This window comes from Mytilus galloprovincialis, chromosome 12 (genome assembly GCF_965363235.1).
Source record: "Mytilus galloprovincialis chromosome 12, xbMytGall1.hap1.1, whole genome shotgun sequence".
Taxonomy (NCBI): Eukaryota; Metazoa; Mollusca; class Bivalvia; order Mytilida; family Mytilidae; genus Mytilus; species Mytilus galloprovincialis.
Genome location: NC_134849.1, coordinates 57,690,679 through 57,834,857, shown reverse-complemented (window position 1 = coordinate 57,834,857; position 144,179 = coordinate 57,690,679). Strand labels below are relative to the sequence as shown.

Here is a 144,179-nt window from a genome sequence, read left to right as displayed (position 1 = left end):
GACATACATGATAAAACCGAAGTGATGAATTACTACAGAATATAAACGGACAAATTACATAAAACAACCTAAATACCAGGCTGAGCACATTAAAATACAGAGCCGATCTAGCCAAAGCCAGTTCAACGCACAAAGTGATGTCACATTTGAATTCCTAAAACGAATTCCCAAAAATAAGATAAAATTAGGATAGAATTCAAGATTAGATTTGTAAGACTGATATACCATTTATTAATAACAATGAAAATTACAATACTAATTAATATCAATTTGTGGTAGTAATTAGATAATTAATTTTATTATCTAGCTATGTCGGTGATTCCTTTCTCTTTCAATTCTATTTGAAGATTGATTTATTGTTGTACAAATTGTTTTTGCGCATAACATTTTTTTTTCAAGCTATTACCGTTTATCGCTTATTTTGTCGAAAAGATAAAAAAACGTCAAAGTTAATTCTTCTAATTTTAAGTGTACCTGCAAAAATATATCTCAAAAATAATTTTAGCTATAACAAATTAACATTGCGAACTAAAATGACCATTTGAAATCCCAATTAAAGTCGTTATCAGGCATGATATAATGCAAATTTGTAATTGTAAAGCATAGGAATGCATACTCTCTTTCCAAGTAATTGCATGAAATTTGTAATGAAGAAATATTTCAATTACATGTTTTTGTAATTAAATGCAATAATCGAGAAGGAAAACAAATTGTGTAATTTCATGCGTTTCACGGTATTACCTTTTTCACATACTATATATCTTGAACAGATTGGTGGAAATTTAATAAACGCAGAATTTTAGATTTCTAGATTAATAAAGATGTTATTCTATCATTTAAATATTGTTTTTTTATTTATTTGAAAAGCATTACTGTAAACGTCTTTTATTAATGTCAAACGATTAATGAATACCTTGTCATGATTAATAACAGCATATTGAACATTATCATAAAACACTAATTAGTTTGTTTTATAGCCAATCTTTTCACCATATAGACACTTGGTCATAAATTGCTAATTATTTAATTAGGAAAGAAATTCTCAGTAACTATTTTGATTGGAATTAAAAAAAAATGTATATTTTTAAAACTGAAGTTTACAGTATTCAAATTAAATATTACACTTCAACTCTGTAAACTTCGTTTTAAAGAAAAAACAGAGATGCAAAACTTGAAATCCTTATCCTGATAAAATGTAATTGTGGGTTTCATCTGGAGTTGATATTGACAAAAAATCTGAAAACTAAACCAGTCCATTAGCGACAGAAGAACGACAACCGTTTGCCTTTAAAAATAGCAGATGTATTAATGTCTATTAAAATAAAACTTACAAAAGATATCACCTTTTTCGGTTAATATGAATTGGGCCTCGAATTTGAGGGTATCCGGGATTGACATTTATTTTCGTGGGAATTCGGGTTTACACTTTTCGGGATTTGAAAAGTCATGATGATTTTTTCGGAGCCCGGGAAGCTTCAAAAATTAAAGATGACACCCACTAATTCCAAATCTCAAAGATGAATGTAGTCGCGTCGTTTTACCAAATACTTTATTTTATCATGTGAATGTATTTTTGGAACATGAATTATCATTTCCTTTACGTAGTTACATACACGTGTAAAGAGAATTATGAATAAGTTATACATGTAAAATACTAGTAAGGTATAATGTTTACACAAGATATTATTTTTTAGATGAGATAGAGTCGAATGCAAATCACATAGATGACAGTTATGATTTATCAGGTAGTATTTTTTTATGAAAAATCATATTTTTTTACTTTAAACTTCAACAAACCATTAATGTCTTTGTGCAAATCTAAATTGTACCAAAAGTAGTAAAATCGATGAGAAAAATCAATCAGGGAACAAAAACAAGAAAATAAACCAAAACGTACACATTCGATTGAACCGAGACTGGATGAGCGTCTCCTACTATTCATGCATCACTTGCCATGACATTTCACATTCAATAAAAAAATATAACAAAAATTCTGTAAATAAAGGCAACAGTAGTATACCTCTGTTCGAAATTCATAAATCGATTGTGAAAAAATAAAACAAATCCGGGTTACAAACAAAAACTTAGGGAAACGCATCAAACATAACAGGAGAACTACGACACAACAGAAACACAACATTGAAATGTAACACACACAGAAACGAATTAACAAACTATAATATAACAATGGCCATTTTCCTGACTTAGTACAGGACATTTTAAGAAAAAATGGTGGGTTGAACCTGGTTTTGTGGCATGCCAAACCTCCCACTTTAATGACAATATTAGATATAACATTTAAATGACAACATTACATGACTGCACTACAATACAAATAAATGGGAGAAAATATAGGACAGAGAAACACACGAATAATAGCTAACAAAAGGTACCAGGTTTAAAATATAATACGCCAGACATGCGTTTCTACCACACAAGACCAATCAGTGACACTCAGATGAAAAAAGTTTGAAAGCCAAAACAAATACAAAGGTGCAGAGTACCTTGAGGATGTTCCGAAAAGTTGAGATCAATACGGCTGGGGTTTTCTGCATGGGATAAGAACATCCTTATTATCTAGAACAATTCACACTTTTTCAAACAGTAAATTTCATAAAATGACTATAAAATAGATATACATGATAAAACCGAAGTGGTGACTTACTACAGAATAAAAACTGATACATTACATAAAACAACCTAAAAACCAGCACATAAAAATACACAGCCGAGCTAGCCAAAGCCAGTTCAACGCACAAAGTGATGTCACATTTGAATTCCTAAAACGATTTCTCAAAAATAAGATAAAATTAGGATAGAATTCATGATTAGATTTGTCAGACTGATAAACCATTTATTAATAACAATGAAAATTATAATACTAATTAATATCAATTTGTGGTAGTAACTAGATAATTAATTTTATTATCTAGCTATGTCGGTGATTCCTTTCTCTTTCAATTCTATTCGAAGATTGATTTATTGTTGAACAAATAATTTTTGCGCATTACATTTTTTTCAAGCTATTACCGTATACCACTTATTTTGACGAAAAGATAAAAAACGTCAAAGTAAATTCTTCAATTTTAATTGTACCTGCAAAAATATATACAAATTAACATTGCGAACTAAAATGATCATTTGAAATCCCAATTAAAGTCGTTATCAGGCATGAGATAATGCAAATTTGTAATTGTAATGCATGGGAATTCATACCATCTTCCAAAGTAATTGCATGAAATTTGTAATGAAGATATATTTCAATTACATGTTTTTGTAATTCAATGCAATAATCGAGAAGGAAAACAAATTGTGTAATTTCATGCTTTTCACGGTATTACCTTTTTCACATACTATATATCTTGAACAGATTGGTGGAAATTTAATAAACGCAGAATTTTAGATTATAGATTAATTAAGAATTTATTCTATCATTTAAATATTGTTTTTTTATTTATTTGAAAAGCATTACTGTAAATGTGTTTTATTAATGTCAAACGATAAATGAAGACCTTGTCATGATTAATAACAGAATATTGACCATTATCATAAAACACTGTTTAGTTTGTTTTATAGCCAATCTTTTCACAATATAGACACTTGGTCATAAAGTGAACTCTTTGTTTATAATATAATTATGAAAGGAAATTTTCAGGAACTAGTTTGATTGAAATTAAAAAAAAAAGTATATTTTTAAAAGTGAAGTTAATAGTATTCAAATTAATTATTAAACTTCAACTCTGTAACTTCTTTTTAAAGAAAAAACAGAGATGCATACCTTGAAATCCTTATCTTAATAAAATGAAATAGTGGGTTTCATATGGAGTTGATATTGAAAAAAAATCTGAAAACTAAACCAGTTCATTATCGACAGAAGAACGACAACCGTTTGCCTTTAAAAATAGCAGATATATGACTGTATAGATAAAGATATTTCTTATTAATGTCTATGATAATAAAATTCACAAAAGATATCTAGCTGATAATTGGTTCCAAAATAAATTATAAGAGACTCGATAATAAAAAAAGTTGCGCGACCAAGATAAATACAAAGTTAAACAAATTGAAGAATATTGAATTCAACAAAAGCAAACAGTTCAGACAACTAAGAATAATGGCATCTTTGTCTTAATTGAAAATTATGCAAACAGAAAATTTTGACACATTGTGCTGACTGGTTAGCTTGTTATACACTCGATAATAAAACATCAACCAACACTTAAATGTACCTAGTGACTATCAAAGTTACTAGGCTAAGAATTATAAAATTAATTTATCATAAATGACTTTGAAATGAAAGTGACTACTATAATTGTAAACAAATATACAAAATCACACCACAGTGTGAAAATGATTCCTTCGATTTTGAGTTCTTTTGCTTGTATTTGCTATATAGGTATAGCTTGTTGTGTCAGACTAATCTTTTAAGTAAATTTGTATCTTGTTGACTGTTTAGAGAGGAGATTCATTTGACATATTTATAACCATATCATTGCTTTCACGCATTATTTTGGTAAACAGGAGAACAATCAGCAAAACTCACTTAATGGTTGCACATACTAGAGTACTATCGATAAATCGTGCAGATACTATCCACTTTAAATAGTTCACTTTTTTGTTGCCATAGTTTAACTAATACAAACGTGCTCTTCGAAGTTCTCTCCAAATTTTAACAAACAAAGTGTTCACATGAATGCTGATTCAATTAATTTGCAATATCATTAGTTGAATAATACCAATGTAGTTGATACAGCTAATCGTCATCGTGAGGTCGATATAACATTGATCATAACTAAGTGTTATATTGGTTTAACGATATGTACCTTTATACATCAATTTTGTTTAGGAATTGTTTTTGTAACGGACAAACTACTAACGAGTTACACCTTGTAGTTTAATTTTTGAGCATTCGAAAACTTTATTGTCATTTCATTGCCTGTATAGCAGTTTGTAATTTTCTTTTGGACTTACCGATTCGCCAGTTGGAATATTGCACTAATTTTAGATTTCTTTTCAGATGAGGATGAAGCAGACGAACTTAAATGTGGGGCGTGTAAAATTATATTCAATTGTCTTAAGAAGTTTTTACACCATAAGAAGAATTGTTATAGGGTATGATTTATATTCCTTGTTCTTCAATCATATTTGATATATATTGCAATAATAAGTAGTTGAAAGTGTATTGTCCGTATTAATTCTTTTCATATTTTTGGAGGAATGAAATATCAAATGAATATGCCAAAGTCATTTCATTTTTTGCGATCACTTTTATTATATAAGAAAGTAGTAATCAAGAACTTTACAAATTTGTATTGATAAAGGTCATTTGCGTGAAACAAGTCCAGAAGGTGTACCTATAAGTACTTACAAGAAAACAGACTGTCGGTTGAAATGTCCATCTACTTAACACATCCAATATGTTATCGATAAAAAAAACAGAAGTTTGATGATGTTTTTAGTGTACTCGAATTTCTTTTCTCGAATCAGAGGGGTTGCTCTCAAAAAATAAATTCATGACCTTCAACGGGCAATTTTTGTATCTAAAAAAACCTTTTAATATTGAAAACACTGTTTACTAATTTAACGTAGATTGTAGAAAAAAATCAAAATTGAGAACAGTAATGATTCCAATTTAAGATTTTGCCGTTGTTCATTTAATGGAATACATATAGTTGTTCCTTCTAAGGAATATATCTCTCTCATGCAAAGTTCTGGTTCCTTTGTTGGTTTTGGCTAACTAAGGTAGCAATAAAAAATTTAGGAAAACCCTTAAATTGACAGTAATATTTTTAACCACCCTCTTTCCCTTAGCTTGCTTTATAGCAAATAAGGCTTTTTGTTTGTGTTATGCATGTGCATAAATATCTAGGGAAGAACCACAAATTTGCGATAGCAAATTTACAGATCTAACATTGTTGGGTTGATGTTTAGACGAGTTGTATATACATAATGTACACAGCCATGTATCACCATCATTGCTGGTGATCCGATGGATAAATCTGTTGTTGAGTTGTCACTGACTCAGACGTACTTATAAATAGAATTATTTTCTGTGACTGTATCGTGCATTAATTTGTAGGATCCTTTACGATATATAATTTGGCTGATCTGTAACAATAACATCTCCATGCCTTATATATCATGTACTGTAGTACGACGCTAGATTAAAACTGACGAGGTAAGGTAACACACGGCCACCGAAAGCTATATTATTTGTGAAGTACCGGTGGACATGTGGTCTAGCGGGACGGCTACAGTGCAGGCGATTTGTTGTCATGATATCTCAGTAGCATGGGTTCGAATCCTGGCGATGGAAGAACAAAAAATTTGCGATAACAAATTTACAGATCTAACATTGTTGGATTGATGTTTAGACGAGTTATATATACATAATGTACACAGCCATGTATCACCATCATTGCTGGTGATCCGATGGATAAATCTGTTGTAGAGTTGTCACTGTCTCAGACGTACTCATAAATAGAATTATTTTCTGTGACCTGTATCGTGCATTAATTTGTAGGATCCTTTACTATAGATAATTTAACTGATCTGTAACAATAACATCTCCATGCCTTATATTTCATGTACTGTAGTACGACGCTAGATTAAAACTGACGAGGTAAGGTAACACACGGCCACCGAAAGCTATATTATTTGTGCAGCCCCGGTGGACGTGTGGTCTAGCGGGACGGCTACAGTGCAGGCGATTTGGTGTCACGATTTCTCAGTAGCATGGATTCGAATCCCAGCGAGGGAAGAACAAAAAATTTGCGAAAGCAAATTCACAGATCTAACATTGTTGGGTTGATGTTTAGACGAGTTGTATATACATAATGTACACAGCCAAATTTGGTTTAATGACATGCCAAATCTCCCGCTTTATGACAATGTTAGATAATATTGCGAAAATACTACGCGCCATTGTAAACCAATGGATATATGATTAGATAACTATTGAGACAACTAACTAACAAATTAAGGTAGCAAGTCCTTTCGCACCTTGGTAATTTTTTACCCTGCTATTTTGTACCTAACATTACCTTGTCAAACATTAACCATTTCGTACTCACAATAAAAACCGTATCGTATTTTATGGGCCAGATTTATCCATCATTTCGGACCTCGTAGGCTATACACATGTTTACCATTTCGTATCATAATTATATTAAGTTGTAATTATTTGAGTTATAAAACATTTTGATTTGATTTGATTTTAATATAGTACATATATTTGCATCCAGTCGTAGAAATGTTGTAAAGACCCATGATTGGTTTGATAAAAAGTAAAATCACAAAAATACTGAACTCTGAGGAAAATCAATTCGGAAAGTCCATAATCACATGGCAAAATCAAATAACAAAACGCATCAAAAACGAATGGACAAGAACTGTCATATTCCTGACTTGGTATAGGCATTTTCAAAGGTAGAAAATGGTGGATTGAACCTGGTTTTAATGCAGTACTTTCAATTTTAATAGCGTAAATTATTCTTTGTTTGTTTGCAGGATTAATCCTTAAATCAGTTTTCAACTCTAAAATATGAGATTAATACTAGTATACCAGCAAAGAAATAATTACCTGCAACTGGTTTTTTTTTTTATAGATATTAACTATCTCCCTCCCCTTTCCGCCCCATCTCGCTTGAAAATCTTTAAATAAGTTTTTCAGGAGATTATATTTCAACCAATTTATAAATGCTTTAATGATATCTTTACTATAAATTGAATATTCATTGAGCATTAAATAGGGTGGCACGTTGTCGCTACACTCCGTTAAATATACACATGTCATAATTGCATTGGCATGGGGGAAATATTGCCCCTCTAATTACCAATTAGATTGCTAAGGCTTTTTCATTTCAAGAAATTAAACAAGTAACATATATAAATTTGAGTTCAACTACACCTAATGATAATCAGTTGTATATATCCCAATATTTAGGCACACGTCGCAATTTTAGATGGCACGTGTATCCAATGAACATTTGTAATCCAATTAAGTAGAATGATACCTATTTAAAACCATACGTCAGTATCGAGACGCTTGTACGACACGTGTCCTAAGATATAATTTTACAAAGTTACATAGTCAATGTTATTGGCACACATGTGTACTGTTACTAATGCGCTAGTTTATACTTGAAATACATATCATAAATCAAAGGTTCTACAGATTTCAAACAAAATTGACTTTATTCCTTATATATTGACTTTATTCTTAAATAATATCTCATACTAGGTGATTTCATTTAAAATGCTAGCATTTCTGGTGACCTCTACTGCCTGAAAGCAAAAGTTCAGTGAGACTGAACAAGAAATGAAACACATATTAATCTTCCATGAGATTCAAAAGTGCAAACATACAAATCTTTCAAAAGTATGAAATGATATACGTACAAACCTTCAATGAGGTATTAAATGGTAATAAAAAAAGTCTTCCATGAGGTGCGAGATAGTGTACACACATATCGTTCATGACGTACGAAATGGCTTACATAGAAAAAAATCCTTTTGGCACGAAATGGCATACCTATAAATCTTCAATATGGCATGAAATGACGCACCTCAATTCAAAGCCAGTAACAGCTAATTAATTGATTACTTTCATTAAAGTTAACATGGTTAAAGAATCAATTAGTTCACATCCAACAAACTTTGTTTAAAAACATCATTAAAAAGTGCAATACCACAAAATAAGTACATATGGTTGCATGAATTTTTTTAATTAACAGTGTGCCCTTGTCAAAATTGATTCTGATTTTGAACATGTACTTAAAAAGTCGTTACCTGGATCGAACATCAATTGGCAAGACATGAAAGAAGATACCAAGAGAACATTTTAGAAATGAAAACCTGAAAACGCCATAACAAAATATGAAAAAGGACAAAAATACAAACAAGGTCCACAATACATTCTTAGGGTTAGAAGATCCTACTCCGTTAATGACATCCGTCGTCATGCTCACAGTTTATACTTAAAATCTTACCACTAACATCTAAATTAACATATACCGGTTTGCAAGAAATAGGCCATATAATTTGATCAGGTTTTGATGATTACAATAAGAACTCTGTTAAAAAGATATTTTGCGAGCGCTAATTTTTTAGACTTCAATGTAAATTTTTATCTCTGTTTACTAATTGAGTTTTATGAATTCTACCACCATTGATTTTCCACTATTAGGTTGTTGTTTCTTTTTGGTTTTTTTTTTATCAATTTCACTTTAAAAATGTGTGCAGAATTTATCTTTGTTTTGCATATAAAAAAAACATCATTGGAAGTTAACCAATTAAATGTTCACCTCTTTTTTTATCTGTGTATAAGCTAAAGTAACCATGTAACCTCACGTTTTCAATTTTTTTTTTATAGAAACACCATATAAAAAGTAATGGTGCTTTCAAACGCTCACGATATATGTTTATAACTCAGATTTTTTTTTTATTGCACTGAAATGTAGGATTTATTTCCTAAAACTGTCAAATCCAAGGGAATATTTTTATTTACCCTTTTTCGTATGCAACCATGTTTGACGTACTTTGATTGAGTGGTATTACAGCTAAAGAAGACTTTTTTGTTGAATTAACTGAATGTGGGTTTTTTTTCGTTGCAATGCTGGTTATTTCAAGCATTACTGTCAATTTTTTTTCATCATCCGGTCAACAGTTTGAGAAAAATCTAGTACAATGTAAAAAAACATCCTAAGACAAGATACTTGTATCTACGTTGGCAATTCTTTTTATGAAGCAAAGTAATACCAACTCATTCAATTTGTCTTTTAGTTTTGAATGTGGAATACTTATGTAAAGAGTAGAAAAGTCAAATGTTTTAATACTGTTACGAGATGGAAGAGAATTAGATTGTATGTACTCTAAAAGATCTTGGGAATTTTTAAGTATCCACATCTGATTCACGCCTTCACGCCACCTCTAGAATAGGCAGTTTTACAATAACTTTGAAGCCAGTCTTTGATTGCTGATAAAATAGATGTTAATAATTTAGAAAGAGGTTTCGTGGAGCACTTGGAAGACCCAGCAATATACCGTTGTTTGTAAGGACACTTATGTAGTTTAGGTATCCAATACAGTGATGGAAGATCCAGTTTTTCATCTTTGGTTGACATTCAAAAGGAAATTAGAACGGACCTATGATTATTCAGGATTTCCTCTTTGCTTAGTGTCGTGAGGGTATATGTTGAGTTTCCAAGTGAATTTTCAATACCTATTTCGTTTATCAAGCAGTTAATGTAATGAGTTTTACACACGAAAACGATGTAAGGTAGGATAGGTGTTTTTCAACATTTGGGTCTTTAAAGATTGACGTAGCATGGGCATTGACAGACCCATTCAGTTTCTTAATTCTGATTTGTATCAAAATACAAGACAATAACAATCAAAACCAAGGAGTAAACAAAGACTCACAAAACCAAAGGACTATAACCCTTCCCCTTATAATAAGTTATTCGTGTAATACGCAATAGCCATAATAAGAGAAGCATTTTTATTTCCTATCGTTAATTATCCATTTTTAGATGGTGACGTTCCCTTGTCACCTTCTTATGGAGAGAAATTCTGTATTACTGAAAAACTATTACACCAGGGTTTTCGATATCACAAAATAGTCAAAACATTTACTAAATTTTATCATATATCGGTATAAGGAAATCATTTGTAAATATATACCTCAACATGCAAACATCTTATACGTTCAGGTATTTCACATCCAATCTTTTATGTTAATATTCTATACAAGACAATAACAACCAAAACCAAGGAGTAAACCAAAGGACATTTACATCAACAGTTATAAATAATAACAAGAAACAACACGAACTCCACTAAAAACCGGGAGTGAAATCAGGTGCTCCGGAACGCTAAGCATTTCCTGCACCGTATACGGCACCCGTCGTGTTATTTCTTTGTTCAGTTCGGTAATGATGGAAGGTAATTATGACTGAGGAAGAATATCAGATATGATTTCTGACACACTTTTGTCATAATGGCCAATCAGCTATGATGACGACCGTAAAATTTCTTGAGTGATGACCTTAATTTGATTGATGCATAGCCCTGTCTAAGCAACTTTTGAGAAAGTAATATTCCTCGTTCAACAAGATAAACGTACGTTGAGCTAGCTCTAGAGTAACGTTTCAATTGAGACACATATACTACATATACTGGTGCCGCTGGAATGTCGCTACACAGAAATAGAAAGTTTACTATAGGAAAATTAAAATCATCGCGTTTGTCATAAATTTTATTATTCAACCTACCATCAGTAGTCATTTCGAGAAAAAAGGTCTAAATATGAAGCAGATTTATCTGTGTCGGTAGTATCTTTAATTTCAAGTTCACTTGGATATATCAAATGTTAGTGATCACTGAATATTATTTAGAGACAGTACATCATCAATATATCGAATGGTGAAATTAAAAGACTGGGCTAATTTCCTTTCTCCTTTCTGTACTAGCCCCTGGATAAATTCTGCTTCATAGGAAATTAAAAACAAATGTTAATATAGATATGGTATGGATCCCACGTACTGAGAACGAGAGAGCTGATTATCTAAGTAAAATTATTAATTCAGATGATTGGGCTATTTCTGAATTCGTATTTCAGATAGTTGAATCCCTTTGGGGACCTCACGAGGTTGATTGGTTTGCCTCTGACGACAATTTTAAATTGCACGTTTTTTATTCCAGATTTTGGAATTTGAATTCAACAGGTGTTGATGCGTTCACGGTTGATTGGCGAGGGATCAACGGGTTATTTGTTCCACCTGTTTCTTTGATCCCACGTGTACTGATGTATATGCGGCAGTGTAAAGCTGTTGGTACTTTAATTTTACCTTACTGGCCCTCTGCCAGTTTTTGGCCAATGTTTTGTCCTTTTGGTGATGGGTTTATTTCTGAGGTGATAAATTTTATAGATCTTCCTACTTACAAAAATGCTTATATAGCTGGTAAGAGTAAGAAGGCGATATTTGGCAATGTTGATTAAACTTTTCGCATGTTAGCATTACGGATGGATTTTTCATCCAGTTAGCTCATTTTGATGTGAGCATGTATTATAGATCTCTCTTGATCTTTTCTTATAGAATGTTATTTAACATGGATTTCTTGTGTGTTTGTATTGACAGTGGCGAATATTACAGTGACATTTAGATTGTAGTATTAAGATGATTGTAACGATTTTAAATGATTTTCATTATTAATGTTTCCTTTCAATTACACATATATTTTTGCAGGCATTCGCTGGAGAATTGCAGAATCTACCTGTCTCTTTATTTAGTAAACTGAATTTACTTCCAGAATTACTTTCAGAATCTCTATCAGCATCTACAACAAAAGGGTATTATCAAAGTTTTTTTACGATGGAAAAAATGGGCTATATTGAACGCAATTGAAAATTGTGATTCGGCCATCGGCTCTGGCGTGTGGTATTGCACTTTACTATTTCTTGTTATTATTATTATGAGAATAATATGTGGTTTTGATATATGGGTATTAACGGAAGAAGAAATATAATTTCAATCGGTTGAATTTATGAATTAGTATGAAATTATTTTCTTCTGAATTGTCTGCCCATAGGTGGCTTTTTTAGGTTATGTGTTTCATCTGATTTGGCGGTTAAATAATTCGGCACGACAGGGTCCACTCGATCGGTCACGTTTATTTTTTAATACTACGGTTTTTCATAGATTTTGTATCATGCATTAAGAGATTATTTTGCGTTACATGTGTGGGTTCACTGAATGAACTATTTACATATTTATACGAGGACATTATAAAGATGTTTATATTATGTACATGAGATATATTATCATTAAATGGTAATTAAACCAGCCATCGGCTCTGTCGTGTGGTATTGCACTTTACTATTTCTTGTTATTATTAATATGAGAATAATATTTGGTTTTGATATATGGGTATTAACGGAAGAAGAATAAAGGACATCGAGAAGTTCCAGCAGAAAAGAAAGAATTACTTGTTAAAATTCCTGAATATTCTGACATTTCGGATGATGAGATTGAATGGGATGATAACAATAACATTACTAGTGATTATAATTTTCCTGATAGAAATGCCAACGGAGACGCAACTACATATGAAGCTGATAATTATGTAACATTAGAATAAGAAAACTTCAACTTAGATGGCTTTTGTGTAGTGGATGATGACTTTCTTGATATAACAGAAGAAGAATTTACAGCCATGAAATCTAATTAATTAGTAGTAGAGGAAGACGTAAAAAAAGTAACGCTAACATTGATAAAGATTGAACAGAAATTCTTGGACGGCTCCGTCAAGGTCAAAAAGGAAACGTGTATTGGCTACACAGAGAATGTTGAAAAAAAATAAGTTAAATGTGCCGGATATTGTAACAGAAGTTACTAATTTAATCAATGATGTTGTAGATTCAAACAACAATGTACCTGAGATGTTTTATAATCTTTAATTTACAATAGATCTATAAATAGATAATCCAATTCATCGAATGTTATTATATAGAACGATGTGATTTATCACCTGTGTAGGATTTTATATTTAATTCGGTAATGTGTGCTTCTGGAATAGGAATTCCAAAATCCTGGAAAGGTGGTATTGTTGCGTATTTTCTTTCATTGAACATCCAGTCGGAGCCCCAGAGAACCATCGGGAGATCCGTCAGGAGATCCGTACACCAAAATTGGTATAAAAAGGCCGGGAATACGGAACAAAGAGGAGCAAACATTTGTAGAGAAAGGATTATATCTAGTGCTATAAAAAGTGACGATTCGCAATCATATTATTTGGATTATTTAAGTGAATATACGAGTGACATTCGATAGTTTGATGAATACACTAGTTTAGTAGGGGACGTGTGCGGATAATAACATTACTGATAATCATGTGATGTATATTTTGATTTATGTGATATTAGTAATAGAACATATCAACTATTTTTTTGTTTGACTCTATTCTGCCTTGCCCATAAAGGTTCACGTTACAGTAATTTTTTTTTTTTTTTTTTTTTTTTATATTCTGACATTGAATTCGGACTTCTCTTAAAATGCGTTTTACTGTGCGTATTGTTGTGCGTTTGTTTTTTTCCATATTGGCTAGAGGTATAGGGGAGGGTTGAGATCTAAAAAAAAATGTTTAACCCCGCTGCGCTAGTCCCAAGTTCGGAGCTTCTAACCTTTGTTAGTCTTGTAAAATTTTTAATTTTAGTTTCTTGTGTATAAATCAGAGTTAAGTATGACTTCCTTTATCACTGAACTAGTATACATATTTATTTAGGGGCCAGTTGGAGGGCCCCTCCTGGTGCAGGAGTTTCTCGCTACATTTAAGACCCATTGGTTGCCTTCGGCTGTTGTCTGCTCTATGGTGGGGTTGTTTTCGCTTTGACACATTTCCAATTTCCATTCTCAATTTCAAAACTTAGGGAATGACTTAGTATGCTAGGGAGCTGAGCTCATAAAGGCACAGAACTCATAACTGATCGTATTTGTAAATTACATTTTGTTATTTTGCAGGAAACGTCTTATATTGAAGATATTGGTGAGTTAATAAATTGTTGCATTTTCCATCAAAAGATAAGAAACAAAATGTACAAGATTTAGCCATATGTATCCAATTTTAAAATTATAACTGGAATGAAAATGGTTATTCGAAATTATTATCATTTAATTTTATTTGGAGTTTTGAAAATAATTACTGAACAGTAGTTGTTTTCTTATACTAGTATTTTATCAAATATGTATGAGAACGTATATAGCTGCTGTGAAAAAAACTATTTTCTAAAGTCACGTTTACTCCAATAAACATTCGCTGATGTCGCCTTCGATTGAATACAGGATATTGGATCGATGGCTGTGATTAAGTTTGCCTTATATCCTCACGATATCGAATACTAGTAACTTTAGCTCGCGTTTTATGGTGTTCGATTAGGTTTGTTTTTCTATTTTCTGTTAGTCTCTTTCGTCTTTTTTTCTAGGATTTATAGTACTCTATAGCTGTCAGTTTATAGAAAAAAGTAAAATAACAAAAGTACCAAACAACAAGGGAAATTCGAAACGGAAAGTGCTTTAGCAAATGGCCAAATCAAAAGCTTTAACACATCAAATGAATGGAAAACAACATTCATATTACTGATTTGGTACATCCATTTCCAGATGCAGACGTTATGGATAAGTCATTTGTTTAATATCTAATTAGAACACAATTTTGGGAAAACAAAAATGCATTTATATCCATGATAAGTATAAAAAAAATTAATTCAACTCCAAAAAACAAAAACAAATGAAAGGTTTCATATAATTGAAAATTGGTAATTTCCTCATTTTAGTATATTGACATATTTACGACATTTACAGCTTCTTTTAATTATCTTAAAGGGTTGTTCATCATTGCAAACTACTGTTTAACCACGCGTTTACAGCCGATTGCATTGAGTGTGTATTGAAAGATAGAATCCTTGATTAGCATGCTTGCTAGCTGAACCGTAAATTCATTATTAGGTAAGGTATACTACCCTCCTTTCGAATACGTCTATTCTCACAGACAGATGGATTGGTTATATGTCATTATAGTCTACTCCAAAAGGAGTTTAAGTTTACTTAACCTAATAATTCAGCTAACAAGCAAGCTAACCAAGGATTCTACATTTCCATACATACTCAATGCAATCGGTTGTCATACGTATGTATTAGTCATGCTATTTGTCTCATTTATTTCAATTAACGTTTTATGAATTGATCGTATTTTGTCTTTGTCAATTTAGTTTCACATAACGTTTCATTTTATTTTATACTTTTATCATTATAATCTTTTGTTGTTGTTTAAAATAACAATATTTTCTTCTTTTTTTCATTTTTCATAAGACCTATTGGATATAACGTATAATAGTATATAGGGTGAAAGTGAAGAAGTACTTCCAAGTCATTTCTAAGTATTAGTCCAGTTCAACATATCTACAACGTAGGTTTCAACTTGTTGCTAATCCATTATGTATGCATTATAGCCTTCCTATTGTTTCTTATCATTTTGATTCATTTATTCTAAACTAAAAAAGCGTTTACTATTTTCATTTTTTTTTTTTCAAAATTAAAACAAAAACATTCCGAAATTTCAGACAGTTTCCATCAGCTTGCAACAGTTGTGTTAGATGTCAAAACTCCTATGTCATCGTCTAGGTTAGCACAAATTAATGAAAACCAGAACAAGATATCATCAAACGCAATCCGTGTGATTCGAGCTGATAACGGTAGTTTAGTCATATGGACAAGAATGTCGAATGAGTTATTTCAAAGTAAAGATTTCTTCATGGACAAATTGAGAATGTTTTTGGAACATTTTTTCCTAAACTCAGGACTAACAATTACAGATACGTGTATAGATGTGAAGGTACAGATATCTGGTAAGTAGAATGATAGAATTTTGATGTTTGAAAATTTTTAGGAGGGCATTTATATTAAAGCTTCTATTTTCCTTTTTACTGTACAAAACACATACACTAGATATGTTATGTGAGTGATTTTTATTTCGGAAATACATTTATCATGTTTATACATGAAAGAATGCGGAATAAATCTGTTTATCATCAAACAAAACTTTAATATGTAAAACATCACAATGCCCCCGGTTGCCTCGTAAAAAAACCCCAACTTATTATTAGTGAATTTCGAGATCAAATAATCTAGAATTAAAATAAAGTAAGGTAGGAAATATAAAAATTTAATAAGTTTTAAGAAAAAGGTCAGTAGTAAAGGAATTTAGTCTTAAAGTCTCATTTTGATTCTAACATCATCTGAAATATCTGATATAATTTTTTGTTAAAAGTTAAAAATTAGTATTCGAAAAGTTTCTAGAATGTTATGGATGTTTGGTACAACTGAAAAGTAGATCCTGAACAATCTATGAAAGACCTGGGGGGAAAAATAATTGACTACAGTCATCCGAATGTGTCTGATTGAATGTATATTGATTTATCTATTCTCAACCATTGATAGGAACAAGAAGCAGGCGATGCATGTCTTTTTCAGTGCACATAATACATTTATGATAATAATGATGTTAAACAGGTCTTTCGCTAAGTCTATTTTCAAACATATCTCCAATATTTTGTGGAGGGTTAAACTTGTCTACTTTTTTTATCTTTGTTTTAACCACTGTGTAGGTTTTTAGTTTATATATATAACATTTCATCTGATAATATATATTTAACCCAGCGCGCTTGACATATTGAAAACAGTGTTCAAATCTAGGATTGCGTCGGACAAAAAAGCTTTTTTATATGTGTACATGAAAAACAAATTATGTTTAAAAAAGAGTATAAACAACAATACATATAATCAGATGAAATGTTGCATATACAAACCTGTGCATATGAAAACAAACCTGAATATATTTGTATGCATGTCTAAATAAAACTATTATCTATAAATTGAAAACATGTACCTTTATTTTACCGACGTTTTCAATTGTAAATTATAAATGACTGCTCAAACACAAATTTAGTTTTTACATTGTAGAAATATAAAACATGTATGTGTGCTTGCTACGAAAAAGGAGAGAGCTCGGTGAACACCGCCTTTCTTTCGCATTTAGATCAAAGCTTTTATAAACAAACGTTACTTATTCCGACAATGAACGAACTTTGTATTTGTAATTTACAATTACGGAGGAAAGGGGAGGTGTTCACATTAGTGATAGACTGAGTGGACGGCAACATACACCAGTTATTCAAGTGATATACCATCCTCCTTTAGCGTCGACAATCGCACCTTAGAGTCCTACATTTATGCGATGAGGACGATAATTCATATCCCCAGTTGAGTTAAAATCAGAGTCTATAGTGTCTAGGGAAATAACTACTTTTGTAACTCATAAAGAGTTGTTTAGGAATATGCGTTTAATGTTTGGTTGTAGTTCAAAATATCCTTCAGGGCTGTGAGATGTTCATAACATTATGGATGATATTATTGTATATGCTAGTAACGAGGTTGAACTTGATAAATGTCTTGAAAATGTTGTTAAGGGTACTGCAAGACAAAGGTGTAACTTTATACAATGATAAATGTGAAATTGATATGTCCAAAGTATGGCCGGGATATTGGGCCAGCAGATGTCAAAGTATCTTTTTACCATCCGAGAAATGGAAGCCAGTGTAGGCATGACACGCTGCCAATTTAGCATCAGTTAATGTTTTTGTCTGCATTGATTCAACTTAAAAGTATTGTCTGATCGGTTGTCAGGTGGAATTTTCGAAAATTCATAAACTTTCAAAAAAATTCTTATTAAATATTTCGCGGAAGGGCAGACTAAGTATGTTCAGTGGTTGAAGACTATAAAGCATAATTATATATTACACACACAAAATGATTTTTTTTTCGAAGATATGCATTTTCAACATCCAACTTAAACGGCTGCCGTCAAGTACTTGTAGTAAAAAAAAATAACTGTTCGAACACACCAACTCTGTTTTTGTGATTCATTAGAAAGGTATTTCACTTGACCCATATATTTCATCTTTTAGTACTTTTATTTCTTTATTTTATAAAGTCAACTTGTAGCCTAGATATATAAAAATGATAGAATCTGAAGCGAGATGATGTAACAAATACTCTTGCTGTATACGTTTTCAAGACAAAATATTCAACTGAAAGACGCCCTAACATAAAAAGGTATACTCGATTTTCTCTTTTCGATACAATTGTTACCTATTTTTTGGATTTTTTTCTTCAGTCACATGATGGAAGGGCAGACACGAAAATTACTGAACTAATAGATTGATACGTTCTTCGTTCGTGGTAAAAAAAATCGGAGATTAGGCATTTTCTACATCCAACTTGATAGATTCATGTCGTCGACTTGATATATAATTATTCTGATTAACTATGTAATAGATAAATTGAAAACTTATGCAAATGGTGTTTTTAAAATAAAACCCGTCGTAATTGAACAGAACATTGCCATTTTATCTGTTTCTATTAACATTTAAAAATTTTGATACTAAGTAAACATTACAGTAAGCATTTATCGCCTTCTCTAACAAAGAGCTTCGATTCTTTTGTTTTATTTCAACCAATTACCGCCTGGGGTAAAGATGAACAAAGGTCGTTCGATGAGCTAAACGTTGTCTTGCCAATGCGGAAACTTATTATGACAAGTCGGCACCGACTAAGGTAATCGTATATGCTAGTCCAGAAAGACTTGGAGCCGTGCTCATGCAAGAACAAAACGATGAGTTGCGCATTATTTCTTACGCAAGTAGGATTTAAAGCGATACGGAACGCAGATATTCGCAGACCGAAAAGGTTTCATGTTTATATTTATGGAAGCCATAAACCGCTTGAGTGTATTTGCCGTACGAAAGTCGAAAATATGTGCTCAAATTGAGCACTGGGTTCTCCGTTTGCAACCATATTCATAAAACAAAGTGGAAATCGGGAAAATGTAACTGAGGCATACGTTTAATTTGTAGCTCAAGAATCAACACCGGTTGCGATGACAACACGTGAAATTTAAAGATCTTCAGAAAATGACCCTGAATTTGAGGCTGTCCGAGAAGGTTTTGTTCACAGTCAGTGGTCCCGTATCGAGTTCGAAGTGAACTATGCTATACTTGTCAATTAGTACTTCGGGGTACTCGTATCTTGATACCTATTTGTTTACGGGAACAGGTACTGCACCTTGCTCATGAAGGTCACTCTGGCATTGTTGTCATGAAAACGTGTTTACGCAGTCAGGTCTTGGGGTCAGGGATTGACAAAAGTATTGAGAAGTTTTGTCGAAGCTGTTACGGTTGTCAATTGGTAAATCAGCCTAGTAAACCCGAACCGTTAGAGCGTAAAGAGTTGCCTTATGCGCCGTGGCAACACTTAGCTGCTGATCTGTTAGGACCGTTACCGAGTCTTCATTATATGTTTGTATTAGTTGCTAATTATAGCCGCCATTTTGAAGTCGCTGTTAACAAGTATATTTCGTCGAAAATATTACGTCGTTCATTTCAAAATTTTGCTTGACTGACAGGTTGCCGTTATCAATTCACACCGACAATGGACCCCAGTTTGTTAGTCAAAGTTTTAAGAACAAAGTTTTAGTTCATCATAGAACAACTCCGTTATGGCCACAGGCTAATGGCGAAGTAGAGCGCTAAACTCGTTCGATAATGAAGCGTGTCAAAATTGCGCAAGGCGAAGGTCATGACTGCAAATTCGAACTGAATAAATTTCTAATCATGTACCATAGTACTGCTCATTCTACAACAGGAATAAGTCCTTCTGTATTATTTTTTGGTCGAAAAGTTAGAACAAAGTTACCTGAGTTGATTGATTCAAATGATAATAATTTTGAAGTACGTGACCGAGACGCCGAACGAAATAAAATGTCTACATCTTTTGTACCATCCCCTTTTAAAGTGGTTGAGAAAACTTGTAATTGTGGTTTGGTGGAATCTGATCAAGGTGTTCAATACAGGATAAATGTAACACATTTGAAGAAATTTATTGGGAGAGAAAACAATGATTTATCTTTCTCACAATCTGATGTAAACAAAAATGTAGTTAATACAGAGTCTGCAATTATTTCTAGTCACAAAGATGATTATGAGAATTTAATTGAATCTAGCCATTCGAATGAAATTACGTGTTTTAGTTCTAGTCAATATGAATATTGTTGTATGAAAGAAAGACCAGTTAGATTGAAAAGGTTATCGTTTGACGATTATGTCTTAAAATAATGTGTACTATTATGAACAATTATAAGTTACATGATTTATTTTATGAAGGTAGTAATAACAAATGTTTTTGTTGTTGACATATTACTGACAATGTTGTGAATTTGAATTTAAGTTTAAACAAAAATGACATAGGGTAGTTCAATTGTATTTGATTTTTTTATTTGTATTAAAAAAATGTCGAGATGTTTTAAAATCTAAAAAAAGAAGGAAGAGATGTAGTGTTTGCTGTGTATGCTTTAGTATATCAGTATAGAAGGGATAACTTTGTTATATGTTAGAACAATTTATGTAAACTGCTTATCTTTCTTTGTACTGTGTTATATACAATCTGCAGAGATTCCTGTTATGTAATATAAGATGTACCTTCAATTCTGTATTTTGGAACTAAAGCATTTTCTGGCTTATTTTAACTTTTTTTAACGAAAAATTATGTCGGGTTAGTAATATCTTTCTATACCAAATACTATCATACATAATATAACTTTGTATATTAAACACATGCGTCTATGAAACGTTTTCGTAGAGATGATGTCTGTTTGTTTACATTTTGGTTCATATTCACTCGAAAAAAAGTGTACACACTCGAAAAAGCTCGATCAAATCACTCGTAAAACCACGATCCTAGCCGGACACTATACTTTCCGTGCTGTATATAGATATAGTTGACGCATAAGTCTATCGGAAGCGAACGGATACATGTAAATTATTGTTTACGTTGCAGTTACCAATTGCGGTCCCCGTAAAAATATTGTTTATTTAATTGAAAGATAACGTCGGTAAAATAAAGGTACATGCTTTCAATTTATAGATGGTAATAAAATTTTCCTTCGGTTGTTTAGAACCCAATTGTTGTTTTATTAAAAGTAATATGATATATTCATTAATTACAAATTCTGCGTTTGTAGTCTTTTGTCTGTGCTTTTTTTATCTTTATGAACTTAACCTATATTTTTACAACATCTGACACTGGACAAAACATTCGTATTACTTTTCCAAAACTCTTGCATAAATAATAGAGAAGAATTTTAGTGTTTGCTTGAACACTATAATAATTGAGAATTAGCATTTCTAAATTATTATATATAATGTTCAAGCAAAAAAATTTACGGCTTAAACTTGAGATTCTTCGATTAAAATTACGTGTACTTGTTATTACGTGTGATTGTTTTTAAAGAATAGGCATTTGAAAGTTTCAATTTTAGCAAGATTGTGTGTTAAGTGTATATGCAGTATAGGGATTAATGGAGTTAAAGCGTTGTATCTTTGTTTATTTCTTTTTCATGGCTGTGTTAAATCGTTTTTTCCATAAATGTTTCTTCTTTAAAAATATAATTATATAACTTGAGTTTTTATAAAGGTTTCAAGTTAAATCTAACTCAGTTCTAACTCAGACTTTGCTTTGCTCCTTGTTGAAGGACGTACGGTTACCTATAGTTTTTAATTTCTGTGTCATGTTGGTCTCTTGTGGACAGTTGTTTCATTGGCAATCATGCCACATATTCCTTTTTTTATTTGCGGCTATATTTTATTTCTAATTACAGGAACAGTTTTACAAATTTATGGTGGACTTTCTCAAGGCTTTATATATCATCACAGTTAGTTCCATGCATTATGGCTCTGTTTGTCGATATAAAATTGAGTAATAATCTTCCATAAACCAGATCTCGCAATTATATAAAAATATGGGTTTTATCAAATAATTCACATGATAAGTCGACACGGACAGGATAAAAATTAGAAACATATTTTTTTTAGTGAAGATAATGCTTTCAGCACTTTCTTGAATAGTTCATGTGTAGATCTCTTAAATTTGCCTTTTTTATAAATAATGTTTGCAAGAAAATTATATTCTTTAACCTGATTGTGTTTATAAAATAAGAAAATGAGGTAGTTTTTTAAGACATCGCTATGGCCGGCATGGCTGCCGTTAAGTTGCTCTAATGTTACGTTAGTGTTATTATGTATTCCTGGATTACTGTGGTTGAAAGTTTTCATTTTATTTATAAAACCTTATTCGTCTTATTATCGACATATTTAACTGTCAAAATAGTTTCTACATGATACAGTTATCATTTTCATCAAAACAGATGTTGAACCTGATACATTTAAATGTGGGCGCTGCTCCGAAGTTTTTCTACAAATTGATGAATTTACGAATCACAAAAAAAGAAAAAGCTGCAAACATAAACATGAATCTGCAACTTGTTTACTGAATTCATCAGAAAAAGAAGGTATTTGAATATTTCTTTCTATATCATTGCATTGACATGAATTACTAATAACGAACATAGTCATCTGTACCATTAACCTTAACTTAATCTTGTTTTCACCAAGATCAATTTTCAAAAGAATCCACTGTCTACGGAAGTTATATAATATATAACTCAATTTTCATAACTACTAGCGCTTAACAACAAATCTATTTCTAATATGATTCAATTATACTACTGTGTTGTCATATTAAAAACTTTAACCTTTAAAACCGTGTTTTCGACAACATATTTTAGCCTGTGTTTTATTTGTCTGCTTTAGTCTTTCATATTAAAAACTTTCACTTTTTACATCAAGTGTTTTGGTTAATTTATTGAGTATACCTATGACATGACATTGTTTATGGTGCCCAAAACGATGTTACAATTTCGCGGATTTTTCATTTTTGAGATTTTGAAACCAAAATATTTACTCTTATTGATATTTTAATATACAATTAAGCTATTAGACTTGAAATAAAGCTATTGGGTTTAACAATTAGCCTTGAATGAGTTTGTAAAACTGTCATACTTATCCGTTTAATCAATATGCGTGATGAAAACGGCTGTTTTCCGAAGAACAAGCTTAACATATAATACAGTTATCTTCTTAGTACAAAACAAGGGGATTATGGATGCAGAGGTCATAAACGTAGAGACAAACACGACCAAATGCAATGCCAAAGTATATTTACGAACATGATATAGATCAGTAATTTGTTACACCAGTTTAAAGAAACAACTGCAACTGTTTTATTTTCTTAATATCTTGAATTAAATCAAATTAAAAAGGACGAGTTATATTGTGACTATACTTTTAGAGTATAAAAAAGTAAATTCTTGCCGCTCTGAACCCTAACCATTAATTTCGTCAGATCAATATTTCAGCAGCGCATTCATAGAGAGTAAATAATATTGTCTAACAATTAAAATTATATGAAATTACCTTCTTCGTATCATTTCTCCTCAGATATTCGGTTAAGTGTTTACAATAAAGCTATTGAATCAAGGACTCCAAAAATACAAATTCGTGAATATAGCCACGGCATCAAGTTGTTTAAGACTAAATTCTACTTACCCAGAGGAAACACGATCGTCGCCGGGCACCTCTTATAATGGCTCTAGTCTTGCACGAACTTTTTCCCTGAATAAACCCATTCTGTTTAAAACTCATATTTAATGTTTTTAAATATTTATTTAATAAAGTGATCATGATCCATTTTTTATCTTTTGTCTAGAAAGATGTATTCATAAGTCCCTGATTTGATCAATAAACGTATGGTACATTATTGACTCTTCATTTCCATTACCACCATGTATCTTTTTATGAACTGAACATTGTATAACCATTATTTGCATGAGTTTGATTTTTCTAAATGTAACCTAGCATTCTTATCAATTACAAAAGTATATAATCTCACATTTAGGACAGCCACCACGTACTCCTGAAAACCTTAAAGTATTGAACACAGTTTTCCTTATATGGAAATCAGCCTCCAAAGTAAGACAGCAATATAATCAAGAAACCTACAGCATTGAGGTATCAAATGATAGTGGTATGAACTGGGAAATACACATTGATGAACTTCAACAATTATATTATAATCTGGATACATTACCCAAAGGAATAATCTATCTGATAAGAGTTCAGGCTCATAACAGATTCGGATATAGTAAAGCAACAAATCCTGTGATGTTTTTTAGAGGTAACAATAATGGGTTTATCATACAAATAATAATACCAACGTTATATAAGGGAAAAACAGTTTTACATAATGTGAAAGAAACAAATAAAAGCTAATTTCACGAAATATCGCAAGCGGATGGTCTGCAACCAATCAACTCAACTTTAATGCTCCTATTATAATACCTTTCCGCGAAATCAACCCGTATATTATTTGTTACTATCAATAAATCTATACTATGAAATAAAAAGACATCATCTTGTGTGTCGCAACTCGTCTTTCTACAATAATCATCATGTATTTGTGTGCTGTAGGTACCATGCATAGTAGCATTTGTGTTCCTTGCGTATGATTATGCTTATTGTGTATATAAAGGCGTCCGCATATTATTTCCGTCAAGGATTGCCTTTTATGTTATAGACAAGACGTCTGTTTAGAACTGTTCAAATGTACACATAATTTGCATAGGTACTTAAGTGATAATAGAAATTTCGATTTTTCTATATAGTATGAACATACGTATAAATAAAGAGTATATTGTATTTGTTATTAATATCAATCAAAGTTTATTATCGATGGCGGTCATATTTTATAGCAGAAAAAAACGCTAAATAAATATAAAAATTTTAAAAAAACCAAAGGAGTTTGAAAAACAGGGGGACGGCTAAAAAAAATGTACTGTCTCCAAGAACCCATGACTTTTGATACCTTTCCAGAAATTCTCCAGTCATAAAATCTTTGACAAAATATCATCCTTCAACAGTTTACATACTTTCCACCACGCTCTATAAATGTCCGCCATTTCGCGGGTGTGTTCTAGTAAGTATTTTAAAAATGACGAAATGTGATTGGCCTTGAAATGTGTTGTGTTTTTTTAAATATCTTATGAGAGAAATAATCAATTAGGTTTGTTCATACTGATTAATAAGATATAAGGTATCTTTATACTTTTGATATAAAATTGAGATAATTTACTACTTCCAGTTAAGAAAATGTTATTTCGGGTCTAATATGATAGTTTTATCAACTGATTCAAAAAGTATATGACTTTTATTACGTTTCTTTAAAAAAGGGAGATAGTTAGGTATTTCAGGTCATTAGAAGCTTATTTCATATTGATTCCGAAAAATATTAAGTTTTTAAGTATTTCCCCCACCCCCCTCTTGAATATTCCTTTTGAAATTCCAACGGACGATCATTTTTTTTACATCTATGTTCAAAATGGAAAAATAGCTACTTTCGAATTACACAAGGTCACTTCCGGTTTATACTTTCTAAGGTCATATGTTACCAACCCTTTGGAATAGACGCTTTGGCTTTGTCAAGTACAAGAATGAAATGATATGAAATTTTCCTTAAATTTGAACATTCTACGGGCAATTACTCCTATAAGATATCATCAGATAGTTGTGGACCATTTCTTCTCCTCAAAAACCCAACATTTTGAATCAGTTCTTTTTTATCCAGCTTTCATAGTTTGAGCTAAGATGTACACACTCACAATGAACAATATTTAGAAAATGGCCTTGACCTTTGACTTTGGCCTCTGTTTCGAAATGTTTACTTCAGGTTCTCAAATCAATATACCTTAGATCATAACGGCTTACGTGTGACAGAAGTATGTAACGCAAGAACACAATTAAGCGGAAGAAAAAGATATAAAGAACAATATCAAAGGATCTAAATCAACTATGGCGGCCAGTTAAGGGTACGCAAAATGTTAAACTTTTATTTTTCCATTTCAATTTTTATTTATAACACTATTAGTCGTTATTTTATGATATGGTACAAACACTTAAATGAACGGTGACCCCATTTTTCTTTTTTTTTTCTTTTAAGTATATAATAAAGTGTGTTTATAGAAAACAAATTGCGAAATCCTATAAATATATTCAAAGGGTGTCATAAACAGTTTCGTATAAAAGAAACATGGGGTTAACCCCCGACTAAATATAGCCATTGAGAAAAATCCCTTTTCTTTACACAATAGGTAAAAAAGTATCATTTTTTTTGTATTTTATTGTAACAATTATTCAATTAAAAAAGGTTGGATGATTAAAATAATTTAAAGATTTGATAAATATACATGTTTTGAGGGGGTACAACCTTGTAAACATGCTGATTTTTTTTAGGCCTTGTTTCAAAAGACCAGGAAAAATCTATAAAATTCATACAGATTTGATTATGTGAAATTTGCCTGTATCATGCCTACATTGGTATTTTTAGTTTTATACAATTTTCTTTATTAACTTTACAATCACTAAGAGTCATGTATGTACGTATGTATCGTCCCTTTAAATATGATGTGTTAGAAAAACAGTAGGTTGCACCGAAACGGTATACCCCCCAAAAAAATCAGTCCAATCATCTTCTTTCTTAAGTTTTCAAATTAATATTTCTTAAGTTATCTTTATTTTGTTCATTTTAAAATGTGTATGTTGTTTGTACCGATGACAATCACAGTCTTTTTAATTGTTTGTTCTTCATCCTGTTTTTGTTTTAGACTTTAACATATGGTAGAGTTTTTTTGGACACAGAAATAACATTACTGACTGCTTATTGAATGTATATTTTAAAAAGAAGATAATATATATTTATTTATCAACTTATGTATGATGTATTATTTAGAATCCTACAATATTACTCACCACGGATTTATTAAGGATAGTTCTTAAAGTCTACTTTTGTATCTTTTTATTAACTTACTTACCTGTATATATCTATATATCATGTGTTCATGTTTTATAAATCTAAAATTCAGGATCGCCTGCAACCACTCCTGGAAATATCAAAGTATATAGAAAAAAAAACACTGTTAACTTGCGGTGGAGCTCTACCTATAATACACACAAGTTGTTGGGTTCTGATAACTACATCATTGAGATGTCAACTGATAATGGTATGAACTGGTTTCCACACCATAAGGGGTTACTACCAAGGTTATGCTGTGAATTGGATAGGTTAAGCAATGGAATACTTTATCAATTTAGAGTTACAGCTTGTAATAGATTCGGATCTAGTGAACCGTCAAATCCTGTAAAGTTTTATAGAGGTAACGATTTCTTTAAATACAGTTTTAATATAACGTTAGGGTAACCATCTAAGCCACAATTTAACACCAATTCTACGAAATGAGGGATAGTACGTTGATTGTAACAAATCATCTTAATTCTTATATATAACACTTTCGACAAATGATTATACCTTGGTTAGCACAATTTACCGCAAAAAATGACAATGTAATCAACCTAAACGGTAAAAGTAATTTCAGCACTTCAAATACATTGAAATAACAAAAAGGCACAAAGTGTGATATCCAAGCCGTGTTTGTGTCGAAAGTGTTACAACAGAAAAGGGAACAGTTGATGTACGCTTTTCTCCGACATAGATTAGTTTCAATCATTTCATATGACAACGATTTCAATAAACAACAAAATATTGTTCTACAGTTTATATAGAACTTTGAATCAACAGGATATTATTCAAGTAATGAAGCAGATTACATGCACCCGTATATAAAGAATGGTAAAGAAAAGTGGAAAATTAATTATCAACGATGCATATACTGTGGGTTAATTAATTTTTGTTGGAACTCAACTTTCGTTTATTTCGTGGGAAACACGAATTCAAATGTTAATCGAATTACAATTTTTATATAGGCATTGTATGGAAAATTTACAAAACCACGAAATCCAATTTCCATGAAGATGCAGATTTTTCTATATCTACGAAAATTGATACCCACGAAATAAATGAATCCACAGTATTACTTGTCATTAACTGTATCAAAATTTTTATTTCAGAAAAAATAATTTAAAATGTTGTTTAATTTAGAACAAATTTTTCCAATTGCACCTGAAAATCCCAAAGTCCTGATCGACAATGGTACAGTAAACTTTCGCTGGACATTTCCCTCCCCTCCAGATAGACATGTTATGTATCATGTAACCTACAGTATAGAAGGGTCAACTGATAATGGTCAAAACTGGTTTCTGTACATTGATGGTCTCCAAACGATCAACTATAGCTTTACCACTTTAGAGCATGGAATACCTTATCAGTTAAGAGTAAAATCTCATACTTCTTTTGGGTCTAGCGAAGCTGCATATTCAGAGGAGTTTCTTATTGGTGAGAACAAAAATATATTAGAACAGTTGATAATACATAAACAAGATAACAGAAATCATAAAATAAACAATCAATAGAACAAACAACACCAACCACTACTCCCGATTCACGCGAAGAGTATTGTGAAGGCTCAAAATATGTTGGGATTAAGAAATAGTTCATGTAATCCGTGCATTATTTGGACAATAACACATGGCGTGGACGTGATATTCGTATCTTATTTATAAAATGACGATATCACGTCCTAGGTCGTGTGAAGATTTACAACTAACCTATGGCTTCCATGAATTATTTCGATTATAATAGGACAAATACGGTCATTTAAAAACTGAAGAGAGGTTGTTACCCCGATTTTGTTTTTTGTCCATGGATTTATGAGTTTGAACAGCGGTATACTACTGTTGCCTTTATTTAGGTATGCCGTTTGGTTTGTGTGATTGTTCTATTTTACCCCCTGTTTGATAAAGCAAATATTGTAAAATTATCTATATTTCTTAAATAACTGCTAGAAAAAAATGTTTAGTTCTTTTAATTGTCAACCCAAACATTTGCCATGATTATTCACGTTTGATTTCTCGTAAGCTCCCGTTGAATCCACATTTGACATTTTGTTACTATGTAGCCGACATTTTGATTTGCTGAAATCAGCAAATGTGCGAAAAATACAATAGTATTGAAAATATAAAAACACCTACGCGTTCCTGAATGCAATTTTATCCGAATGTGGATGGTTCACACAACGAAAAACCTTCAGCTTTTGATAAAGAACCATATTGCATTAGAATTGAAAATAAAGATTACCATTATATTAAAATACACAATTCTGTGTTATCAATTTTATGAATGCTCTTTTCTTTATATGTTTTTTATTAGATATTTGACTATACAAAATGTGTATTTTGTAGATTTTTGGACTACAAGATCTTCAGTTCGTGACAAGACACAGGGAATTTTTAGGAGAAAGGGTCCTAGCATGCGTCAAGGTAAGAATCATCAAACGAATGGTACTACTCATTGATAGAAATAAGAATTAGGGAAATACATTTTCTTTTGATATGATTTATAAACATATATTGGTGATGCATTTGGTTTTTACCACAGATCAAAATCACATCTAATTGGAAACTGATCATTTTCCCTTCTATAATATCCACTGAAATTTGTAATGGCAATTATAAACAATTACAAACGAATAATCAATGAATTAAATTCGAAGAATTATATACAAGTCTCTTGACACCATTTTTAAGACTAATTTATGAGGTAATCTTTTTTGTCTCTTACTTTTATATAAGATATGAGAAATATGTATATCATACATATACATATATCATTGAAACTTGGTAAAGAATGACCTGTTGCTCTGAAAGGAAATTACTCCATATCGGAATACAAACAGAACTTTATCATCATGAATCCATTGTTTGTAACATACTATCGTTAAAAAGTACTTTGAACTCGATGTTAGATAAAATATATTAAATAAAGCATTTAATACATTTAGAAATAATGGTGTAGTTGTAGAATCATGCAATCAGAAACAATGATTAAAGCACATCTGCGATTATAAACATATAACAAAAACAAGGCCAAAATTAAAAAAAAACACTGGCGGTAAAAGAATATATATATTTAACATAATAATAAAACTATTTATTAAATCCAATCAAAGGCCCCGTTTCCGGGTATATACATATGTATATAATATTTATTATACCGTAATTTCAAAGATATATCATTAAATATAAATTATTTAATAACTATACTTCATACTAGATGATGTTTGAAAATATATGATATAAAACATACAAAATTATTAGAAACTTCATTACTACTATATAGATATAGGAAGATGTGGTATCAGTGTCAATGAGACAACTCGCTATTCAAGTTACAAGTTATAAATGTAAATCATTGAAGGTCAAGATACGGCCTTGAAAACGGAGCCTAGGCTCACACGGAACAGCAAACTATACAGGGCCCAAAAAATAACTAGTGTAAAACCATTCAAACGGGAAAACCAACGTTCTTATCTAGATAAAAACAAGAAACGAGAAACACGTATAAACTAGATAAACAGACGACAACTACTGTACATCAGATTCCTGACTTAGGACAGGTGCAAACATTTGCAGCGGGATTGGACGTTTTGATGGTACCAAATCTTCTCTCTGTTCTGAAACAATAGTATAACATCACAACATAGAAAGAAACACTATAAAATATCAATTGAAAGGCTTAACTCAATCGAAAAACGTGAATTAACAGACTATGAACGAATAAATTTGATCTGTGATACCTTAATTCAAATACATCATTAATAAAAATTATAATGGATAAATAAAGATCAAAAGTAAATAAACATGTTTCAAAACAGTTAAAGTATGATACCATTATGAAATGTTAAACAACTTTTAGAAAATTATCACTTTTGAAAAAAGTATACTTCTTCTTTTGTGTGTATAACTAAACATCTTCCGTTTAGGAATACCAAATTGTATATTTAGTTTTTGGAATGCAACTGTTTTACAGTGTCTTTCTAAATAGCTAACTGATGAGCACTGATTCTAAATTAAGTTAAACTTTTCCGATACTGAAATTTATTAACTTCACATAAAAATGCTTCCTTTTCGCGCTTTTTGAAGATTTTTTTTTTTTAATTTAGAATAAGTACGCAATTTTCCTTTTTTAATATTTGAATTATCGTGTATAATATTTTTCCAGTAAATCCTATATCTACTTATCAAAATGCTTTTAACTTTTTCAACGTCAAACGTTTCTATATTAACTCCAATACATTTTAAAATATATACAACATATATGTGATGTGTATATGCTAAACTTTACTATAAACATATAGCCCTTGAATAAAGGTGTTAGGGCAGATTAACACGAGGGGAAAATTATCATATACTTAATGTGAATCACTCCTTTATCCAAGGCCGTTATGTTTTTTTTATTATACTGAATTGAATGCCTTATGGTTTAAGTGTGAACAAGTTGACTAATAAGTGTAATGACTTTAATTGCGCGTAGCGTAACGTAATACTTTAGTGTTCAGGGCCCAGTTGTTCAAAAGTGTCGTTAAGCTAACGCAGTCGTTAAAGTGTCGTTAGAGTGTCGTTAAATTTAACAAATTCGTTAACTGTTGTTCAAAAAATTTAACGACAAAAATAATGATAACGAGTCGTTAACTTTAACAACTTCTGGGAGGTCGATTAAATATTTAAGTTATTGTTAAATATGGCCGCCTTTAGTTCGCATTATCGAAAAGATATACCATAGCTCTAACAATCCTAATCTTTCAACGACTCTCCGTAGACAAAAAGAAGACTACTGGATTAGACAATTGGGAACTGCAACACCTTATGGCTGCAATGACAAAATTGATGGTATAGGTATTCTATCTAGTCCTTCGTGTAACTCGGTGAATGTGATGAATATTTTCAACTCGACTCCTCGACGTAGACGCAGTCATGGTCATCGTCATTATACATCACCTTCTCTGCATGATGTCTCTATTAATGACTTGCTGCCATTCATACAAAAGCCGTTAGGTATTCATCACATTCGCACGAAACTTTATTCATTACCCCTTTCGAAACTTCATTCTCTGTTCAATTTATGTTTGGAATCCACTGTTACAAACCCTCATTCAAACCAATACAAACTTGAAGCTATAATTTCGGATATTGCAAGTCACAGACTTTTCAAGCCAGTTCGCATTGGAAAAGATGAAAAAGAGAAAAGATCTTTTCTTAATCTTTCCTTTGCCAACAAAGGTCTCGATGGCGTCAACCTAGGCAATATCCTTCATCATAAATTAGTGCAATCGAAAATACCTCCTTATTTCAAAGACCAGTCTGTACCAATAATTTCTTATACCTATACCAAACCTATTGCAACTAAAATTTTCAATTACAAACGCGTTTTGCAGGATCTCGATATTGACGACTTCAAGTCTAAACCTCCTGATTGCACTTGTGCTAGTTCCAAATTCACATATAATCCTGCTGGCCACGTTATTACCGGTGACCTTAACATTGTTAATAACACTTCTCTACGAAATGTGTTATCGAAAGGTCCCAAATATCGTGAGCCTAAATCCATCAATTGGAAATACAACTTTAAAATTTTGATGGATTCAGTCGAGGATTATGCCAGGCAATAGGCTAAGCGCGAGAAGGAAGACGTAGACACTCTTTCCGAATGGATTAAGGCAGTGAGGTCGTTGATACAAAGCAGAATTAAGAAACTGAATGGGTCCATCAATGCCCATGCTACGTCAATCTTTAAAGACCCAAATGTTGCAAAACACCTATCCGACCTCCATGACAAATATGTTGTTGTCCCTGCAGATAAAGCCCCAAATAACATCGTTTTTGTGTGTAAAAGTCACTACATCAACTGCTTGATAAACGAATTAGGTATTGACAATTCACTTGGTAACTCAACATATACCCTCACGACACTTACCAAAGAGGAAATCCTGGATAATCATAGGTCTGTTCTATGTTCCTTTGGAATTTCAACCAAAGATGAAGAACTGGATCTTCCATCACTGTATTGGATACCTAAACTACATAAGTGTCCTTACAAACAACGGTATATTGCTGGGTCTTCCAAGTGCTCCACGAAACCTCTTTCTAAATTATTAACATCTATTTTATCAGCAATCAAAGACGGGCTTCAAAGTTATTGTGAAACTGCCTATTCTAGAGGTGGCGTGAATCAGATGTGGATACTTAAAAATTCAAAAGATCTTTTAGAGTACATACAATCTAACTCTCTTTCATCTTGTAACAGTATTAAAACATTTGACTTTTCTACCCTGTACACAAGTATTCCACATTCCAAACTAAAAGACAAATTGAAAGAGTTGATATTACTTTGCTTCATAAAAAAGAATGGCCAAAGTATCTTGTCTTAGGGAGGGATAAATCCTACTTTGTAAAGAATCACTCTGATTCAAACAAAAAATTCTCTGAAACTGATATTATCAAGATGCTTGATTTCTTGATTGACAACATATTTGTTAAGTTCGGAGGACGTGTTTTTCAACAGACTGTCGGCATTCCAATGGGAACAAACTGTGCCCCTCTACTCGCCGACTTGTTTCTTTATTATTATGAGGCTGACTTCATGCAGGAACTTCTTAGGAAGAAAGATAAGAAGTTAGCAATATCCTTTAACTCTACTTTCCGCTATATAGATGATGTTCTTTCACTAAACAATTCAAAATTTGGTGACTATGTGGAACGCATCTATCCAATCGAACTAGAGATAAAGGATACTACAGATACAGTTAAGTCGGCTTCATATCTTGACTTACATCTAGAAATTGACAATGAGGGTCGGTTGAAAACAAAACTTTACGACAAAAGAGATGATTTCAGCTTTCCAATTGTGAACTTTCCATTTCTAAGTAGCAACATTCCAGCAGCACCTGCATACGGGGTATATATCTCCCAATTGATACGATATTCCCGTGCTTGCATTTCCTATCATGATTTTCTTGATAGAGGTTTGCTGCTCACAAGGAAGCTATTAAACCAAGAGTTCCAAATGGTGAAGTTGAAATCATCCCTTCGTAAATTTTACGGACGCCATCACGAGTTGGTTGACCGTTATGGAATAACCGTTTCACAAATGATATCGGATATGTTCCTTACGTCGTAACTACAATCCCCTTCCCTTTCATGAATATGACCTACCGAATTAGACTATTTACCGGATTTGTAATCACTTAAGCAACACGACGGGTGCCACATGTGGAGCAGGATCTGCTTACCCTTCCGGAGCACCTGAGATCACCCCTAGTTTTTGGTGGGGTTCGTGTTGTTTATTCTTTAGTTTTCTATGTTGTGTCGTGTGTACTATTGTTTTTCTGTTTGTCTTTTTTATTTTTAGCCATGGCGTTGTCAGTTTGTTTTAGATTTATGAGTTTGACTGTCCCTTTGGTATCTTTCGTCCCTCTTTTAGACAAGTACCTGTTCCACCTCACAGAAAAGAAAGGCATTTTCGCCTGAAAGATGACCTTTCTTTGAATTTGTCAAATGAGGAGTTACGAGAACGGTATCGATTTGGAAGAGAGGGAATTAATTTCATTTCTAATCTTGTCAGTGATGATATAACAAAAAAAACAAAGAGAAACCATGCTCTCACTGTACCACAGATGGTCATGGTGACCCTGAGATTTCTAGCTACAGGCAGTTTTTTGCAAGTAGTTGGAGACACAATAGGTAAGATTTCATTTATATATTTATCATATATGATTTAAAATTAAGTAAACATTAGTAAAATTGTGTTAATCAATTGCTATAATGATCTTTGACTGATGTTTGAATGATAATTTCAATTTGTTAATTTTTGAATAATATGTAAACAAACGCAAGTAAATGCACATTTTAATTTTTGTTCTTAAACGATCTCCCTTATTGTATGTTTTTGGTCTGTTTACAGGTTTGCACAAGGGAACTGTCCCGCGTATTGTGTCTGATGTGTTGACATCACTTTGTAACAAACGGGATCAATTCATCAAGTGGCCAAGGAATGTGGACGAAACGAGAGGCGATTTTTACCGTCTAAGTGGTTTCCAGAATGTGCTAGGGGCAATAGATGGGACACACGTCCGTATCCAGGCTCCATCAGAAGATGAAGCATCATTTGTTAATAGGAAAGGGGTACACTCTGTAAATGTGCAGGCTGTGTGTGATGCCAAAGGTAAAACATTTCTCATCTAATATGACATTGACCTTCGTAAATAATAAACTGGTATCAACTTTTCAGTGTGACTGGGACCCCTATAGTCTGTTTCTCAGAAAAGAACATTTTACTTTCACTTTCACTTTCACTTTCACTCAGTTCATCTAGGATCATCTAGGACATATGGTTTACCTACTAAAGATAACTTAAAATATTGGTAAGTCAAATATTAAGAGAAGATATTAGTTTTCTTTAACGAGAAAAAGATTCTGTTCAGCCTCAGGGGCCAGCCATTTCCAAAAAGGGGGTTCCCAACATAAGATAAAGCCTGAAGGGGAGCTCCAACCATATGTCCCCTTTTAAATACACTGATAATCTTTAAAAGGGAGGTTTCCCTATCCTGTATCCACCACTGCTGTTTCTGATATATTTCTTAAATTTCCCCCTTTCAATCCAAAAGAAAGAAACATTAACCTAGAGTACCCTAGCTTTTGTACAATTTATAATTTGGTGTTGCTCTGATGACTGGACCAGCACATTTATGCATTATGCAACATGCATTACAACTTTTAATTTGATATCATGGTTCCTAGTTTGAAACAATATAGTTGGGTCAAAATTTGTAAGTCTATATAGATCTATATACATATAAAAAAGAAGATGTGGTAACATTGCTAATGAGACATTTCTCCACAAGAGACCAAAGGACACAGAAAATAACAATTATAGGTCACCATACTGCCTTCAACAATGAACAAAGCCCCTACAGCCTATCAACTATAAAAGGCCCTTGAATGACAAGGTAAAACAATTAGAAACTAGAAAACTAATTAATGGCCTAGCTAATATTTACATCTTTTGAAATGCTTACCACAATGTGATGCATGGTAAACCACTATAGACACATTTTATGTAGTTCTATTTATAGCTTACTATAGGCTCCAATGTTGAATATCATACTGTAAACTTTTATATTTCATTACTTTCACAACAGAAAAGGGTCTCATTGCCTATCATACCTGTGATATCACAGCTTCCTGTTTTATACATACATACATGCAATGCCAACTATTATAAAATACTACTTTAGCAAAATGCTGATAAGAAGACAATTATTAAGTTTAATAAATTAAGTTATGATTTTTTTTTAAATTTCAGATAAGAATGAAACCGGGCAAGGCATGCAAAATAATAATTGCTTGTGCTATACTCCACAATATATGCATTTTGTTGAATGAACCAGACATTGAAGATGATGGAGTAATTGTAGGCAATGATGGTGATCTTGGGGAACATTTCAATGGTCATCAAGATGGAAGAGCTGTTAGAGATCATATTTCAACAACATTTTTTGATCATTGACAATCAAAAATAAATCATGACAACATCTTTTAATACTTTTTTATCAATAACAATGGAATATTAGAGAACAAGAATCATCAACACAGAAAAATAAATAAATAAAAATTAATTATGACTAAGCTTCTGTATTTAAAAGAGCATCTAAAATCATGTTTTCACTTTCAATACTTTTCTTCTGGATCATCATGTTGTAAAATTGCATTTGTCTTTGGAAAAGTTCCATTTGTATTTCATTTCTTTTGAGGTCACTTTCTAAAACAAGACACTGCAGCTCATACACATCATCTGCAGTCCTCTTTGTTTTCCTCTTCTGCAAACTTTTACTGAAATATAGAAATTTTACTATTTGGTATTTTTATTTTAAAATCTAACTTAATATTTAGTAGACGTGTTAATATTATATCATTGCCAATGAGACAATTATTCAAAGAGCCAAAATGACACAGATTTTGTTATAATAATATTACTATTCCCAGCCTTCAACAATGAGGAAACCCAATACTGTTTAGCTCTTATAAATAACTGACTTGACACGACAAATGTGGAACAATTAAAAAAAAAGGAATAATGACACATAAACTAAAAACTAAAATTAGACAGCAACCCAAGTCATTTACTGTTTTACAGTCTCCCTAATTGGGACAGGGACTAACAAAATCTGAAAATAGTGAATGTGCTTGTGAGAACTCAATTGTTCCATTCTAATCATGGTCTCTCAGTGGCAGATCCAGAACTTCGGGGGGCTTACTGTCTGACCTAAGGGGTGCCCAATCCAGTCATGCTTCAGTGATTCCCTACAAAATAATTTATCTTAAAACAAACTTGGAATCTGTAGGAAAACGTTATTCTCATCAGACTCGCTAAACAACTTGTGTAAATACATCATAGACAGTGCTGTATTTTAACATATGAAACACATACCTGGGTTTTGGTGGTTGATGAGTGCAAGTCTGTTTTGTGCAGGTACAGGTACAGGTACAGGTAGGCTGGCATGAACAGTAGCACTAGAAAGTGCTAACTCCTCATTTCTCTGGTGAACCTGCCCCAGTCTCCTTATCCAGATACTCTCCACAGAAGATGGTAAATCTACAAGTTGACAATTGTTTTACATGAAGATTTTGATTAAACTTGAAACATACTGTTACATAAAAATAAAATAAATAGAAGATTTTTTTTTATTAAGATTTTTTTTCACATACTGTATATTATTGTCAACTTATTTCTATCAAAACTTATGCTTTATCATTGCAACTTTATATTAAATGCAAAATAAAGAAAATTGCTAAACCATTAATGAAAAAATCTAAGTAATAAATACCATCAACAGTCTGGCATGTTGGAGAACCATTCAGAGCTGGAACTGGTGAATGGGTTCAACTGTAAACATTTGGTCAGATGTTATGCTGTCTGAAAATAATGTAAAAAGACTTGTTTTATTTAAAGAAGTGAATTGATACTTTATACTCTTCATAATAGAACAAATTATACAATTATTACAATTGTTTCTCTCTTCCCAAATTTGTATATCAATATATAAAACATTTATTTGACGGTACAGTTTACAGATCTGGAATACTTGTAAAATAACATTATAAATGACTGAAATTTGCTAAACAATCCTTGCTTTCTATAAACCTTCATTATGAACTGATCAGACATAATTTGGCATGTTTGCTATACAATTATAAAAACCATTCATATGGAACTGTTTATAAGTTACTATTTCAAGGCTTAATATATTAAATCAGTTGACAAATTGATTGCACTTCTTAGATTTGTGGAAACTTGAATTTCATGCATAATTAATAAAGTCTCATAGGCATTCAGACCAAATCTTCTTAATATCCATGAAACACAATTTCTTAAGTAATTTATAGTATTATGTATAAATCATGTAATATATATATATACACACCTTGTGAGTGTCTGCTGTTACAGGTGTCTTGGTGCGAAATCCCTGAAAAAAATCCATAACTTTTAAGATGATAAGGCACAAAGAAAGATAACTCAATTATGTTTTTATACTGCATGCTATTTTTAAAAGGACTATAGACATGTCAAATATCCGTGGAAATTTAATCATTGCAAGTGCCTTTAAGATGGTATCAACAAATTAATATTAATTTTATAATTATTATATCAGGAAGTAAATAAATTTTGTATGGAATTTTTACCGCACTTTTTTTTATTTATTTTTTCAATGGGGCAAATTTTGACATAAGGGGCATTGCAAAATTGACCGCCATAATAAACTTTATTATAAAGCCATGGCAAGAAAACTTCAGCATTTAATTACCATCTTATCCATCGTGAACCACAATTTGTTTTGTAGATGGTGGTTCTTTCAACAATATGAAATAAAGGAAATATATAAATAAAAGGTAACATGAATGTCATGCCAAGTAATCGCAAAACACATGAATCTATTTTTAGAACATTGGCGACGTCTGCAGGGAATTTCTTTATAAGGGATATCCTACTGTCATAGCAGACGACTGCTTTAGTTTTGGGGTTTTCTTTGTAACTTTAATAAAGAAAACAATAAAAACAGACAAATTTAGGCGAAACAAAGGAATGAAAATTCCGTAATATTACTATTTCTCAAATACCAACCTACAGAGGTCTCCATGCCACCGTCTATTCCCTTGAAGGAGGATGTATCTTTCATGGCATTGATGATGTTTCCCTCTGCCATACTTATAGGTTTTGGTGCTGGTCCTCCACCTGTTTTATTTCTCTCCTTTCTCTCGTATGTAAACTTTTCCTTGGCATCTCGGGTTAGATTCCTGAATTTGGTTTTGACAGTTGAAAGTTTCCTGTAACTGACCCCCAGAGCATTCACCTCATCTGTAATCTTGGCCCACATCTTGTTTTTTTTGCATCTGCAGTTATGTCAGGGCCAAATTTTCCTCTCAATAACCCTAGCTCCTCCACCACTCTTCTACTGATCAAATTCACTTCCATACTTGTGAAATTAGTCCCTCTAATTCTTAGTAGTTTCTTGTTGGGGGTTTGTTGTTCAGCCATTGTTAAACAGGAAGTGGAAGAATTTTGGGGATTTATGGGAAAATGTTTAATTAATCAGTTGTTAAATTTTTAACAAGTTGTTAGTTAACGCAGTCGTTAAATATTTTTGAACAACATAATTTAACACAGAAATTAACTAACAACAATGTTAAAATTTAACGAGTTGTTAGGCTTAACTAGTCGTTAGCTTAACGACACTTTTGAACAACTGGGCCCAGTATGTTCTGTCATTTTTGTTGTCTTATTTATTTCAACAACACCAATTTGCTTTTAATTTTTAATCAGAATAGTTTCAAATAGGTTCTAGTCATTTCATCTAAGCAAACATGCACACTAGGAGAGCTGACAATAGATAATTATTTTTCTAATTCTTTAAAAGTTGAAACAGGATTGGGGGTATAAAACTTACTGAAAAAGAAAAGTTAGAGTATATACAGTGATTTCTTTAAAGCTCTAGTTCTGATAAATAAGAATTGTTGTGAGAAAAAGTGTTTTTAAAGAGTTTTCAATTTGAATAAATGTTAGTATAAGTTACACTTTGTAAATACAGCTGTTTCACAAGCCACGCATCTTATGAGAAGATATATAATATTCATAGGTATTTTGTTTTGTTGATAAACTGGTTTCCAGATATGATCTCCATATTTCATCTCATAGAGAAATAACTTGGGAGTATTACTAGTATAAAAACACATGGTAGCGGTGCAAAATGAATATGGGAAAGATCAGAAAAAATGTAGGGTTAGTACAGAATGTTTATGTAAGTTTAAACTCTTAGAAGCTCGGTGCATATAATGTTGAAAATATGCCGCAAAGCCCTATGTTTTGACCTTTGAATAAAAAGTAGTGCACATTAGTTTTCAATTCTAGGATATTATTTTTTATCAATTGGCATACCCTAGCCGCAAGGGAGTTCCTAGGTAAAATTGCATTGTCTATATTTACATACGTGCAATCCCTACTCAATTATATACACGATTAGCAAGAGACGGTTTAACAGCAATACCGAAGTTGTAACGTTATAATAGTTGCTTAATTGTCTTTTGTTTTGTGCAATTTCATATTTGTTATCCATTTTTGACTATATACCGTTCACATCTTCGCTAGTATTCTATGAATGCTAAATATACATCTGATAGGTCCACAATTAATAAATGATTTTAAACCGATTGATGACGATTAGGAGAATCTGATCATATCAGTCGTGCATCTAGCATGAACAAATATATAACTAGATGAAAACAGACTAAAAAAATATATTTTTGATTTATTCAACAGGAAAATTTGAGTGTTCAGTTGCTTTTAAAAAAGCATGGTGGACCGATTTGGAGGATCCTAATGTTAGATCAAACAAAGAACCCAGTAACGTTTTCACGGAAGAGGTAAACAGCTTCTCTAATTTATTTACCAGATTCGCTTAAATAACAAATCTTTATAGACTACCGGTCTTTTAAATCTCTGAATATTATGTATAATAGTACTAATATGAAATTGACAAGACATCTCATGTGAAAAAACTTACAGTATCGAATGTTAAAACGAACTTGAATAATGTAAAGCCAGAAACATGTAGCAGATGCATACAATAGGTTGACATGTCCTTTTTTAACTGTCTTAAGCCCGAGTCCCACTAGACCGCGATCGCACCACGCTCACTGCGATCTAAAATTAATTCAGATCGTGGTGAGGTCGCGGTATTGAGCGTCATGAAAATGTTAAATTTCGTTGTTTTCACGATGATACTACGTCCTCACTATGCTTCTACAACGATCCCGCTACGATTATATCACTATCTCACCACGCTTTGTCTACGATTATCATGATCTTACTTCCCTCATCACATTCTCACTACGACGAGTTATCTGATTGCAACACGATCTTAACACGCTTCTACTGCGATTATAGCACGTTCTTACCACGATTATACTACGTTTTACCGCGATCTTACTACGTTCTCAGCAATAACCTCAACATCGTGCTCCATTTCAATACTGTTACATTTCTTCTATTTCTGATCAAACGTAGATTTATCGGAGACAACACAGTCAAACCATAAAAATATGCTGGAACACGTGGGTGTGGTGGTAGGGGCTGATGTAGAGGCAGAGGGAGCTCTGATAGTAACGAATCCTGATCCAGCAATAATGTCAGACCGACCAATCAAACCTAAATTACAACATGTGCTGCTGGTCCATCAAGCTCAATTGACGATATTTTAGTAAACGACAGCAGAGATGACACAGATTATTTAGCATAGTTGAGCCGTTAGAGAAAATGGACAAGATGTTCTAATTACTAACATACAGACAAACAAAACCAAAAGTCTCTCCGAATAGAATCAGCTTTCGCTTCGCTCTAGCTACGATGATACAGCGACCTTTCCGATCTTACTACGGCCTTAGCACGGTCCTACTACGCTTGTCGTTTCTCTGGTGTATATAAAACTCTTATATAATACGTAAATATTGAAATATAGATTTCTGTCAAAAATATCATTCAAAGGTTGAAACTTTTATAAATGAGTTTACGAATACAAACTCTAGTTACAAGTGAGAATACCGTATATATTCATAAAATCATGGAAAGCCAATGTCAAATGGAATTCATTCAAATGGATATATCAAAAGGGATACTCCAACTCATAAGTCGAAAATAAACTGACAACGCCATTGCAAAAAAAAAAAAGAAAAACAACAGTTCAAATATGTTTAGGAGTTAACACCCAAGGCGTTGTATATACATTAGCAATCAATCAATCTTTGTACAGTTGGGCATACAGTTATCAACATTGACACACAAATGACTACAAAAGGAATTAATAGGAAACTTTTTGTCTTCATTTTTTTAGGAGAGCTCAAACATGTCAAAGTTCCAGTTTTATATTGAAAATACATATTGCAAAAAAAACTACCTAATATCGCTGAAATATTTGTGGGACAGTTTTGGTCTTTCTGTGTCAATTAAATTTCGATAAATATTAGTTTAGTGTAGATACGTACGTCATAAAAATACTTTTCCGAAAACATTTGATGTGCAGAGGGCTTAAAGTTTGATTTAATAATTTGTTGGGTTTTTTAATATTTTTTTTTATATAGATTGAAAAAGCGTAAATTTAAATGTCATCGTGACCGTAATCGGTTATAGTTGAGAACAACTAAAAACTTATATTGTAATGTCACAAAAATTATTTGAATGACATTCTTATGTCTATCGATTGTTCATATAATTTTTTGCAACGAAAACCTTGAAATATTATTTATTAAGAGAACTTGAATTTTTCTTCGAGATTATATAGCAATCCTCAGGTTAAATGTGTTAATTATTGGCTATTCACTTGCAAGTGAATAATTTGACCTAATTTAATCCGTATTCATGTGAACTTCAATTTAACCCCCTAGCTTGAAATGGATAACAGGTGAATCGTATGTGTGAAGTTATTTAAAGGAAACAAATGTCAATATTGAAAGTGAAACAAAGATAAATCATTTGATTGACTGATTCGATCCGCAAAAATCATTCTTATACTTGTAAAAACGATGATAATCATTTATTTTTCATCTTTAATAGGAAATTAAATATACGTAAAATAATCCATTAGCACGAGTTTGCTTCATCTATTTATATCTATATTTATTTTTACATCGCTTATATGGTCATCGGAGGACTTTAGAGGTCAACTCGATAATTAATTAGGTAGCGTCTAAACTAAATTACACACAAAACGAAGCTACGTATTTTTTATCCCCGTGCCGTGTTAATTGTTTATTTAAGACATTTTATCGTTTGGATAAATGTGTTACATTGTTATAAATCAAATATGAGATTTTGATTACAATTTGATTACAATCAGTAACCATGAATTTGAAAGCTAGTGTCCCTTTAATGAAACTTCATGAATGACAACCCTCATATATAATTTGCAGAAATTATTCACCATATTTCACCATTCTTTTTTATTTTGAACATACACTCTTTTTCTTTAAGTCAATGTAATGAGACCCTAATGAATCAGAGTTTGTATAGTAATTTCACTCGGTGTCGCAATGTAAAATACAGTATTATCGTTCAATTTCTAATTGATGTAAAAACAATCAAAAACTAAAACTCAATAAAAATATGTATAACTTTACCTGTATTTTGGATGTATTTATTTTACCTATTTTTTATCTTTTTTAAGATGCGTCTGATGTACAAGAGAGAGTTTCCAGAAGCAACTCATATTGAACTGAATGTTACAAAAATAAGGTTTGTTATAAACAAGTTTTCGCGTTAGATGAATCTGTGTAAAAGAAATAATAATGTTTCATTCTCAACCAATCATGTTAAAACATGTTTGGCATAAGGTCGTATCTTTGGTGGGTGGCTGATAAACTTATATTGAATACTTAGTGCAAGTTTAATCGATATGGTATATTTTGATTAGAGACAATATAAAATAGGATCAAAACCCCGACCAAAGAGCATAAACCAACCAAATATCATCAATAGGTTTTCTATGCAGCGAGAAATTCACTTGTAAATAAGTAAGTTAAATGGTTTCGTTAGCGTTTTGAGTGAAAGGCTACGTGTTGGTGTCTTGTATAGAATTTTTTAAGAAGTGTTAAATTGACAAAAGTTGAAGAAAACAAGTTAATTATATGAGCTTCGTTATCATGACTATGTCGAGCAATCCTTCAATACTTTTTCCAAGGTTAAGTTTCGTTAAATTCAGAAAACGTACAAGTAAAAGGCAAACACAATTTACAGTTGAACGGGTTAACGCATCATACTATTTCTATTTCTATTTTAGGGATGGAAGCATGAACATTGAATATGAAGCGCTTTTAGAGTATCCAGTGGAAAATCCAATCACAAAGGACAAGTTGTTTAGAGCAACATTACATGGTTTTCAAGAAAATATGAATCAAAAGTCAAATGCATCTACAGTTTTGGGATATATGGATAATGAATCATTCAATATAAAACCACCTAAACAAGAATACCATCATCTTAGAGCAGAAGAAGATTTAGTCACTGGTATATGTTTTTGCTATTCCTTTCGGGGAAGGGGGTTTATATGAACAATATGAAATGCTTTTGTGTTTCTGTATGAACTTTGTACCCTTTATTGAAGATGAATGAAATATAAAACAGTGATGACAGGATCAAAATCGATGGTAGAAAAATATGTTGTATTTGGTCATATACAGGTTTTATTATTTTTGATTGGTTTACTTGCGTAAATACTCATCATGACTCATCTATGTAAGTTCCATAAAAAAATAATCCAAAGATGTGTATAAGGTAAAATCGTGAAGTAAGTGAATTGTTATAAAAAAAAAAGTTCACGTCATTAAGTAACCTGATCGTGTTGTGACTCAAGATTAAAATTTACTTTTCAATATCACAATACTTTACAAATACGCCATTTATTCAAATCTGAATAAAAATGCGACTTTCAAACTGTTAAACCGAAAACAATACAAAAAGACATGAAAATCCTAATTTTGCAGTTAAATTAAAAGATGCGCGTCTGCCTTATATGTCTAGCCATATATCATTCAAGTTCTATTAAATTTGGGATTAAAAATTGTCAATGCCTTCGAAAGTCTGATCAACATCTCTCCAAATAATTAATTTTATTAAGATTTCAAAACAACAATTCTTTTTAAAAGAAAACATATGATACAGTTTCAATTCTACGGTTATTGTTTTCAGAAAATGTTTAGTCAAGCTATTTTTAACCTAGTAGTAATTTAAAAAAAAAATTAAATATATGTCTTACTTTTTATGATGATTGGTTGCAAAAGTTAAGACATTTTCCAAACAAATTACGGCTTCCATAAATATATCTTTGTTATTAGAATTTTCATTGGAATTCGGTATTTTTGTTATTTTGTTGTATTTTATGGGGACAGAAAAGCAAATTTTGTTTGTTTTTTCAAGCAATAAAAACTATAAATTTTGAGAATGAAAATGGGTAAAGTGTCAAAAAGACAACAACCCGACCAACCAGCAGAAAACAGACGACCGTAACTAAACAGATTTGTGTTAAAACATGTTGAAGATCTTCTGTACATTTTAGAATGCGTCAAATTTGTGCAACAACTCCGTGAACATAATTAATTTCTATTAAGGGCATTCGTGTACTAACTCTCGATGTTGGTCTTACAACTTATTAATTTTAATCCCAATGATGTTGTAAAAATTTAATGAAAACCTTCGTTAAAATTATGAGTTGTTTCAGTAAGAAACAGATTTACTCTAATTGCGTCATAAGCGATGAATTTGTGACATCAGAAACTTAGGAGAATTTGTAAATGCCTGATATTTGTATTATCTTGGCAAAATTTATGACAGTTTTTTTTTTAAATAAACAGTAGATAAACCATTTGCCAACTAAAACTTTGCTGAAAGACATCCACTATTTTTTTCAACCAAAATTTCAATGGTCGATAGAATGTGTCACATATGAAATCATAAAATAAGGTCGAAAAGATAATGAATTTCTAGAAAGAAAAAAAGACTGAAATGAAAATTATATGAAATTTCAAGCTGATAAATTTATTATTTATGAAGGCTATAAATATTTGTTTAAAATATTACATTTTTATACTAAATACACAGTGGACTTATTCACACAATGTAAGTTTGAAAACACACCACTTATTGTGGTGCAAGCTCTACTCCTTTTCGTGATATTAGGGCGGAAAGGGGCATTTTGTGCTGTTTGAATATCTAACTTAAGGATGTTCGCTGCTCAGTTGCAAAATAAATAACTTTTCATAAAACAAGTATGTATTGATAGGGAATAAATTGAGGAATCAAAAAAGCCAAAAAATTATAGGGGTCAATGTGGTTGTTTTCGAGATATTAGCCATTGGAATTTTGGCGGGAAAATATTCTCTCTTGATTTTTCATAGCTTTATCATTGACCAGTTAAAGTTCTCAAATACTATTAAAAAATGAATAAAATTTTATAAGACTTTTACAAATGATTAATAATTATACATGTAAAAGATTTATAAAAAGAAAAATGGGGGTTCGTGGGGAAATTTTTTTAAGGCACTCAAATGGATAAAATCAGAGGATTCCGAAAATCTGACAAAAATTCCAAAACATGACAAGCAGACATCCTTTAAACAAATCATCGATGATTTTATCATAAAAATTGTTACAAATGATATTAATGCATAATCAATCCAAAGATTATTTTGAAATAGAAGTTAAATGTACTCACCTGGAACAATGGGCCAAGTGAGCTTTTATCATCACTTGGCTCCGTCGTTCGTCCTCCGTCGACGTCGTCCGTTAACGTTTACAAACATTTTCTCGTCTGAGGCCAAATTTAACAAAACTTTGCTACACTCGTCATTGGCATATCTAGTTTTAAAATGTGTCCACTGAACATATTAGTAAGATGTAGAATATGGTTTATATCTGTGAAACCAAAGCATTTAGAGAAAATCTGACGTGAATAAAATTGGTCATCAAGTCAGGATTTTGAAGATTTACAAAAACGTCAGCATAACCAAAACGGTCAATTGACCACTTACGAAGACATTGCCCTTTTTAGTGAATTTTTAACAGTTTTTGTAAATTTTTGTAATCTTTTAATCCTCTCCTCTGAATCTACTGAGACAAGTTATACCAAACTTGGCCACAATTATCATTATGGTATCTAGTTCAAAAATGTGTCCGATGACTCTGCCTTCCGACCAACAGGGCTAGAAATATAACAATGGGGTAAATGCAAGTTTGGCTTATATCTCGGAAACTAAAAACTCTTAGAGCAAATCTGTCTAGTGTAAAAATATTCATCAGGTAAAGACCTATCTGCTCACAAATTTTCAAACAAATCAAACAACCTGCAGTTAGGTTGCTGCCCCTGAATTAGTTATTCGAAGGAAATTTTGCATTATTTAAATATCATTTTGAATAGTATTACAGATAGAGATATGAACTGTAAACAGCAATAGTTTTCAGCAAAGTAAGATTTAAAAATATGGTTAATTGACCCCTTAAGGACTTATTGCTCTTTATTGTCATTTGTCAGTCCGATGACCCTGATTACCAACCAACATGGCCGACATGGCTAAATATATTTGTATGCATGTATGAGCTGTTGCCCAAAAATGACAAATTTAATGTTGATTGATTTTTCATTTTTGCTTATTATCATAAGCTTATGAAACGATAGACAAGACTCACTTTTAGGATTGTGTTTAAAATAACACATAATTTTCAGGACAATTATTTTCGTGATTTTCTGTATACTATGATCATACATATACGAAAAAAAGAGTATTTGCTATTTCCTATCAATTCCAGGAATAGATTTCCTTACCCGTATTTTGCACAACTGTTTAGAATGTTGGGTCCTTAATGCTCTTCAACTTTGTACTTGTTTGGCTTTATAACTTATTTGATTTGAGCGTCACTGATGAGTCTTATGTAGACGAAACGCGCGTCTGGCGTACTAAATTATATTCCTGGTACCTTTGATAACTATTTACATCACTGGGTCGATACCACTGCTGGTTGACGTTTCGTCCCCGAGGGTATCACCAGCCCAGTAGTCAGCATTTCAGTGCTGACATGAATATCAATTATATGGTAATTTTTATGAATTTTCTGTTTACAAAACTTTGAATTTTTCGAAAAACTTAGGACTTTCTTATCCCAGGAATAGCCGTATTTGGCACAATTTTTGGGAATTTTGGGTCCTCAATGCTCTTCAATCTCGTACTTGTTTGGCTTCATAACTATTTTGATTTGAGCGTCACTGATAAGTCTTATGTAGGCGAACCGCGCGTATGATGTACAAAATTATAAACCTGGTACCATCCAATATATTTGGAAGCTTATATGAAAAACATATCTGTACATCAATAATGATATTATTTACTTCAGATTGGGACGTTTGGGCAACTACTTCCATTGTAATAACGGAACGAAACTTGCTATCCATGCCTAATGATTCACCATCAGTCTTCATAAAAAAATGTATAAAGTTCAATGACTTAATTGTCTGTGTGGATAGTCGTTCCCAAATATTTTCATATCAAATTTCAAAACAAACCGGAACGTTTGAAAAACAGACTTTTCATATTGAACTAAAAGAGGAACCATTGGATATAACAGTGGTTGGGAATCATGAAATAGCAGTTTTACTTTCTAAGCATATAACATGGTTTTGTGTTGGTGAAAGTGGTGGATTCGTACAGGAAATAAAATTGAATAGTCTGGACCGTAAACAATTTGCCTTATCGTTTTCGGGAGATTCCTTCTTTCTTGCCCAAATGAATAACAATGCACTAATGATAACAGTTCTTAACAGTCATGGACATCAATCAGACACTATTCACGTATGTAAACTCAGTTTTGCAATTCGCGATTATAGTCGTATGAGCAATACAATTGATGTTCAGCTGACGGTAAGAGGAAATATATATACTAGTGTATACGATCCAATAAGGGAAGAAATGGGAAAGAATATCGTCTACTGTTTTGATGAAAAACGACGAAACATACTGTGGCAATTTAAAGACAATTGTCTTGGACGACTGTATGGAATAACTACAGATCTGTGCAGAAATGTTTATGTTACAAACGGAACTCACCTTACCGTCATATCAAACAATGGGGAAAGTTACAAAATACTGTTAGATGATATTATGCCATCATCTGCTGTGTTTTTTGATTACGAAGCACAATGTATGATATTGTGCTCAGAGAATGGTCCCATTCAACTCCTACACATGACGATTAATTGCCATTAAGATTGATTGTTACATTTTAGAGGTATGTTATATTCTGTGTTGTCAATGAATTACTCTGTTAACCATCCAAATACATAATTTGTTAGATTGAAAAACACAAAAAAAAAGCATTTACCTACCTTTTAAATCAAAGTAAATTCACAACTAAGAGGTCAACAAAAAATAAAAATTCAAAAATGTTAAAGAAATTCACTTCCGAAAATAAATTTAAATCACTTCAATAAAGCATTTGGCAACACAAACACCGTCATAACGTTTATTCATAACAAATAACTTTGATTTACAAAGTCATTCATTGATTTATCTTGATTTATGAAGTCAATTATGGTTGAAAGGTCAACATGGTCATGAAGTAGGAATCAACAAGGAACATGAAAAACAAAAATGTTTTAATGGTCATGTTATCCTTCTTTCTTTTCAGGTCTTTGGTTTATTTTGAGACATTTGCCGCGACAAAATTTCTTTTCAAAACAATCCAATTTCATGTTAATGCTGCATTGTATTTTCTTATGTTATGATTGTTGTTTTTATTGATATTTTCTTTCTTTTTTCAGGTCCTTAGTTTATTTTCAGACATTTGCAGCGACAAAATCTCCTTTCAACACAATCGTTTCTGAAAAGAAAAACACATTTCCATATGATGTTAGTGTTTCATTGTTTTTTCTCTCTTTTATTTTCGTTTTCCTAGACAACTTTTAATAATCAGTTCCATTTTACCATTTAAATTGACTTTTTTGTATGCTTTGGGAGGTACATATATTTGCTATTTATTAATTTTGATAATATACAAAGTAGTCCGATAAGTACTAAAAAGGTTTATTTAGCTAAATATAGTGTATTTTCATAGGGATCTAGGTACTAGAAGAAGGTTAGTATTAAAAATAATTATTAGTGGTAAATTATGAAATTTTGCTGATACTAGTAGTCTTTTATTCTGTTAATTTCAAATCCATTGGAAGCTAGAAGACATTTTATACCCGTTTTCACTGATATTGCAAAAGTTGATTCATATTCATTTTTGTTCTTTCTTTTTATAAAATGTATTTGACAGAGAGAGGCATAAGATATCAGTTGTTAAGTTCAGTTTGATTATTTTTTGTGTTGAACAGTAGAATTCGAGATCATTTGTTTCATGATATCATTTTTGTACAGCTATTGTGCCTTTTTGGCATTATTTGCCTCTTCCATACACAATCTTCATCCTTTCCCTGTATTTGAAATTACCTTCATGTGTGCACTCATAATTGTAGATTTCTTAAAGACAATTTTGCTGTCTTCAATCTTTGGGAAAAAGGTATATTGATGTATATCTCTCCAAAGATCTCTCCAAAAACATCTGGGGGGGGGGGGGGTCTTCTAATTGTTTAGGGAACGTACTTGCGTTAATCATCTTATAAGCTAGTGCGCATAAAGAAGTGTGAGCGTTCATTATTTTTCGGAATTAGCCCATTGCATATTAGAACGGGCAAACATTTGTTTACGGTAAACATCTGGCAAGTACAAATATTATTTCTATAAGGATAATAGAATGCAGAAACTTTTTGTACAGAAAATTATGCTATGAAAGGGCGACATTTTGAAGAAAATAATCAAAATAAAATACCTATATAACAAATAGTAAAAAGCAACATTTTAATTTAGGAAAACTTTGAATAGTGTAATACCATTACATATTCTTGAGATAACTGTAAAAACTCTCAGGTGATGTAAAAAAAGATGGTTTTTTTTTTTTTTTTTTTTTTTGGTTTCTTAATTAAACTTTTTTTAATGTTATTGCCAAAGGTAAATAAAGGGATAAAATTTGACGGCACGACAGTAAGCGAAATAATTATAAACACTTTACAATTGGTAAAATCCGTACAAATTAACATACTAACAATATTTTCTTTGAAATATCAAAAATAGAATTACAACTTTCCCCATTAGAAAATATTGTGTAAGTTTGGTTAATTTGTTCCACCCATATTTCTAACTGAAAACCAACAAGTAAAAATGTGTAGTTCATTTATATAAAATTTCACTCTGCAATATCCAAATATATATATATGTATACATGCCTATATATATAGGAAGATGTGGTATGAGTGCCATGAGAAAACTCGCCATCGTAGTCACAATTTATGAAAGTAAACCATTATAGGTCAAGATACTGTCTTCAACACGGAGACTAGGCTCACACCGAAAAGCAAGCTATAAAGGGCCCAAATTACCAGTGTAAAACCATTCAAAGGGAAAAATCAACGGTATAATCTATATAAAAAACGAAAGTCACTTATGAACAACTCAAACAAACGATAACCACTGAACAACGGATTCCTGATTTAGGACAGGTGCAAACAATTGCAGCGGAATTAAACGTTATAATGGTACCAAACATTCTCTCTTTTCTGAAACAGTAGTATCACATCACAACATAGAAAGATACACTATAAAATATCAATTGGAATGATTTGACTCAATCAAAAAACGAAGTTTATTACAAAAGTTATTATTAACCAATCTCCTTTTCTGATGTATATCATAATTAAGGCATATTGTCGATACAGCTTATGCCATCAAAATGTTAATCAAGTGAATGATAACAGGATTACTTTTATATTGTATTGAATATTAAGTTTCTTATACTGACATTATTATAATCGTTTTCGAAACTATATTTATGAATGTATTGTAAATGTGTAAATAGTTTTTGTCTTTTATTATATTTTTGAGTGACAAAAACATCAAATATTTCTTTTCATAAACATTAACTTATATCATTATATTTATTGTTTTCGAAGATAAGTTTTAGTTGCTTTATTCATACACAAAAAGGTGTCATGTAAACGTGGGAAAACTCAAATTATAACAAAGTTAATAATTTTACTTCTTTTTAGTATCAGATTAATAAAATTGATTTCGATGGCGGGATTTATTATCCCTACTCTTCACAGCCGATAGAAAGGATAAGACCATATTCTGCTGTATTTATTTTAAAATAAGGCTAATTTAAAAAAAAAACTGTACTTCTTTCCAGTTTGTTGTTTTACCCTTCCCGATTTGGCGGTGTTTTATCTTACAAAGTCTGCCCGAATTATTTTGCAAAGATTTCCATTCAAAACGGTGCTGTGGGCCATCCCAAACTTGCAGTAAGGTGATAATTTATTCCCTCTGTTAAAGGACTCACTGTGACTTTGAAATGGAATACAGCATAAAAGCTCTGTTCCTTTACACTTTGTGTGTTTTTTGCTGTGCAGTTGATGATTTTGTGTAATGGATGGATACCCCATATCCTTTTCTTTCATGTGTTGGTATAGGAATTTTACCTTTTGCTTCAAATCTCAATAGTAGAGATTACTATATTGAATTGAAGGTGTTCATATCATTTTGGCTTTGATAAAAAAGGGAACAAAATAAATTGCCTCAAGTTCACTCAAATCTGCAATCTAAATAAATCTTGACAAAATTCAGATTGAACAAAAAAAATTGAATGGTTGTTTTTATCATACTTCAATAGAAGTAATTGTATATGTTGTCAAAGATATATTCATTAAACATTAAAGAAACATCTGAAATTTGCAATGAAATGTGTTATTCCCCCTAACAAACGAGTTCAAGAAGGTATTTACCAATTCGATTTGTTTGCTGTTTTTTATTTTGAGCATGGAACAAATAGGGGCAAAATTGCCTCCATCTCTTTGAAAAATTTTATACCGATGATTGATTACAGTTTCTTTTTTTTTCAAACTTGATAATTTTAATGAAATGATAGTCTAAAAATAGTTATTTCAAACATGTACATCAGTACAACTATTGTCAATATGTGTTGGAATCTATTTATGTATTTTTTAGATTAAAGCAAATAAGATTTTTTGTTTTGATTTCTATTCCGAGGCAGGATTTTCATCGGCGCACATTACAATTGTAGATATAAGAAGATGTGGTATGAGTGCCAATGAGACAAATTTCCATCCAAGTCAATATTTGTAAAAGTTAACCATTATAGGTCTTCCACATTGAGCCGTGCCTCACACCGAAAAGCTAGCTATAAGGGGCCCCAAAAATAACTAGTGTAAGACCATCAAACGGGAAACCCAACCGTCTAATCTATATAAAAAACGAGAAACGAGAAACACTTATAAGATAAACTTACCTGTATTTGCAAAATATTTAGGGATTATTGGTCATCAATGCTCTTCGATTTCGTACTTAATTTGACCTTTGTAACATTATTTTATTCGAGTGTCAGTGATGAGTCTTTTGTAGACGAGGCGCACGTCTTGTGTAAATTTAAAATTTCATTCATGTTATCTATGGTGAGTTTATTATGAACCACATCGAGAAAAAACAACTACTAAACGTCAGATTCCTGACTTAATACATGTGTATTATAATTTCTAATGAATAAAGGTGACAACCATTTTATCGGTATTCAAATCTCGTAATCCGACTAGGAAGAGACAAATTAGGATAAGAAATAGAATTGGAAGTTATCTCATGAAGTCCAATAGGAGCAAGACTGAATTTGTTAACAGGGTAAGTCATGCATTAGCAAAAACCCATCGAAACAACATTTGATACAAAAATTTAACAATACTTTTAGATATTTAGATGATATATTGGCTCTCAATAATGATGACTTCAGTATGTATACTAAAGAAATTTATCCTGTTGAACTTACTTTAAATAAAGCTAATACTAACAATGGCCACTGCCCTTTCCTCGATCTTGATATCTATATCATTATAAACGGGAAGCTTAATACAAAAATTTATCATAAAAGAGATGATTTTTCATTTCCTATCGTTAATTATTTTCATTTTTAGATAGTGACGTTCCCTTGTCACCATCTTATGGTGTTTATATATCTCAACTTGTACGAATCGCTCGTGTATGTAACAACGTATTAGTTTTTAGCGAGAGAAATTTATGTATTACTGAAAAATTATTACATCAGAGTTTTCGATATCCCAAACTCGTCAAAACATTTACTGAATTTTATCATCGGTATAAGGAAATAATTTGTAAATATAACTCAACATGCAGACATCTAATACGTTAAGGTATTTCACATCCAATCTTTTATGGTGATATTCTTTACAAAGCACAAAAATGTCAGTATTCACCTAAAAAGCTTACAAAACCTTTAAACAGACTTATTAAGAAGGGATATCGTTGTCAGGTCATTAAATATTGAATATTTTGGCTTTAATATTTATTCACTTATAGGGTCTTTGCATCGGAACTAAACACATTTATTTTTTGAAAACAGTTGTTGGCATGACACGGGTTATGTTATTCTCATATATTTAATGATAGTATGATACTAAACCACTAACGGGAGGGATTGTGCCTGATATTCATATGATGAAGACATAATCTTTCAATCAGTTTAATTGAGGTCTTGAGCTGGCATGTCAGTTAACTGCTAGTTGTCTGTCGTTATTTATGTATTATTGTCATTTTATTTATTTTCTCTTGTTACATCTTCTGACTTCGGACTCGGACTTCTCTTGAACTGAATTTAATGTGCGCATTATTATGCGTTTACTTTTCTACATTGACTAGAGGTATAGGGGAGGGTTGAGATCTCATAAACATGTTTAACCCCGTCGCAATTTTGAGCCTGTTCCAAGTCAGGAGCCTCTTGTCTTTTTTTAGTCTTGTTTGATTTTTAATTTTAGTTTCTTGTGTATAATTCGGAGTTTAGTATGACGTCCATTATCACTGTACTAGTATATATATATTTTTAAGGGGCCAGCTGAAGGACGCCTACGGGTGCGGCAGTTTCTCCGGCAGTGGCGAATCCAGAACTTTTCCTAAGGGGGGGCCCGCTCAAGTCATGCTTCAATAATTCCCTATATAATCAACCAAATTTTTTCCACGAAAGGGGGGGGGGGCGGGCCCGACAACCCCCCCCCCCTGGATCGGCCTATGTCTCGCTACATTGAAGAGCCATTGATGGCCTTCAGCTGTTGTCTGCTCTATGGTCGGGTTGTTGTCGCTTTGACACATTCCCCCTTTCCTTTCTCAATCTTATTTTATTACCCGGCAGTCATATTACACGCAGTAAAAAAATTCTTAGTCGGAAATAAGACGAAATTTGTAGAATTACAGATAAAACTTAAAAGATGTAGACCGCCAAAAAATGTATCTATAGGCTTGAGACACTCGCACATAACTGTCAGGTCAAACACTATAATTGATGGTGACCGTCACAATTATGTATTGTCCACTTCATTCGTTCATTCTTATAACTCTGTTATTAGAATGTTTGTATAAAGAGAACTCCCCTGTTAAGAAAGTGTACGAGAGAAAAGGTGAAGCTAAGAATATGTTACTGCTGAGAAATGATGAGCTGAAATTAGAAAGTTACTTCAGTGCTGACATGATTTATAACAATCTTTCTAAAATTGCTCGTTGATGAGCACTGAAATTATTGACAGTAAGGTTTAAACTCGCTTAGGCATTGTTGAAATTATATAGATTTGGCTCCTTTTTTTATGTGTTTTTGTCAAAAATCTCTACAACTGTTTCGGTACTTTCTCGGCTTTCAAATATTCGGCTTTGGGCGTTCCTGATGAATTCAGGTAAATTCAGAACGCTCTCCGAACGCGGCATGAAATTATTCAACGTGTTCTTTTAAAAAAAAATAATCGTCGTGTTTGTTACAGGTACTAGTTGGAAGCCATCCTAGTAAATATGAAGGAAAATATAACGATATGAAGCAGGGTAGTATCCTTTATTTCAAGTTCACTTGGGCGTATGGGAGTTAAGCATTGATGTTTGGGGTATTGAGAGACAGAATATCTTCACTTTATCTGAGTGTGGAATTAAAGAACTTTGCTGGATATATATAAGTACGAAAAAAAGTTGTCCAGCAGTGGTGTATACAGAAAAATGGCCTAAAACTTTAAAGCATACATAATTTTTAAGACTCCCACCTGATTCCAGACCTGTATTTACCAAACTTGGTTCGTCCATTTGAAATTCAGATTCAAATCATCGTATTTCTTTGGCAGATGATGTGATAAAGTTCTTTAAGATCATTCCTTACCCGGCTATAATTGGTGTTCAGTCAGAAAGACATACAATTTAATGTATCCTTTCTCAGAAACCGTGGTAGAAAATGTTACAATCTTGAAAAGGAGAGGTGAAAAATACAAAAGGGACATTCCGACACATACTTCGAAAATAAACAGACAACGCTAAGGCTAAAACAAGAAATAAACAATAAAGAAACAAACAAACATATATATACGAACTCAACATAGAAATAACTCGTCAATTGTAGAGAATGTAAATAAAGTTGAGAATGGAAATGGGGAATGTGTCAAAGAGACAACCCGACCATATAGAGCAGACAATGTAAAACCAAGATGTGAAAATGAAAATTATTGTGCTTAGATCGGTTTTTATAAAAGCTATATCTGGAATTTTAAGTATTATGATTTAAAACCGGTGAATCTGTTTTTGTAGGAAAACACGTTGATGACATGCCCCTCTCACACTCGTTTATAGCAAAAATAGCGGTCAATCAAAATTTTCTCTTTTGTAAAACCTGTTTTAAACAGGAGGAAAGTTGATGCTAGATACGGGGATTTAAATGAAAAGTCCCGAATACAACAATGAATCTACCTTTCTATGCTTCAACTTAGGACCATTCTTTTCGATCAGACGACAAAATGCCTTTCACTACTGAACCCGACAAATGTAATTGGATTACAGGTCAGGACTAAATTACAATAAACAGCTGCCTTAATTACTTGTTTTAGCTAAAAACAATTGATACTTTGAAATAACTGAGACTTTACAAATAAAGAATGGACCATGAAGACAAACAATCGATTTTTTTAAAAATTTTGATTCATTAATAATTTCAAGAGAGATGCCTTGATAAAATCACTTTATTTAGATATGATAGGAAATCACTTACTAGTAGACGACTATCATTTTGGTATTTGATACTCTTTGATATCTATACTCTATGTGTCATTATCTGGAATCATTATTCCAAGAGTGATATAACAAACTGGAAAGAATTCCCATTTAAGGAATGAAAATAAACAGCCTGTGTCGCTCACCTTGGTCTATGTGAATATTAAACAAAGGAAGCAGATGGATTCATGACAAAATTGTGTTTTGGTGATGGTGATGTGTTTGTACATCTTACTTTACTAAACAGTCTTGCTGCTTACAATTATCTCTATCTATAATGAACTTGGCCCAGTAGTTTCAGTGGAAAATGTTAATAAAAATTTACAAATTTTATGAAAATTGTTAAAAGTTGACTATAAAGGACAATAACTCCTTAGGGGGTCAATTGACCATTTCAGTCATGTTGAGTTATTTGTAAATCTTACTTTGCTGAACAGTATTGCTGTTTACAGTTTATCACTATCTATGATAATATTCAAGATAATAACCAAAAACAGCAAAATTTCCTTAAAATTATCGAATCAGGGGCAGCAACCCAACAACGAGTTGTCCGATTCATCTGAAAATTTCAGGGCAGATACATCTTGACCTGATAAACAATTTTATCCATGTCAGATTTGCTCTAAATGCTTTGGTTTTTGAGTTATAAGCCAAAAACTGCATTTTACCCCCTATGTTCTATTTTTAGCCGTGGCGGCCATCTTGTTTGATGGCCGGGTCACCGGACACATTTTTTAAACTAGATACCCCAAAGATGATTGTGGCCAAGTTTGGATTAATTTGGCCGAGTAGTTTCAGAGGAGAAGATTTTTGTAAAAGATTACTAAGATTTACGAAAAATGGTTAAAAATTTACTATAAAGGACAATAACTCCTAAAGGGGTCAACTGACCATTTCAGTCATGTTGACTTATTTGTAAATCTTACTTTGCTGAACATTATTGCTGTTTACAGTTTATCTCTATCTATAATAATATTCAAGATAATAACCAAAAACAGTAAAAATTCCTTAAAATTACCAATTCAGGGCCAGCAACCCAACAACGGGTTGTCCGATTCATCTGAAAATTTCAGGGCAGATAATCTTGACCTGATAAACAATTTTACCCCATCACAGATTTGCTCTAAATGCTTTGGTTTTTGAGTTATAAGCCAAAAACTGCATTTTACTCCTATGTTCTATTTTTAGCCATGGCGGCCATCTTGGTTGGTTGGCCGGGTCACCGGACACAATTTTTAAAATAGATACCCCAATGATGATTGTGGCCAAGTTTGGTTAAATTTGGCCCAGTAGTTTCAGAGAAGATTTTTGTAAAAGTTAACGACGCCGGACAATGACGGCGGACGCCAGACGCCAAGTGCACAAGGAAAAGCTCACTTGGCCCTTTGGGCCAGGTGAGCTAAAAAGCGGCCTCCAAGACAAATTCAAAACGGGGAAGTCCATAAAACTGGAACAAGTGGAAAACAACTGCCATACTCCTAACTTCTTTTTTTACATTTTTACCTATCTTTATCTGTTTGTTTTGTTCACACTTAGTTTTCAATATAATACAATTTTATGTGACTATCATACAAGTGAATGATTCAGCTAGCTATAAAACCACATTTAATCCACCATTTTCTGCATAAAAAATATGCCTGTACCAAGTCAGGAATGTGACAGTTGTTATCCATTCGTTTGATGCGTTTGATCTTTTGAGTTTGCCATTTGATTAGGTACTTTTTGAATTTTCCTTTAAGTTAGTTATTTTTGTTATTTTACTTTTTTCAGTAGTTTTCTTCGAAGAAGTCTAAGATCAATAATATAAAAGTATAAGATGATCCAACAATTCTTCAGAGGAAATATTGGACCCTTTATTTTTGACAAATGGTGGTCTGAATTAAAAGAAAAAGTTGTATGCATATATGTATTTTTCAGTCATTTTTGGTTTAGATCATCCATGAATAACTGAATAACAAGCTGTTGGTCAATCACAACACTAGTTGTGAGTAGATAATGATTGGTTACTTTTGACATCTTTTATACCATTCTTTTATGAAAGGACTTGGATTTGTTTTTTTTTCTGCAGCCATGAGGAAAACAGGTAATATCTTTGTCCTTTCTTTCAATTATTTTGTCTATTATTGAAGACTATATTATGCTGATTCCATCCAGTCTGTTAGTGTTTTGTGTTGTTGAGTTAGCTTTCTCATTAACATAAGTCAGTGTTTCATCGATCTCTTATTTTATTCTTAATTCGCTTTCAGAAATTAAGAAAAAGACATGTAAGAAATGGGCCATTTGAGAGTATCAAATCTTGGTTATTAAATGAAACAAAACCTTTGCATCAAATTAATATAATAAATATGAAGGCAATTACAAAATATGACGATTCAAAATATCAACACCTCATATATACAAACATGTATAACATATAAGAGTTTCAAACTGTTAGAAACAATATGTCAGAATGTTAGACATGACCAGGTCAAACACAGAAATTTGCTTAAGAGAATTCTAATTGTACAACTTTAATAATCTGCACTGCTTATAAATGAATAATTTTTTTTCTATAATTATGTAATAATACAAAAATTTGCTTGCCCTTATATGTCATAGCCATGGCTTAGTTATAGCAACTTATACTAAGTTATCTTGTTGGCTTCGTGCCACATCTTTTTAATTTCATATACATTTTTAATCATGTGTGTCATTAAGGTGTATTCATGTGAACTGTTGCCATATAAGCAAATATTTAAAAAATCTGACTGTTATTTAAGAACAAAGCATGACAAATTCAAATTTCATATTTAAGATAACGATTTTTAAGACCAAAGGTCACAGTACATCCTTTTAAACTGAACAAACCCATTGTTGTAAACTAAGCTGTAAAAGGCACTTGTATGATGAAAAAATGTTAAACAATTTAAAAGGTAAACCTAGCCAATTTCTCTTCTTCAAACTCTTAAATATAGCATGCTTGCCATGAAAGTAACAGGTACCAACTTTTTAGTTTTATTTTGATATAGGATGGAAATAATCCTATGACTTTGATATATCAAAAGTAGCCTACTTTATTTTTTACCTGATCTGCATACATGTGGAAACAGTATAAAATATGACAACAAAATTGAATAAGATACATATTTCAATTTATGAACAGGATTTTGAGATTTTTAACCTTTAATAACATACTGCACAACTTTAAAGAAAGAAAACTATTTTCAACAAAAATACTTTAAATGTGAAACACAATATGTGTATACATGTATATCCAGTATAATATATATAATTGTATACATTTTTTTAATTATACATCCAATCACAAATTCATTTATGTGAATATCACATACGAAAACTATTATGCATTTATATTGTGTGTAAATTTTATTGCAATGCATTGAAATAAAATTACCAGATTCTATTCATAGCTCATAAATTGACAAATAAAGATCTACTACAGTTAAAAATGATAAATATATGAATGACCTCAAAAATTCATATTTTTTTTTTACATAAATCATATAATTGTACCCAGTCTCCTTTATCTATTAAATAAAAAATTGTTTTAACAAAAAGAATTAAAAAAAAACAATTGCATTACAATGATTCAATACCATTTCTACTATAGTCAATTGAATATTTAAAAAAAAACTAAAAATTTAAATTATATAAGAATTTATTATATATATTTTGGAAAATGGTATGAAAAAAAAAATCCTTCAAAAAGAACAATATCATCGGTAACAATTGAATCTGCAGATATTATAAAATGCAAGATCATAGATTTTCGTAAATACTATTTTGAATAAAGTTTTTCAATGAATACCAATTTTCATGGATTTTGAAATTTTAAATGTTCGATGCAGTATAAATTTTATAGTCTTGTATTCATTGCAGCAAAATCATGAAATCAAATATCCACATATAATTCAATTTTCCTTTATCATTAAATTGGTACTCTGGAAAATAAATGATGCACAGTATTTTCCTGCACTTTACCTTTTTTTATGAGATTCACTAATAAAATTAAATCCAAACTGCAAAAAATTAGTACAGAATATCAAACAAATAATAAAGAAATGTATATAAAACAATAACAACCTTACAGCTGTAAACTTTAATTTATGGACAGCCTTTTAGTAATCGCCCAATATGATAATATACATTGTGGTATATTGAGGTTTTAATAATTGATTAATAAATAAAATGAAAATTCTATCTGATGAAAAGTTCATCATGGTTTTGAAATTGAGAATGATTCCAAATATCCCCTTAATTCAGTGATTCACTTTTTATTTTTTTAAATTTCACATTTCTAGTAACAGAAAGTCAGACACAATAAACAAGAATGTGTCCACAGTACACGGATGCCCCACTCACACTATCATTTTCTATGTTTAAAGGACTGTGAAATTGGAATAAATTCTCTAATTTGGCATTAAAATTAGAATGATCTTATCAAAGGGAACATGTATACTAAGTTTCAAGTTGATTGGACTTCTACTTTATCAAAAACTACCTTGACCAAAAACTTTAACCTGAAATTTGCACTATCATTTTCTATGTTCAGTGAACCGTAAAATTGGGGTCAAAACTCTAATTTGGCATTTAAATTAGAAAGATCATATCATAGGGCACATGTATACTAAGTTTCAAGTTGATTGGACTTAAACTTCATCAAAAACTACCTTGACCAAAAACTTTAACCTGAAGCCAAAAACTTTAACCTGAAATTTGCACTATCATTTTCTATGTTCAGTGAACCGTAAAATTGGGGTAAAATCTCTAATTTGGCATTAAAATTAGAAAGATCATATCATAGGGAACATGTGTACCAAGTTTGAAGTCGATTGGACTTCAACTTCATCAAAAACTACCTCGACCAAAAACTTTAACCTGAAGCGGGACAGACGGACGAACAAACGGACGAACGAACGGACGAACGGACGCACAGACCAGAAAACATAATGCCCCTCTACTATCGTAGGTGGGGCATAAAAACTAAATGTCTGGCATATTAATCCACACGTAATGAAGAATTCCTGATACAATGGGAAACCCAAACATATATTGCCTTTAGACATAAGTGAAAATACTCAAAAAGTCAAAATTAAACAATATAAAAAAAAATGTCTACAAAACCTACTGCACATAGATAACATATTTTGCTAAGTACTACATACAAAAAAAATGCTGGGACATATAGGAGTATTTGTTTCATATGAACTTTTTCCCATAACTGTGCAATGTGGCAAATAGAAATGATTGTCTTTTATCCCTATCTTTAAATCACTATATACAATGATAATAACAAAAGATTACTATTCAATAAGTTGAATAGGTCATCAGTGCATGTATATTATTTTTAAGAGGAATGGAAAATAATACTTTTGAAAGGATTGATTGATTGTTGGTTGCTTTACGCCACATTTTGAAATGAGGAGAGGTGACACCATAAAAACCGTGAATCACAGAAATAAGGGGAAGTAATTCAGTAAAGACAGCAAAAATGGCTATGATGAAACACTAGTAAACAGAAAACATGCCTACCAAAAAAGATCAAAAATAAATATTCTTATGTAATTGAAATCATAAGTCAAATATTTTTTTCTTTCTGAAGTGGTTTAAATGAGGCAATATTAATTGAATTTTAGCATTAATGTTTCTATATTCAGAAGAAAAAAAATGAGAATACATGCATAGCTTTAAAAAATAGTGATTTAATAAGCTTAAGCAAAGACATAACAAAATATAAAATTACAACTTATCATTGCATAATACAATAGAGTTCTAAATGATTATAAAGATAAGGCATATACAAGTTTTAAATGCTGCTTAAAATTCATAATTAGCAGATACAGTATAAATATATACCAGAAATAAATGTTCAAAAGTGTCAGAAGGCAGATGCAATTCCATGAAACATAAAAAAAAATATGTAATACTTCAAAATAATTTTCAGAAATTATTGCATGCATTCATTATTAATATTGTACTTGTTGAAGATTGGACTAAAAAATGAGTACATTATAGTGACTTCTGAAAAAGCTACATTCAGATATATGGAATGAATTCAGAATGCAAATGGTTTATAATTGCAATACTCACAAGGTCATATTTTTATTAATAAAAAAATTTGCAATCATTTTAGAATTTACAATACCGCAAAAAAGTGTAACAAATATTTAACCTTGATTAAGTACATTTTGACAATCACATCATTGATTTCGGGAAAAATTATTAATAAGCAATCTGGCAACTATAACTAAGTAAATATTATGCTTTCTTACTTTATTTATGAAGAACTGAGGATTCATTAATATTCCATGGATACAAATTACTGTGAATTTGTGGGTGAAAGGGAACCATGAATTTAAATATTCAACTAATTGTAAATTTTCTAAAGGAATGCATGCAGACTATGCGAAAACCAAGAAATTAAATATCCACAAATTTGCAAGTTTTCCTTATACCACGAAAATTAGTACCCACATAAATATATGAATTCACAGTACAAAATGGACTTTCTATATGTATGACTTGAAAAAAATCATGAAAAAAAAATATTGGGTAAATTAAGTCCGATTTTCAGTCTTAATACAATCAGCAGAATTTTTTTTTAGCAAAAACTCAAGAATTTTCTGATTAAATAATTGCAAGAGTTGACAACATGTTGGTTTGACAAGCAATATAGACTGTTAACCAAGCATCAGATATTCCAAAATATACGGAATGACACTTATCACTAATCTCCTGGTGGCATATCATCAGAAAAGTCTTGTTAGGAGAAACTTATGGCATTCTTACATTTTCTATTTATATACAAAGCATTATGAAGTCTGCATAAGCGAACATATTTTATAGATGAAGCAGGCATTATCTGGAAATTGTAGCAAGCATCATATAGGCTGGTTTAGTGCAATAGGTTGTCTTATTTCTGGCTAAAAAATAGTAAAAAAATAAACATAATGTAAAAATTATTGGATTAAGATGATCATCCTTGAAATATTCACACAATGAGTTTCTATTCAAATATACAAAAGTAAGAATACTTATGTGTGATCTTCTGAAATTATCACATGCATAGATTTGTTTAATAACATTTAAACCCATGATGTAGTGAAGGAGAGCAATTTTGTGAGTCATACAAAAAACACAGAGAGCATATTAAAAATGTTAAATGATTCAAAGTCATCATTTATTGTAAGTAGTAAATGAATTTATTTTGTGTAATCATCTGCATGGCAAATTTTTTAATGCTATAAACATTTAAAACATTTAACTGTGCTCAGAATAATCTTAATTATGACTTGCTATTTCAAATATCACTTTCTTTTTTCCATAAAAAAATAATTAACAAGAATGTGTCCAAAGTACATGGATGCCCCACTCGCACTATCCTTTACCATGTTCCATGGGATGTGAAATTGGGTAATAATCTACTTTGGCATTAAAATTAGAAAGATCATATCATAAGCAACAAGTGTACTAAGTTTCAAGTTGATTGGACTTCAGCTTCATCAAAAACTACCTTGACCAAAAACTTTAACCTAAAACTCCCACTTTCATTTTCTATGTTCAGTGGACCGTGAAATTGGGGTCAAAAGTCTAATTTGGCTTTAAAATTAAAAAGATCATATCATAAGCAACAAGTGTACTAAGTTTCAAGTTGATTGGACTTCAGCTTCATCAAAAACTACCTTGACCAAAAACTTTAACCTGAAACTTTCATTTTCTATGTTCAGTGGACCGTGAAATTGGGGTCAAAAGTCTAATTTGGCTTTAAAATTAAAAAGATCATATCATAAGCAACAAGTGTACTAAGTTTCAAGTTGATTGGACTTCAGCTTCATCGAAAACTACCTTGACCAAAAACTTTAACCTGAACGGACGGACGAACGAACGGAAATACAGACGGACGGACGAACAGAGCCACAGACCAGAAAACATAATGCCCCTCTACTATCGTAGGTGGGACATAAAAACATATTTGTCTCCAAAACATATTGATTCAAATATCTCTACCTTTGAAAAACTTAATTATGCAATAAAAAATAAAACAAGGTGATGCATTTCTTATGTTAATCATTTTATGATACGTATGGTACAATTTGTACTATAGATAAATATGGTATAATTTGTACTATGGCAAGACTTTAATGGGAATATCAAGGACTAGAATATTATATGACTATCTCCAATGTTTTTTTATGACTATATCTATTTATAAATGTTTTCACAGAACTATTCTTCGCTCTTGGTTTAAACCATTTATCATGATGTTGTTAACATTACACCTCATGTTTTTCCTCGTACAGAATTAGTTATTTTCTGTAAAATCTACAAAGAAAGTGAAAAGTACGGTAAACTTAGTCATACCTGGTATTGAATAAATGTGAATCAAAGTGATTGCTGGTGTTGAGTAATTGTGAACCAGGGTGATTATTGTTGTTGAGAAAATATGAATCCAGGTGATTGCAAGTTTTGGGTGAATGTGAATCAGGATAATTGCTAATGTTAAGTAAATGTGAATCAGAGTGATTGAGGGTTTTGCATTAATGTGAATCAGGTTAATTGCTGGTTTTTGAGTAAATGAGAATCTGGGTGATTGTTGGTGATGAGTAAATGTGAAACAGGGTTATTATTGGTGTTGTGTGAATATGAATCAAGAATTGTTGAGTAAATGTGAATCAAAATATGAAGTTAGAGTAAATGTGAATCAAGATTTTTGCTGGTGTTAAGTGAATATCAATCAGGGTGATTGGTGGTGATCCAGAGAAAAAATACCATAATAGGACCTGTAAAAGGGCGTATAAAAACAATAGTAGTGATTTCTCACCAAATCACCATGGGTTTACAGAAGATATATATACATTACCTTTTTAGGTATGCATCTAAGACAGCAGGAAAACCAATTATAACACAGCTGGAAATCTCCACAGAAAATAGTCTCATAGTACTGAACAAATGTAGCTATTATAAACAGGAATCCTATCATAGTGAACACAGACACAAAAATATGGATCTCATAGAGGTAACTATCCACCTGCAAAATTTAAAAAAAAAGATTTTTTAAACAAAAACAATCACCATCTCTAGTAAAATTTTAACGTTCCATTTACCATACATATTATAATGGTATTTTAAACTTACATTTGACTGACTTTTCAGCATTAGATAATTGTAGAAAATTTAATACATAAACTCAACTACTTTTAACAAGATATTACATGTTTAATTTTTTGGATTCATAAACCTTCTCCACATGGAGGACACAGTTGACCATCTACATAATGTGAACTTTGATTATACATTGTAATATGTTCTGTTTTCATCTTGGATGTCAATTGAAAAAGACAAAATCCATTTGAGTTGTAGTGAAAATTTAATTCACACGGCATTGATTTATAGGCAATTATTCATATTGAGTATCGTCCTGAATATGCATGAAATATTTGCCACTGGACGTTAAACAACCAACAATCAATCAATCATATTGAGTAAAAAATAATACAAATCCTGTCCATAATCCTTTTTTGTTTAAAATCATAAAATAAATCATTACCAAATTTGATATCTTTTCATTTGAAAACTTGTTTAGTTATCCATGGATCCTCAAAATCATAATAAATAAACATGCTAATTTTTAATTAAGCCAATGCAAGAGTTGTTTCACTTGTTTGAGGTTAATCATACTTGTAAGTCCCAAACTTTTCAAGTTATCCATCAAAACAATTAAAAGAGACAACAAATACTACAAGTATAAACCCCTTTGAATCTCTGAAAGCTTATACTGTATCAAACAATTTAAAAATGTCATTTTGCAGTTAATGATATTGACAAAGGGAGATAACCCCTTGATTTTTTATCAAAAACTTTATATCATTCCTTCTATTCCAAAACAAATTCATGGGCTTTACATGTAGGTCTGATATAGAAAAATGATAGATATGAAGTTAATAACAGAAATCTAAAAGTAACAACATCAGGTTATGTTGACAAAAAGAGTCATACTAGACTTATCAATACATTATTAACATGATTACAAAATATTGACAATATAAAGAAAAGAAAAAATCCAAAATCACTACATAGAGATATGAATTAGGCCTATTCCATTAGAAAGTTTGTTGGAGGGTAGGAAGGGAAGTATAATTATTGAATGTGGGTCATGGGTCTTTTACCATTATATCAAAATTATCTAAAATGGTTCCTGGTTGGAGGGATATTTTGAAAGTGCCTTCCTACTTTTCCACATACATTTTAATGGAATAGCCCTTACAAAATGCTGTTTTTTAAGATTTAAATACACAATAAACTTACAGGATATTGATCTCTAGTTGTCCATTTCACACTGTAACCAACTATTAATAGAACTGCTGAAGCTACATATAGTAACAATGTAAAAATTGTTAAATTAAAAAACTTCCTCACCTAAACAATAAAGGAAAACAAAATTAACAAATTTCAAAAGAAAGCTAGCAATCAAAATTTCAAAATTGAGGTGTCCTGGTTATCTCTCATAAATTCTATCACTATTAAAACAGATTTTTGTAAACCAAATTATTTTCTCGAATTCCTAAGTTCGTGTATAGCCCTTTGAAGTCCACTTAGCGTCGATTTAATTTCGCAATATCCTAATTTAACTCATGCAGTCAAAAAAGGAAAGATCAAAGTTTTAAATATTATCGAGGATTCACGTTACTTTCTACTCTCCGAAAAACACGAAAATAAGTTGGTTTGCGGCTCATTGTTTGTTGACTATGATATGAGAATTCTAATGTGATTTTGGATAGGGTATGTGTTACTCAATCTTTAGTTTTCAATTTTGTGTTTTTTGCGGAATTGTTAATCTTTTCTTTATTTTTTTTTGTAAGCCATGGCATTGTTAGCTTTTATTTTACTTTTAATGAGTTGAATATTACTTTGGTATCTTCTGCCTATTTTTATCTCAGTACACATTCAATCAATCAATTGTGACAATAAATTTCAGGCAAGAGTAGCAAACCATGTCTCTTGTAAGTTGACTGATACATGTCATATCTTATCGTAATGGTGTCACATCTTATTATAATGATGACAATAGAACTTGTGTAGTTTTTGAAATTTATATTTTGCATCTTTACTTCCATTAACCATGTTAACTGATCTATCAAGTGCAATGAAGTATAAATAATTCACAATCTGTTTACACACTTGTTGAGACTGGTATTGTAGCAGCAACTATATAATATGAAGGAAACAGCTTCCTAAAACGGTCTCAGCATCATGACCATAGATTTATGAAGTCAACCATATAACATTGTGCCAAAAGTATTGAAATATATTACTCCATTTTAACTGAAACTTGAATTTACAAGAATGCATAATAAAAGTTATGTGCTAATTAATTTTGAGGCTTAAATAATTGCCTTTTTTTCAGTGTCAGACATTAATTAACGCGTCAAATTGCCCTTTTCTGACTGTCACCCTGCCCTTTTCAAAACACTGGCTAGAACACTGGAAGTCCGTAAAGAAAGATTTTATCTGATGGACTTATTACCATATTACTATGTTTAATTACCAATATTTCTATCAATAAAATCTAAAAGGTATTATTACAATCATTATTAAACATGATTTTTTGTTTAACTTACAGAGGTAGGTCTCCTGCTGATTGAGGCTCTTACAGCTGTACTGCCTGTCAGGACCATCTGGAAATGGAATAATCACAATCAGAAAATGTTTAGTTATTCCCCTTTCATCAAGTACATTTTGTAATAATGGGGAAAATATTGTTTAATAAAATTGAGAATGGAAATGGGGAATGTGACAAAGAGACAACAACCCGACCATAGAAAAAAACAACAGCAGAAGGTCACCAACAGGTCTTCAATGTAGCGAGAAATTCCCGCACCCGGAGCATTCTTTTGCATTCAATTATATATAAAAAATGCATCTATTGTTTTTATGTTCGTTATTCTTGAGTTGTACCAATCTTTTTAGTTATGAAGCCAAATGCAACTTATTTTACAGTTTGTTCTTATCATGCTAAAGTTGTGCTGTTACATGTACAACCCTGTCCAAGGTTAGGGAAGATTCAAGCACTCACATACATGCTTAACCTTGCCACATTCTGTATGTGCCTGTCCCAAGTCACGACCCTGTAAATAGTTCAGTCATCATGGTCATTGTTGTTGGTTTATGTCTATCATATTAGTTTTCCCCCATTTAATATCACCAGCATATATTGTGAAAAAAAAACCAAGTTGTTTGAAGTTGAACTGAATCAGCTTGTGTATTCTCTAGATGTATTGGTCATACTTTTTAATTTTACTTACACATATGCCAGCAAATAGCCCAGCACCATAACAATTATCTTTTCCCAAATGTATTTCTCTTTCTTCCTCTGGATGTATGACTAGTGGCAGATAAAATATCTCTAATACACCTGAAACCAAAAAGTGAATAATAAAAAGCCAAAATAAAATTGAAGGAGAAGGAAATCAAATGAAAAAGACACATATCATGAATACTGAAAAGTTTCACAAAAATGCTGGAAGGACATTCCAAGTTCCAATTTTCACATAACACAATAAATGGGGAATGTGTCCATAGGGACACAATGATGCCCCCTGCTAGCATATAACGTTATAAAGGGACATAACTCACGAACTGTAAAAGTGATGCTTCCAAAAAATGAACTCGAAGTGAGTTTTGAGGTTAAAAGCATTATAACATATACATTTAGTTGAGAAAAAGTCAAGAGAGAGAGAACGGAAACAAAAAATTCAGCAATTTTTTCATCTGTAAAGGGGCATTACCCTAGAAAGTAATAAAAGTGCTTGGAAGCACTGAATGGTAAAGATTGCTTAAATTTATCAGTAGGAAGTATAATTAAATATTGCATTGTATAAAGCATTGGATGTAGTTGACAATGAAAGATCACTCCAATTTTCAAAGAAGACATTAAAATATTTTTAGAAAGCAGGGTTAGAATTGCTTTAATTTATCAGTGGGAGGCAAAGTTAAACATTGCATTGTATAAAGCATTGATTGTAATTGATTCAACTATAAACATGGACAAAGGAAGATAACTCCAATTTAAAAATTACTTGATTGATATTTTAAGACAAAAAATGAATAATTTAGCAATTTTTCCATTTGTAAACAAGTCTAGAGCAGTAAAAGTGATGGCACCAAAATTCAAATTAGATCTGTATATTGTGGTAATAAGCATTGTGTATAAGTTTCATAACATTTGGTTAGAGGCAAACTTAAGTTAGAGAACGGAAGCCAACATTGGGAGGTACGGACGGACAAGGGTAAAACTTAATGCCCCCTTGTTACCCTAGGGTCATAAAAATTGTAATGACAGGTGATCCAGGTAGGGGTGATATTCATTTGTTTTTCATTTGTATTTCCTTTGTATTTCTCAATGTCTTTGTATGAATACATTTAGAAGAGGGACAAAAGATACCAGAGGGACAGTCAAACTCATAAATCTAAAACAAACTAACAACGCCTACCTATACAAACTGTTACAAAACCAAACACTATTTGTATAATGCCTATATTCTTCGGCCATATATGTAGTGTTGGTAGTCTATCATCCTCGTCATACCCTTGAGCAGATAATTCATCAATCTCTTCATCATCTACAGTAATACTATCATTAATAATCTCATGGTAAACGCTCGTCATTTTGCTCTAGTTCATACTTGTTCCATTGGGTTTATTCAGTATGTGTTTGATCTTAAAAGAAACAATTGAAATAAAAGGAAAAAGGTAATTGACAACATGATTATATATTAGTTAAAAGACGTCATTGTACATGTTTTTATACTATAGACGAGTGTTTTTTTTATTTTCTTGTACAGGTAAATTATTTCAGAGATTAGAGTTTAATCCCTTAGACAGTTACGGAAATTACTTAAATAAGTGATTTCTAAAACTACTTATTCAAGAAACATTTTCTCTAGAAATGTTATAACAAATAACATGAATAAGACTAGTGTTTTCTTAAATAAAATCTGATTGATTATATATTTTCTTGTACAGGTAAATTATTTCAGAGATTACAGTTTAATCCCTTAGACAGTTACGGTAATTGCAATGTACTTAAATCAGTGATTTCTAAAACTACTTATTCAAGAAATATTTTCTCTAGAAATGTTATAACAAATAACATGAATAAGACTAGTGTTTTCTTAAATAAAATCTGATTGATTATATTTTCTTGTACAGGTAAATTATTTCAGAGATTACAGTTGAATCCCTTAGACAGTTACGGAAATTACTTAAATAAGTGATTTCTAAAACTACTTATTCAAGAAACATTTTCTCTAGAAATGTTATAACAAATAACATGAATAAGACTAGTGTTTTCTTAAATAAAATCTGATTGATTATATATTTTCTTGTACAGGTAAATTATTTCAGAGATTACAGTTTAATCCCTTAGACAGTTACGGTAATTGCAATGTACTTAAATCAGTGATTTCTAAAACTACTTATTCAAGAAATATTTTCTCTAGAAATGTTATAACAAATAACATGAATAAGACTAGTGTTTTCTTAAATAAAATCTGATTGATTATATTTTCTTGTACAGGTAAATTATTTCAGAGATTACAGTTGAATCCCTTAGACAGTTACGGAAATTACTTAAATAAGTGATTTCTAAAACTACTTATTCAAGAAACATTTTCTCTAGAAATGTTATAACAAATAACATGAATAAGACTAGTGTTTTCTTAAATAAAATCTGATTGATTATATATTTTCTTGTACAGGTAAATTATTTCAGAGATTACAGTTTAATCCCTTAGACAGTTACGGTAATTGCAATGTACTTAAATCAGTGATTTCTAAAACTACTTATTCAAGAAATATTTTCTCTAGAAATGTTATAACAAATAACATGAATAAGACTAGTGTTTTCTTAAATAAAATCTGATTGATTATATTTTCTTGTACAGGTAAATTATTTCAGAGATTACAGTTGAATCCCTTAGACAGTTACGGAAATTACTTAAATAAGTGATTTCTAAAACTACTTATTCAAGAAACATTTTCTCTAGAAATGTTATAACAAATAACATGAATAAGACTAGTGTTTTCTTAAATAAAATCTGATTGATTATATATTTTCTTGTACAGGTAAATTATTTCAGAGATTACAGTTTAATCCCTTAGACAGTTACGGTAATTGCAATGTACTTAAATCAGTGATTTCTAAAACTACTTATTCAAGAAATATTTTCTCTAGAAATGTTATAACAAATAACATGAATAAGACTAGTGTTTTCTTAAATAAAATCTGATTGATTATATTTTCTTGTACAGGTAAATTATTTCAGAGATTACAGTTGAATCCCTTAGACAGTTACGGAAATTACTTAAATAAGTGATTTCTAAAACTACTTATTCAAGAAACATTTTCTCTAGAAATGTTATAACAAATAACATGAATAAGACTAGTGTTTTCTTAAATAAAATCTGATTGATTATATATTTTCTTGTACAGGTAAATTATTTCAGAGATTACAGTTTAATCCCTTAGACAGTTACGGTAATTGCAATGTACTTAAATCAGTGATTTCTAAAACTACTTATTCAAGAAATATTTTCTCTAGAAATGTTATAACAAATAACATGAATAAGACTAGTGTTTTCTTAAATAAAATCTGATTGATTATATTTTCTTGTACAGGTAAATTATTTCAGAGATTACAGTTGAATCCCTTAGACAGTTACGGAAATTACTTAAATAAGTGATTTCTAAAACTACTTATTCAAGAAACATTTTCTCTAGAAATGTTATAACAAATAACATGAATAAGACTATAGTGATCATGATAGTGTTTTCTTAAATAAAATCTGATTGATTATATTTTATTGTAGTTTTAACTGCATGGTTACATATGTACTAATGATCCTAAAACTAATTGTGATACTAATATAAGTTACAGAGGCGGATTTAGGGGGGGGCAGGGGGCTCAGGCCCCCCCTTTTTGGGAAAAAAATTGGTTGCTGATATAAGGAATCACTGAAGCGTGACTCGAGCGGGCCCCCTCTTAGGTCAGTCAGTGGGCCCCCACTTATGAAAATTTCTAGATCCACCACTGAGTTATCAGATCTCACATATGAGTTTATAAAATTACTGGTCATGTCAGGTAATGACAATGTACTGAATCCAGGATAATGAGTACCGGTAAATGACATGACAATCGATATCACTTATTTGAATATTAAAATGATTCAAAGACATAGATAGACCTAGCTACTTTAAAGACGCAAATGTCAATTATTTGCATTTTTATTAATAGATAAAATCAAATTTTGGTACAAACTACAAAATCACAGAATTTTATATTTGCTACATAAACTATTAAATTAGTGATTTTAAAATAACTTATTCAGTAGTTTCCCAAACTGTAAGGCCATCATACCTTTTTTATCTAAATTTATATACAACATGTTCTTGTAAGTCCTGTAAGTGGAAATACATTGTATCTGAATTTTTTCTATATATGAATTTCTCTTAACTACCTGTCTCTAATAGAGTATTTTATTGTCCATCATTAAAATATTTGGCCTATTAACTATTCATTTACGTGATAAAAGTATAATTTCATGTACTATGAAAATGAGCAAAGCACCCTGAGGCCTCCCGCACCCCAAACTCTGTAAACTGAGCACAATATAAACTCAAAAGATCTCCTAAACCTATAAATAATAACACCTGTTATTTAGGTAGGGTTATAACTTGTCATAAACTTCTTTTAAATGCATTAGCATGATTAGAGGTACATGTCATTTAGGAATAAAGACAGGTGTTTGGAAAATGTCAAGCAGTAACAATTACTTTACCAGTTCAAAATTACAGGGATCCATTTAGCCCATAAAAAGTTTAAATGATAGAAACAAATCAGAGTACACATGTAGTAAATGAGCATTTCTGGTACAAATGGAAATGATACATACGCCAGTTCATTTTCACAATCGTATAAATGGAAGCAATTGTAGCTAGTATAGGGATGACGCGCTGCCAATTTTGCTCTTGAAAACCGATAAATGTATCCATATAGCACCATTATGATCCTTACATGTATATGTCAGTTGTATTTTAAAAGACAAATGTATCTACTAGTTAATGAGCATCAGTCATGTTGTCAGTTAATGATCTCGTCTGCATTGATTCAACCTAAAACTATTGTCTGATTGGTTGTCAGGTGGAATTTTCGAAAATTCTTGAACATTTAAAAATTTCTAATTAAATATTTCGAGGAAGGGCAGACTAAAAATGTTCAGTGGTTGAAGATTATAAACCCTAGTTATCACACACAAAAAAATTTTTTTTTTTCGAAGATATGCATTTTCATCATACAACTTAAAAGACTGTCGTCAAGTACTTTTAGTAAAAAAATAGCTATTGGAACACACCTACTCTGTTTTTGTGATTCATTAGATAGGTATTTCACTTGACCCATATATTTCATCTTTTCGTACTTTGATTTTTTTATGTTATAAAGTCAACCTGTAGCTTTGATATATAAAAATTCATAAGGGTTCCACGGAACCCAGTGTCTCGCCTACGTTTGCTGTTAATCGCAGACTCAACAAAAATGAGGAAAAACATCAATAAAAATTTCCCTCTCGATACTGTCTTTTGATTGAAAGAAGCTTCCAAGTTTGGTAAAAAATCCAGGATAGTTTATGAATCTAATAAATGTTTTATAAACTTTAACTGCAGACTGTATGTAATGTTAACTGGAAGAAAAACTAAGTCCATTTATAAGTAAAATACGGAAAAAGTGAATTTTTTTTTTACAAAATTTACTTCTGAATAATATCTTATGATCAGAAACAAGCTTTTGTCTAAGTTTGGTAGAAATCCAGGATAGTTTAAGAACATTATAAAAATTTTAAAAACTTAAACCACAAAGTGAATGTCTTGTATCTGGCAAAAAAACTAAGTCCATTTATAAGTAAAATACGGAAAAGTGGAAATTTATTTTTACAAAATTTTCTTCTTGATACTATCTTATGATCATAAACAAGCTTCTGTCCAAGTTTGGTACAAATCAAGGATAGTTTATGAAAGTTATTAAAATTTTAAAAACTTTAACCACAGAGTGAATGTAATGTTTCCTCGCAGAAAAACTAAGTCCATTTATAAGTAAAATACGGAAAAAATGGAATTTTATTTTTACAAAATTTACTTCTGGATACTTTCTTATGATCATAAACAAGCTTCTGTTCAAGTTTGGTAGAAATTCAGTATAGTTTAAGAAAGTTATTAAAATTTCAAAAACTTTAACCACAGAGTGAATATTTGTGGACGCCGCCGACGACGACGACGCCGACGACGACGGAATGTAGGATCGCTTAGTCTCGCTTTTTCGACTAAAGTCGAAGGCTCGACAAAAATGATAGAATCTGAAGCAAGATGATCTATCAAATACTCTTGCTTTGTACGTTGTAAAGACAAAATATACACCTCAAACACGCCCTAACATAAAAAGGTGCACTTGATTTTCTCTTTTCGATACAATTGTTACCCATTTTTTGGAATTTTTTCTCGAGTCACAAAATGGAAGGGCAGACACATAAATTACTGACATGACTGAACTGATTGATATGTTCTCCGTCCTTGGTAATTTAAAAAAAAAATCGGAGGTTATGCATTTTCTACATCCAACTTGATACAAAATGTAGATACCCATGTCGTCAACTTGATTTCTAATTGTTCTGCATTACTATGTAATAGATAAATTGAAGACTTATGCAAATAGTGTTTTTAAAATAAAACTTTTAAAAATTTTGTTACTATAGTAGACATTACAGTACGTAAGCATTTATGACCTTCTCTAACAAAGAGCTTCGATTCTTTTGTTCTATTTCAACGGGGATCCTGCCTGATGAATATCTACGGAACCATAACTCTTATCATGCTTATGCATGTTATGGTACTTATTACATGTATTATATTTTTAAATTTCAGTCTGCACGGTTAGCCACTAGTCCGATGCCCCAGACTAGTAAAATTTCTTTCAGACTAGTAAGTTTTTGCAAAACTTTGTTTGGACCAATAAGAAAAATGTCAGAATATTGGTCTTCGGACTAGTAGTTGAAAAAGTTTTTGGTGCAGACTGAAATTTTTGAGGAGGTCTTCAAATTGTCAAAAATATCAAAAGGTCATAAGAGCTACGGTTCTGCATCAAGAAATGATATAAACCAAATGTATACATTGTGTGCTACCCATTGTGTAGGTCATGCATGGTCACAGATCTACACAAAATGTATAAAAAAAAATCAAAGTTTGTGTCTTTCCAGTTTCCATCTTACTAATGTTAAAGACATAGTTATATACATAATCTTCTAATGCCATGTACGTTTTGAAAATTTTAAGTTGTTGTATGGTGGACCCATTACCATGAGGCATGATTAAAGTAAGTTGTTCAGTTCTGACAGTTGTACAACTATTTTTTATACAAGTATGCAAATTATGTTGTGACACAATATGTAGTACGAGCACGAGGATAACGTTGATTATGTTAAGAGGAGAAAGCTATGATGCATTAGAAATAAGTTTGAATCTAATGTGTTTGGTCTTAATAGTAAACACTGGTAAATACCACTTCAACAAAATTCTGATTCGCCTGTGGTGTGATCACCGGAAGTTTCAATTCTAATATCCGAAGTAATTTCGGTTAAACAAATCTCGCAAGGGAAATCTCAAACTTTTAAATTACAATTTTTTAGACAGACTCACAACAAAAAGTACGTTTCACTGATTTCAATACGATTATATGCCTTACAAATTTTACCAGATTTTTCTTTTAGAAAATTTTTTGTGTGTAATAGATCTACCCTTTTTAAGTTTTGTCGGGCAATAATTTATACTCTTTGAAAATACCGCTGTATCCGGTTTCTCCTGTAGCTACGGCGACGAACTATTTATATTCCGGTAATTCCACTTCCGTTTTGGCTCTGTGTTTGAAAATGTGATAGATAAAATGTTCAGAAATCAATGCAGTGTAACTTGACAGTATGCCCACAACTCGCTAGGAGAATATTTAATATATTCAGGTTACCTGTGGCATGGAATTTGGTTTGAAAGTGAAGTGAAAGGGAAAATGATAATTTAAAAATCAGTGCAAAAAGGCTCTTTTCTATTTCAAGAATATTTTTGCTATTTTTGACCACTCTTGGTTTGATATATCATTTCCACAATGACTTCAGTTCTGCAGGAATTTAAACATCCGAAACCTACATTGACAAGTAAGTCTTATTTCTAATCTAACAGTTATGTGTATCACAGGGACTTGTTTCTGTCAATGTTTTTCTCTCTCGGAAATTGACAGAAACAAGTGCCTGTTTGTGACATGTACATGTATTTATGAAAGTTCAAACAACATACAGACGACAACAACATTCCTGCATTTTCACATACATTTTCTATGTCACAAGGACACAAAACTTTTACGAGTTCAATGAAGTCATTTATGCTTATGAATTGTGAGCGGTCTCACATATTAGCAACAAGAAGAATAATTTTAGCCACCAGAAGCATGACTACATGTATTTAGCGACAAGAAAACAAATATAACGACAGGAAAGTGAATATAAATTAATAGGAAAAGTTAATATTTAAACATGTTAAAGTAATAAGGCAGATTTTACAATAAGAAGGAAATATTGTTTTTTTGTATCCATAAAAAAAGCAATTGCTGAAACTGTGAAACAGACTGTGTAATGGAGTAATGCATTATGTTATTGAATAAAATGTGTCTTTCTGAGTAAATAAAAATAAAAATTACTCTGTGTTTGTGTTTTTTGTTAGAATTAGAGGGTTTTCAATTTCAAAATATTGGACATGGAATAGACATCATGACCTACTTTACTGACATCCAGCTTATTTGGAGTGGAATTTTGAAGTATTATTTATAAGTGGAGCCTAATAACATGGACTTATATTTTAATAAAAAGTCTTCTTTTGTGTTTTAATCATAACTTTAAGGCAGTTTTTTATTTGTAAAGGCTAAAAGAGGTAATTTAATAATATTGTTGCTAACGTCACGTCTTTTCCGTCCATTGTGGTATGTCACGATCGCAATTTTCTTGATGGTTCTCAGACAGCCCATTGTAGTTATTTTTATCCCGGGTTTTATAAATAATTGAAAATAGCAATCATATTAAATTTGGATGACGTAAGGGGTTCAAAGGACTTGAGGAATCAATATCATTGGCTGTTTTATTTTTTGCGAACGTTACTCTCGACGTTTCCGTCCAAATCAGTGTCACGTGAGCAACATATATTTAGATCTGTAACTCTCCTGTATAGGAGTTACGATATCGCCCTTTGCAGAAATAGATTCGGAGTCAGTTCCTTCACATGATGGGGAAGCAAAGATGGTAAGTTGTATGTAATATCGTTACAAGAGGACCTTAAATGTATTCCGTCCACCAAAAAGACGTTCGCAACAAAACGTAATGTCATGATAGTAGATGTTGCTAATGTTACTATTACGAATTGGTTTCTTGTGTATTCATTTGATATAAAGTACACCTGCAAATGACATTCTGTATATTTAGAAATTCTAAACCAGACTGTACAATTTTATTACTCCAGGCGTATATTAAATATCACTGTGTGCATACATTTTAACTTTTAAAGATGTTGTTGCTCATGTGACATGTCCAAATGTCGCTAACGTTACTCATTTTTTGGTTTCTTGTGTATTCATTTGATACAAAGTACACCTGCAAATGACATTCTGTATATTTAGAAATTCTAAACCAGACTGTACAATTTTATTACTCCAGGCATATATTAAACATCACTGTGTGCATACATTTTAACTTTTAAAGATGTTGTTGCTCATGTGACATGTCCAAATGTCGCTAACATAACTCATTTTTGTCTCTGTCACGTTAGCAACATGAAAGTAGGAGACAGAACACAATACTGTAAAATCTGCCATAAAGCATCTCACATTTTTATGCATAGTTTAATGTACATGTACATGTCAAGTAGATTGAAGATTAAATATGAAAAAAAGACAATGTTGAGTTTTAGACCTGTTTTCACCATGTTCACTATTTACAAGAATTGTAAAATGTATATTTTAGAGCGTGTAATTGTACATGTACATTGTAGTCATATAAAAAGGGACACATGTATTGCTATTCTTATTTGATTTTTCTCATTGTATGAAAACAGTACATGTACATGTATAAATTTTTTTTTGTTTTTGTACATTATCTTAAACCATGCAAACATATTCTTTATCATGTTTATCATTGGATAAAAAAAACTTGACAATTCCTTTCTTCTTTACAAATGTTTAATTTCTTCATCTATCAATTTGATAAATAAAAAAAAAAATCACTTTATAACATGTATAACTGCCCCTGACATGCCTGATATAAAAAATTTCAATACATATTTTTCATGTTTTTTTAATATATTTTATTTCATGTATTTGGAATAAGTCATTTTTATAAGATTTTTTTTTTTAATTTCTTGTCGCTAAATCATGATAGTCTTCTTGATGATTCTTATGGCTGCATCACTTTTTCTTCATACATGTATGCATGTATGCATGTACATGTAAATATAATAAAAAGGAATTCAAAATTGGTCCCTTCAGAAGGAGGGTTGTTTCACCGCAGTACCCATGCCAAAGCCTGTTGATTCACTCCAGTTTACTTACAACAAAGTAGCCTACATCTGTATAAACAGTTGTATAACCCTATTCCTGTTTGCAATGGGACATATTGCTCCAATTTTATTAATATTAAAGAGTTGTAAGGTCAAAATTGGAATGGAACAGTGTATTGATATAAATATACTAGTAGTCTCACTACATACATTTTTGTACATGTACACGTGACAATAAGTGACGACAAGACAGCATTTAGCAAAATTCTGCAATAAACCTGATAAAGTAACAAATTTATATTACATAAAATTGAGAATGGAAATGGGGAATGTGTCAAAGAGACAACAACCCGACCAAATCAAAAACAACAGCAGAGGGTCACCAACAGATCTTCAATGTAGCGAGAAATTCCCGCACCCGGAGGCGTCCTTCAGCTGGCCCCTAAACAAATATATACTAGTCCAGTGATAATGAACGCCATACTAATTTCCAAATTGTACACATGCAGTCTTCACGACCAGTGGCTGAGTGGCAGCCCAGGCAGCCCAGGCTGGTAAAATTGCTATCGGGCCTGTAAAAATCAGACCTACAGGCCAACAGAATCTAACTAAAAATTTTCAAAAATTGAGCTGCAGGCCGTAGATTTAGCAGTTCAGCGTGAAGACTGTACATGTATTATAGACATATAGACAGATAAAACATGTAGAATAAAACAGAATAATTTTAATGGCAGTGCTGAAAACTGAGCTGAATTATTACATTGAATTCATATACAACATTTGTACAATATGATTTCAATGATTGTTTAAAACAATTGCAGATTATTATAAAAGTATGTATAATTATTTACATTTTAGTTGCATTTTTGTCTTGGTTTAGTTACATGAGTTAATTAGTTAATTTTAGTTTTTAAAACCATGTTACAAATGTATGTATTAATATTTATTTAATACATGCATGACATAATGTTCTCTGTATTTTTGTTTAAAAATGACACATGATATAAAATAATGCATTTTGCATGTAGTTTTATATTTTCCTAATTCATGTTAACGCCAATGTCTCAATACAGACATGTATATATTGCATGTAATTTGCAACCATAACTATATATTATAAAGATTTTTTTTGCACATGCAACAATTCAAAGAGATTAAGATAGATTACTGTAGTGTTCTCCCTAGGGCCTTTTAGCATCATGCCATGGTAATGTGATGCTTAATATTGCTACATGTATCTGAAATAATTTTCTTATCATGTATAGTCCTGATGTGTTAACACATGGTTAAGGATGTGATGCTATAATTTCTATAAACATAGATTTTTCCTTTTTACCAGAATGCTATTCATTTCTTAATTTGAAGAAAGTTGTGTTTAGAACACTGTACCAGTCATATGTAGTTGAAAATGTTAAAAATAAACTCGTACATTTGTAGATACCAGGCTTAAAATTTTGTATGCCAAATTAGCATACTTCATTTGTACATGTACATTTGTACAAAAAGTCATGTATTTCATCTTTCATGTCTTTATCATGTTTATAAAAAGACTAATCAGTCATGATCATTTTAGTTATCAAATACAGTAAATTAATTAAATGAACATGTATTGTTTGTTAAAAAGACCAAATAAACTTCAAATTTGACAAAAATGTTTGAAGAGCATGCATTGATGATCATGATTAAGGACTCAAATTTGATTTCACATGAATGTTCAAAATGCTGGTGAACACATATATATGTGGTGAAATTTAATATAAAAATATGATTTTTGAAAAAAATAGTAGTGCATATAAACTTTCCATTCTAGGAAAGCATTTTTTTTTCAAAACTTCATAGTTAAAGTGGTACAGTTTTATCCGTAAAAGGACTTCTTATGGAAAATTGCATTGTGACATTTACAGAAAAACAACCCATAATTTATACATGTTACCATGGTTACAAGGCATGTACATGTAAGACAAAACATACATGACATAATCCAAGTCTAGTAGTTAATTTTGACTCTTTGTTGCCAAATTTTACTTCTTGATGCTTCTTGTCCTAATAATGTCACTAACAGTAATTTTAGTCTACACATTTCAAACAAAATTTTAATGTGTAAGGCGCCAGCTGAATGAATATATCTGGTATTTGATCATGTTTTTATAACTACTCCACTTTCATGTACAATATTTTATTTTTTTACCAGCTGATTGGACTAATTATGAAATGAAACATCCCCATCCTCGTGGGAAATTCAAACCAGTCCTTCAACCATTTATAACTGGTACCAAAATCAACACAAGAAATTTAGAAGCTTACAGAACCAGAGGAGATGAACTGGAAAGATTGGACATCCGAAAAGATAATTATGAACGAAGACAAATGCAAATGGAGTGTCATGGCTTCAACGCCAGAAAGGAAAAGCCCTATAAAGGAATTGGAGATCCATTTTATTTAGACGAGGATAAACTAATTCTACATGCATTAGGACAGCTAAGTGAGGTAGGTGTTATACTACAGTACTACACTAAAAGTACCTAGGTGTTTTGATAGTAATTAATCATCATGTCACATTTATGACCGGAAATGTGTTGATGTTAAAGGCAAAAGGTTGGGCCAAAAAGATCGTGAATTATGTAAAAATGACCTGAAAGCCTTGAAAACTAAAAAGTAAATGACCGTTTCATGCTTTGCTCAGCCGACTTTTACCGGACATTATACAAATGACCGGAATATATGACCGTTTTGGAAGCCCTCACTAGGTCTTCTCTGAAAAGATGAAAAGAAATAGAATCCACAGTTACAGAGGTTTAGAAAATTCACTTTGACATGTTATAAAAGTTCAACAGGGTAACAGAAGACATAATTATTTTATTTGATTTATCAACTTTTAAAAGGCAAAATTTTTATCAGCAGAAAATCTAGAGAAATCTTGTTCACCAGACAAAATACATGTATATCATGTATATATAGAAAAAATGTTTGGTTTGTCTGTCAGCATGGTCAGAATTTTCAATCAATTCATCAATTAATGCTCTGAACATGCTAAAGTCAATGAAAATAAAATCCAATTGCCAAAATTTTATTAAGATATTTCATCATGTACACAATCATGACAAGTCGAAATAAATCAACTTACTTATGATATAATTTTAGAATCAAATTTAAGATGATTGTAAAAGCTTAAATGTAAAATCATTGTACATGTAGATGATCCTTTACATGTCATATGTGTAATCAGTCTCAATCCATTAGTTATTTAGGAACAAAATCAGAACTATAAGACATCTCATACTAATGTGAACAGAGTAATGTAAATTAATTTTGAAATCAGCTAAATGCACTCATAAAATTGAGAATGGAAATGGGGAATGTGCCAAAGAGACAACAACCCAACCATAGAAAAAAAAAAACAACAGAAGGTCACCAACAGGTCTTCAATGTAGCGAGAAATTCCCGCACCCGGAGGCGTCCTTCAACTGGCCCCTAAACAAATATATACTAGTTCAGTGATAATGAACGCCATACTAATTTCCAAATTGTACACAAGAAACTAAAATTAAAATAATACAAGACTTAACAAAGTCCAGAGGCTCCTGACTAGGGACAGGCGCAAAAATGTGGCGGGGTTAAACATGTTTGTGAGATCTCAACCCTCCCCCTATACCTCTAGCCAATGTAGAAAAGTATAAACGCATAACAATACGCACATTAAAATTCAGTTCAAGAGAAGTCCGAGTCTGATGTCAGAAGATGTAACCAGCCTATGTTAATGCTGGACATAATACATTGGCCTGGAAATTACTTTTACTGTCATGACTGTAGCACTATCAATCTTTCAATTGATTTTTTTGATGATTCCTGTATCATGTGTATTAGTTAAATTTAATTAACCTTTTGCTAAAAAAAAAAAGACCATTGCTTCAAAATGTATGTCTAATTTCATTTTAGTGCACTAAAATTCTAAATCATATATACAAATTTCTATTTTTACCAAGGGTTAAACTTATTTTCTTTCATTTAAAGGTTCTGCACTTACTTAAATACATTAATATTGCAAGTTTGCAGTCTACACAAATCTCATTAATTGAAGTTATATTATATAATTTTAGTTTAATTCTGTTTTGATGTTTACAGAATCATGAGAATGTTAAAGACTTAAATTTGTTTAAAAAGGTGTTTTGGTTCCAAATCTTGATTTTAATCATTTAACGAATCTGCAAGGTTATACCCTTGTTGGTCTGAAATATTTAAATATGCCGATAATCAAATGTCAACTAATCAGTTTTATTAATCTAATTTCAACTGTTGATCAATTGCCATTATAAGGAAAATTTTAGAACTCTACCTGACTTCGACTAATTTATGTGAAGATTAATGGAAACTTTTGATCATGAAAAGTTTTGTGCCAAATTGATACAATGTATATTATATAAGTGCATGTCGAGACAAATGTACTGAATGGTCTGTTTTTAATTTACAGTGAACTTTAAAATGTAGAAAATACCTATCTGACAAATCATGCAAATTATTAAAAATTAAACTACACACAAATCCTTGTTTACAGTAAATTAAATTTACAAGATTAAAAAAAATGTCTTACATACATGTATAATATATGTCCTACAGCCTTACATATATCTTCTTATATGTAACATTTAACTAAGGCATAATATCTGCTCCAGAGGCGGATTTAGGGGGTCCCCCCTTTTGGGAAAAATTTTGGTTGCTTATATAGGGAATCACTGAAGCGTGACTGGAGCGGGCCCCTCTTAGGCAGTCAGTGGGCCTCCACTTATGAAAATTTCTGGATCTGCCACTGTGCTCTCTAGAAATATTAGAATGTCTTCCTTTTTCTATATTTAAATTATTGTCACTAGTTCTTAGTTTTGTTATTAATTTTCTATCTATAGATTATAAAGTGTGTTGTTCTTAAATAGTCTTCAAACAATGTAAAAGGAGAATTCTTCAAAATCTATAGAAGAGAAGACTATCTAAATAGCACAAAGTTAATTAGAATTCACATCATCTGAATTAATAATTAAGCAAAATCAAATTTGAAGTATCAGGACTAAATTTTTGAGTTGAAGTGGATATTAATTGCAGGACATGTAAGACAATTGTTTTTTAATATTGTAAGTTCAATGTTTGAGTTTATAGTTAATTAAATTGAAGAAAAAAATGCATTACCATTTTATTTAAGTTTTATTATCTTTTCTAATTCATTTGTTATCTACACAGAAGTGATGCTTTAAAGTATCGAACTAATAAATAAAAAAGATTTATTTTCTTGCAATGTTTACATTTTTCAGCATGTAAACAAACAGTCATGAAATATGTACTTTTGAAAGTGACAAATCTCCTATTTCATTTGACAAATATTTTCAATATCAAACAATAAATTTGACAGTTCTTAGATAAGTCTTTTAACTTTCATAGTACTTATAAACTATACAGAAATAAGATAACATTATTAGATAAACTAGTAAACATAAGAATTTAAATTTATTTCATACCACATGGACGTAGTTTGACGTTAACACATTAGTATCTGACTGTCTGTGTTTGTATTTTGTCAGGAATAAGTGAAAGATTTTACTTTACATTGGCATATATTTGGTCATTGCCAAATTTATAAAAGCTTTCTTGGCAAAACTTTGATCATTAGTGAACATTTGAAAGCTGTTGAGATTTCATGCAAAACAGCAAATTAAATGTGAAGGTCATTTATAAGTTTCTTCATTTGACATTGTACTTTTGTATACATATAGTCCTTGAAAACTTGGTTTTTGAGGTTTTTTGCATCAGATAAAATTTAAAATCCTTTAGGGAAAGCAAGAAAATTTGACGTCATAATCAGATTTTAACCAATGAAGTACTGAGATCAAACGAACCACACGTTGATTAAATTTTTTTTATACAATGGGTGCAGAAAGGGATAAATTGATGAAGAATTAGAGAAACTGTTTTCTCTCTCATACAATATAGTGTTTTTCCTGTTTTTTGTTTGGAAATTCTACTTTAATGAAAATTTGCATTCGAAAGAATAAGAATTTTATTATCAGTGATTATACAAAAAAATAAGATGAATTTACAGGCATGACAGGTATTACATGCATAAGAGAGAGGAATTCATTGGACCACAATAAAAAAATCCAAAAGTTATAGTCAAACTAATTATAATTTCTGAAGGCAGTTGTTTTTGTTTTTTTGCCATACAATGTGAAACTGGGTCTGGCAATTTGAAAAAAAACAACAAGCCAGAAATAAACTTTAAAAAATGCTATAGCTTTAACAAATACTTGGCTTGATTTAGGATTTTATGTTAATAGCCATAAAACAACAGAAGATTCAAATGACAACATAAATCAACGATTTTGAAGTAGTAGAATACCAATTTGTTTATGTAAATACATGTACATGTACATGTATATCCATATAAATTCGGTACATGTAAACCTTGATTCATAATTGGAATGCGTAAAATATAATTACGCATTTGTTTTTACAAACTATTTTATCATGAATCTGTTGACAATGTTAGGTTCATTCAGAGACATTACCAATACTGTTCAGTAAGTAGTGGCAATTTAAAACAATAAAATATTATTCCCCATTATTATAAGATCAGATTCCAGGTGCAGATAACTCTTGACATAGGATACAAGATTATAAAAGATTAAATTAATCTGTATACATGGTTAGACGATTAGTTCTATGACCCATTATAGTGTGAATAAATATTATTTGTTAAATGGCTACTTGTATAGTTTTTAATCCATTATTCAAGACCTTGTCAGCGTGACCTGTACAAAATTGTATATATAAACTTTTAACCTTTGTTTAGTATAGAAACCATCCATATAACATGTATAACATGTATATTAAGCTCTATTACATCATGTACATTGTAAAATAGGTAAAATTGGGCAAACAAAACAAAACAAGTTGGGGGGGGGGGGGATTATATAGAAAAGATTACCCCCCACCCCATCCCACTTCTAGACACACCCATCTATGGCTAAAAATTTAAACATCAGTACATGTACAATATGATATTCTCTAAATAGTAGTTAACAGGCTATTATTTAAACTTGGAATTATTTTTAATTATGGAATTTGCTAAATTTTCTATGCTGGAAATTTTTAACAAATTCCATGTTTATTTGGAATTATAATGTCTTGAGTGGTTCAAAACACTGCCATATAATGTATTTTGTATAGATAGTGTTGTGCGCGGCACAGTACATTCTATTGAAAATGTACTATCTTCTTTGTAAAAGAAAGTGTTGTGCGCAGCACAGACCATTGAAGTACAGAATAAACATGGAATTTATTAGAAATTTCAAGCACAAGAAATTATGAAAATTCCATAATTGATAATAATTCCAAGTTTAAATAATAGCCTGTTAGTTGTTTATTTCACTGCTCATGTATTCATTGTGTTGTTTGTTTGCTCAGCTTCAGTTTTTACCCTCCCCCTTCTTTTAGTCATAATTTGAGATTCATCTAGATCTGTCAGTTGATAGTAATATCTTTTCATACTCTTAAAGTCATAAGTATTAAGAAAATTCTTTCTACTAAATAAAGTCCATATTGATTTAACTCCTTGGATTTAATATGGTGACCAATAACTGTATAGGCAATGGAAATTTTTAATTAAATTATCCGTGAAAAACATTTAAACTGAAAATATCAAAATAATATTGATGCAGGATTTATATGTGTAAAGAAAATTTTCTAGTAATTTGAATAGTCTTAATTTAAATTTCTATGTAGGTCTTTTTATCCCATTATTGTTGCAGTTTATGGAAATTCTTTGTAGAAATGTTACAGTTCTTTTATCAACAATGATAGATATTATATTTTAGCAAAGTTATTAACAGATTACTAAACTTAAACATCAAATATCTGTTGGATAATGATAAAAGGATGTGGTGAAACTTGTCATATGCCAATTTGTGCCCTTCGACAATTGGGGTATTATGTTTTCTGTATAAAATGAGATTTGGTATGATTGCCAATGAGAGAACTTTCCATCAAGCAACTAAAGGTTAAGCTGTATAGCCTTCCATTACAATGAGCAACAACCATACATTACATGCATTAGTCATGTTTAAGTTGGCTATAAAAGTATCCAACATATTTTACAAATGTGAAACAATTAAAATAAAAAATGGCTGCCTTAAATTTATGACAAAACAATAAATGCAAAACTATTTTGACAACCACGGAATTTCTGCATTTTTACCCCACAATACAACAATATAGGGGTCATTACATATAATTATGTTTAACTGTATATATAAGGCAACAGTTTTGGTTAAAGGATGGATTTATGATGGATAATGAAGTTGAAAAGGGGAGGGGGAGAAACCTTCAAAACTTTGCACAGTAAACTTCTGGATTAATTAATTTGTGTTTTAATTGACAGAAAGAAGAAGAGAAGGTCAAAAGCTCAAGTTCAGATGAAGATGATATAAAAATTAGCAGTAAATTAAAGGAACCCATAGGTTCTAGTGTAAGTATTTTATTGTCTATTGTTTCTGGTCTTAAGTACAGTGAAACCTGTTTTAAGAGACCACCTAAGGGAGAGCAAAAAGTGGTCTCTTAAGACAGGTGGTCTTTAAATACAGGTTCAATCTAGGGGGAAAACACTACAGAGGGTTTTTGTCGAGCCTGCAACTTTTGTTGCAGAAAGCTCGACATAGGGATAGTGATCCGGCGGCGGCGGCTACGGCGGCGGCGGCGGCGGCGGTGTTAGCTCACTTCTTAAAAGCTATATATTTTAGAAGGTGGAAGACCTGGATGCTTCATATTTTGTATATAGATGCCTCATGTTACGAAGTTTCCGTCAGTCAAATGTCCATTGTCCTTGACCTCATTTTCATGGTTCAGTGACCACTTGAAAAAAAAGTTCAGATTTTTTGTAATGTTAAATTCTCTCTTACAGTAAGTAATAGGATAACTATATTTCATATGTGCGTACCTTGCAAGGTCCTCATGCCCGTCGGACAGTTTTCACTTAACCTCGACCTCATTTCATGGATCAGTGAACAAGGTTAAGTTTTGGTGGTCAAGTCCATATCTCAGATACTATAAGCAATAGGTCTAGTATATTCGGTGTATGGAAGGACTGTAAGGTGTACATGTCCAACTGGTAGGTGTCATCTGACCTTGACCTCATTTTCATGGTTCAGTGGTTATAGTAAAGTTTTTGTGTTTTGGTCTGATTTTCTCATACTTTATGCAATAGGCTTACTATATTTGTTGTTTGGAATGATTGTAAGGTGAACATGTCTAGCGGACAGATGTCATCTGACCTTGACCTCATTTTCATGGTTCAGTGGTCAAAGTTAAGTTTTTCATTTTTTGGTCTTTTTATCTAATACTATATGTCATAGGTCAACTATATTTGGTGTATGGAAATATTTTATGATCTATATGTCAGTCGCACAGGTTTTATTTGACCTTGACCTGGTTTTCACGGTTCATTGCTCAGTGTTAAGTTTTTGTGTTTTGGTCTATTTTCTTAAACTATAAGCAATAGGCTCAACTATATTTGTCATGTTTGTTGTATGGAAGCATTGTTAGCTGTACATGTCTGCCTGGCATATGGTTCAACTGACCTTGACCTCATTTTCATGATTCATGTTAAGTTTATGTGACAGTCATAATAAAGCTTTATATTTAGGAGTATCAACATAATATCAATGATTAGTAAAGAAGGCGAGACATTTCAGTGTGTGCACTCTTGTTAATTAATAGTACTGTAACACAGGTTTTTGCTTAACACAGGTGGTCTCTTAAGAAGGTTTGACTGTAATCTGTATTTATAGTTTTTCAGATTTTTTTTATAAAATCTTTTTAAATCTTTCAGTTTTAAGGATTTCAGGATTTGTTGTTCCAGGTTTAAAGGATTTTTGTCCTCAAACTTTCTTACACTAACTCAAGTTAAGGTTGTGGATTTTATATAAAAAAAAAAATAACAGTTTAAAGTAGGGAGACAATTAATGCTCAGTATTGACACATTTTAGAAGTGTTGTTCATTTGGATTGCATAATAAAAATAATAAGTAATCTCTTTACTGGATACAAATATCAATACAAAATGTTGCAGCCCCCTGAGTCCTCTCTAAATCTGCCTCTGAGTAGTTACATTTTTAATATTTTCATTTTTTTTATACATGAGTTTTTTCCCGATCATTCTGGGTATATATTTTTCAGTCCTGACCGTCCTTGATTTCATAATGTATTTAAGGAATGACTGTAATATTTTTTCTGTCTATGAAGAAATAACATAAAAAATTTGGTGCACACTGAATAACGCGCGTAGCGGGTTATTTAACAGTGTGCACCACATTTTTTATGTTAATTCGAATAGACAGAAAAAATATTACAGTCATTTCTTATAATTTAATTCTAAATTCCATTTTAAACTGCAGAAAACCTTGAAAAAACGTTGATGACGTCACGGTCACATGACTAAATTATGTCTATGGGCTCATAACAAAATAACGTCAGCCAATCAGAAAACGTGTTACATCCAAAATTAAATTATAATTCAATAACTTTTCAAATAAAATTTTTTCGTACAGTACAGGATGAAAAATTGATTGGAAAATCATTATATTTTGGTGTCCATTTCCACTTCATAGAAATCAGCGTTGATAATTTCTGAATTGTTAAAACTCATAAAATAATAAAGAATCGGTTTATACTTCTTGGAACAATCGGATGCAATCAATTATTTCAGAATAATTGACTTTGACTCTCATTTGGCTGCTTGCCAGACTTTAGACAATTGAGAATCTTTATATATATTGTTTTTTTCTGACAAAAGGATCAACGATACAATTCTGTCATAGAGACTGGCTAGTCAGATTACATATGAAATATTTACGTGAATTGAATACTCGATATGAAATAAAAAGTTTCAAAAAACAGATGCAGATATTATTACCAATAAAGCACATGTCTAATTTTAAATTGAATGGTCAATGTGGAGCAAAGTTTGTAAAATGTAATTGGGTATGAAGATCACATTTTACTGTTCCTTCAGCAGTTATATTGTTTGCCTTAATTAATTAGTGGAGAATAAAGGCTTTTTTTTCCCTGGAGAAGAATTCCAATTGGAAAAAAAAATGGCTTAAAATTATTCCCAAAAAGACAACTTTTTTCCCAAACAGGGCTGAGCCTCAGTAGTAATTGTGCATGAATACAAACTGAAAAACACTAATTTAAACAATTTTCTTGCCTAAAATGACTATATGTGCACATTTGAGGGTCTATTGATGTATCATCACTGACAAAATGGGGTCTTATTTTAAAGCAGGGTTTGAAAATGGGTTGTATATTGAAGTTTCAGTCAAATTCATGGTTTAATTTTAAATATCCCAATTTGATGAAAATGATGCATATTTTCCCAATAAAAAAGGGGTAAAGGTAGTTTTGAAAAAAGCCAAGAATATCACTGTTCAGTTTGGGTAAAAAGAAGATGCAGTGTAGATAACCATGAGTCCCCAATCCACAAATAGAGGAAAACTATAAAAAAATATTTTGCGTTAATTTTGTATAAAGGTTAAATTTGATTGTAATTATGGAACATAGTTAGGAAATTTTAGTATTTATTTTATTTCTTGAAGAATAAACTAACTCCTAAAAATAGTTAGCAGTTTTGTTAAAAAGTCTAAAATTTACATTTAATTTATAATGGATTCTTCGTAAATACATTGAAGACATTTTCGATTTATGGGATTTTTAAACATTATTGTCTTTGATTGAAGTTTAAAATAATTCCAACCCTGTATCATCTAATCAGGAGTCACCTAAGATTTTATACTTTAGGTATCCATCTTGGGGGAAAACAAACTTCCTGTAAAATGTTAACAAATAGTTAAGTATACATATGAGTTATTAAACTGTAAATTCAGAAACTATTACATGCATTTATTATTGCGATTTTAATTTTTAATCCTGTTTAATTCTTTTAAAAATTTTCAAAATGCGAGTTTAAATTATTGTGATTATAACCCCATAGCATTTTTTTGCAATAATAAAAACATCGCAATAATTTCTGTTTTACAATATTAAGATATTTTGTTTATTATGAAACTTTTTATTTCAGTCATCCACACAGCAGTTCAGATTAAAAAGAACAAGAAAAGATTTACACACAATTCACAAAGAAGTCAATCATAATAGGTATAATTAAGATTCAGTTAAAGAGTTATTTCCCTTTGAGAGTAATTATTTTATGATATGGTATTGTCTTGGAGAATATGTATGTATAGATAGATAGATAGATAGATATTTTTATTTTAAAGTACATAACTTGGTACATATACATGAAATACAACATATTACAATTTTAAACATAAGAAGTCAAGTAACATGTATATTTATACCAACCAGCCTTTCGAGGCTTATGATGCACTGTCATTTATGCACGAAAAATTAATATGAATAAATTTCAAATCCATATTGTCAAGCCTGCAACTTTTGTTGCAGAAAGCTCGACATAGGGATAGTGATCCGGCGGCGGTGGCGACGGTGTTAGCTCACTTCTTAAAAGCTTTATATTTTAGAAGGTGGAAGACCTGGATGCTTCATACTTTGTATATAGATGCCTCATGTTACGAAGTTTCCTTCAGTCACATGTCCAATGTCCTTGACCTCATTTGCATGGTTCAGTGACCACTTGAAAACAAAGTTCAGATTTTTTGTAATGTTGAATTCTCTCTTATTATAAGTAATAGGATAACTATATTTGGTATGTGCGTACCTTACAAGGTTCTCATGCCCGTCAGACAGTTTTCACTTGACCTCGACCTCATTTCATGGCTCAGTGAACAAGGTTAAGTTTTGGTGGTCAAATCCATATCTCAGATACTACAAGCAATAGGGCTTGTATATTCAGTGTATGGAAGGACTGTAAGGTGTACATGTCCAACTGGCAGGTGTCATCTGACCTTGACCTCATTTTCATGGTTCAGTGGTTATAGTTAAGTTTTTGTGTTTTGGTTTGTTTTTCTCATACTTTATGCAATAGGTCTACTATTATTTGTTGTATGGAATGATTGTAAGGTGAACATGTCTAGCGGACAGATGTCATCTGACCTTGACCTCATTTCATGGTTCAGTGGTCAAAGTTAAGTTTTTCAGTTTTGGTCTTTTTATCTGATACTATACCATTGTATATGCCATAGGTCAACTATATTTAGTGTATGGTAATATTTTATGATTTATATATTAGTCGCGCAGGTTTTATTTGACTGTGACCTCATTTTCACGGTTCATTGCTCAGTGTTAAGTTTTTGTGTTTTGGTCTATTTTTCTTAAACTATAAGTATTAGGTCAACTATATTTGTTTTATAGAAGCATTGTTAGCTGTACATGTCAGCCTGGCATGGTTCATCTAACCTTGACCTCATTTTCATGGTTCATTGGTCTTTGTTTAGTTATCTTGGTTAATGTAACGTTTATGTGACAGTTGTAATAAAGCTTTATACTTGGGACTATCAACATAATATCAATGATTAGTAAAGAAGGCGAGACATTTCAGTGTGTGCACTCTTGTATATACTACAGGAATGAAGAAAATCATGTTTTAAGATTTTCTCAGTATACCTAGTTATGCTGAAAAAGTATTAATCACTTGAAATGAATAGAACTACCATTATTGTTATTATTAACTAGTTTTCCAACAGTAGTTTAATGTGTACTCTGGCTTCCTCCACAAATAAAAAATGACAGCCTCGATATTGCCAAGTTGGTATAAAGAAGCATTAAACACAGTGTAAACAAATTACTGTTTAAGGGCAATAAAGAAAAATATTTGATTTGAGTTGTTGAAAAAATACCAAGTAGTAGAATTTATGACAACTGTTTTCCAAAGGTTTTTTTTTTCAATGTATAATCTAAAACAAGTTAATTTATACCTTTTTTTTCAGGCATGTAATCAGGAATGTCAGACTTGGTCATGGATTATTTGATATTATTAAACAAGAACAAACTTCTAAGGTTGGTGGACATTTATTTTTTTGTCAGACATAATATTCTGGATTTTTGGACTTTCCAATTTGTTGTCTGAATGTATCAAGAGGTTTTTGTTTCCTTATTGATATTCAGATTCTTCCCTTTCAGTGTAAAACCGGTTAATTGATTTCAATTCATGAGTGTTTTATCTTGTTAAAAGGACATCTTTTTGTAATCCACACTGATTTTTTTATTATTTGATTTTAAGTCATTGAATGACAGCAAAATAAGTAAAAGTTTTAAAAAATGTTGTTCATTAAATACTTTTTTTTTGGATAAAAATAAGAATATGTGGTATAATTGCCAATGAGACAACTCTCAACAAGAGACCAATTAAGTGACACATAAATTAACAACTTTAGGTCTTCAATACAGGCATTTAAAGATGTCAGCTATGAAATTAAAGGCCCCAAAATGACAAGTGTAAAACAATTTAAATTAGAAAACTAACTGCCAAATTTATCCTCGAAATAATGAACAAAAAACAGATATGTTACACAGCAATCAGTGACAACCACTGAATTACAGGCTACAGGCACTGTTCGTCAAAAGATTGACTTCTAATAATTTATCGTATTAAAGATGGATTTTAATACGGAGATTTTGTTTTTCTTTCTTTCAAAACAATTTTAGGAAAGTCGAATTTGTTTTAGTCATACATGTATATCTCATTTTTACTGTAACATTGCTGTTTTTATTCTGTTTTAGGAAGCAGCCATTGAAGAAGCTGAACGTCTAAAATTAGAAAGACGGAAAACCGAGTGGCAACCTCCAAAACAGGAGAGTTCCAGTGATGAAGAAACAGATGATGAATTAATAGACGAGGTTGAACTATCAAAGTATGTAAAATGTTAAATTGAGAAAAAACGCATAACACAACCCTACAAAATCAAAACGACAACTTTGCATCCATTTCTCTCATTGTTTAATCAAGGAAGATAATCTTATTTAAATTAATACTTTTTTAAATGTTAATCTTGCATTTGAGACATGTATACAAAATGCAATACAACTTTTTGTCTTGTACCCCTCTAAGTTTAGCCAAAAAAGAATTTTACTTGAAAAAAATTATGAAATTAATCATTTTAATTTTTAAACAAATAAACAAATTTTAAACAAGTCAACAAATTTTAGTGCTCTAACATCAGTTTCCTGTTTAAAACATGTAACCTGATATTTTGTTTTCCAAAATAAAATGTCCTACCTACCAATCAAACTCTACAAGGTATAGGTAGGCAACAGAAAAACAAGGAATTTGATAAGGATGGCCTTACCATGCTTACAGCTATTTCATTTTGAATTAAGTTTCCTTGCTTGCTAAATAGACCATGAAATCATAATTTCTTTTTGTTTACTACCTATTGAAAGAAAACAACTGTTATTTAAAATATTTACTGATAAAGTTCTTGAACAGTTACCGAAAAAATGCTTAAACAATCTGATCTGTTGGGTTAATTCTATATTTAGCAAATGAAGAATTTATGGTGCACCTGATCAGCAACCAAGCTTAAATTTCCTTCATTAAGGACACACTGGTATAATTTATTTGTAATTTCATTATTTTAAATTTTTTTAATGCATGTTACTAGCTATAGGTACACATAATAGAAAAATGTACATTAAAGGTTATGCATTTTACTACACTTAATGAAAGGTGTGCATGAAAGGTTATGAAATGAAAGCATGAACTACCGGTATTTTATATATTTTATATGTAATAATCATTAATCAGTTATAATGAATAACATAAATTTGAAATACAAACAGTCATGCATGTTTATAATGAGTTAGAGCATTCAATTCAATACACATCATTTATGAATATATGTGAATTAACATTTCCATGACAGTGATGCTGATGTACCAACTATAAGTTTAAGGTAAAAGTCACCAGCTAGTGTGAGCAAATATGAGCCAATTTAAAGTTCACAAAAAAAATATTTTCCATTTTTATTCTATACAATTTGAAATTAAATAACGAAAAATGAAAGAAAAAAAATTAGTAAAATGTCAATTTTTTGTTGTTGCTAAACTTATGAGAAAGGGGTGTTTTGTGAACTTTAAATTTGGCCTGTGAATATAGGTTTTGTTTTTTAAACAAATCCAGGATGACTTAAAATCATGAAAAGAATGTGACACAAATGAATAACATAAGAAATATTCAGGAGCTAAGGGAGATAATCCAGCCATGGAAAAGGGAAAGAGAATATTGGGTACACAAAACATGTCTTGAAGTCAACATACAATCTTCCACAATAGAAATGTGTCTTTCACTAAACATTAATATTACAAAATTGTACAATTTTAAAAAGTAGTTAATATCAATATCTTTTGTTGTTTTTTTTTTTCAAGACTCATGCCAATTTTTTTTCTTATTCTGAAACTTTATAGAATTCCATCCTTAAATCATCAACACTTTTCTTAATTTTATTTACAAAAGACCCTTTCATACTCTCAGTAAAGATTAATCCTGGATTTAACGTGTGTGGATCAACGTATATGTATATATTTATGTGAGTGATGCTAAAATTTACTTGCCAGAATATTTTATTGTCATGTTTTTACACAATGTTTTTGAAAAGTGTGATCATATTTTGTATGTTCATGTAGTAGTTTTTAATACTGTTGAATTTTTGCTTGGGTGAAGTTTTTTAAGCTTGATTATTTTGAATCTAAAGAAATTTGGATCTAATTTTTTACATATATATATATATATTCTAATTGATGCTTTTTTACTACCATTTTATGCTTAATTTAGTGCGGAACATATATGTTGGACAATTTCTAAAAAAGAAATCTTCAAATTTTCAAATAAATTTCTTGTATTCTATTTAAATACTTTTAAAGATTCTTTACTTCTGAATCTGATTTTTGACAGCAACCCAAGTGTTGTATGTGTTGTATGTTTGGCTATATGTATGTATAAATATGCAGCCGTCTGATTGAAATGAGGTATTTTTTTCGTGTGTTTTACATTTTTAAAGTGCCATGCTCTTCGGACAATAAAAAATCTGTGCAACAAATCCTACCCTGTATCAGATTCAACTCACTTCGTGTGGCAAAAATTTGTTAAAAATAACAAAATCAAGTTTCCATTAAAATTTAATTCGTCCTAAATTAAAAAAAATTGTAAATCAACAACAATTGGTTGGAAAATAAACTGAATCTACGTAAATATGATTAAATTACAGTTTTATGAATGGAGATGGTAAGGATACAGATGAGGACATTGATGATGACGCAGCCTCAGATGCAGAATCACCTGAACCAAGAGACAAAACTGTGTCTTCTTCTGTCAGGTTAGCATTAAAAAATATGAATTTTGAAGAATATTTTACCAGTGTCACATTAATAAACACATTCTTCTATTATTATTTTTTTATTCTTATCAAAAAAAAGCTAGAAAGAGATTGTGAGTACACATGAACGAGACAGCAACCAATAAAATCAATGTATTTTTATACCCCCGCTTTAAAAAAGGGGGGGTATACTGTTTTACCTCTGTCTGTCAGTCCGTCCGTCCGTCCGTCCATCAGTCCGTCAGTCCGTCAGTCCGTCAGTCAGTCCGTCCCATGAAACTTTCGTCACATTTTTCTCAGGAACTACACATCCACCCTTTCTGTAATTTGGTATCAACATTTATATATGTCAGCCATACCGTGTGATGCGTTTTCATATTCATCACTTGACAACTTCCTGTTTACCGAACACTTGTCTGATTTTACACATGATAACCAAGTTGAAAATTTTCGTCACATTTTTCTCAGGAACTACAATACAAGGATTTCTGAAATTTGGTTTCAGGATTTATATAAGTCAGCTATACCGTGTGATGCGTTTTCAGATTCATCACTCGACAACTTCCTGTTTACCGAACACTTGTATGATTTTACACATGATAGCCAAGTTGAAAATTTTCGTCACATTTTTCTCAGGAACTACAATACAATGATTTCTGAAATTTGGTTTCAGGATTTATATAAGTCAGCTATACCGTGTGATGCGTTTTCAGATTCATCACTCAACAACTTCCTGTTTACCGAACACTTGTATGATTTTACACATGATAGCCAAGTTGAAAATTTTCGTCACATTTTTCTCAGGAACTACAATACAATGATTTCTGAAATTTGGTTTCAGGATTTATATAAGTCAGGTATACCGTGTGATGTGTTTTCAGATTCATCACTCGACAACTTCCTGTTTACCGAACACTTCCATATTTTTACACTATTAATATTATCCACTTGCGGCGGGGGTATCATCAGTGAGCAGTAGCTCGCAGTTTCACTTGTTTTTTTTTAAATTTACAGATGTGTACTCTTAAAATGCCTTGATAATATAAAAGAGTCAATCTGACTTAGTATAATTGATATTAAAAATGTATAATAGTGCATTAAATATAATATAACATTCATTTCCTTTTCCTGTTCTGGTAATTCAAAATATAATTTGGTAGCACATTTTGAAGATTTTAAATATCATGTCTGATTAAAAACCAGAGTTCACCAAAAAAGTGGTGGTCCTCAGGATTTAACCACCAAATTTTGCATAGGAATGACACAATTTTAGTATTTTTCAATAGAGTTGATAGTGAGGACCAGCAGATTTTCTTCAAGTACCAGCAGGGAAAAAAAGATTTCGCAAACTCTGAAAAATAAATTGAAATTTTCTATTTTTGATTTTATTTTCAATTGTTACTCCTATCAGTGTACACTGTATTATGATTGATTCTATTTATAGTTTTAGGGAAGATATCACTTCATCACCTTTTAACAAAGCCATCATCCCCATGTCACGGCCAGCTACATCTGCCAGCACAAAGAAGAAGAAACAGAAAATACCAAGACCATATACACCACATTTTGTCAATATCATGGAGGAAGTCAAGGAAAAGACTGGTCCCAGGTTTGTTTTTGCTTATAGTGCATCATGAACTATACAGGTACACAGTTGTAAACTTTTTATCAATTCCTGTTCGATCTAAACTTCAATCTGAGATAAACCAAATTTTTATTATAGAAATGAATTAAACAGGATTTTTCTCAATAAAGCAAAAATTAAAAACGCATTTTGGTCTTAAATGACTAAATCGCAATAATAAAGGCACTCAATAATTTCTGAATTTACAGTATTCAGTTTCAATTATTATATATCTGAAAAAACAAAAGTAACAAACATATAAATAACTGTCCTTAAAGAAAATAATATTTTTCTGTATTTCAGTGATGCTTTATTTAGACAGCTTTGTGCATTACATTGGATACTAGAAGCGATGAGAAATTGCGATGATTCAGGAATAAAAATGACACCGATTATGTCTTGCTGGAAATTAATGTAAGTAAAGTACTTTAACAAGGAAAAATTCACTAAATAAATCAACACGAATTTTGCTCAATACACAATTTTAACTTTTACATTTGACTATATATGTCTATATATATATATTCTTTTATATGTTATCTCATCCGAAATTTTGAATTTTATGCATTTTTAATGCATTTTTTATTTTTATGTATATTATTTTTTAACTTCTCTGTAACCTTTGTACTTGCATGGTTTTATGAGAATAAACTATCTATCTATCACACAAATACACACAAATGTACAAACAAATATAATTTAACAAATGAAAATGCAAATTTGTGATCTGCATGTTTAATATATTAATAATGTCTTACAATTTGATATAAACTTTGTGTTGAATTTGTCTGCCTGGTTGACCTTTATAAGAGGTTTTTTTAAAGGGCAAAAATGCAGAACAAAGAGCAAAAATAAAAAATAAATTAAATATAGGAAAAAATAGTGTTAGAATATGAAGACAGAGAAAATTTGACAAAATTGATATTGAATAAAGAAATGGTATAAAAAATTTGTCTTCTCATGGTTAGACTTTTTTTTCTCAAATAACTTCTTTAGATAGCATTGTTCAAGCAATCCTTTTCTGCTTTCAAGGTCTACAAACAAAACAGAAATTTATGTTTATAATTTTATTTATTGCAGTAATATAGGAGGTGTTCCTACACTGGAGGATGTTGCCATTAGAGACAAAGAAATTGATAAAGACTGGAAAAAGTTCAGAGATCAAGATGGACATGTATGTATCACTACACAGGCAAAATTTGCTCACATGAATTTCATGAAATTCACATAATACTCACATGAAAAGTTTCACTTGAGATTCACATCAAACGAGCTTATACATGAAATTCAATTGAAAATTTTCTTGTGAATTTCACATGAATTGATATTCACATGAATCTGATGTGAAATTTTTCACATGCATTTCACGTTAAATTTCCAAATGAAAAAAAAATATATTTTTCATGATTTTAATTACCGTAGAAAGGCGTGTATAGTCCGCGGTTTTTTACCCTGGGAATGAAATTGATGGAAGGGGTGCGGACTATGCAGTACTATAGGATTTCATGACATTTTTTTCCAGAGTTGGGATACGATGTTGAACGAGGTTTGGCCAAGTAAACAGAAACATCATGTGTTGTCAATGTTATAATGTATTCTTGACAACTCTTTGTATTATTTAGAAATAAAATAAACAATCTAACTGTATTCTTGACTACTCTTTGTTATTTTTTTAAAATAAAATAAATAATCCAACAGTGTTGACTTAGTAATTTGCATAAAAATCAGCCTTTGATCGAATGTCCGCTTTGTTTCGGATTTGGTCAAATTTGTGTCATTGCATCTTAACAGTGTACCTGAATCCTGAATATCAATGAAAGATGAACCCTTCAATGGTAAAACCATAATAGACAAGTTGAAACCTAGTGAAATCTTCCCAAGATCGATTTTGTTTAATGTTATTCGCGTGTGTACAGTACAAGTAAACCACGATCCGCCATTTTGAAAATGTGTGATTAAAGTATCAAAAATTTTCGTATTCCGACTATTTGTGTTTAACTCTTAAGTTATCAACGTAAATAAATCAAGACCTAACATTTTTTAATTGTAAATCGTTACCATTAATACTGAAAGTGTAAACCTGAAAGAAGTGGAATTTTGTATACGAAACTTTATTTCCAGGTGAAAGTTCACATTGTGCAGGTGTATCGTCTTACATGAATGAGTTTACGGGTTTGTGTGTAAAGCAATTAATTAACCATGTCAACTTTTGACAAGTGATGAATGTAATTCAATAACCTGAGGCAGTTCTTCAAATCAATAAAAGAAATGATAAGATTAAAGAGTTGTAACATTTTAATGAGTTCTAATCAAGTTTTAAACATCGAACATCTTTTGTTTAATAGCATACCAAATATTTATTTTTAGAATTTTAAACAGTTTATTGGCTTGGGCAAGCTACCACTTTCAATGAGACCAAAAGTGAGAAGCCGATAGTTAATTAAATGTACATGATTGAATTAATTAACATTTATTACATGAATACAGTTCTTACTTTCATTGTTTGGGACTTTAAATTAATATTTAAAGAATGATAGTCTGAAAGACAATTTAATTAAGCAATTAAACAGAATCTTTTGAAAACTTTTAAAATAGATTAAATACATATCTTTTAAGTCTTCTTTTACAAACTGATCATAACTTTATATTGATCATCGATCTTTTAACAGCAATAATTACTGTGTTGCCGGTCTTTAACAAAGATTAAAAACATATCTTTAAAGATACCATTAAAAAACTTATCATAAGTTTTAACTGACTATCTATCTTTTCAACAACAATACTTACTATATTGCCGATCTCGGCAAAAAAAATAAAAAAAAAAATACCGCAAATTCGACATTTTCCGTCATTGTTCGCGGACCCGATCTTGTCAAAAGTTGCCGCGGACTATACAAGCGAACTAGACTTTTTCCTCGATATTTGGGGATGAAGAGGGGGTGCGGACTATACACAAATGCGGACAATACACGGCCGTATACGGTAAATTTTTAAATTTGAAAATTAAGATGTTATTTGAATTACTCTATTTTAAAAATACTTGTGAAATTCACATGAGTTTCATACTAGAAGCGATGAGAAATTGCTCGTTTGATGTGAAACTGATGTGAGTCAAATTTGCCTGTGTAGTGTTCTCAAATAAATTTCAACCTACACAACTATATATTCAAGCAAATTCAATATCAAAAACTTACAAAATAAAAAAACTGCTGTCTATACTGTATTGGTTTTTCTTACTGTTGAAGGTTGTACAACATAGTTGGTTTAATCAAAGAACTTTGGACTTTATAGTTGCATAATTGTCACCTTGTATTGGCAATCCTACATGTACTACCTCTTCTTATTCACTATTGTTTGTTATAAAGAATATAATATATATAATGGGGTTCATCTTAATATCACATTAAAATAAAATTAAAAATGGAAACAAGAAATGTGTCAAAGAGCAAAAAACAACCCAAGGCCATCAAATAGTCTTCAACACAAAGAGAAAATTCCACACCCAGAGTTGGGCTTCAGCTGGCCCTCTAACAATAATAGATAATGGACGTCACACTTAACTTCTTAACATATAAATAAACCAAAATTAAAAAACAGTAGACTAACAAAGGCTAGAGATTCCTCAATTGTAGTCTTCCGGAATATGCATTTATCTTCATCATCATAAATATTAAATACATAGTGAAAGTTTTCTTCCTGTTTGAAGGGTACACACAGGGATAGATTCAACAGTCGATTATACATGCAGAGAAGGGGAACCACAACAGCTAAGAAACCAGCCACCTGGAGAACGTCTCTTGCTGGGTCTGCTATGGGTTTATCTGGTACCATGAGGTCCAGTGCTGATGAAGATGACAACCATGGTGATGATGATTACAAGGATGATGATAGTCCAAGTAAAAGTAGGTTAATAATAAGGTCAAAGTCCAAGTAAAAGTAGGTTAATAATAAGGTCAAAGTCCAAGTAAAAGTAGGTTACATACATTGTGAAAGTTTTCTTCTGCTTGAAGGGTACGCACAAGGATAGATACAACAGACGATTACAGTAAGGTAATTTCTGAGCTTCAAAGTTCAATATGAAAGTCTAAGTAAAAGTTACTCCCTTACCCCATGCTTTAAGTTCTGGAACAGCCCTAAGTGCCCTTACGGTATTTTCCTCATTTAAAAATTGATAAGTTTTCAGAAATTTTTAAGAATATATGATTGTAAAAGTCTGTCTAAAACATTACCTACTTAGAAATAAATTTCCTATGCAATTGTGTTTTTTTTATAGTCTTTAGAAATTGACCACTTTAATGCTTCATTTTATGATTATCTTAAATGGAAGAGAGGTTGAGTAGGGAAAATGTTTAACTAGCATGGAAAAGAATTGATATAGCTTATTAAAATAGTTAGTGCAAAACCCAGCATACAGTTGATACAACTCCACAGACATACTCAAAACAACCAGGAACAGCGCTGTAATTGCTGTTCTCATCTCTCAGATATTTGTTTGATATAAGCAGGCAAACATTTTGTCTTTTTTCAGTAGGCTGTCAAACAATTATTATTAAAATGTCACAATCATTTTAGAGTTTACAAGATGATTTCATACTTATTACTGTAACCAACTTATTTTCATGAGCAATTTTTTTTTTCTCACTTAAACAAATCTGAAAATACGCAGAATACAAATTTTCAGGCATATATAAAACTTTAATCTTCCCTTATTTACAAATCATAAATATTATCAAAGTCGGCTTAAAAGGACTATAGGTAAAATAATGAACTGGCAAAAATAAGTTTGCTTACACTATTCTGTATCTCTTTTGACAAAAAAATCTTACGATATGAATTGAAAAATTACTATATATACTGGAATGAACTAATGATTCTTTTTTTTTGTTGCAACATTTTTTTTGTAAAATGAATCACTGCTGCATTTCAAATATGTTGTCACATAATATAATATATATTTAAATGAATTGTTTTCAGTTGCAATAAAAAATGCATTTTCCAAAGTTTTTGTTTTGGGAAGTATAGGTGAGTTACTATGGTTACCTGTGTAACAAAACTTCGTCACTTTGTTCTCCTTGACCTTCACTTTTCCATGTATTAGAATCTGGTGAATTTATATCCTGTTATAACAGTCTCTTGTATCAATCAATATGTGTCTTAGAATCAATTATTCTCGCATTTGTTTTAAGTATGATCAGTAATGTTATTTCTCATCTTTTTATGTTTAGACCTTGAATATGTAAATACAGTGCAACATGTCTAATAAGACACACTGGGGGACCAGAAAAAATGAGGGATTAAGCATGCTGTTGGAATAAAAAAAAATTTCTGCAAGGATTATAGGCATATTTTGGGATCATTAAAATGTGTCCGTTTAAGCAGGATTTTGGAATACTCTTGTGTCGGATAAGGCAGGTTGCACTGTATGTTCTAATCTGTTGATCTGTATAAACTGTGGATTCATATTTAGTGGTGAGATACGAATTTTTGTGGATTTTTTTGTTAACAAGGTATTAAAAAGTTAGAAATCTTGTAATGGCTTGTATGCAGTCTCTGGCAAAATCACAAAATTAAATATTAACAAAAATTGGTACCCACTAAATGAATCCAAAATGTCTGTTTTCGTTCCAATCTAATTATTAGTATTTTTCCTGGATATTCATTTGTCTCATTTTCATGCACATCATCAGTCATGTTTTATTTGCATTTTCCCTTTGTTTTACATCATTAAGAATTTGAAATAACTTACTTTTATTTCAGTACATGTATTCATATTTATTTCTTAGCATCAAAACTATCAGTGTCAAGTAGTTTAAGGTGGTCCCTAACACTACAGGGAGATAACTCTGTAAAATCAGCTTAACGTTACGTTGTGTTGCTAAGGAAAGATTAAGCTTCTCAGTGATCAAAATTAGGGTTTGTCAAACTGATTTATATCCAACCATTTTTTTCCAAGAAAGTGTTTGGTTAAATTTTTAATTTTTTTTAAATTTTTTTCAAAGGGTCAAAGTAAATATTTTGTCAAAATTTCATGAATATTAAATGAGCCAAGTTAATTTTAGTCAAGGTGTTGGGTACCACCTTAATCAGTTTATATGTTTGAGTAGAACAGTTACACTACAGTTCATGTGGTTTAGCTTTGTCCGCTTCACCACGGTGGACAGCCAGCACATGCATCTATTACAGAAAAATATTGAAATTTTCATGCTTGGATTTTCATGACTTATTTCTCATGCATGTTTAATATTGCAAATACCCCAAGGTGAATGCAATTTTGTCTCCCTTGACAGAGTCAAAAAGCGAGACATAGGTATGCTGTTTCAGACGTTGGTGGCGGCTTCAACAATGTATAAGGTTGTGATTAGGTCTAGTTTATGGTGAACCACTAGTGGTAAGTCAAAGATATTTGGTATGCAGTTGTATTAGTATTGGGACATCTCATTTCCATGGAGATTGTTTAGTCATGTACCTTCAGTCACAGTTCATTGACTCTGAATATTTGCAAAACTTACGTTATAGTGTAGCTAATTTAATTTCAACATTTGCATTATTGAAATTACCAAAAAGCGAGACATATCTCTGTGATAACATTTGATTGACGGCAAATATATAAGTGTGAGAGAAAATGTATCAGTTATGCATGAATTTAACCCTACCCTGACCTATCATCGAAATTGTAATAAATAACAACCCATCCAGATTTGCCCAATAACTAACTTTTATATTGTAGTACCGGTACAATTTAGACTGATAAATATGTCTCAAATCTGGTTGATTGAGCGTAGGTATCATTATAGCCAGGGGACAGCGCTCATCAGCCTATGTGGGACAATCATTTTCAAAACAAATATTCATTTGATTTTAGTGAATAACTTTGAGGGTTAATAGACTATTTTCATATTACAGACTTTTGACTCTGGATAATATAATTTGTCGACTGGTTACCTTGGACATCCTGGTACTCGGTCAAGTAAGAGCAACCAAAATAAGTAATCAAACATATAATCGGTGTAATTTGAGGGGAATTTTATATTAGTTTACTGTTTTCCGATGATTTTGTAGTGAAAAAAAAAGTTAAGTAGGTAATTTTGCCCCAAAATTGTACCGATTGAAAGCTTGTTTTTTTCTTCTTTAGCTTGCTCTTACCTAACTTGGTACCATGATGTCCAAGGTAACCAGTCAAAAAATCATCAAATTATATAATCCGGAGTCAAAGGTCGGTAATATGAAAATAGTCTATTGTATGATGAAACAAAAGAAAAATGGTATGGTAGACATGCTAGAACTTTTTCCCAAACATGTGTCTACACCTACTGTGTGCAGGTGGAAAAAGCTTAATCCACTTGTGCTGTACTGTATTTGTATGAGATGATGTTTTTGTAGATTTAGAGAAAAATTGTGTATAATAGTTTTAATGCATAATAAATTAAGAAGTCTTTTATTTCCATTCAGAATGCACTGCTTATGTTCAGTAACCATTTTTTTCAAGAACTTACAGCCCAGAATTTCAGCAGGCCTGAAGAAGCATTTTCTAGACACAATTATTTGGATAGAATTATTTTATTACAATTATCAATCAGTAAATGGTTCCATGATCAAATCTGTAGGTCTTATGTTTACAGGTTTACTTGAGTTTACACATGGCTTATTCTTAGTTTTTGAACAATATGAATTTATCATTTAATCATTTAAGATAGTGTGTTTGAAATGTTGAAATATTGTAATTGATCTTTGGAGAATTTTTTTTTTTATGTAATTATGTTGGCAAAAATTGCAGACATGATCTCACAATTCTTAATCAGGAAATAATTTTAGGAATTGTTTCAAATTAATAACAGTACCATATCATTGTAATGTACTAATGATCAGAATGATTACTTTTGAAAGCAAAAGAGTAGGTCCGGTAAGGGCCGATTTTGGCCTCAAATTTCAGGTTCATCTAAAGAAAGATTTGGGACACTTTTTAAACACTTAAGTGTCCATTGCAATTGATTCGATTAGTTTTTGTGAAAGATTTTAACTGATTTAGTCCGATTCAAGCTTAAATATGAAAAATCTACCAAATATGCCAAAAAACGTCACTTTTCAGATAGTTTTTGTCAAATATGAAAGTGGCTGCATCCATGTTCATCCTCAACCTTTATATATGTTATGTATTATCGTCAAATACAACTTACATTTCAATATTATAAATGAACACGAATGCGGCCACTTTCATTTAGGACGGAAACCATCTAAAATTTAACTAAAATGCTAAAATTGTGAAGATTTCAGTAATTTAGCATGGCTTTATGATGCTAGTACCTGATATATGTGCATTGTATTGTCAAAAACAGATGATATTTATGTATCAGAAGCATTATACTTTCCAATGAATAGCTAAAAGATTACATTTTCACAATTTTGTAAAGCTGTTATATTTTGGGGCCAAAAAGGGGTCTAACTACTCCTTTGAAATGGATAACTTGCAATTGATTAAGTCAGACATTTTAAATATATATATAGCTGTAGTTAGGTCATAATTTGTGTTTTTTTTCCCATAATTTTGTTGCTATCTTGAAATTTCTCATGTCCATTGGTTGGTATTGTATACACCTTATCGCTATTTGTCTGCCATTACTGAATATCATACATGTTACCCTAGAATTCTGATGTCACAAGAGAAAATGTCTTGACCCCACAAAAGTAATTGTTGTATGACATTGATAGTTCAAGTGTAAAGGGTCAAGTGTTGCAGATTCCAAAATAGTGATCAGGTCCATTCATCAGTACATTCAGTGTTAGGAACAGGCAGATTCATTTAATACAATAACTTGTAAATTATTACAGCAAGCTTAAGGAGAGTACACTATGGTATGTTATAAATCTTTCAATAACCCCTTAAGGTGGCATTGGAAAGAAAAGGTGAAGGGTTATTGGTTCATGGCCTATAAATTAATCTTAAAATCTGTTCATCTTAAAGAGGACAGAAATTAGGTCAAATCTTAAAATTGGGATGAGGTGTTTAATATGTAACCTATGTTAAAACTGAATACAATCCAATGACCAATATGTATCATATCCAAATGAAGAATTTGGACAAAGATTTTATCCTTTATATGTACAACTAATGTAACAGTTATTAAATCAACTAGGTAAATAACGTTACTGTAGAGATATTAAATGTGGTACCTAACACTACAGGGAGATAAGTCTGTAAAGTCAGCTAAACGTTTTAATTACATTGTGTTATAAAAGGAATATTAAGCTTCTCAATGATCAAAATTGGTGTTTGTCAAACTGCTATATAACCAGTGTAACTTTTCTTACAAAACTGTTGGTTCAAAATTTTTGAAATTTTTATGTTTTTGTTAAAGGGTCAAAGTAAATACTTTGACAAAATTTTATGAAAATTAAACGAGTCAAATTAATTTTAGTGAAAGTGTTTGGTACCACCTTAAAAGCTTTAACTAATTTTCAACTAACTGGGGAAATCATGATCTGGTATAAGGGATCTATATCCATGCTAACAATAGTGGTTCCATTTTATCATTGACGCTAACAAAAATGTGTCAAATATGTCAAATAGTCTATAATTTTTTTTCAGGAGCCTTTTTCAATTCTATAAAGCTTCACAAAGGCATCAAATATATTCAAATAGTAAAAAACAAATTGATTCTTTGAGAAAAATTTATTTACCAAGTATTTTTGCTAAAAGGTGTGTTTCAAAATAGAAAAAATAAATTGAATGCGTTATCAAATTTAATTACCAACAGTATATTGCATAGATAGACAATATTGGAATTGCGTTATAATTTTGAGTATACCGGCAGTCAAAATCTTACATGTGTATCTGATGACTTTCCATTGAGTAAGTCGTCTTTTCTGATATGAATTTCTAAGAATCAAAAGGTTAAGTAAGCCTAGGTTCCCTCATCAAATAACAAATTAATAGATATTTCATATTTTGTAACTAAATTTACTTATTTATGTGATTCACGTCATCACAGTCAATCATCATACTTCAGCATCATGTTAATTTTTTTAAATTAACACAGACATCATACAATGTTAATTTTTTTAAATTAACACAGACATCATACAATGTTAATTTTTTTAAATTAACACAGACATCATACATTCATTCATCCATAATTATATAATTTTCATTCAGTTTGTCCTGAACATGCATGAAATATTTATCACTGGACGTTAATCAACCATCAATCTGATTGTACTTTGAATTAAAGATTGAATGTTGAACTAATTATATTTATACTTATATTTATATCTTCTTTTAGGGAAATCTAGTATGTTCAACTTGGTTATAAATACAATGGCTGTTTGTTGTTGTCATGGTAATTGGAGTTTTCATATTGTTATAATTATTTTGTTCTCTGTTTTAGGGACATCTCGAATGTCGGTAGATATTGAAGGTTCTAAAGCAGGCAGTGAAGGTGCTACAAAGACAGAAGACTCCATAGATAAAGATGAAAGTGCTGCCATAGAAAAGTGGACTAATAAGTAATTCAATATTTGTATTTTATTATACCTCAACCTCAAAGATTAGGGTGGGGGCCTCAGTGGCCGAGTGGTCTAAGTAGTTACTACTGTAATCACTAGCCAGTCAACACTGTGGGTGCACTCGACTCCAATCTTAATTGACTAGGATTGTCAGTTTGCCTATCGAAGGTCAGTGGTTTTCTCCGGGCACTACAGCTTCATCCACCAATAAAAAGTGGCACTTTAAAGTGGCGTTAAAACTCCAGCAATCAATCAATCAAAGATAAGGGTATATATATGGTGATGCACATGTGTTTCTATTACTTTTCTCTTTATCCATCCATCCATAACAATTTTAGTTTCCAGATGATGAAAATTGAACTTACCATATGTTTGGACCATAAAGTACAGGTCAAGTTGGATTTTGATTGCTTTTATTTATTTACTGTTATTAACTCAACTGAAACACTGACCTGTACAACAATAGCTAATTCCAACATACATAGAAAAGGACTATTAATAACATCTGCCACTAAAAATGAAAAAAAAAAAAAAAAAAAGAATTATATTATAATCTTCTAATGTTTATACTAATGGAAAGTCATTGAACAAATAGATTAATTGAACTGTTTTTTCTTATTTCAGAGTTAATGAAGAAAAGAATAAGTTAGCCAAAACAGCTTCAGAATTAAAGGTAACATAAAAATAAACTTTCATCTTCTTTGTATAATTGTATATATACTTTAAGACTTTTGTAAAACACTGCCTCACAGGATGTCCAAATTGGCAATGAAATAAACATGATATTTCCCAAGTACAAACAGGATTGTGAAAATATAATTTAAATCTCTATTACCCTGTTTGTAAAATTTTAAGCTGGAGGTTCCAAATGGAAAACTCCTTGAATTTGAGTTTACAATAATTATTTCAAAATTAGATAGCCAGTTGAAGGTAAAAAAGCAATGATCTATTTTACCGGGTCGCATAAAAATTTCAATTATTAATTTATAATAACATTTATTTTTCAGAGGAGTACAAAAGTTGCCAAAATAGAACAACTAGTTCGACAATCATTGAATCAAACGGACAAAATGCCTGGGAGACAGGATAGGGCAGATGTACACTTCATACGTCCAAAAAGGTAGGATAAAAAAGGGGCAATAGTGTCTTGTATAATTATTGTATTGAATACTTAGGGTTACAGTAATAGAAACTTTCAGATTGATCATCATTCAGAGGCTATGAAATCAACCAATGAATTTACTGTTTGGAGTACAAGTTATGTACTCTGTCAGTAGACTCATTACTGACCAATGTTTTATAACAGAAAGTCCAGAAAGAAATTGCCAATTATTAACAATACCCTAATCTTGTCAACAATTGAAGAAAATAAACATTTTCATGATTATATTTTTACCTATACAAGAGAAAATGTTTGATGTCAAATTCCAAAAAAGTAAATGACATAAGGTCAACTGACCAAAAGTCATTTGCTTGGATTTTTAATATACCAAAATATGAAATTGAAGATCTAAATCTAAGGTCTCTATGTTTAATGCATAGGAAAATTGGTATGTATTCACAAGAAGAAGGTTTCTTTATCAATGAGATCTTTTCACTTATGTTAGAAATATGACATGACATTCATTGCATGAATTAAAGCTTGCATGTTTATTTTTTTAAATAAATTTTGTAAACCAAACAAGTAGCAATCTGCACATGCTACTAAGAATTACAAAAAAAAAAATTGTAATTTTCATATGAAATATATATTAAAGCTTCATAATAAATATTTCAGTTCACCTGCACTGATGCATTTCAAAAATACAAGGTCTAGTCTAAAACATGGTAATATGGCTAATAAAATCAACACAGAATTTCGAAGATTACAAGAGGAAAAGGCGCTACTTCTACATGAGGAATTAGAACATAGAGAAAAGTAAGATTTGTTGTAATTATAAGAAACCATTATTCTGTTTACCTGTGCAGACAGTAATTGCATTGAATTGCATAAAACAGTTAAATTATAATTTTTTTGATGTATTTCAATGAATAGTTAGGCTACTTTAATGATTGAAAAAAACACTTGTTGGAGCCATTGGATGGCTTATAATTTGTTATGTGGGTTTTGTTGGCATCAAACTCATCAGTGATGAATCAAAATTGTTCATAGGTCAAAAATTAAAATTTAAACACAGTAGGTTATAATGCATCATTCTTTATCATGATAAATGAGAAAAAATATAGCGGAGACAGTAAATGTTAGTTGTGCACACATTTAAGAAAAAGAAAAGTTTATGCATTGAAATATAAATAATTAGATCTGTGATTTTAATCATTGATACTGTAAGTACGTCAACATTCATTCATGTGATTGTCAGAAGAATAACAGCAATAAAAGAACTATTTCTCTTTCATTTGTAAAATTAAAACATAAGACCAAATAGTAAAATCAGTATAAATATCATGCTTTGTTATTGGTGTACTGTGGGTTCATTATTATTTGGTGGATATCAATTTTCGTGGATTTTGTGTGTTACGATGAACCATGAAATTAAAGGTTTAAGGAATAATAAATTTCCTATAGTCTGGTATGCAGACTTTGGCAAAACCCTGAAATTAAAAATCCAATGTAAGTTTTCCTAAATCCTCGAAGATTGGTACCCACCAAAAATAAATGAGTATTTGTCAAAACTAAATATCAAGCTTTCTAATTGGTGTGTTTCCAAAAAAAATTATGATTGTCAGAATTACTTATCAAGTTTTCTGATTGGTGTGTTTTAGACAACAAACTATGATATGTCAGAATAATTTAGATATCATGCTTTTTAATTGGTGTATTTTAGACAATAAATGTTGATTTGTCAGAACAATTTAAATATCAAGCTTTCTGATTGGTGTATTTTAGACAATTAATGTTGATTTGTCAGAATAATTTAAGTAACAAGCTTTCTGATTGGTGTATTTTAGACAAAGAATGATGATATGCCAGAATAAGTTTATAGCTATCAACAGTCAGAGAACAACTAGCTTCCATAAAGCTTTACGTCAAATGAGAGAGAGAAGTGATAAATTATTCATCAGACCAACAAACGAACAGTTGAAGAAAAAACAAATGGAAGAACAGGGAAACTGGTAAGAGTTATCTGCCATTTATGATTTGGGGAAATTGGTAAGAGTTATCTCCCATATATGATTTGGGAAAATTGGTAAGAATTATCTCCCATTTATGATTTGGGGAAATATCTATGCATTTTGTGATATTGTTGTTTCTTTGTTATTTCTAGTAAAATCAGAATGATTTATGTATGTGTTTGAGATAGCAAGCAATGAATGGAAAATATCCTATAATTTTTTTTTAAATCACACCTGTTTTAAACTGAGACACCAATATATTCCTAGGAGCTCTGCTTGAACTTTTGACGGAATACAACGACCACTTTTCCATTGTGGGGTCAGTTATTTTCAATTATGACGTCAAAATTTTACAGAACTTTTGTGATTTCCAGTAATTGCGGACAAATAGCAATAAGGTATAGGTTGAGGGTTGAAAAAGCCAAATCATATACACTTCATTACATATACATGTACCTCAAGTACTACTAAATTATATGGGTTTTTTTTCACTTTTCAATAAATATAAGACATATAAGGGGTTTGTTAAAGCCTTTGGAACTGTGACTGGTATCGATTATATGACGTCATGCAGGAAAGGGGTTTGATAAAACCTTTGCAACTGTGACTGATATTGATACCATCACAGTTGGTACCAAGTCAGGAATATGACAGTTCTTGTCCATTTGTTTTTGATGCGTTTTGTTATTTGATTTTGCTATGTGATTATGGACTTTCCGAATGGATTTTCCTCTTAGTTCAGTATTTTTGTGATTTTACTTTTTTCCGATACACAGCACAATTGCCATTGATTGTTTTACATATACAATTTACTTTGTATTCACAACGATGTATATAATAAAACTGGTCTAAATTATAATGTTGTTGTATACAAACAGTTTATGTATTACAAAAAAAAGATCAGAGGTTAAAAACATATGCTAGTTCTAAAATTATAGGTCAAGATGATGCAATCAAAAATTTTGTAGCCTTGAAAAAGCAAAAATTTCTGGAACCACATAAAATAATACTACAGAAAATAAATTCAATCCACATTTACTTACAGGTTAACAGATTTACTGAGGAATGTACCTGAAGATTTACAGAACAAGTGGCATTATAAACATATAATAGACAAATTCAAGTCCAAATTTGGATCTGTAAGTTCATAGAGTTATTCTCAAGGTCAATTCTAACAGCTATCTGTAAGGAGGTTCAGAAAAGGGCTATTAAACTGGTGAAAAGGTGTGGTTACGGATGAATGATCTTAAAAAATTGTTAAATGATTTTTTCTGCTGTCAGAAAACCATCCTGTATCTGCCTCTGTCATGTGGTATAATTGCCACTGAAACAATGATAATGTCTTATAAACATAATAAACAAAAATAAATTGAGAAAGTAAATTTTGGGGTCATTTTGAATTCCTAAAACTCTTCATTCATAATTCGTTTTTTTTTGTACTGATATATTTTTATATAATTTTTTCAGTTTTTTTGTTAAAACCTCTCTCAAGAGGTTAGATAAAAACTGATACCTAGATATTTCCATAAAAATTAGAAGATAGAGTATGATTTTACTTTTTAGAAACCTGAATCTTCTGGGAGTTTTAAACATCAGAGAGTAAGTGGAATGATCCCTGCTTCTCCTTGGCATGGATTTTCAAATGTTTTCATCAACAGAATCATGTGATGCTTTCAACTGCATTAGTGTTGATTATATGCACTTATTACACCCTAAGACAGTTTGCTTGTGATTATTATACTCATGCTACATTGTTCCTTAAGATTTGAAGGAACACTGCAGCAGTCTCTTATTTCATCCATATATGTACTGATTCTGATCTGATCTTCATAAACTTTTGACCCAAATGTTCTGTATCTTTATGTATCCATTATCTCCCTTTAATGTCATGGTTACCAGAAATAACTCTTACAAAATGTTGAAGTTTTTCACGAGATTTAAGAGATTTAAATACAGAAAAAACAAACAAATTAGTTTTGAGGTCAGAAGGTCAAATTTTGGAGGATTTCAGATCATCCAGAAAAAATGTTATAGGCATTGATAAAACATACTTTAAGACAAGAGAGAAACACTAAACATCATAAGTAAACTGTCTAATAATGGGTTGTATTTATTTCAATTTTAACTCTGAACCAATGAAAACTGCATGTATATATTTCTGGTTATGGTAATTAATCATTTTATTTACAGGGTGTCTAAATATAGCTTGAAAATAAAATTTTGATCTTACTTCAGATACAGATTATGCTTCGTCAATCTTATCAAGCAAGTATTTGATCAGATGGTTTAATATAATTTTTAAAATTGCCTACAGTTCCCATACATCTGATAATTAACTTCCTTTAATCTAAGGAAACTAACATGACAATCGTCCATCCATCCAGTAGTCTTAATTTATTATTTATTTTTAATACTTTTATTTAATTTGTATATATTTTTTTATTGTTAATTATTTTTACATTCTTCCTTTTTTTCTGTTTTAAAGGTCTTCTGTAGACGGCCAAGTTTAGAATATAAATAAAATGTAGTGAAAAATCTGCTCTGCGTTACATAAAGAATCTTACAACTACCAAATTGATCAAAAGACTTATACAATTTAGCATACTTTTATCAATTTTAGGTGTAAGAATTTTTGTAAAACACAGTATGTGTTTATTTGATTATGTCCCCTGCTTTTCACCTGAATTTATGAGGAATTCTGCTAGAACAGCAGAAAACACACCAAAAGTCCTGCTTTTCCCTTTTAAGCTTTCCCCTATACATGGCAGACATAATGCTTTATTCCAGCTAGAAAGAAAAAGACAGGATCAGAATTTTAATTTTTTCAATGCTATATTTTGACTAGTTGTATTTTTTCCCTGCATGTTAGATATATACTGTTTGTAATTCAGACACGACGTAGTTCACAACGTAGACCAACGGTTGTACAGGTATATGTCTTGTTTCACGATGTTTCACTGTTTGAGTACGTTCACTTTGTCGATTCGCCATTTCAGAATCTAAAGGACTATGGGTAATCTCATTGTTCGTACACCAAAATGAACATCCTGTCATGTCATTGGTTGAATTTCCATTGTTTAGAACATTTTAAACCAATCACAGCTTTTTGGTGTACACTTTTGAAAATATTACCCAGAATGCATTAGATTCTGAAGCAGGGAATTGGTCACCAAGCAAATAATAAAGTTATACATTTTATTAATAATGTAAATATATTATTGAACATTGTTGAAAAATTGATTAGATATTCTTTTGCTCTTGTTTCAGAAAAATGCTTATTTTGGCTTGAGAAACAATCTTTTTTACGCACAGGGAAAAAAAACTTTGAATCATGGGGATTTTTTTTTAAAAAGACCCCAAAATTTGACCAATTGTGGAATGCATGAAATAGTTACTAAATATTAACATAGAAACTGTCTCGAAATTGAGAATCTATTTTTTTTTTAAGGAAAACATTTTTGGGAAAATTCTCGACAATGTAAAAATATTAAAAGCAGTAATTGATATTAGATTTAATTTTCTAGTAGAAACAGTGTTTGCTTGGTGACTATTTATTTATTATTTGTACAACTATACCCAACCACAAATATACCCATCCACTTTCCCATTATTGCACTTTAATTTTCAGTTGTTAATACAATTTACGAATAACTTATTCACATGTTTCCTTTAAAAATAAAGGTCATATCATAACTAGTGATTTTTTAATAACAGACTATTTTAGAATCCTGTTTACCAGAATTAAAAAAAATATATATCAATACCTTTACAATAACCACCAGTTGCTTCCCTTTAACACAAATTTTGATTTATTCTTGTTATATTTGTATGATTTCTATAGACTTGAATTTATTTATGTTTATTGCTTCAATTGAAGACTTGACACCAACAACTTCTTATATCTATAGCTTATTTCAATTAAAGCCTTGGCACAAAAAAAAATGTATACTTTATTTTATCACAATTACAAAATTCAAAACAGAAAATTTATTTGATTCTGTTCCACTTATTGTTGAATTGTTTATCATAATTGACTGAAGATATAAAAATTATGTACAAAGTACTGACTCTCTTAAACAAGTACATTATTCTATTTTAAATACGAGATAATATTTCAAAAGGGCAATATATTTGATTGATTGATTAATCAGTGTTTAATGCCACTTTCAGCACTATTGTGTTATTTTCATGACTGTCACTTATTATTTGTGAAGGAAGTCGTAGTCCTTGGTAAAAACCAGTGACCTTCAGTAAGACAAAAAACCAATTCTTGTCAATAAAGATACGAGTCAAGTGCACCTGCCACATGCAGGATTTGAATCAAAACCTCAGGCTATCGAGACCGGCAATATATACCCTAGATAAGTTATCTTAATCAAAAGTAAAAATATTGTCAATGATTGATTGGTTGATTGATTGTTGGCTTCAATGTCAGCTTCAACACTATAATATTGGTGAGATATTAAGATAGGGTGAGACTCTTTGAGCCATTGGTAGTTTTTAGGTTGTTGTTAGAAGTTAAGTTTTTATTTTGCATGGTAGTAGGAGTAAACTTTAGAGAAACTATTACAGTATTGTCTTCTTTTTTTCTGAAATGTCTTTTAGGAATTTCTTTCCTTTTGTGATCCCAATAGTAAATAATACTACATGTACATAGAATAGTGAATTTGCTAGAGTGATATATTAAGTAAAGTGGAATAATTTAATAAGGGGAGATAATTATATCATTTCAGATTGAAGGCTTTGGTCAACAGCACAGTAAAATTAAATTCCTCAAAGTTTTAGAACGTCTCCGTGAATGGGAGATTTGCAGCCCAGATATCAGTGCCGCCATAGAATTTTGCCGAGAAAAAATCGTAAAAATGTCTATTGAACAATTTGAAGAATGGTTTCAGGGTCAGTTCCCTAAGGTTATACGACCACAGACAGCGCCACCTGTCAAAAAGGATGATGAGAAAGATGATACTTCATCGAAAAAACAGACTCCTACATCAATGGCAGTCCCACGACGTAGTGCTAGTGCTTATAAGAAATTAATCCGACCCATGACAACTGGCTGAAATATTTATGCTGCTTCTGTTGTTTTTATTTTTTGCATTGTAAGCTAATTTTCGAAATAGATGGGATTGATTTTTTGATTGAAAAGTGAAGAATTGAAAAATATTACAGTATGTGATCTTTTATATATGATGCCATTGTTTTCTGTTCCACTGGTAATAATATCTTTCGAATTTGGCTCTATGTCCGGAACCACTCATGTGATCAGACACCTTTTACAATGGTCTGATTCCTCAGCTAAAGGGACAGTCTTACAATAGATGGACTAGTGTTATCAAACCAAAGACCACTCCAATTTAAAGACTGCAAGGTCTTGTCTAAAGCCATATGAGATTTGGGCCGGCTTGACTCCAATCACTTACGGCAACCATCCCTATTCACATATTTTGAACTAGGTTGGCTTTAAAAAATCAAGTGACATTAAATATGAGCCTTTTTATCAGAATTTACATGAAAAATTGGGTGCTTTATTTTAATATTTAATTCCGGGTATATAACTAGTACATACATTTCTCATTTAGTGTGACCCCTCATTCCTCCACTCCAATCCCCAAAATAGCGAAATCAAAATCTAAACTTTTTTGCCAAAATGTTAAAACAGTATTCACATGAATCAATACACCAAAGTTGTAGTTTAACTGCATTAACTCATTTAAATCTTATCAAATGAATTTTTTTTCAAATGGGCTCCGTCAGATAGAAATCGACCTTATGCAAGTTGATATCAATATAACTGCTATCGTATTTCAGCTTGAAATAAAATATTGATCACAACTCTGTAACTGTTTGAAAATTGAGTTTGTTATAAGACCCATATAAAAAAGACCACAATTCATCTTTTATTTGTATATGAACATGTTGAATGTTCCTAAAACAAATCAAAGTTGTATACATGTACATGTAAATATGCACTTGCATAAGGTCGATTTCTATCCGACGCAGCTCAAATGATGTTTTTTTTTCCACAGAATTTGAGACTAACATGATGATGATGTATACAACAAATTAGTTTATATAATATAATGGTCTTCGAGATAAAACTTGCTATAATTTTGTATCAGTTAAAAATGAAGCTATTTGCATAAATTTGAATTTCAGTCAAAGTATAACCTAAATATTATTCAGTAATTTATTTTGAAAATGAGTTTCATTTATAGATGTTTATAATAAATAATAGTGAGCTTAGAACTTTTTGTTCATTTTTTTTCAAAATTTCAAATATAAATACATTTCATGATGGTGTTTGAATTTGAATGCTTACATTTATCAAATCTTGTACTTGAAGCCTTGAAAATGACAAGAAGTGCTCAATCTATTAGTAACTTACATGACATATATAGGTACTTCATTTCTTTAATTTGTGTATTTGCCAAAGTTTTCATAAAAAAAAAAAATCTATCACAAACAAAGAAAAAAATAACTGTTACTTTTTAGTGTCACCATCTATATATAAAGCTTTATTACTATGCTGCCAAATTCATTCATATGAAAAAAGTCTTAGCATTATATTGTTTTACAAAATATTTTCAATGATTTGTAAATACGGTACAATAATTGTAATCAGAATTTGATTTTTTTAATACATTTTGGTGCATGGTGCTTATCTTTTGTTTTTTATGACCATATAATTTAATTTGAGCTTTTGTAGCTTTATATTCTTTTAAGCAAGTAAATAGATAGATAAGTCCAAAATGTGCAGATGCCTGAGGTTTCAAGGTTGTCAATTGAAAGTTTAGTTTCACATTAGAAATTGCTTGATTTCTATAAAAAAACAAAACTGCATTTGTTTAACTAGATGAAAACAATTTATTCAATGAACTACTAAAAAACGAGAAATAGGTGTAGGTAGTCTAATTGCATTTTTTTGCCCCCAAAAATACACCCTTGACATTAATTTATCAAACCTTTATAAATGAGTCTATTGACAGCCAACTTTCTAAAGATTATTTTTTTGTGAAATAAAAGTGGCTTAGCAGGAACAAAGATTCTTTTTATTCTAATGTGAGTGAACCTTTTTGGAATGATTTGATAAATTTTTTAATGTATTAGGCGTTTCAAATATACAGTGAAATCTTTAAAAGATGTCTTAACTGTAGCAAATTGAAACTGGATATATTATCCTGATAAGACAGGTGTTTTATGTCAAAGTGTAAAACCATTGTACTTGTGTATGCAATGGTTCCGTTATGCAGGGTCTGATTGAGATAAATTTTTACCTTATGCAGGGTTCAATGAAGTGTGGTTTCTCTGTATATGGGTAATTCAACTATTGACTACTTACAGTAAAACCATACTTCCATTGACTTCTTTACAAACAAAACCATATTTGCATTTTATATTTTATCAAAAAACTTCTTTTTTTTTTTAAAAGCCTGGTGTTGAATTCTAAATTGCTCTAATAGATTTAAGTTGAAGTCACCTAAAACAAGCTGTTTCTCTTGATATTATGTCTTTTTTTATGTTTCAAATTTCTAAAAGTTGTTTGAAATTCAACTGAAGCTCCTATTATGTGATTACTTGGACACCCCATGAGGGGCCTCTCAAATTAAACTGGTAACTGCTAAGCTGTATGTGTTTCCATGGTAATTTGTTTTTCTTTATACCATTGTATTCTGTATCTGTAGTGTTATTTTAGTGTTCATATTTTTTATTCTTGTTATATGTTATATTTCTATGTTGTTATAACTTTAATTTTCACAAGCCTGTTTACCATTTACACAATGCATATTTCATTTTACTTTAATCTTTTTTTATATTTTTTTTTATATTAATATTCTGCTCTTTTAAGAGTTCAAAAGATTAAAGTAGTCTAAGCAAGAGAAAAGAAACAAATCCTTTACTCTTTGGGCTTCCAAGCGGCATGAAAATTTTAATATCAATTTTGTTTTACGCTGTAAAATATACTCTTTAAACTTTCTTTTGATTAATTACTTTTATCCTTTACAATTAAAAAAGTGTTTTTCTAAAAGGAGGGGGGCATTGGGCATTGGGGAAGATTGGGTGAAAGTTAACCATAGAATTTGATATCTTAAAAAATGCCAGATTAGACATACACCAATACCTGACATCTTTTATTAAATTTGTCTTGTGGAATTGTTTTATGGTTTTATCAAGGGTTTGACAATTCAATCTACAGACCTCGCTATAATTGTGTTCTTTTGTTAAACTTTGTCTATTTTCTATGTCTCAAACGTAGTGTTCAATTGTTATTGTAGTTGTTTAGTTACGTTTTTTGAAATGTCTTTCTTCTTTTTTAAACGTCTGTTATTTGTGTGATTAATTTTTTTAATAGTCTAATACACATGGCATTGCAGACTTCAATCTTTTTGTCTTTGTTTCAGTTTTTCTGGAGTGTTATTGGAGCTCCAAATTTTTGTAATTTTAATTTTTGCATAATTTGATAAAATAACTGAATCAGTTTCTAATTTTTTTTGTAGTTTATTAAAATTAATTAATTACATAATGTTCATTTCAAGGGAAATGAAAAGATATGATAATAAGTTCTTATATTTTTTTGCTTCATATGTGCTTTGTTTTCCACAATTATATGGTATATTTTATAACTGAAGTTAGACCAAATCATATAATAAAACAATCATTTATTATACATATATTAAGCAAAATCATCATGACAATTGTTTGTGACTGCAGTTTGTGAGTCTTTTTTCTTTGTTAAAGGGAGACAATTTGTTTTTACAGTACTTATAAAGGGGGAGTAACTCTCATTATAAAGGGAGACTAATCATTAATTTATTTTTGATTAGCTTGCATGTCTTTTTAATTGTTTTAAAAAGGGAGACAATATTTTCATATAGTACTTAATGTAACTTGAATAATTCTGCACCCTCTAGCAGCCTTTAGCCTATTTAATGTAGAAATCCGAGATTAAAAGGAAATCAGTGGAATATAAGACTGACATTATTCGGGTTATACTGAATGGGGAGTATATTACATTATTCTCAAAAGAGACACTACTCATTTTTATCTGTGACTGCATTTTGCTAGATTTTTTAATTGTCAAAGGGAGATAATACATATTCCTATATCTATTTAAAGGGAGATAACTCACAATTTCCTTTGCTTTTTATGTATGTGGTGAAATTTATAGTTGACTCCATACATATAATAATTCAGAACTGAATAAATAATTCTTTTTAAAGGCTATGGTATTCCACTGTGTGGGAATCAGTACGACAATAAGTTTTGATTTACTCAAAAAATTAATGTTTCTTTATAAGTGATTTCATTCTATGGTTATGAGGGGGATTTTAGTAGGATTAAAATAATCTTGACCTTCAAATATATTAGCTAGATAAATATTTATCAAACATGACTTACCAGAAAAAGTACTGTGATATATAGTAACGTATGCAAATGAGTTATTAATTGGATGATGTAGAATCTGAGACTGTGATATTTAAAAAAATAAATATTTAAATAAATTATATATTTTTATAGCTGTATTACCTTTTATGAGATAAATGCCACTGAAAATGACATTATAACATTACTTCTCAAGATTGGGCATAACCACAAATAATAGATATAAGATTAAAGAACCTTAGTGAGCACGCTCACATACCCCACATCCCCACATTGTCATTGGAGAAATTAAATAAGTATAAGAAAAAAAAATTGTATAAGAAAAATTATTGGATAATAATTTCCTATCAATATACACATCTACATAGTATGTCCTTATTATCTACAAAATTTCATGAAATTCTGTTGTGTGTTTTCAGAGAAGTTGAGATGACAAACTGTTGCAGAAGTACATTGAAGCAAATAAGTTCAAAGGGGCGTAACTCATAGAAATAAAATTGAATCGTAATTTCCGGAAGATATGCACAACTACATAATATGTCCTTTTCATATAAAAAGATTTCGTGAAATTCTGTTGTGTGGTTTGAGCGGAGTTGCGATGACAAGAAACAGGACTGAAGGACGGATCGACGGACGGACGGGTCAAAAACATTATACCCTCCGCAACTTCGTTGCGTGGGGTATAAAAATGGGGTATGAGTGTCAATGAGACAACTCTCCATCCAAGTTACAATATGTAAAAGTAAACCATTACAGGCCTGTGCATTTATTATTGTGATTTTTTAAAAATGAACAAAAAAAGAAACATTTATTATAATTGTGATTTCAGGAAAATCTGTATCGGATATCAGAATGTGAGTTCTTATTATTGCAATCCTCATTGTTTCCATTATTAGTGATAATAAAAACCTTGCATAATTTCTGAACTTACAGTATTCCGAGTGGATATCCTAATACATGTACCCAGAAATTCTGGTTTACCTCGGATGATTGTAACAAAGAAAAGAATATAATTTTACCACTTTTATTGGAAAATAAAATCTCTAAAACATGAAAATAACATTTACATAGTAAGAAATACATTATCAAAAATAAAGATTATCGTAACACAAAAAAAATTTAGCTGATATGTGTACAATATTTGAGCTACGTCATATAGAAATCATATTTTTGCAAGATAGAAATCCTATTTCTGCAAGATAGAAATCCTATTTCTGTAAGATAGAAATCCTATTTCTGCAAGATAGAAATCCTTTTTCTGCAAGATAAAATCCTATTTCTGCAAGATAGAAATCCTATTTCTGCAAGATAGAAATCCTATTTCTGAAAGATAGAAATCCTATTTCTGAAAGATAGAAATCCTATTTCTGCAAGATAGAAATCCTTCTTCTGCAAGATAGAAATCCTATTTCTGAAAGATAGAAATCCTATTTCTGAAAGATAGAAATCCTATTTCTGAAAGATAAAAAATTCCTTTTTCTGCAAGATAGAAATCCTATTTCTGCAAGATAGAAAATCTTTTTCTGAAAGATAGAAATCCTATTTCTGCAAGATTGGAGCTAGGTCAAGAAGAAATCATATATGTCTGCACGATTTGAGCTAGGTCAAATGTAAATCATATATGTTTGCAAGATCTGTTAATTTACTTCAGCTTGATAAAATCTCTATAAAGTTTGTAGCATACTCATAAAAATTGAGTTTTTAAGTTGCAAAGCATAAGGTCAATTTCTATTAGAACCAGCTCATTTAATCATTTTATATACTACAAGTAAGCAAAATCTTAATTGAGGACAGTGGGGAAAACTGTTCACTTGCAACTAAAGAACAGTTATAGACAAAAAGTTGGTCAGAACATTAATGCATACATAATCCCTTGCCCTCAGTGCAAGATTTTAGACTGTTGCAGCTATTTTCAAAGCAAAAAGAATCTGTGATAAGAGAATAGATGAGTTCTTACAGGGGTTTGCAGAACAGTGAATAATGGAGAAAAAAAAAGAGAAAAATTGATTGGTAAAACGGTAAATATAGAGAAGAAAGACTGGCTAAAACCTAGAGAAGGGAGGAAGGCTAAAAAAGGATAATAATCGGTAGAAAATATGAAGAGACAATCACCTAAAATATTAGAGAATGCAGAAATAATAAACCCTCCAAAAATCCTAATCCTAGTGCAGTAAGATTGAATTGTCAATACATAAAAACAAGAGGTCTTGGACCACATAAAAAAATCTAAAGATCAATAAATATCACAAATCATTATGAAAACATTTAATTATGCAAAATATCACATATAATTTAATAAACGTATTATTTATAATTAATTTATACCCCTAGGGGTTTTATGAAAACAACACAACAAGTAGTTTACATATAAACATAAAATAACAATATGATTTTAAAAAATGAATACTTATGTAGGTGGGGATTGATTGATTGATTGACATTTAATGTCACTCTCAACACTATAGTGCTATATTGTGGCGATAAGTTTTTCATTGGCGGTGGAAGATGGAATGCTAAGAGAGAACCACTGACCATAGGAAGGAAAATCTGAGCAAATTAAGATTAGTGTCAATTCACCTACTTCATGTGGGACTCCAACTCACAACCTCAGTTATGACTGGACTATGCATGTTAGTGATACAGTTTAATGGAATACTAAGGCAACAAAGGCCCCTGTAAATGCAGATGTGGAGAACTCTCTTCAATGCCAATGATTTTTAATGAATAGAACAGTAAGCTGCATAATATATGAATAAATAAAAAGTTATAGTTTTTAGCAGTTTCCATGATCTTAGAGAGATAAAATCAATATCTTATTATTTTATTATGCAAAGATTTATTACTTTTATTAATTGAGAAACAAATCCTGTCATCTTCAACCTTCTTATACATCAGGGGCGATTCCAGCCATTTCCAACCAAGGAAAAAGGGGGGTTCCAACTATATGTTCCCATTCAAATGCATTGATCATCCTAAAAATCCAGACCCCCACCCCTTTGGATTCACCACTGTTAACAGAATTATACATGTACTAAAATTGAGAATGGAAATGGGGAATGTGTCAAAGAGACAACAACCCGACCATAGAAAAAACAACAGCAGAAGGTCACTAACAGGTCTTCAATGTAGCGAGACATTCCTGCACCTGGAGGCGTCCTTCAGCTGGCCCCTAAACAAATATATACTAGTTCAGTGATAATGAACGCCATACAAATTCCGAATTGTACACAAGAAACTAAAATTTAAAAAATACAAGACTAACAAAGGCCAGAGGCTCCTGACTTGGGACAGGCGCAAAAATGTGGCGGGGTTAAACATGTTTATGAGATCTCAACCCTCCCCCTATACCTCTAGCCAATGTAGAAAAGTAAATGCATAACAATACGCACATTTAAAATTCAATTCAAGAGAAGTCCGAGTCTGATGTCAGAAGATATTACTAAAGAAAATAAACAAAATGACAATAATACATAAATAACAACAGACTACTAGCAGTTAACTGACATGCCAGCTCCAGACTTCAATTAAACTGATTGAAAGATTATGATTTCATCATATGAATATCAGGCATAATCCTTCCCGTTAGGGGTTTAGTATCATACCATCATAACATATATGAGAAGAACATAACCCGTGTCATGCCAACAACTGGTTTGTTTCCAGAATCTTTTTCAATTTTTAATTCTTTTGTATCTACCAATGTCTAACAAAGAGCTATAGTGACACAGGTGTTTTAGTGTTAGGCAGCATAGTTTTTAAAGTTGTTCCCCTTATACAATAGATTGCAAATTTAGACATTTTTTATTGCTTTTAAATTATTTCTTTTGTAAAATATATTGATGAAATATCTAATTCAAAAAATTAAAATATAAATAAAAAAAAAGGCACACACATTGAGAATCTAATTCCTAATGTAGCAGATTCATCCATATAATTTCTACATTGCACTTTATGAAACTAATAATTTAGATATATCTCTGTAAGTGTAATCTTTTATTGTATTAACAATTTTATCATGGTCAATATGTCCTATTCAAATAATAATGTCTAGTGAAAGTTTTTAAAAGCCCAAGAGGTTTGAAGCATAGACTCCTTAAAACAATAATGTCTTATGTAAGGTTAAAGCCCATTGAGGAGTCAAAAAACTTCACCTTCAACAAAATTATGCTAGAAACCCTAAAGAAAAGTGTTGAATTGAATCACATTACTACACAGACTTTTGACTTGTGTTTCTTCAAATATTTATTTTCTTCTTTCACTTCTGATATTTGTTTTTGTAAGTGACTAATTTCCTGTTCTGATTTGTCATGAAGTCTTTTCTTCTCCTCTTCCATATCCAAAACAATTTTCTGTTTTTCAAGTTCTAAAATTTTGTTATTTTCATCTTCCTGTCTTTTCAGTGCCTTCTGTAATTCCTTATGATGAATCTAAAAGAAAACAATGAAAGTTTGTCATTTTCTGGCATAGTTTAATTTTGAAATCATTTATTTTGTGGGTATTCATTTTTGTGTATTGAGGCAAACTTACATTTTCGTGGGTATTTGATTTTGTGGTTTTGCCAATCTCTGCATACTAAAACTATAGAAAATGTGTAGTTCTTTAAACCTCTGAATTTGTGGTTCACCTGTAACCGCGAAAACCATGAAAATTGGTATCCAACGAATAATAATGAATCCACAGATTACATCAAGAATTATTTTTTTCATTCAATAATTGACAATGTTTATAGCTCTTTCAAGATTTTAAAATGCTCCATAAAGGAATTTGGACATCGTTTAGCTGTAATTGGTATGAAACCTTTTATCAAATTGATTAATTATTTTTTGGTATTTGAACATTGCTACCATTCTTGTTTATCTGAAGGTTTAAAAGTGGACCCTGGGTACATCCTTACCTATTTGGACCCTTCCTGTATATCTGAAGGTTTGAGTGGACCCTGTACAAAGCCTTACCTGTTTGGACCATTCCTGTATATCTGAAGGTTTAAGTGGACCCTGTACACTTCCATCTCGTCGTATATATACTTCTCCAGCAGCTTCATACAGCTGTGTCAAGGTTTCTACCTTTTCTACTGTAATCTCTAACACTTTATGATCATCTGTAAGTAAAAGCACTGACATGATCTGGATAGTATATTACACAAAGTAGATCTGGAAGAACCAAAATGACAATTAAAATCTTTCTTTCTAAGAAAAATATACAGTACTGGCAAAAAAATGAAAAATGATACACTTTAAGAGTTAAATATAAAGAACAGTTCAGCAAACATTTAATAAATATTTATTCTTGTAAATATCAATTTTTCTTGGATTGAGAAAAACTTGTGTTTTTGTAGATATTTGATTTCGTGGTTTTGCTATCTCTGTTTACATTGTACAAAGCCTATATAAAATGTGTAATTCATTGAACCTTTGAATTCATGGTTTGCCTGTACCCACAAAACCCATAATATTAGTATCCAAGGAATAATAATGAATCCACAGTAAACAACCGGTGACAGTACAATCCATAAGAAAAACTCACATTTTAGAGCACCACCTGAGTGATAAATAGGGATGAAGTCCACATGATAATTCTGTGGAAAGATGGCTGGTTTGATTGTCTTGACAGTTTGGTCTATTTTGATACGAATGTTGTCTTCTGTATGCTGATCACATTCTATTCCAACCACAGTACCTGAAAAAATACAGATTTTCCTAAAAACACAGAAAACAATCCCAAAATTTTGCCCTTTTAACAAAAATTAATAATAATAAGTGCACCCAATATTTTTGAATTCGCAGTACTCTGGCACATCCCCTTTTTTTCTAATCCCACAATACATTTAGCTTACTACAAATGTATCAGGCCTTTAAAAATTTCATAAACAAATTGGAAATTTCTCTAAAAGCTATGATCAGTTTTTAGAATTTTTTTATTTTTCATGTTTAAACTTTAATATTTTAGAACAAGATTTTTTAAAAGAGAGTTAATTATTTATTTATTTTTTAAATTATATGATAAATAGTAGTCCGAGATTACTCTGGCGTCCAATGGCTGTTTTGCCAGACAAGCTGGGGCCGTGCCCAGCTTGTCTGGCAAAACAGCCGTTGGACGTCAAAGTAATCTGGGACTAGATAAATAGATGGCTTAGAAGTTCTTGTATTCACAAATAGTCATGTTAATATTTCCCAAGCTATTTTATTTTCAACGGTCACCAAAAAGAAGTTATTTCTGGGAGGTAATTGTTATAGATTTCTTAAAATAAAAAATTGTAAGATCAAATCACAGACAGAATTTGAAAAATGTTTAATATTTTGTGCATGTTTATATATGTACCTACCATTGTCTTTAACACCAATGTATAATGTCCCTCTCTGTGAACTGTTCAGAAACCCACATAAATACTTTGAAACATGATCCTTCAAATTTTTACTTATATAATGGTCACCTCCGCCAGCTTTAAATTCTTTATCCCTAGTTTCATTCCCAAGTGTTTCACCTTCCTCATAGTGTTTTATACTTCCTTGTCTGCCATCATCAATTTCATTCGAACTAAAATGATCAGTTTTTGATTTGCGAGCCCATCCTGCTTTTATCGGCACATTTTCTGAATCTTCAGAAATATGGGATGCTAATATGACACCTTGTTTATGTTGTGAATGCGTATTTTCTATTTTAGTTTTTGTATCTGAATTTTTGTATTGTTCATGATGTTTTTCTTGATTCGAATCAGATTTCATTCCAGCTTTGCTAACAACATCTGGCTTTTTGACACAAACTTTAATGATCTGAGTCGGTTCAACAATGTGTAAAAACCCAAAGCTCAACTGAGAACGACTCTCCCATGAACCAAGCAAATTTAATGCCATGTCACGATCAATCTTTGACTGTAAATGGATGAATGCATATTTTGGTTTATTTTTCCTTCCCTTTAATTTAATGTCGTGGAATTATAGGCCTATCTTTAAATGATGCTTAAATAAGTCAAATAGTTTTCTTTTGAGATCAGTTTTCGAAGCATCTTTTTTCAAATTACCAATAAAGACAGCATACTCCTCCCCTGTCTCAGACTGGTCATTCATTTTATGTTTTTAGCTGTGATTTTGTGTGCTTTCTATTGAAAGATCATGTCCTGTAAAAAAAAAATATGAAACATTTTCATTTGTTTAAAATTCCCTTACTTTTTTTCTGTTTTCTGAACTTAATATTTATAATATCTCATTTATCAGAAGTCATGAAATTATTTTATCCGAAGTAGAACTTCAATATATATTTACCCAGCCATCAGTAAAAAAGCTAGTCCTAAGTTCAGAATCTTTTTTGTGGTTGTCTATAAATATATCTCAGTCATGGGTGTTCTTTTTTATTTCAAATATTTCCTATGCAGTTCATTAGTGGTCTCTTTAAAATTCATCCACAAATTGCCAAAACTAAGGGTGATTGTAAAAATTGGAAAGTTTGGTACTTGTGTAAATATGCTTATTTATTGTTAAAGACAGTATCACACCTGCCAACTGTCACTATTTGCGGGGATTTCCCCCACAAAGGCTCAAAATTTTGTCCACAATTTAAAACAAAAACAATCCATTTTACCATTGGTATTGCATTGTAAAAGTAAGTAGAAGCAATAAACAACATTAAAATAAATATGGAGGCTCCTTTAAAGGTTTTGTAGGACTATGAGAGCAATCTTGCACGTAAAACCTCCATTATGTCCATGGGCATTTTGAAATGTTAGCAGGTATGCAGTATGGTAAGTTACATCTCTAGTTAACTGTTATATTCAGCATTTTTTAGGGCTTAATGTATTTAAATAAGAAATAGTGTGTCAACACACTCCATTATCTCATTTTATTCATTTTTTTTTCTTTTTCTGACTGTTGGTAATTTCACGAAAAAATATCTTTTTCAAGGTTCAACCGGCACATAAAAAGCAAGAAAATTTGTCTGTTTTCTTTTTGCAAGTAAAAAAAAGGAGAATAAAGTTGACAAATTATGTAAATCAGTAAAGGTTTAAATGCCCAGAACTTTGAATCCTACTGATAACCTACCTCACAGGGATTAATTTTCAGGAAAATTATAAATAACCAGGACTTCTCTACAAACTTGCTTACCAAATCACAATAATGTGTGTAGCTTCATTCAATTAACATCATTTGAGATTCAAAAAAATAACAGAATTTACAGTATCTTTACTGGAAATACATGTGAAGTTCATCATGGCAAATATTTTTTTCTCTATCAGGTCTTTCGCCGCTCTGTTTTGCAGTAGCATCAAATTTTTTCAATCACATCTGATCAGTCGAATTCAATTTCCTTTTGTGACTAATTTCAGTATCATCTTGTTGCAGTATAATCAATCTACATGTATATATATGTCTGGAAAAGAAAAAAATCTATTATCACCTCTTTTTCTTTTTTTAAAGACAATCACTGACTGTAAATTGAGAAATTATTGCGTGCATTTATTTTTTACCAATTTTGTCATTGTAGACTAAAATGTGATTTTATTTTTTGCTTTATTGATTAACATCATGTTTAATTCATATAAAAATGTCAAAATGCTAGTTTAAATTGTTGCAATTTAATAATAATCCTGTTGCATTTTTTGCAATAAAAAAAACATCGCAATAATTTCTGAATTTACAGTAACTACTATAATAATATGTACAATGTTTTAAAAAGATTGAATTGCATACATACATACATGTATCAGCTATAAACAACAACACAAGTAATTATTGAAGGTTTTTGAATATAAATTTACACTACATGTATACAGTTGTAATAGATTCATTAATTTTATGCATTTTAACAAAATCAATATATGACATACATTTAAATATAGCCCATCTGCTATACCTTGGGGTTTCCATATTATTTCAGGTATTTCAAGTACACAGTACAATATGACAGGGCTGCCAAGTCTCGCGCATTTGTGAGACTCACGCTTGTTCATATTTTTTTAGTGGCATTTTCCTTTGATCTTCATGTATTGTTTTTCTCTTTGATCTTTTCAATTTTGGCCAAATCTCACACATTTGCTTCATGAAATGTTGGCAGAACTGTAGCCCATAACAACCCCCCTCCCCATTCTCCCCTGTTGAAGCCAACATTTTGTTTGAATAATTTTCTGTTAAAGTTGAGTATGATTGTATCAAGTTGAGGCAGTGTGCAGGTGAGCAAAGCAGTGGGAACCCAATGTGTTGTCAATTAGGATGTTCTGATCCCATATCACGCTTACACTTAACATGTATGTACGTCAGCAATTCTTGTTTTTTTTGTAATTTCCCATGTCTTGCTAGACTTAGTTCTTTCCTGTTTTCACGGCACAATATATTGACTTTTACATGGCATGCTTACAAAAAAATCAGCAATCTGATTATCTCGAAACCGCTTGTTTAACTCTGCTAAGTTTTTAAGTTCAAATCAATAATCATGACGTCTGAATGGCGCTATTTCATGATATTTTTTGGGGGGTTTTGTTGTTGTTTGGTTTTTTTTTGGGGGGTTTTCTGTGACGCATCTGCCCATTGGCTATCTTGATCTTGATAGGTTTACGGTGATACATCCAAGGATATTTTAAAAATACACCGTGCATGCGTCAAGTAATTTACTTTTAAGTGGGGCCCCCCTTACAATTTCGTTACAGGTTTTAGTTGGTTCTTGTACTGTCTGAAATTTGGTGAAAATATCCGGTGGTTGAAGGTTCCAATCTTTAATCTTATTTGGTATGGAACTGTATTTTAAAGTGTCGGTTTTCGATTGAAGTCTGAGGAAATGTTGACTAGCCTTACCGGACGCAATTACGACTGGACACAATTACGAACAATCTTTAATGTTTGCCCCCTTATATTATATTTATGCATGATAATTAATAAATGTTTCTATTAATAAAAAACACACTACATCAATACTTGTGTTTTCACGAAAAAAAAGTTTATGCGCACTTGGTTAATGTTGCAGACGACGAAAAATTAAGTTTGGTAAATGTCAAAATAATGACTCCCTCTCTTGGAAATTACATGAATAAAGCACACAAGCTAGTGCAAATTGCCTTCTTTTGTCATTATATAGATAGAAAAATATCTCCTGAATCTGTTCATATGTGTGATACCCTAAACTTGCCCAAATAATCCAAAAATTAACGTTTTCTCAGACTCGGGTGACCCTGAGCATTGTCAAAAGAAAATAGTATTTTTATTGAAAAGTCCCGAGAACTCTGAAAGTAAAGGTTAAATATAAATTAAAATCATAGGTTCACTAACTAAAAAGAGAATTCAGTGCTTCTTAGACGAAAGAACTTGCATAAAAACAAAAAATCCGAAATCCTTGATTACAGTTCTTATTTTCTTAGGAAATGTGTTTTAGATAAGATTAATCAAGGATTTGTATAGTGAGATATACAAATCCTTGGATTAATGTATGTTTCATAAATTTAGATCGTTGTCATTGATTTTTTTCTGCCAGATATATAAATATAGTGCCGTTCGTAATTGCGTCCATATTGGGTTTTGCCAGACCTATAAAACCAGGTCATGAAAATCTTACCAAAGTATCCCAACGTAAATAGAAAATTATTTGTGTTATGATTCAAAATGAAAAGCATTCATACATCTTTAATTCTATGGTACAAACAATTCAAGAAAAGTATTGATAATTCTACAAAGAAAAAAAATAATTAAAGTTCAAAAATCGTTCGTCCAGTGAGGCTATGCATGCATGTTCTTAGTCCAAATAATTATGACGTCTTGAAAGGCTATTATAATTTTTTTCTTTGACGCCTTACATCGACATTATAATAGCCTTTCAAGACGTCATAATTATTTGGACTAGCATGTTCTTTGTTGTCCTTGATGCTATGTAGATTTTTTTAAGTGTTTTGCAAAAAAATTACAGCTCCAAAGTATTTCTTATAAGTTTAACCTTCTTAAACTGTCAAAATGTGCAATTGCTTATCTTCAATCAAAGATTTGTATATCATCTAAATTAAAAGTAAAAGTTATTTTAGCAACAGTGAATCTGGTTACTAAATCATGTATTCAGGACAAGTAGTTTGCATGTAGAACAGGGAACCACATTTTGTGAAAAGGCTAAAAGATGTATCAACGTACTGACTTCGACTTTAAATATTAATTCAGAACACAACTGAACTGGCTTAAATTATTATGTTTATAGTGCATTTTTACAGATTTGATAACATTAAAAAGATTCATTAGCCTGGAATCCTTGCGACGAAGACATGGTGTCAAACGCTTCTGATTAAGATACGTCCTTGGTCGGTCCAAAACAAAGTATCATAAACTTTGACTGTACATAACAAACTCGACCTAGTCATGACTATTATATAAATTAAAAAAAAATAGAGTGAACAAATTCGGCCTATTATATTTTTTTATTATGATTTGCCATTATGAACGTATTTTAACATCAGTTATTTTAAAATGTTCACAAAATCTTCTCATAATGTATAACAGATGAATTATATCTAGCGAAAAAGTCAAATATACGGAAACGTACACTGAGAAATTATATGAGGGTTTGGATGGGGTTAAATGATTAAAGAATAATGCCCTCAAAAAATGAAGATTAGAGAAAAAAGGGGTTAATTTTTTGAAGATTAGAGAAAAAAGGGATGCAAATTAAATGTTTACAGAATAATAGACCCCCATCCAGACCCTCTTATATAGTTAATGAATTTTTGAAATGAGCTTTTCAGTTGAAAATGAGTAACAGACATTCATATAATTCCCACAAAATGCATAGTAAACATGGACTATTGTCAAGTTGTTCTGAAAATATGGAGAAATAAAACAAAACGGGGTTTTTTTCTGAATTTTTACGGATTTGATTGATCCATTGTTGGTTACTTAACGTCCTGTGCATGGCAAACATTCATGCATGTTCAGAAGAATGTATGCAATTATGTTACTTCTCATTACAGATTCTTTGCTCGTTTTGGGGATAGAGGTTTCTATGATTCAGCGGTATGGATACACAATTGAATTTGTAGAACTGTATATACATGATATAGTAAATAAAGATACATCTTTAAAAATCAGAGGGCCTATACCGTGGCCAAAAGCAGTTATCATGAAAACGCGTGACAAGAAGAAGTACTAAACCGTCTGAATTTCAGAAAGCACAACTTTAGAAGGAGTCTAGACAAGCAACAGTTCTTAACTGGAAGATGTCCGCGTAAGCAGCGCCGGACTGTTACCTGACCTAGTTACTAGTTCACATTTGAAATCTATGATGGACAATATCATCATTCATGAAAGAGGTGTATACAATCCTTAAAGGGATTCCAACCATTCAAAGCGACAGGCCAAGACGAAGTTCTAGCTCATATCCTTAAACAGGCAGCAGAATCACTAGCTCCGTATCTTTCCCGGATGTTTCAGCTTTCCCTTGACTAGGGTAAGATCCCAGATGAATGGCGCAAAGCGAACATCGTGCCAATCTTAAAGAAAGGAGAGAAACACCAACCCTCAAATTACAGGCCTGTGTCATTAACATCTATTACAACAAATTATTCACAGCACAGTAATGGATCACTTTGATCGACACCACATTCTATGTGACGAACAACATGGTTTCAGAAGTCGCCGATTCTGTGAGACCCAATTAGACGTTACACTAAACCAGCTCACAAAAACATGGGCCAGGGGCACCAGACAGACAACATTCTACTGGACTTCTCAAAAGCCATTGACAAGGTACCACGTCTACGCTTGCTCTTGAAAATGTCACATTATGGGGTGAAAAGAACAACGTTGAGCTGGATATAAAACTTCCTGAGCATCAGAACCCAGTCAGCTATCCTAGAAGGAAATACATCTACCGCTTTGGATGTTCTACATGTTCTATCCGGAGTTCAACAACTTGAAGGGACAGTTTTATGTCCTCTCCTATTTCTGAAATATATCAACGATATGCCAGATTGTACATCTTCGGATGTAAGATTGTTTGCAGGCTGGTCCACAGGAAAATTAGAAATCCTGAGGATGCTGTAACTCTTCAGAGAGACCTCACTGCATTGGAAGAGTGGGAACACAAGTGGCAGATGTGTTTTCATCCATAAAAGTGCAATGTCATGAGGATATATAACAAACGTCACACCCTGCAAACAAATTACACCTTGCATGGACACCAACCAGAAGTTGTTGATAGGGAAAAATACCTTGGAGTTACCATTAGTCAAGACCTACAGTGATATAAACACATAAATAACACCATCGGAAAACGAAAAGCAACCAGGACCCTCGGTTTTCTCCGCAGGAACCGCCCCATCAAACCACACTGAGCAAAGACCTCGAACGGACACAGCGCAAAGCAGCACGGTTTATATATAACCAGTACACCGACACTTCCCCAGGATGTTTCACTGGAATATTAGACCAACTCCAGTGGAATACCCTACAGCAAAGACGAATGAACATACGACTTGTCCTTTGCTACAAGACTCAGAACCAACTGATGGAGATACAACCTATAACCAGCTACTAGTATCTACTATACACAGCTGGTGTGTTTTGTAAATGCGACTTTTTGTGTTTCTTTGGTTCTTATAACATGACTCTGTACTTTAAAATATCCCGTCAGTATGTTATTGTTCTATAATATGTCATTATGATATTGTATTATGAATTAGAAAATACGTTGAACTACAAACGTCAAAATTATTTAATCGCGTAGTGGAATGAACTATTTGTGGATCCTTATAAATTTTATGAGACTGTCAACAAAGTGAGAGGTTTAGCGCTATAAAACCAGGTTTAATCCACGATTTTCTACATTTGAAAATGCCTGTACCAAGTCAGGAATATGACAGTTCTTGTCCATTAGTTTTTGATGTGTTTTGTCGTTTGATTTTGCCATGTGATTATGTACTTTCCGATTGGATTTTCCTCTGAGTTCAGTATTTTGGTGATTTTACTTTCTGCTAAACTGGGGACAGCAGAACAAGGGGTGGCCATAAAATTAGAAAAATCAGGACAACAAAGGAAGTATACAACAACTCCTTTTTACCAAGCTCTATAAGAGACTTGAGCTTACTGCAAGACACAGTAGCAGCTGCAGCAATACTTGAAGAGTTCAGGGCCAGATTACCCAGTGTACCCTGGACCCAGATGCAGCCTCACTAGACACCAGCTTGCCAAATTGTACAATGTAAATAGTTTAAATTTCTGGACATTTTCAATTTTATTCATTGAAGAAGCCTGCTGTTTTACCGAGCGGAGTTATTAAAACACTCAAATATGAGGCCAACTTTTTAACGGAATGAGAAGAAGATCTACAAACTAAACACACAATTCTCAAACTTGTGGTTGTTCCTAAAACAGACAAAGGTGATTAGACTGTCGAAATAAGTGCTATTTGAGCTAGTTTACATAAAAAATACTTTTGATAATTTGTTCAGAATTCTTACCTATAGTACCCGAAGTCCTTTTGTTCATTTGACCTTAAAATAGACTGCTCGACTTATAAATCGGATTTTCTGTGCAGAATTTAGCTGATACTGGAAGATATATATAAATTAAAAAAAGGTGTACTCTTAATGGAACTTTGTAAATAAACATGCTACTGTCGAAGTTTCATAAAATTTTATGAAGTTTTGACGTCTTAATTAGAAATCACGAAGATCCGATTGCATCGAAATGGTAACGTAAAAACTGAATGTATTTCTAAATTTGCTTATTTTGTCTATATTGATCATAAACATGCTTCTGTCGAAGTTTCCGGAACTTGCATGCGCGTTTGGCTGGCCTAGTTATTACCGATGACCTCACCAATGTCAATAACACTTCCCTGCGAAATGTGTTGTCCAGAGGTCCGAAATATCGCGATCCATCAATCGGAAACACAACTTCAAAATACTGATAAATTCAGTGAAGGGTCAAGCCAGGTAATGGGTTAAATACAAGAAAGAAGACGTATATACTATTTACGAATGGATACAAATCAGAACTATGAAACTGAATGGGTCTATCAAACCCATGCTACATCAATCTTTAAAGACACAAATGTTGAGTGACTTGCATCTAGAAATTGACAATGAGGGTCGGTTGAAAACAAAACTTTACAAAAAAAGAGATGATTTTAGCTTTCCCATTGTTAACTTTCCACTTTTATGTAGCAACATGCCAGCAGCGCCTGCATACAGAGTACATATCTCCCAATTGATACGATATTGCCGGGTTTGTATTGTCTATCATGATTTCCTTAATAGAGAGTTACTGGTCACGAGGAACCTATTTAACCAGAAGTTCAAAATGATGAAGTTGAAATTATCCCTTCGGAAGTTTTACGGACTCCATCACGAGTTGGTTGACCGTTATGAAATAACCGTTTAGCAGATGACAGCGGATGTGTTCCTGATATCGTTATTACAATCTCTAAATCTATTTAGGATAAAAGTTTTCATGTCAAAGTTATACCTATATAAACCAGTGACCAAACTGAAACTAGATTCAGTATTAGAACCAAGAAAACTTCTCATTAAGAATATTAGATTATAGCTCGAATACTTTATCAGCAATGCTATAAATATTAGTAACCAAACAGTTGATTTAATCAATGCACCACCAAATCAATGTTTTTGCGATTTATACTTTTATGTTCGTCCTTATTTAAAAGAATTATAAGAAGAACAGTAGACAATGGACTGTATTAATCAAACAAGACTATTGACATTTGATTCTAACTGCCTGAGTATCATAAGTGCCAAGAAAAGATTCTCACAAACAAGACTTAATGATAGCAAGACTTCTCTTTTTGAAAATGATAGGAAGAAGAGGCGAGACTTACTGAAAGAAAAGTGCTTGCTCGGACATTGCGCTTTAATCATGTTTAGTTTTATTTATCAGTGTAACCTATTTTTACTCTGATTTTTCTTAATTGTTCAATTCGAATTTTATTGCATGTCTTTGAATGTTTATGTCTCTGAAATAACATAGTGACCAGAGGTCAGCTCCTATGTTTGCCATGTATAGCACGAGTTTTATCAAAATAGTTTATGTCATTCCTTCAATTGTATAATTGTATGCAATTAGCATTCAATAAGAATTTATATATAAAAGTAAATTCACAAAAATACTGAACTCGAGGAAAATTCAAAACAGAAAGTCCCAAACAAATGTTTGTTGATGTGGTTCATAAATGTTTCTCTTTTTTTTATATAGGTTTACTATAAAATTTTCAAATTGTTACTTGGTTTGAGAGTTGTTTCATTGGCACTAATACCACATCTTCTTTCTCTATAACCTACCTTAAAAACTTGATTGACCACTGAATCACGCAATTAAGTTCATGGTCAGGTGATTCTACCAGTTAGACAAATAGTAAGATGATTTGGTATAATGTCTCTTAGATGTGTTATAAAATACAGATATTGATACAATTTACCTTCGTTCTTTCAAAACATGTACAATTACTCAAAAGTTGACAAATTTGATATGCCTATCGTCCCTCTTTAACAGTTTGTTAGATTTTTAGCATTTTTATTGTATTTTTACATCAATGTCTCAACTCAAGGAGACAGTTGAACGCATTTTTAACCATGACACATTCATTATGTCTAATCCCTAGTCTGCAATTATGGTTTTTCGTTGTTTTTTTTTAGCTCTTTGACTAATTCAGCCCATGGTTGTGCTCCTTTGAATCGTACCACAATTTTTTCATCCAGGGTCTTTTTATCATATAATCGTTACTTTATGGTATACGTTTTGCTCAATGCTGAAAGCCAAATTGGTGATCGGTAATTGTATAAATAGAATTTACTATGGTGTTTTCATATTGAAAGTGTATTTTGAGAAAGTCCTTGTAAAGGCAACAGTAGTATACCGCTGTTCAAAAGTCATAAATCGATTAAGGGAAAACAAATCCGGGTTACAGACTAAAACTGAGGGAAACTCATCAAATATAAGAGTAAAACTGTTTCAACGGAACAACAGGCACACTAAAGTGCAACAATACAAACACCAACATACATAGAAACGGAGTATATGTTAACAACTGCCATATTTCTGACTTGTTTGAGGACATTTTAAGAAAACCTGGCTTTATTTCTAGCCAAACCTTCCGCTTATATGTCAATGTAAATATATCGCAATGTATTTCACTTCATGAAAGGAATACAGTACAAACATACACAAGAACACTCAGCACAAACTAACACATAAATGCATTATATAATAGTACGATGACAACATGTAAACCGCCGAATAACATCGTACACCATCCTTTAACGACAGCACAGGAATCAAAAAGTGACGCATTGTTGTGACGTATATATAATCTTGATTATACAATTTTATGAAACAAGATACCACAAATTTCCAATTATTTACACAATACTAGTCCAAATAATTATCATGAGTATGACGGTCTTGAAAGGCTACTAGTTTTTTTTAAATTAGTGCTGTGAAGACGTCATAATTATTTAATTAGACAAGCACAATATTTATCAACGGAAAATTGAAATTAATGGTTGTTCTTTGACTTTGACTTCCAGTCTTGTCGGTGCTGTTACTTAGGTCAAGTTTGATATTGACTTGAAAAGTCAAAGTTTTGCAAGATGTCTTCATTAAACAATTTTTTTTTCTGACATTGCTTTACATTTATGAATTGAATATATAAGGGACTCATCGTTGATGGATTTATGCACCAAAACAGATTTATAGAATGCAATAAATTCAGGATAAACATATCACTTTAAAGAATGGTAAATATTTTCAATGTATAATTACATAGTATGAATGTTTGTAAGCTCTTCTATGTTCCTAGTGTGAATGTTTGTATGGACTATGTACATGACTGTATGACGTATTTAGTATGAATGTTTGTTTCTAAAATTGGAAGAATAGGCAAAAGTACCTACAAAATACATTTTCATATATTAAACTCAGTTTAAGTTGGTATGTTTTAAGTAGTTTCATTTAGAGTCGGCACATATGTACAATTAACAACAAACATTAACTTGAGTAATCTTAATATTTTATGATTTTGGGAGAATAGGCAAAAGTACCTTCAAAATCATTTAGAGTCGGCACATACATGTATGTACAATTAACAACAAACATTAACTTGAGTAAGCTTAATATTTTAAGATTTTTTTTTACATCTGACTTATAACATTAATACAAAACATTACTTTCAACAAAGTTTTATGTAAGACAAATACATTTCCATTCTCAATTTCAATTTTACACATAAGCATAAAAAATACTAGCACGCTTATTAACTTAATTTTAACTGGATTTCCGAATGAAAAATCAGTCATGAATTGTGTACGGTGGGCGGTTGCAAAACAGTATCCGTGCATTTACTCATTAACCGTGCAACAGAGCTTTTCAAATTTTGATACGTTTTGTTCTGATTACAAAATGTAGGTCAAGTTCAATATTGACGATTTTCACTTTCACCGTTCAGAAGTTATGGTTTTTGAAAGATTGAAAAAATGGCGTTTCCAGTCTTGTCGGTGCTGTTACTTATGAACTGTTTAACCAAAGCTTTTTCAATTTTAATATCTTATTTCTTTTGATAAAATGGAGGTCAAGTTTGATATTGACGATTAGCACTTTCACCACACAGGAATTGTGGTTCTAGAAAGATTGCAAAAATGGTGTTTCCAGTCGTCGTGTCCGTGCTTAATCATTTTAAAACCGTTGAACCAAAGCTTTTCAAATTTTAATATGTTGTTACTGAAGACAAAACGAATGTAAAGTTCAGTATTAATGATTGACACTTCTACCTTTCAGGAGTTATGGTCCTTGTGGTATTGAATAATGCCAGGACACAAAGTACTTAGAGATTTAACAACTCTTAATTGAAAAAAAATATGAAGAAAAACAGCATCATCTGTAAACGCGCAACTAAGTATATTACCAATTGTTTTATAAAATTAAAAGATTTTGCATTGAAAATTGTACGAAGAATTCGAGTATAAGACACCAGCTTGAAGCTTCAAAAGGAAGTTCCTCAAAATTGACTACATTCAAAATCTGTAAAATTTTAAAAGCTGGACATAAACTAGAGGCTCTAAAGAGCCTGTGTCGCTCACCTTGGTCTATGTGAATATTCAACAAAGGACACAGATGGATTCATGACAAAATTGTGTTTTGGTGATGGTGATGTGTTTGTAGATCTTACTTTACTCAACATTCTTGCTGCTTACAATTATCTCTATCTATAATGATGGGCCCAGTAGTTTCAGTGGAAAATTTTAGTAAAAATTTACAAATTTTATGAAAATAGCAAAAAAAATGACTATAAAGGGCAATAACTCCTTAAGGGGTCAATTGACCATTTTGGTCATGTTGACTTATTTTTAAGTCTTACTTTGCTGTAAATTATTGCTGTTTACAGTTTATCTCTATCTATAATAATATTCAAGATAATAACAAAAAACGGTAAAATTTCCTTAAAATTACTAATTCAGGGGCAGCAACCTAACAAACAGTTGTCCAATTTATCTGAAAATTTTGGAGGAGATAGATCTTGACCAGATTAACAATTTCACTCCCTCAGATTTGCTCTAAATGCTTTGGTTTTTGAGTTATAAGCCAAATACTGCATTTTACCCCTATGTTTTATGTTTAGCCATGGCAGTCATCTTGGTTGAATGGCCAGGTCACCAGACACATTTTGTAAACTAGATACCTTAATGATGATTATGGCCAAGTTTAGTTTAATTTGGCCAAGTAGTTTCAGAGAAGACGATTTTTGTAAAAGATAACTAAGATTTACGAAAAATGGTTAAAAATTGACTATAAAGGGCAATAACTCCTAAAGGGGTCAACTGACCATTTTGGTCCTGAGAATTTATTTGTAAATCTTACTTTGCTGAATATTTTTGCTGTTTGCAGTTTATCTCTCTCCCTAATAATATTCAAGATAATAACCAAAAACAGCAAAATTTGCCTAAAATTACCAATTCAGGGGCAGCAACCTAAAAACTGGTTGTCCAATTCATCTGAAAATTTCAGGGCAGATAGATCTTGACCTGATAAACAATTTAATCCCTGTCAGATTTGCTCTAAATGCTTTGCATTTTGAGTTATAAGCCAAAAACTGCTTTTCCCCCCTATGTTCTATTTTTAGCCATGGCGGCCGTCTTGGTTGGTTGGCCTGGTCATCGGACACAATTTTTAAACTAGATACCCTAATAATGATTTTGGCCATGTTTGGTTAAATTTGGCCCAGTAGTTTCAGAGGAGAAGATTTTTGTAAAAGTTAAACGACGACGGACGACAGACGACGGACAACGACAGACGACCGACTCGCAGTGATGAGAAAAGATCACTTGGCCCTTTGGGCCAGGTGAGCTAAAAAAAAAGTACTGTACACATGTACATTTTTAATTTTAGTACCAAATTTGAACATTTCATATTCAAATCTAAGTCCAATAATTTACCATTGATCTAATATTTCAACATTGGCCGAATATTTAAACTTTCGTTTAAAAATAAATTCCAATAGTAGTACCAGCTGAGTAGTTCACATAGTGTGTGAATAAATGGTATATAGATGTAATCTATTGCAATAGAAATCATTCTCTCCAAATCTGCTCTATTGTGGTCAAACATGAACTTGATGCTCAATTTCAAGTTCAAATGCCAATGCTGAAAAAAAAGCAAATCATTACTAAATACAGTAATTTAAAATAAAATAAACGAAATATTTTGCACATTTACTATACAACCATTTGAAACAACTCATGAAAACTATCATGCATCCAAAAATAAACAGAGGAACATAAAAACTCAAAACTGTGTACTTAAAATAGGCAAAAACCTACAAAAAAGGTGTCCAGCAAAGCAGTTTATCTTAACACTTTATATTGCATAAAGGCAGGAAACTTAGTCTTTACCATGCTTACAACTTGCTTTATCTGCCTCTAAATTTCATATGTCAGTTTGTCAATTAACAGTCTGTTCAGTATGCGATTTATTTATGAGATATTGGTCAGAACTTTGACTACTCTTTAAAATCAAGGATGAAACTCTCAATTTATTAAACATGACCACCAAATCATGTCTGATAAAGCTGTTCTTCACATGAATTGATAACATGCATTTACAAACACAGTCAGAGGTAGACAATCTTCTAAATTTTCCTGTCTGAAACAACCCTACGATTGTATTAAAACATATTTAAACCCATAAAAACGTTTTCTTGCATAACATAAACATAAATTAACTCCGAGGCAAAAACGCACTAGTAAACCATTTCTACGAGTTTTGCCAAAAGGGAGACAAAAACAACAAGTGAAACTGCGAGCTACTGCTCACTGATGATACCCCCGCCGCAAGTGGATAATATTAATAGTGTAAAAATATGCAAGTGTTCGGTAAACAGGAAGTTGTCGAGTGATGAATCTGAAAACGCATCACACGGTATAGCTGACTTATAAAAATCCTGAAACCAAATTTCAGAAATCCTTGTATTCCTGAGAAAAATGTGACGAAAATTTTTAACTTGGTTATCACGTGTAAAATCATACAAGTGTTCGGTAAACAGGAAGTTGTCGAGTGATGAATCTGAAAACGCATCACACGGTATAGCTGACTTATATAAATCCTGAAACCAAATTTCAGAAATCCTTGTATTGTAGTTCCTGAGAAAAATGTGACGAAAATTTTCAACTTGGCTATCATGTGTAAAATCATACAAGTGTTCGGTAAACAGGAAGTTGTCGAGTGATGAATCTGAAAACGCACCACACGGTATAGCTGACTTATATAAATCCTGAAACCAAATTTCAGAAATCCTTGTATTGTAGTTCCTGAGAAAAATGTGACGAAAATTTTCAACTTGGCTATCATGTGTAAAATCAGACAAGTGTTCGGTAAACAGGAAGTTGTCAAGTGATGAATCTGAAAACGCATCACACGGTATGGCTGACATATATAAATGTTGATACCAAATTACAGAAAGGGTGGATGTGTAATTCCTGAGAAAAATGTGACGAAAGTTTCATGGGACGGACTGACTGACGGACGGACGGACTGACAGACAGAGGTAAAACAGTATACCCCCTTTTTTTAAAGCGGGGGTATAATAA

At 31.3% G+C, this 144,179-nt stretch overlaps 3 protein-coding genes across 9 annotated transcripts; 1 reads left to right on the top strand and 2 right to left on the bottom strand.

Moving 5' to 3' along the window:
* Nucleotides 1–64,295: 64,295 nt before the first annotated feature.
* LOC143054360 (uncharacterized) lies at nucleotides 64,296–77,218 on the bottom strand. Of its 2 annotated transcripts, none has more exons than XM_076227360.1 (7): nucleotides 77,164–77,218; nucleotides 71,050–71,275; nucleotides 69,862–69,971; nucleotides 69,178–69,234; nucleotides 67,865–67,975; nucleotides 66,420–66,587; nucleotides 64,296–64,482 (listed from the first exon to the last, which is right to left on the bottom strand). In XM_076227360.1, the coding sequence occupies exons 2-7, from the start codon at nucleotides 71,222–71,224 to the stop codon at nucleotides 64,441–64,443; spliced, it is 663 nt and encodes a 220-aa protein (XP_076083475.1). In that variant the 5' UTR covers nucleotides 71,225–71,275; nucleotides 77,164–77,218; the 3' UTR covers nucleotides 64,296–64,440. The 2 variants fall into 2 exon arrangements, with proteins under 2 accessions (XP_076083475.1, XP_076083476.1); XM_076227361.1 differs by lacking the exon at nucleotides 64,296–64,482 and adding an exon at nucleotides 65,612–65,881.
* Nucleotides 77,219–77,490: 272 nt separating this feature from the next.
* LOC143054359 (uncharacterized) lies at nucleotides 77,491–119,538 on the top strand. Of its 6 annotated transcripts, none has more exons than XM_076227354.1 (22): nucleotides 77,491–77,809; nucleotides 82,384–82,679; nucleotides 88,612–88,698; nucleotides 92,304–92,380; nucleotides 94,129–94,198; nucleotides 94,922–95,052; nucleotides 96,064–96,093; nucleotides 97,405–97,512; nucleotides 98,957–99,121; nucleotides 99,440–99,550; nucleotides 100,217–100,310; nucleotides 102,843–103,038; nucleotides 104,111–104,158; nucleotides 107,963–107,986; nucleotides 109,519–109,636; nucleotides 110,261–110,309; nucleotides 110,644–110,756; nucleotides 111,414–111,554; nucleotides 112,586–112,750; nucleotides 113,796–113,889; nucleotides 115,642–115,680; nucleotides 117,484–119,538. In XM_076227354.1, exons 1-22 carry the CDS (start codon nucleotides 77,761–77,763, stop codon nucleotides 117,808–117,810), a joined length of 2,532 nt encoding a protein of 843 aa, XP_076083469.1. In that variant the 5' UTR covers nucleotides 77,491–77,760; the 3' UTR covers nucleotides 117,811–119,538. The 6 variants fall into 6 exon arrangements, with proteins under 6 accessions (XP_076083469.1, XP_076083470.1, XP_076083472.1 ...); XM_076227355.1 differs by lacking the exon at nucleotides 115,642–115,680 and adding an exon at nucleotides 114,314–114,349; XM_076227357.1 differs by lacking the exon at nucleotides 96,064–96,093.
* A 6,314-nt stretch (nucleotides 119,539–125,852) lies between these two features.
* On the bottom strand, nucleotides 125,853–130,482 carry LOC143054358 (uncharacterized). The gene is made up of 5 exons (XM_076227353.1): nucleotides 130,228–130,482; nucleotides 128,454–129,245; nucleotides 127,655–127,807; nucleotides 127,084–127,229; nucleotides 125,853–126,558 (listed from the first exon to the last, which is right to left on the bottom strand). Exons 2-5 carry the CDS (start codon nucleotides 128,980–128,982, stop codon nucleotides 126,331–126,333), a joined length of 1,056 nt encoding a protein of 351 aa, XP_076083468.1. The 5' UTR covers nucleotides 128,983–129,245; nucleotides 130,228–130,482; the 3' UTR covers nucleotides 125,853–126,330.
* Between the last annotated feature and the right edge of the window lie 13,697 nt (nucleotides 130,483–144,179).

Excerpts from the sequence above, each read along its gene's own strand:
- LOC143054360 (XM_076227360.1), bottom strand. The coding sequence starts at position 71,224 with ATGACGAGCGTTTACCATGAGATTATTAATGATAGTATTACTGTAGAT. Across the intron at positions 69,972-71,049 it reads TTTTGTAACAGTTTGTATAG|GTGTATTAGAGATATTTTAT; the intron begins GTAGGCGTTGTT and ends TTTTGGTTTCAG. Across the intron at positions 64,483-66,419 it reads TTAGATGCATACCTAAAAAG|CCAGAAATAAGACAACCTAT; the intron begins GTAATGTATATA and ends ACTATTTTTTAG.
- LOC143054359 (XM_076227354.1), top strand. The coding sequence starts at position 77,761 with ATGACTTCAGTTCTGCAGGAATTTAAACATCCGAAACCTACATTGACA. Across the intron at positions 107,987-109,518 it reads CTTAAGGAGAGTACACTATG|GGACATCTCGAATGTCGGTA; the intron begins GTATGTTATAAA and ends TCTCTGTTTTAG. Across the intron at positions 110,757-111,413 it reads CACTTCATACGTCCAAAAAG|TTCACCTGCACTGATGCATT; the intron begins GTAGGATAAAAA and ends TAAATATTTCAG.
- LOC143054358 (XM_076227353.1), bottom strand. The coding sequence starts at position 128,982 with ATGGCATTAAATTTGCTTGGTTCATGGGAGAGTCGTTCTCAGTTGAGC. Across the intron at positions 127,808-128,453 it reads CATTGGTGTTAAAGACAATG|GTACTGTGGTTGGAATAGAA; the intron begins GTAGGTACATAT and ends GTATTTTTTCAG. Across the intron at positions 127,230-127,654 it reads CTCAGGTGGTGCTCTAAAAT|ATGATCATAAAGTGTTAGAG; the intron begins GTGAGTTTTTCT and ends TTTTACTTACAG.